Source organism: Pelophylax lessonae (genome assembly GCF_965119305.1).
Source record: "Pelophylax lessonae genome assembly, chromosome: 3".
Classification (NCBI taxonomy): Eukaryota; Metazoa; Chordata; class Amphibia; order Anura; family Ranidae; genus Pelophylax; species Pelophylax lessonae.
In genome coordinates, this window is record NC_138770.1 from 416,748,355 (window position 1) to 416,892,533 (window position 144,179).

Here is a 144,179-nt window from a genome sequence, read left to right on the forward strand (position 1 = left end):
TTCTTCCTCATGAATGTACACATAGCACCCCATACTGACAGAAAAACACAGAATTTTTGACATTGTTGCAGATTTATTCAAAAAGAAAAACTGAAATATCACATGGTCCTAAGTATTCAGACCCTTTGCTATGACACTCATGTATTTAACTCAGGTGCTTTCCATTTCTTCTGATCATCCTTGAGATGGTTCTACACCTTCATTTGAGTCAAGCTGTGTTTGATTATACTGATTGGACTTGATTAGGAAAGCCACACACCTGTCTATATAAGACCTTCCAGATCACAATGCATGTCAGAGCAAATGAGAATCGTAAGGTCAAAGGAACTGCCTGAAGAGCTCAGAGACAGAATTGTGGCAAGGCACAGATCTGGCCAAGGTTACAAAAAGATTTCTGCTGCACTTAAGGTTCCCAAGAGCACAGTGGCCTCCATAATCCTCAAATGGAAGACGTTTGGGACGACCAGAACCCTTCCTAGAGCTGGCCGTCCGGCCAAACTGAGCTATCGGGGGAGAAGAGCCTTGGTGAGAGAGGTAAAGAAGAACCCAAAGATCACTGTGGCTGAGCTCCATAGATGCAGTCAGGAGATGGGAGAAAGTTGTAGAAAGTCAACCATCACTGCAGCCCTCCACCAGTTGGGGCTTTATGGCAGAGTGGCCCGACGGAAGCCTCTCCTCAGTGTAAGACACATGAAAGCCCGCATGGAGTTTGCTAAAAAACACCTGAAGGACTCCAAGATGGTGAGAAATAAGATTCTCTGGTCTGATGAGACCAAAATAGAACTTTTTGGCCTCAATTCTAAGCGGTATGTGTGGAGAAAACCAGGCACTGCTCATCACCTGTCCAATACAGTCCCAACAGTGAAGCATGGTGGTGGCAGCATCATGCTGTGGGGGTGTTTTTCAGCTGCAGGGACAGGACGACTGGTTGCAATCGAGGGAAAGATGAATGCGGCCAAGTACAGGGATATCCTGGACAAAAACCTTCTCCAGAGTGCTCTGGACCTCAGACTGGGCCGAAGGTTTACCTTTCAACAAGACAATGACCCTAAGCACACAGCTAAAATAACGAAGGAGTGGCTTCACAACAACTCCGTGACTGTTCTTGAATGTCCCAGCCAGAGCCCTGACTTAAACCCAATTGAGCATCTCTGGAGAGACCTAAAAATGGCTGTCCACCAACGTTTACCATCCAACCTGACAGAACTGGAGAGGATCTGCAAGGAGGAATGGCAGAGGATCCCCAAATCCAGGTGTGAAAGACTTGTTGCATCTTTCCCAAAAAGACTCCTGGCTGTATTAGATCAAAAGGGGGCTTCTACTAAATACTGAGCAAAGGGTCTGAATACTTAGGACCATGTGATATTTCAGTTTTTCTTTTTTAATAAATCTGCAACAATGTCAACAATTCTGTGTTTTTCTGTCAGTATGGGGTGCTATGTGTACATTCATGAGGAAGAAGAATGAACTTAAATGATTTTAGCAAATGGCTGCAATATAACAAAGAGTGAAAAATTTAAGGGGGTCTGAATACTTTCCGTACCCACTGTATATATATAGATATATATACTGTATATATATATATATGTAGCAGGTTTCCATGGCATTGGGCCTGATGTGGGTCTGCCATTGTTACCGGTTACCTCTTCAGCCCATGTGAGCTGCGACCCTGGGTGTGAGAACTGACACATTGACAACTCCGGCATCTTTGTTGGGTTGTTTTATTGTAATTTTAGAAGATGGGAGAAGGGAATGCGTGGGATACTCCTTTGGCTTGACTATATACAATTCTGGGACTGCTGTAGAAAAATGCCCTTTAGTGCTGTCTTGAGGCCAGCCGACGCTAGCCAACGCTTACGAAACAACGAAACACGCCAACGAAACACACTGTATCTCTGAAAGCTGTGCTGGAACTCCGACTTAAGTCCAGAAGATCCAGGACTGTAGCATGTGAGACTTCTGACACTACTTGCACTCAAAAGTCACTGACTACCCCCTCCTGCCTTGCACTGGCTTAAGGTAGCTTGTTGTGAAATCCTGTATGGCTGCAACTCTCAACAGGTGCACTCACATTGTGCACTATCTCTTCAGGGCCCAAACTGCAGACGCCCCCTTTAACACTTCAGGGTCCTCAACCTAGGTACCCCCTCTATCACTTCAGGGTCCTCTGACCAGGTACCACCTTTACCGCTAGCTGACACTTGGATCCTAAAATCTTCTCCGGAGTGGTCCCCATTGACGCTAGGCAAACCCCCAGGGGCAATCCTCAGTACTCACGACCTGTGTAGGCTTTCCTGGGACTGAACCCCTCTCGCTCTCCGCTGGTTCTCAGCACACTGGATCCCCTTTAGCTCAACTCAGCACTCTCTGGATTCTCAGGCAGCACCCGGGACATCCGCTTCCTCTGACAGGAGGAAAGACAGCTGTTCTCTCCCTCCTGGGACTCTGCTTCCCACCAAATACAATGATGCATGCACTCCCCTCAGACTTATACCCACTCCCAGAATCCTTTGCAGCAGAATCTGCCTTCTGGGGTAGTTACAAGCCTGAATGTGTCCCTGATTGGGTTTCCTCCACTGCCCTATGATAAGCCTCCCACGGAGCCAGTGGGGAGACTCCCCTCTCAGCAAACACACCTGGAAACCATGACACCCTAACCAAACACAATCATGGCCCTGCTGTTAAGCAGACAGGGCCCACTATGCATTTACCTAGCACCTACCTGTAGGGTGCTATATATATATATATATATATATATTCTAATATTACCTTAATTGTAATCCATCCTGATGTGACTGTAGTCTAAAGTATTACTGCCTTGTAATGAACATGGTGTCATGGAGTGTGTTCCTAGCCTCACTCTGAATTTCTATGAATGCGTATCACGACTCTCTCTGACTGTGTACAATGTGCATGCATCGTCAAGATAGTCATGATGCACACACGCCGAAAATAATACAGCACGAACCTCTCCGTCCTAGAAATCATGACGACGGGTCTTAAAAGGAAAAAAATGAATGAGTTTAAACCAAGCCTCACTATGGGTAAGGGTATCTCAAACAGGCCATGATCCCACTATTGGATTAGCTCCACATTAACACCTACCTGTCAAGCATAAATGCCTCCAGATAGGGAAAATGATGGGCCATTTAACTTCCTTGGCGGTGATCCCGAGCGTGACTCGGGGTTAACTTTTACTGTCAGGAGCGTTAACCCCGAGTCACGCTCGGTGTAGCATTGCAGAGTGCCAGCGGAGCCCCCTTAGCTGCCAGTGAAGTCCACTTACCTTGTCCCGGCAATCCATCGATGTCCTTCCCTTTGATCGCCGAATGACTGGCGTCTGACTTCCTGGTTCCGTTCCCTGCGAGCAGAGGCGGCGCACGGGAGCGTAACTGGGCGGGAATTTCAAAAGTGTAAAAATAAATAAAAGAGGTGATACAATGTAATCTGAGAAGATTACACTGTAATACCTCAGATTACCTCAGATCTGACATTAGATACATGACAGCGCCCCTTGCCTGACATTATACTGTCATTTGTGCCCAAAAAAAATATATAACATGGCGTCAAAAAAGCGCCACTTTACTAAAGCGCTTTTGGACCAGTTGAATGACAGCGGCAGTGTCAGTGTCTGACACTGACACTGATCTGGCAAGTGACAACGGCAATGATCCTGAACCTGACCTCATCGATGTGCGCACTTGGTGCGCTATTGACTGCGATGCGGACCAGGTAGCGCCCCAAGATTCCCGTTCACTGGATCACCTGGGATGAAAGTAGATGTCGAGCGTGACAACCCTCTGGCATACCTGCAATTATTCCTCACTGAGGAGGTAATTGAAAAAATTGTCACGGAGACGAATCGCTACCAAGAGCAGCAATCCGCTACGCTGCATGCCAGGTTTTCCAGAAGCAGAAAGCGAGGAAAGAGGACATCTGGCAGTTTCTGGAACTCATCATTCTTCAGGGGTTGGTGGGGAAACCATTCCAGAAATGGTACTGGACCACCAACAAGTTACTGGCCACTCCGTTTTTTAGCACAGTGATGTCTGAATACCACTTTTCCCTGATTATGAAGTATTTCCACTTCACAAACAATGACGAGTTTGATGAGGCCACACATCCTGCACCCAAACTAAAAAAAATCTGGGAGGTATGGCAAATTATTGCGGCCAATTTCCAGCGGACCTACGCGCCAGAAAGGGACGTCAGCGTGGATGAAAGTTTGATGGCCTACAAGGGACGCCTAAGCTGGATACAGTACATTGCATCCAAAAGAGCGCGGTTTGGCATCAAATCCTATATGCTCTGCGAGTCATCCACTGGGTACATCTGGAATTCGGTAATTTACACCGGTAAAGGCACGAAGTTCAACCCCAGTGGCTATGGGATGGCCACATCATCTGTCCTTACACTTCTGGAGCCATTGCTGAACCAGGGATATTGTGTGACCACGGACAATTTCTACACGTCCCTGGAACTATATGAGGTTTTGCTACAAAACAAAACTGACGCATATGGTACCGTTAGGCCTAACCGTACGAGACATACCATCTATGTTTGCCAAAAAAAAACTAAAAAACGGAGAAATGGTTGCCTGGCAGAAGGGTAAGATGATGGCAATGCGATGGCGAGACAAGAAGGACGTGTGTCTCATGAGTACTGTGCACAATACCTCCACTGCCATGGTCCACACAAAAAGTGGGAAAGATGTGCTGAAGCCGCAAGTCGTGATAGACTATAACAAAACCATGGGAGGTGTCGACAGAGCCGATTAGGCAATGACATTTTATCCGGCTATGCGCAAACAGCAAAAAAAATATTATAAGAAAATATTCAGACATCTTCTGGAACAATGCCTTTGGAATGCATATATCCTGAACAGAGCAAAGAGTGACAAGCCTCTTGTTCATTCTGAGTTTGTCTGGAAGGTGGCTGAGCAGATTTTTGTCAAGCACCAGACGCCATCAGTAGTTGTAAATAGACCTGGACGTCGCGATGTTGACGTTGTCAACCCAGAACGCCTGACCAGTCGTCACTTTGCAGACTATATCCCGCCAACTGCAAAAAAGGCAGCACCTACCAGGATGTACATAGTTTGCTGCTCAAAGAGAGATGGCAATGGAAAGAAAGTCAGAAAAGAAACCGGGTTCCATTGTCCTGATTGTGACGTCGGACTTTGTGCAGTTCCATGTTTCAAAATGTATCACACTCAGGATGTTTATTGAATTTTCTTTGTTTGACAAATTTCATTATTTATTACATTATTGAATAAAATTATATTATTTATTAGATTATAATTCATGATTATGTGTTTCAAACTTTATCACCTCTGGGATGTCTACTAGAGTCTTGTTTGGTCAGGTTTAAGTCAGTAATTACTAAGAATTGTAGGCCTATAATACATAACACCAAATTTCCATGCAAAAAATTGTACCGCTTTTGGTACAAAATTCCAAACATAATCATACCGCCAGGGAGGTTAATAAATAGCAGCGCAGGTTCTCATTGGTGTCTAATGAGTTAGAAATCCACATACGGAGATAATCTAGTATTCAAAAAATAAAGAATGAAAAATTGGGAATTGAGAAAAAAATAAATAGAAATAAATATAAAAATAAAAGGTAAATAAAGAAAAATAAATTAAAAATAAAAATGAAAATAAATAAATAAAACTGAAGAAAAAAGATAAATGAAAATAGACAATGCCAACCATTAGATCATTTACAGTAAGGGTCAATGAACATATTAATAACATTAACCACTTGCCGTCTGCTCACGTTGAGCCTACTGCGGCAAAGTGGTTCGTTATCGTCTGGCGACGTAGACCTACATCGCCAGACACTCCCCTTTCTCGGCGGCGCACGCGCGCCGCCGGAGGCTCGCTCCCGCTGTATTCAGTCACAGAGGGAGTCGGGCCAGGGGAGGAGCAGCAGCGATGGGGCCGGATCTCCTAAGTGACAGGCAGGGTCAGATTGCAGGGTTCAGCATAGTTGAACCCTCGATCTGTCCTTGTGTCACACAGTCACCTCCCCCCACACACGTTAGTAAGCACCAGGCATACATTAACCCCTCCCTCTCCAATAAAATTAACCCCTTCCCTGCCAGTGTCATTTTTACAGTAACAGTGCATATATATAGCACTGATTACTGCAGTAATGTCACTGGTACCCCAAAAAGTGTCAAAAATGTCAGTCAAGGGTCCGATCTGTCCGCCGCAATGTCGCAGTCCTGCAAAAAAAATCGCAGATCGCCGCCATTACGTGTTAAAAAAAAAACACCAAAAATGACAGAAATCTTTCCCTTTGTTAGTAAACGCAATAACTTTTGCGCAAACCAATCAAAATACGCTTATTGTGATTTTTTTTTACCAAACATAGGTAGCATAAAACAAATTGGCCAAAAATTTTAAAAAAATTTGATTTTTACATTTTTTGGGGGGAATTTCATATAGAAAATTTTTAAAAATATTGTTATTTTTTCAAAATAAACGCTCTTTTTTTGTTTATAGCGCAAAAAGTAAAAATCGCACAGGTGATCAAATATCACCAAAAGAAAGCTCTGTTTGTGGGAAAAAAAGGACGTAAATTTCGTTTGGGTACGGCATCGCACGTCCGCACAATTGTCAGTTAAAGTCGCACAGTGCCGAATCGCAAAAAGTGGCCCAGACGTAAGACAGCAAAATCCTCTAGTGGTAAAGTGGTTAAGAAGGGCCTAACCAATCACAGTGTCCTTAAACATTATCTTTGATAACATAATAAAGATCCTAGAGGTACTCAGTTTTTAACTACTTGCCCGACGCCCACCGCAGATATACCAACAGGTAAAGCTGACTCATGGGATTGCTGCCGGGCACCCACGATCACTCCCCGTGGAGAGACAACAGCGATCTGTTGTTGTAAACACAGCAGACTTTCTCTCAGGAATCAGCACAGATCGCCTGTGATCCTATTTAGGATCACAGGTCTCTGTGTTGATTTCACAAGCCAATCCCCCTAACAGTTAGAAAACACCCTCTAGGCATACATTTAACCCTTTGATCGCTCATGAGGTAACCCCCTTCCCTGCTAGTGTCATTATTACAGAAGCAGTGCATATTTTTAGCACTGATTACTGTAGTAATGTCACTGGTCCCCCCAAAAATGTCAAAAATGGCAGTTAAGGGTCCGATCTGTTCGCCGCAATGTTGCAGTGCCGCTAAAAATCGCTAATCGCCGACCTTTTTAGTAAAAAATAAATAAATGAAAATTACATAGATCTTTCCCCTAGTTTGTAGACGAGATAACTTTTGTGCAAACCAATCAAAATCCGCTTATTGGGATATTTGTTTACCAAAAATACCATGAGTGGCGGTCCTATCATGGAATTACATTGGGAAACTTCCAAAGCTGCGTTCAAGCACCATCCTTGGGTATATCCCAATGCGGTTGACTCAGTGCTAATGGTATCTGAGTCCACACTCTCTGGTAAGCAGTCAATTTCTTATAGAGCGGTTGACGGTCACACAGTGGTGATTGAAACACGGATGGTGGCATGAACAATTTATAACACAATGTCTGCACCGGGATCTCTATTGCTTTTTTATTTTTTATTTCATGTTTTTGTGGACTTTATTATTATTATATGGACTTTACTGTCACTATTTTTCAATATTGGCACCTTTGCATTTTTTTTGTCTTATTAGATATTTACATTTTGAGATTTTCATGTTTATGTACTTGTTTTAGCACTGCACTTTTAAAATATATGTTTATTGCAATGTTTTGTCTATTGTGGTGCGAGCAGCTGTGGACACAATTTGAATCAGCGCAGTATTTTCACATATACACTTCACACAATCCAAAAATAAAGCTCCAACTTAACTGGCTTCCACCCAAATATGGTCTAAAAGTTTATATCTGTCACAGGACAAGATAAACAGTGATGCTGGAGCCCTCACCAGGATATATACCAGTCACATTGTACTAGTAAAATTATATTCCCCCACCCCAAATGGCCTGGAGGACTGGAATACCTTACTAATTAGGCTCCATGTACACGGGACGTTGGAAATGGCCGTTTAGGACCAGTTGGGCGTTTTTTTCAGAAGCCCCTGAACGCAGCTCCATGTTATCTTATCTGTCGAACGTGTGTTTCCCGGCGTTTCAAACGCAAAAACGCGGCCAAACGCGGCCGAACGCGATGACCGGCGTTTAGCGTTCGCGTTTTTCCATTTTAAAGGGGAATCTTTTTTTGACCTCTAGGAACGGTTCTAAACGCAAACGCCCGCTAAACGCGGGTACAAACGCGACCTAACGGACGTTTCAAACGTCCTAAAAATTCCAGCATTCAAAGGGACTTTTAACAACGTCCCGTGTACATGGAGCCTTAATCTTCTTCAGTAAAGATTCTTCAGTAAGTAATCTTCAGTAAGGATAAGATTCTTTATCAAAGTGTGGCAGAGGGCAGGCTCCGGCAGGTTTGTACAGATTTTAGGGCAAGATGGACTGTGCCACATGCAGGTTGTGCAGAATCAGTGGCCACTGGGTGGTCACCAGCATGCCAGCAACCAGTGCTGCATGGTCTGTCTGCCGTGCAGTATCAATGGTTACGAGGACAAACTGTAAAGAAGGATCTATTCTTCACGAAATAAAATTAATAAGTAAGGTATTCCAATCCTCCCAGGCCAGTTAGGGTGGGAAACATCATTTTTATAGCACAGCATAAATGCCATATATCCTGGGGAAAGGGGGGAGGGGGTTCAAGGTTCTCAGATTGTTCTCTCCACAGTCACAGATATAAACTTTTAGCACCTGTTTGAGTGTCAGTAAGGTACATTTAAGCTATATTTTTGGATTGGGAGAATTAATCAAACCCACATAAACACAAAAGTTAATACAAGTATTCCTTTTTGGAACTAAGCTCAGGACCTCAGAGCTGCAAGACAATATTGCTAAACACAAAGCCATTTATTTATTTCTTGAGAAGGGTGGATGGTAACTGCAAACTAGAGACTTTGCTATGCTGGAGATGGCAGGAGGGGAGATGCAGAGGTCACAATGTGATGAGGTCAGCGAGTGCACAATGGGGCCCAACCTGCACTGCAAACATTATTGATAAGTCCCTGGGATAGAGCCAGAGCTTTGCGGTCAAATAAACTCCAGGAAAAAATGTATTTAGGTGGTGTATTTAATGGGAAAGCAATATTTAACAGGTGTGTTGTTGTGTGGCCTCTTCTTCCATTTTAAGTGTAATATGCTCTTCGCCTCAATAAAGTGTTTCCTTTTGTGATTCTCAGTAAGTGCATCTCAGAATACTCAACGCATCGGTTGTATTGATTTTACTTATAAAACAACTGTTCAACTAACAAAGACTTCAGAGACGGGAGGGAAGGAGGGGGGACTATTTCTTGCTCTCTGTATGTGTAGCTAACCTTCTGGGGAGCTTGGACCATAGTGGGAGGGACTGTGCAGCAGGACCACAAAAGAAAGGACAGCAGGTGCAAAATAACAGAGATTGGCAACAAAGAATATTGAGTGGCATGTTGAGGGGGAGATAAGAACAGGGAGGATGCTGCATACTGCTGAGTTGTTGGAGGAAGCAGGCAGCTGGAGTCCCTGCTAAGGCAATGAGCATCATCAGCTCTAAGCAGAGATACTAGCTGCATAGTATTGGCTCAGCCAAGGCTGACGTCACCCACCCTCCAGCAGCAGCAGGACCAGAAGTGATTGAATGCACAAAACAGACGGGCAGCCTCTCATCTCATTGCCATCCAAGCCACAGCAACTGCACAGCAAGAACACAAGCTGCACAGACAGACTGTCCACTTTCTAGCTGCAATGTGATGAACAGGCGTCATAGGATCTGATGCTGCGTGTGTGGATAAAGGCAGTGGTCCGTTCCTTTTGCCTTATCTCCTGGGAAGGTGCTGCGCTGTCATCACCGCTACAAAATCAGCTGCAGTAGCCACATGTAGAGGGGACTCAGCCTCCTCCTTGATCTTTTTTTTTTTCCCTCTACAATGATGCTGTCTCTCTCTGCTGATGGATAAAGGTCATTTCATACTGGAACAGCTACTGCAGGTTGCCGCATTAATCAGGATTTTCCCCCTGAACTTGGGATGTATGCATGTGGATTTGTGACCACTAGGATTACAGCAGTAGGATGGGAATTGTCAGACCATTAAAACACCCCAGCTGTTAAACATTGTACTGTGGATGTTTGTTCAGATACAAAGGGATGCAATCCAGAAAATGATGTACTCCTGGCTTGGTATCAGTATTCTGGGATATAGGTGGTAAAATCATGGCCAAAATGCTCAATGTACTCTGTTCTGATTATTAGTGCTGCCTCCTGCTGTCTGGGGTTAGATCTTCATGTCTTGTAAGGCCAGAGGACACAGCAAAGGGGCTTGTGTTTTGTTAAGAATATATAGTTAGACAACTATTAAATTGTTGCTTTTATTCATACCGCATACAAGATTTTACTGCATTTTCACTGTTGGCATATTTATTGTTAGTTTGGTTTGGTATAGTTTGCCATTTGGTCCTCTCAGGTATACAAGTCAAATTGTTCTTGCCCCGGCAACATGACTCACTTGCAGGCTGGCCTGTCCCCTGAGACTCTAGAGAAAGCTCGGCTGGAGCTTAATGAGAACCCTGATACATTGCACCAGGATATCCAGGAGGTAAGGGACATGGTGATCACGCGGCCGGATATTGGTTTCCTCAGGACAGATGATGCCTTCATTTTGAGGTTCTTGAGGGCGAGGAAGTTTAACCACTTTGAAGCTTTCCGCTTGTTGGCACAATACTTTGAGTACCGCCAACAAAACCTGGATATGTTCAAAAACTTCAAGGCCACTGATCCGGGAATAAAGCAAGGGCTTAAGGATGGATTTCCAGGAGTACTCTCCAATCTTGACCACTTTGGCAGGAAGATCTTGGTATTATTTGCTGCCAACTGGGACCAGAGCAGGTAAAGTGGTGGGATTAACTAACAAATGTGTGAAAAGGGTACATGAGCTATAAGTTTCTATGGGTTACTGTGCATACATGGTACTTTGAGCCACCTTAGTAAATGATGGGTGGGTTACTACGGGTTACAGTAGAACTCTCCAATCTTGACCACTTTGGCAAGAAGTTCTTGGTAATATATGCTGTCAACTGGGACCAGAGTAAAGTGGTGGCCTCAAAAATCGAAAGAAAAATAATAATTACTATATATATATATATATATATATATATATATATATATATACTGTATATATATGTATGTATGTATGTATATATATATATATATATATATATATATATATATATATATATATATATATATATTATATATCAATAGCACCCTGAAACTGGATGGGTTACTATGAATTACCACACATCTATTGCACTTTGAGCTATCTTAATAAATTAGACAGGTAATCTTATTTTACAGAAATCTTTGGGTAATCTCATTTACCAAAGACCTGTTTCAATGGATTTACACCTCTGTCCTTGCATTGATATAGTCCTATTAAAGAGAAAGTACAGAGTGCTGATAGACAAGATCTTTTACTGATTTATCTTCTAGAGATACCTGGAAATTAATAGGTTGCTATGGGTTACTGCAAATGACCACAGCCATTGCTACCTTGGTAAATGAGATAGATAATCTAATTTCAGCGAAACCTGTGAGTAAACAATCAGCACCATAATCAATTTTGGGGAAACAGTTTATTTGATATGACATCTATTCTACTGAATGCAATTAAGAAATGCATCTTTTCAGGATCCCAGTACAATGGCAATTAGACAGTTGGGGTCCTAGGAAATGACACAATGGTATCCAAGGCCCTATTGTATAAAAAGCCAAGCATTAATGTCGTATTATTACCAGTGTAAAAAGTGGACAGTGAATACAATAGTTAATTTAACCAATTCAAATGAATCGGTCACATAAAACTGGTCGTTTGGCTAATGACTGATCCTTTCTCTTAATCTATGTTGTCATCTGTGATGAATTTCTAGAAAAGCTTTGTCTATAAAAATAATGTAAATCTTAAGTAAAAATAAAACACTCAGTATGCAGTATGCAGAGGGTACCGTTTACATGGATTTACATCTCTGTCCTTGCAATTGATTAGAGGAACTCATTAAAATGCAGATCTTTGTTCTCATTGTTACGTAACAATCACCAGATATTGATTTGTACAGTGATGTTTGGACCACTTTCTAGGCAAATCTGGTTATTTCTGCAACAGGATCCACGTTCTGTTTTTGGCTTATATATTTGAAGAAATAGTACCATTAATGATTGTATTGCCCTTATGTTAGATAAGCTTTTTTATGAACGTCTAGTACAAAACTCCATTTCAGTACATTTGTATATATTGATTGTAATAACAAGAGCTTTTATTCTTTCTGTAGAACTTTTTGGTTAGAGCAGGTTACTGGACAGTTTTAATATCAGGCTTTGATACAGCAGCCATTTTACATTGACTACATTAACCTGATTTTGTACATGCAAACTCCCGGTTCTACAGTCTATAACTTGAGTTTAAATTTCCCCTGCTGATGCCCTTGTGAGAGATGATCCTGCTTGGGGGTGAGGGGGGGGGGGGTTAGGCATTTCAGACATTGAGGGCTGTAGCATCAGCTGCAAAGGGACTCAGCAAGCTGCTTTAATTTTAGCAAAGCAAAGCTCACAGCAATAACAGTGCTTTACTGAGCGGTCCTGTTTAATGGCAATTGAATAACATGAAAGTGTTAAGGCCTGGGCATTATTTACCTAGGAATGAATGCCAAACATCCTTTTTTGATACCCATGTGTACAGTCAGTATTAACAGTTGCTGTATTCCATCAAACCATTATGTTCTATCTGAAAGAAAAGGATGGCAGCAGCACATCAAGCAATTTTCATTTGTAGTCCCTAATATTAAAGGAAACATATCACCCACGCTCCCAATGTGTTCAAGGCACCTTCTGTTCCCCTAAGTTACTAATTGCACCTTACTGCATATATCTTATAAAAAGTATAACTTAAAATTATTTTTTGAACGGTGCTAGACTAACTCAGACCCACCATGTGAGAGCATTTGGGCCTAGATATTATGTACTCAGGCAGGCAGAGCACTGCATTGTGGTAGTGCAGAAGGAGTGTCATGTGTTGCTTCATACCAGCAAGTACCAGCAAGTGCTTTTAAAGGGAAAGAAGTTGGAAGGTTTTGATGCTACCATTTAATTTAGCCACAAGAGGATACTTAATACACAGTAGAGGGCGGGGTTGTTGGTTTTTTTTAAGTTATACGTGGTATTTGCTATATTGTTGTGTGCATCTACTGCTTGTTACATTTTGTAAATAAAATATACAAGAAAATAACACACAAAAACAACATTTAAAAGATTATAACCAAAGGTAGAAAATTAGACAAAAGGAAAATACATAAAGTATATCTTAAGAATGAAGAACTTGCTCAGAGGGCCAGTCTTGGTTTCCTTGTTGATGGTTAATTGCTATAAAGGTTCTGCAACATAGCTATTGTGACAGCAGAGCACTCTGACAATCAATTTTGTTAAACTTTACCTAGCTATTCATACATCTTAGAGTGGCTTGTGAGAAAGCCAAGAGTTAGAGATGCATTTGGAGACTGTCACTTCTTCCATTCACCTGGCAGTCTTGTTGACTCACTGGTTTCAGTACTGTCTGAGTCACTGACCTAAAACCTGCATGCAGATCAGGAGTTATGACTTTGCTTTTTCTTTCCTGATCTGTAAACTTGTTCAGAGTCAGTGACACAGAAATTATTTAGGCCAGATGGTCAGTAAAACAACCAGCATTTTGAAACAAACATTTTCAGGAGCAGGTGAGCAATTGTGACCCTTGTATTTCTCTAAGGTTTACTTTATCTAGTTGCCGCCTGCCCACTGTCAAATGATGGCGGAGCGGTTCGGCTCTTGTTCTGGGAGGACATCATATGATGGCGCCCCAGAACGGCCACTCTCGCGTGCCTGCAGGGGCACGCAGCACGGCGATTGCGGCAGTGCCGTGTTCCTAGGACACGCCGTGACCCTGATCTTGGTAAAAAGCCAATGACGTGGCTCTTTATCCATATGATTGGCTGTGTCCAATCACAGCCGGTCACATGTAAATGCGGAAGTGCTTTCATAGTGCTGTCACACTGTCAGAGTGTGTGGTGAGGAGAGCTGATCAATGGCTCCTCCTCAAAGGGGAGTGCAGGACAAGTAATCAGGGCACAGATCATCAGTGCCCTGATTACAGTAAGGCAAAAACAGTGCTCATCAGTGATACCAATCAATGCCCATCAGTGACCCCAACCAGTGCCCACCAGTGACCTCAATCAGTGCCCATTAGTGATGCCAGTCAGTGCACATCAGTACCTGCTCCTCTGTGCTGCCCATCAGTGCCGCCTGTCAGTGCCCATCAGTGCGGCATGCCAATGCCCACCAGTGCCACCCATCAGTGCCGCCTATCAGTGCCCATCGGTGCCACTTATCAGTACCCATCAGTCACACTTATCAGTGCCCATCAGTGCCACTTATCAGTGCTCATCAGTGCTGCATATCAGTGCCACTTATCAGTGCCCTTCAGTGCGACATATTAGTGCCTCCTCATCAGTGCCACCTAATCAGTGCCCTTCAGTGCCGCCTCATCAGTGCCCATAAGGGCCGCCTCATCAGTGCCCATAAGGGCCTCCTCATCAGTGCAGCCTACCAGTGCTCATCAGTGCCGCCTCATCAGCGCACATCAGGGAAGGAGAAAAATTAGTTTTTTACAAAATGTACTGACAGAAACTAAGAAAACTTAATTTTTTAATTTTCTTTTTTCTTTTTTTTCTTTTTAGTAAAAAAACAAAAAAAAAACAGCGGTGTTTAAATGCCACCAAAATAAAGCTCTATTTGTGTGAAAAAAAAAATGAAAAAAAAAATCATTTTGGTAAAGCATTGCATTACCACACAATTTCCATTTAAAGTGTGACAGCGCTAAAAGCTAAAAATTGGCCTGGGCAGGAAGGGGGTGAAAGTGCACTGTATTGTACTGGTTAACCTCAAAAGTGGAGTTAGTACAATAGTAGGTTGGAACGTTAAAGCCTATGTGCAAATAGCCCTGCAAGGGGAATTTCACACTGGTGGCTATTGTTAGCACTGTAATTCAGTATAAGTCTTTATGAAGTTATTCAGTAGCTGGATCATCCAATTACCTTATTTTGGTCAAAGGCCATTGACCCCAACAACTGACTGACTGCTGTTTAGGGAAGCAATCATCCCAGCAAGTTAGAAAGCCAGCCAAGCAGAATGTTCTTGGTTATAATGGGCTGGGACCTTCATTGCGTTGGTGGGTGGTTGAGTTGTGCCTACACTACCTACCACCCTCCTACATCTATTGGCATTTGAAGTTGCCTTCTGCAGAATATTTTATTTTTAACTTATCAACAGTACATTGTATACATCTATAGGCAAAGTAGAAGACTCCCTTGCAGGACAAGCAAGTCAAGAGAAAGGAATGTGCTGTGTATTCCCCAGAGGCGTAACTAGAACCTTCACGGCCCGATGCAAGAAACCATGAAGGGCCCCCCGGACCCCTGGCCGGGGCCCTTCCCTTCAAGCCTGGGGCTCTTCCCACTGATCCTGGGGCTCTTTACTCTCATTGCGGGCCCTTTATTATGGTCCCGCAGCGGGACCCTTTCACAAGTTCTGCAGTGGGCCCCCTTCCTGCCATCTTGGGGCCTCCCCACAGTGGTGGAATGCCAGGGCCCTGTCGCAAGTGTGACCTTTGCGATCCTGGAAGTTTGCCCACTGGTGTCAGTAGTTTTTATTTTCTGGTATTTTAATTGTATTATTTTTTTAACATTTCATCTTATTTTTTTACAATGTCACTGACTATGATGTCCATTCAGAAAATAAGGAAGGAGATGGTAAATTATATATTTACCAACCCCTTCCTGGTTTTCTATTGTGACACATCCCCTGAAGCAGCCAGCAGGGGAGGGGAGGGAGCACAGTGGGGGGTCAGCACAGTGGGGGGGGGGGGACCGGGGGAGCACACAGGGGCCCAGAGACAGCAGAACACAAGTGAACTGGATAGGAGGAGTGGCGGGGGCAGCATACAGAAGAACCAATCTCCTCCATTTTCCTCCTGCAGCTACAGGAGGAAAAAGGAGGACAGTGATTTCTCTACATGCTGCCCCCGCCGCCCCTCCTATCCAGGTGTACAGGGGAGCCGCAAGGGCCCTCGGGAGCATGGGGCCCGGTTGCAATTGCAACCCTTGCAACCCCTGTAGTTACGCCCCTGGTATTCCCTTTTTTTAACGGAATGTGTTGTGTATTCTGTTTACGACTAGCATTTTGTTTTCTTTTTTTTTTTTCAGTAGAATTTATTGAAAGAATTCACAATACAAAGATCTCATATCTGCTGAATTTGAACATTTTGACCAAGAAGTGTTTACAGTAGAAATAACAATAACTTGACTTTTCTAATAGAGTGCATGAAGAGCTCTAAGGAATTACAGGGTAGAATATGGTGAAAGCACAGAAAAGAGAAGAAAGAAAGATGTGTTGTACCCTGAATTCCTGTTACGGGGGAGTACAAAAAAATATACAAAGAAACATAAAAGATAATATGCAGAATAAACCATGAGCTAGTTGAGAAAAACTGGATGGATTATTTTTGCAGAAAATATAGAACATTTGTGTGTGTGTGTGGGGGGGGCAGCATTTTTTTTTATATTTCTTTAGCCAGGTAAATGTAAAATATTGCATAATAATATTTCCTATATTTACTATTTACCATGTACAGCCAACAGATGATAGAATCACATGAGATCCGTAGCACTTCTGCTCAGTTATTTATCACTTAGGCAGGCCATACACAAAACAAATTTATTTCCTGCAACCTATGGTTGCAATGATATTTGCAGCATTCCTCCATAAACACAGACAGTGCTGACAGGGGAATCAGCAACTGTCTTTTCCAGGTGGAGGGTGGGTGGTACCCATCCCCACCGGGAGAATACAGTGCTTATTGCTAGCGGCTATAGCAGCCACTAGCGATAATCGCAAGAGAATCTGGCAGGCTGGTTGTACACAAGTTGATCAATAAACTTGGTACATTCAGCCTGCCCATCAATGGTTCAAATCTGGGCAGGTTCAGCAGGAACCGAACTGTGTATAGCTGGCCTTTTCTATATCTTTGTGTAAGGCTTCAAGATTTGAATCTATTGTATTCACAACAAAAATTCAGCCTAATGATTTAGAAGAGATACACACTCCTCTCTGCCTCTAGCTTATACATCACTGTATATAGTTTCAGTTCAAGAGAGGCCATCAGAAAGTGAGGTAAAAATAATTGGACGTCCTTTTTGGAAATCCCCAAATTTATTACAAAACCAGTGTCATGAAAACACAGTGTATTAAAGCCCCATTTCTAAAATTACATTTTTGCAATTAAAACGTGACAAAAAATATGTTGTAGCATAAAAAAAAAGAGACCAAACAAGTCTAGTTTCCCGTTAACTGCCACAATATTAAGTTTAACTTTCAGTTTGATGTTTCGGGACCTATCTTTTGTTTTTTTTGTTTTTTTTGGTCAATACATTTTTTATTGAAGTATATTAGTTACAATAGAGATGGAAAATCACAGAAACAAAAAAGCAGTGTGCATCCCAAAGGCATTTGAGACAAAATGCATGACACATGGACTAATCATGGGTTACATGCAACTATCTTTAGGCAACATCTGAATTCGACATACCCATATAATCCATAGACAAAAACCAGGATTTGACAATACTGCATAATATAAACCTCAAGAACAGGTTAAGCAAGGGGGAGTCCAAAGGACCAGTATGAACAATCTTGATGAAGGTATCATCTATAAACACTTCATTCAAGGACTCTCCTCTAAGATTTTAGCAGGGTAGCAATGCATAAACTAGGGAACTCCCATTTCCAATACATCTAGATATAAATGAAAAAGTATTATCAGGGGAAATAAAAAATAAAAAACGAAAGATTCAGGTAAGTCATTAAACCGGTAATTGTATCACGGAGGGTCTTCTCCATCAGAGAATCTCTCAGCCCGTGATATGCCCATCATAGTCACCTGAGTACTTGAATATGTACCAAGCTTTCCAGGTCTTATAGAACTTGTTGGTCGGATCCTTGGCAATGGCCAGGTTTTCTTCCAAGTCGGGACCTATATCTTTACCAGCCTCGGCTTTGTTCTTGACTAAATATGACTTTGGGCTTTCTTTGTGTCTACAACCTGTTTTTTGGCTTAGGAAAAGTTACCATAAAGCTTAAGGACAGAGGGAACTCGAGAGGTTATTCACTGCCAAAGCTGTGTAGGTACTTGCTTAATAATCGCACTGGATCTATAATTATGCCACACTAATAATTATGGTAATTTGCTACATAAGTATGTATGCTGCATTCAGTAAGGCAGAGACAAATCTCTAGCAGTACATCTTTATCTGCAAAGGACCCTCTAAAACAATATAAACAGAGAGCCTGGCCAGGATAACGTCTCATCCCTGGCAAGGCTTCCCACTGTACAATATCAGTCAGCTGTTCCTAGGCAACACTAATGGCACCAGAGCAGTCTGTGTGCAAATGGGATAGGTTTATCTTACCCAGGACTCCTTGGTGTCTCATCGGAGTACTGTCACCCTACACACAGAGGATGCTTTCTCTGAAATTCCAGCTATACTAAAACACTTACTGATTTAATCATGCATTAACATTTGCACACATTTTTAATATTAAGCAGCTTCAAGATCCTCATCAATAATTTGCAGTAGTTAAGGCACACTGAATAAGGATATACTCCATAAACATTTTGAATTTTTATAAACCAATTTGACAGGTGAGCTAAAATTTGCAACATTATTCTTACATAAATGTTTAGCCCTACATTAAAATTGCAACTTGCACAGATTAGGTTTTTCAGTCCTTAAGTCCATTTTTGAAGACCTTCTGTCTTGCACTGTACTGAAATTTCTTACATTGATTTCACTGCACACTGTAAGTTTCTCGTAGAGTGCATTAGAAGCTGCAGCAAATCAGTTAAACTCATTTCCTTGCTGCAGGACATTCAGCATCATCTAGCCCAGAGGTGTCAAACTCCATTTCATTGCGGGCCGCATTATGATTGCCCTCAACGGGCCAGTTATATCTGTAAGACTAGATGTCCAGAGCAGCCAACGCCCCCTTACATACTTACATGAGATGTCAAGAGCCCCCCACCATCATAAGTCAAGAGTCACCCACCCTTCTTTACTTCCCTTACCTTGTGCTACTGCCAGGAAGAAGATGCGGGTGGATCTGGGAAGAAGAAAGTGAAAGGTCTGGAGGAGGACCACAGGAGGGCTGGAGTCAGCTTACAGAGTCTGCTGAATGCTGAGACCAGGGGAGGCAGAGACAAGGTGGTGGTTGTGGCTGCACAGAGAGGTGCAGGATCTGTAGGAGGAGTTCTGCCCTCCTCTCTGCTGCAGACTGCTGAGAAAAGGGGGGGGGGGGCAAAGACAAGCCTTTCTGCAGCAGCACAGAAAGCACAGGATCTGGCAGAGGAGTTCTGTCTTCTCTGCTGCTGACTACTGAGACAAGGTGGAAGGAGAGGCAAGGGGGATGCCGCAGCTGCAGGAGAGGTGTGAGGGCCACATGAAATGGCCTGGGGGGCCGCATTCAGCCCGCGGGCCTTGTGTTTGACACCTGTGATCTAGCCCTTTCTTTTCCTGCCTGAGTGTTCTGGCCCACCCCTTTTATTCATTGCATTGTAGTGGTTGTGAACTAGGCAGAGGAACACCCTCTTCTCCAGACTGACATCCACCAATCAAGCCATTTTGATACTTTTATAACTCCTTAAAAAAGCAAGATGGCTTGCTTCAGGGGTGAAAGCTCTGTCTTGAGAAGACTTCTGAGGCAAAGTGCTGTAATGTTTTCAGGAAGAAATGTACAGAACCCTACCACTAGTCATGACCTGAGAAGCACAGGCAACAAGTGATGACATCAGTGAGTCTAAAATAAGGTATATAATGAAAATTGGAAAGATTAATTTGGAGATTTAATTAGCATGTTCATGAGGAAGGGGTGAGTAAACGCATAATAAAAGCAGATATACTTCAGTTTTAGGGTAGTGATGAAGAAGAATGCAACTCATGAGTTATGGTGGAAAGCTTCTCCATTGCAAAGATGAGGTGATTGTTCAAGGTGTTCAGTATTACCAGCTCCTAGATACTGTGGAACCTACAGTGGATTTCCTCTATAACCAGGACGTAGTACTACTATAAATAGTTGTTTCTAAATGATCTGTGTTCTTGAAAATTTTGGACGAACCAACTAAGTCAATCAATGCATAGCTGTTGCCCCCATGGCATTGGGGATTCAATCTCCTCCTGTTAAGCTATTTTTTCACTTGGGCTTGCACTTTCCTGGCTGTAATTGATAATTTTCTAGCAATGTCTGGTTTCTTGCTTAGTTCTTTTCTTCTGCTTACTAGCCTGACTAAGATATGAAATGCTGGAGGGGATTTAGCTAAAGAATAGGGTGACTGTAGTTCCAAGAAAGCCATCCCTAGCCCCACCAAATACATTTGTAATTTAACCGCTTCCGGACCACCCCACACACACATATACTGCGACAGGGTGCTCCTTCAGCGTGAAATCACATACCTGTACGTCTTTTTTTTTTTCGAGTCTGGGGCGTGCTTATGCGCCATCGCTCCTGCTGTGATTGGACACAGTGGGAGCCAATCAGCAGGTCTGGGGGACCCCATGTTCATTGGCATCTGCCAGAGGCAAAATGGCAGTCTGCCTATGTAAACGAGGCAGATCACCATCCTGTCAGAGGGGAAGATGGAGATCCTATGTTTCTGCTAAGCAAGAACACCGATCTCTGTCTTCCCCCAGTCAAAGCACTCCCCGCACAGTTAGCAAGCACTCCTAGGGAACACATTTAACCCTTTGAATGCCCCTGATGTTAACCCATTCACTACCAGTGTCATTAGTACAGGGACAGAGAGTTTTTTTTAGCACTGATCACTGTATTGTTGTCACTGGCCCCAACAAGTGTAACTTAGGTGGTTATTTACTAAAACTGAGAGTGCAATATCTGATGCAACTCTGTATAGAAACCAATCAGCTTCCAGATTGTTTTGCCAAAGTTTAATTGAACAAGCTGAAGTTAGAAGCTGATTGGCTACCATGTACAGCTGCTCCAGATTCTGAGTGCACCAGCTTTAGTAAATCTTCCCCCATGTGTCAGATTTGTCCACCGCAATGTTGTAGTCCCACTAAAAATCCCTGATTGCCGCCATTTCTATCCAAAAAAAAAAAATTCCATAAATATATCCAATAGTTTGTAGACGCTATACCTTTTGCGAAAAAACCAATCAATATACGCTTATTTTTTTTTTTTTTTTACCAAAAACATGTAGCAAAATACGTATTGGCCTAAATTGATGAGGAAATAATATTCTTTACTTTTTGCTATAAAACATACGCAATACAAAAATGTAAAAAATCTTGTTTGTTCAAAATTGTCGGCCTTTTTTTTATAGCGCAAAAAAAAAGAAAAACGCAGAGGTGATCAAATACCACCAAAAAAAGCTCTATTTTTAGTAAAAAAGGCATCAATTTTATTTGGGTACAGTGTCGCACAGCCACGCAATTGTCAGCTAAATTAACGCAGTGTCGTAACACAAAAATGGCCTGGTCATGAAGGGGGGTAAACCTTCCAGGAGCTGAAGTAGTTAAATCGTTTCTGTGACAGTGGCCTGCAACAAGTATGCAGACCAAAAAAAGTCAGAGTAAATTATTAAAATAATTTTCTGCATATATGTTCTACATACTTCTTCATACGGGATTAGTGACTCGGGGATCAATTCACTAAAGAATATCTCATGAGATATAGAATCAGGTGACACATTTTCTACAATTCTCATGAGATGCTGAAAATGTCATTTCATTGTTCCCTTTTGAGTTTATTACCTCACAAACCAAAAACATTAGATAAATAAATCATAAAACAGGATTAACCAGTTGCCGACCGCCCACCGCAAATATACTGTGGCAGGGCGGCTTGGCTGCGCAAAATCACGTATATCTACGTGATTTCATGCACAGGATCTCGGCGGCGTTTGGTGTTAAGACACAGAGGGAAGCGGACCCCGGTATTTGCTGCCGGCCTCCCGCGATCGTCAGAGAAACTGACAGAAGAACTGTCTGCTTATGTAAACAAAGCAGGCGTGTCTTCTGTCACACAAGCAGAGAGAGATCAGGAGTTTCATCTAAGCTGAAACCCCAATCTCTCTGTGTCTGTCACAGAGCCCTCCCCCCCCTCCCCCAGTGAGTAAGCACCAACAGGCATACATTAACCCCTTTGATCACCCCCAGTGTTAACCCCTTCCCTGCCAGTGTCATTTATGCAGTAACAGTGCATATTATTTAGCACTGATTACTGTATTAATGTCACTGGTCCCCAAAAAGTGTCAAAAATGTCAGTTAGGGGTCCAATCTGTCCGCTGCAATGTCTCAGTCCCGCTAAAAATCGCAGATCCCCGCCATTAGTAATGAAAGAAAAAGTAAATAAAAAGTCCAAAAATCTATCTCGTAGTTTGTAAACGCTATAACTTTTGCGCAAATAAAAAAAAATACTTTTTTGGGGATTTTTTTTTTTTTTTTACCAAAAATATGTAGCAGAATACGAATTAGCCTAAACTGATAAAAAATTTAGATTTTTTAAATTTTTTTAGTGGGAACTTTTTATAGGGAAATCTCACTAATGACAAAGCTGTCTTTTTTAATGGTTGAAGAAGGGTGTTTTTTATATGTGTGTGATTTTTTGATATTATTTTCATTCAATATTTGACATTTATAAAGATATTTTGCATTTACTTGATTAAACTTAGTTGTTTTTGATACGCCACGTGTCCTGTAAAAGCAGCTTCCCTTTGAGGTATTCCAGTCACCTTTTTTTTTTTTTGTATTAATACATCCGCTGCGCTGACTAAGTAAGCAGGCATATTTGTTTTCTAAACCATTTTACCTCTTTTTTTAGCAATAAAAACTGACAGGGGATTTAATCCTTCTCTACTGTATCCATGCCCACTGGATATTGCATGAGATAAAATACCGAATTGTTTTGATGAGTTACCTCATGCTTTATTGTAGCAGCATTTTTTTGTGAATTGCAAAAATATTTTTTGAAAAATCCATGAGTTATTTTATCTCAGATTTTAAGATAACTCTTTGTGAAATGAGCCCTCAGAGTATTAAAGAGAGCGTGTGAACATATCAGCCAGGCAACTAGCATTTCAAAGATGAGGAGTCAGAAATAGCAACCTCCAGCAATGGCAGCCACATATTTCTCTCAGGAAAGGTTTCTTTAAGCCAAAAGGTAGCATTTTATCCGACCAAAAACAACATTTACTCTAATTCCTTTGAAATGAGTTTGTAACTTTAATACTTTCCAAGACAAAATACATTTATCTTACTTACAAAGACACAGTCATGTAACTGCTCCAGCTTCATAAGATTATTCTGCTAGACGGGCTGGGGACAGGGAGTGCCAGCGAGCAAATGACATGTATATTAGCAACCTTTAAACCTCCTTGGTTGTTTCATTCACAAAGAAAAACAGATGTGAGGGTCATGGCATTAACTTATTCATGATAGTTGGTTTAGGGAAGAAGGGACTCAGTGGCGCAGGATTTCACATAGCCCCAAAGTCCAGGGATGTGCACTGAAATAAAGGAAACTACAACAGGGAGAAGATTACAGTGCATTGGAATACAGGAGCTGCCATTTTAACCACTTAACCCCCAGAAGATTTTACCCCCTTCCTGACCAGGGGGTTTTTTGCGATTTTTTACTGCGTGACTTTAACGGACGATTGCGCGGTCGTGCGACGCTGTACCTAAACGAATTTCACGTCCTTTTTTTCCCACAAACAGAGCTTTCTTTTGGTGGTATTTGATCACCTGTGCGATTTTTTGATCATGCGCTATAAACAAAAAAAGAGCTTAATTTTTGCAAAAATAACAATATTTTTCACTTTTTTTTTATATGAAATTCCCCCCCAAAAAAATGTAAAAATCAAAATTTTTTAACATTTTCGGCCAAATTGTTTTACGCTACATATGTTTGGTAAAAAAAAATCGCAAAAAGCGTATTTTGATTGGTTTGCGCAAAAGTTATCGCTTTTACTAACAAAGGGAAAGATTTTTGTCATTTTTGGTGTTTTTTTTTTTAACGAGTAATGGCGGCGATCTGCGATTTTTTTTGCGGTACTGCGACATTGCGGCGGACAGATCGGACCCTTGACTGACATTTTTGACACTTTTGGGGGTACCAGTGACATTACTGCAGTAATCAGTGCTATATATATGCACTGTTACTGCAAAAATGACACTGGCAGGGAAGGGGTTAACTGTATTGGAGAGGGAGGGGTTAAGTGTGTCCTAGGGGCATGATTCTAACTGTAGGGGGACAGGTCTCCTAGTGTAAAAACAAAGATCAACGGTTCTACATAGTAGAACCATCTGATCTTCATTTTTACACAGGGGAGAATGACAGGTGGCTTGTTTACATAAAGCTCTTTCTCCCGCTGTACCGGCGATCGTAGTGTGACCGGCGGACATCGGGTCCGCCGGTCACACGCCCGCACTCCTTTGTGAACGAGCCGAGGCGCTCGCCCCCTATTGGCTCTAAAAGGAGTGACAGGCGAGCGACGTAGACCTACGTCACTCTGCCTGGCCGGGGCTGACTGCCGCAGTAAATATACTGTGAGCAGTCGGCAACCGGTTAAAATAAGCAGCTCCTGTAGTTTATCCATATCTAAATGTATTAAGTGCCAATAAAAAAATAGTAAATACTTCCAATTTCCTCTGTCTGTCCCACCAAACTGCTGTAGTGAAGAGAAATTGTTGATTGAAGTACCTGCGGAAACTGACACAGACGGAGTATCAGATTCCTGATTCCCTACTGCATTCCCTACTTTCTCTCACTGACCCCCTAAGTCACTTCTGTAGCCAAATTCAGTTTAACAACTTGCCGCCGTAGTTATACGGTGGCAGGTCGGCTCTGTCCTGGGAAACGACGTACCTGTACCTGCTAGCAGGGGCGCATGCGCGCTGCCTCACGTGCTCATTCGCTACAGGGGGAGCCGATCAGTGGGGCCAGCGGCCGCAATGTCCACCAGGCACCCACGATCGCTCCCCAGAGAGACAAAATGGCGGTGTGCTGTTGTAAACAAGGCACACCGCTGTTCTGTCGGTGATGGACACAGGGATCCTTTGTTCCTCCTATTTAGGAACACAAGTCTCTGTGCTCATCCAGTAAATATACCCCCCACCCCACAGTTAGAAAGCATACCCTAGGCACATTTAACCCTTTGATCACCCCTGGTGTTAACCCCCTTCCCTGCCAGTGTCATTAGTACAGTAACAGTGCATCTTTTTAGCACTGATTACTGTAGTAATGTCACTGGTCCCCCCAAAAGTGTCAAAAATGTCAGGTAAGTGTTCAATCTGTCCACCGCAAAGTCGCGGTCCCGCTAAAAAGCGCTGATCGACGCCATTACTAGTAAAAAAAATAACAAAAATAAAAATGTCATAACATTTTCCCTTAGTTTGTAGACGTGATAGCTTTTGCGCAAATCAATCAGTATACACTTATTGGGATTTTTTTGTCCCAAACATATGTAGCAGAATACAAATTGGCCTAAAATGATGAAAAAAATAGATTACATTTTTTTTTTATTGGGAATGTTATATAGCAGAAAGTAAAAAAATATTGTTTTTTTATTCAGAATTTTCGCTCTTTTTTTTTTTTGTTTATAGCTTAAAAAATAAGAACAGCAGAGATGATCAAATACCACCAAAAGAAAGCTCTATTTGAGGGAAAAAAAGGACATCAATTTTGTTTGGGTACAACATCGCATGACTGCGCAATTGTCAGTTAAAGTAACGCAGTGCCAAATCACAAAAAATGGCCTGGTCATTAAGGGGGTAATACCTTCCAGTCCAGAAGTGGTTAATAAATACATTTTGCAAGTTGATGAAATCTTTACCCTAACATTGCAGCTTCCAATTGCAATGTATTCTCATATTTACTATTTTCTTTGAAGTCAACTTATTTACTGGCACTTTGATCTTAACAACAGTTGGTAAAATGTAGGCGCTGACAGATTATATGTCAGCTATCTGGTCCTGTTTTTAGTTTGGAATTCTTAGTTTCCCCTAAAAATATAATTTTGTTGAGAAAAAAAAAAACATTCCCCTCTGGGTGATCTATGTACATTACAAGGATTTTACCAAACTTTGTTGTAGATTCCTACCTTTTGTCATTCTTATATCCCTGTGTCTTTGTCTGTGTCCATTAGTGAATCTAATGGGAGTGGTATGAATCAGCTGCTTCATCTGCAGGGCTCTAATGAGGAAATATGCAGGTTTTAAATCTCTTTAGTTGTGATTTCCTATTGGGAGTATCTCACCAAAAATGACATTTTTGTTGCAGGGGATGCCTGATATCTGACTTGTATCTTAGGCAGACGGTAAAATTAGAAAAAAAATTAGGAAAAACTCTGGGAAAATTAGTGAGCCAATCACACAAACAAAAAATGATGTTTCTGGGGTGTGGTCAGTACACATTCTGTATACAGAACACCTCCAGGTAGCCATATTGCATTGCATTTTACAGAAAACTACAGAGTTGCAATTTTAAAAGGAAAGGTAATGTTTAATAACATTCAACTACAGTATTACTTGAGTCGCATTTGTATATGCTATATTATTATTATATGACTTGAGTCACATTTGTATATGTTATATTATTATTATATGACTTGAGTCACATTTTTATATGCTATATTATTATTATATGACTTGAGTCACATTTTTATATGCTATATTATTATTATATGACTTGAGTCGCATTTGTATATGCTATATTATTATTATTTTTTTTTTTTTTGATTCTCTGTTTTTTTTCCCAACAAAAGTAGAGTTACCTTTTAAAGTGGAACCAAACCTACTCAATCAACACTAACTATTTTTAATCCTTATGCTGCTAGCAAGTTCCTATTTCTTCATTTGCTGCGGGGTTTCTGGTCTAGGCCAGACTAATGTCATACAACCCAAGAGTCTTCATAGGCATATTTTTATTCTTTCAGGGAGAGGAGGATTTTTCTCAGCTAAGCTCACCGTTCTGCATGTATGCCTGGGCTAAGGGCAGATGAATTCCAGGAAGTAAATGCTACATGAATCATCTGCTTTTACTCAAGATGGCCACAACTAGAAATGTCAGGGGGTTGTTTTCCAATATGATTTCTAAAAAACAAAAAAACATGGAGACATGGATGGGTGAGCTTGCTTTGAATAATAAAATTGAATTAAATAGAGTTTTTAGTTTATGGTGCTCAGATACAGTTAAGTCCCACTTTAAGTACACTTAAAGTGATCACTAATATATTATAGAAGTATGTAAAAGCCTCTTTATCTTGATTCTCTGAAATTCTTATTATTTAATGAAAGTATCCATCATCTTAATGTTAAGCAATGCTGTCTGAATTTGAATGTACCAAAGGCTTCAGGCTTCATTCACACATGAGTTGTTTTCCTCAGTGTCTGGAAGAATTTTAAAGAAGTAGCAAAAAAAGATATTTTTTATCCTCGGTGCTTACTAGTTTTTGGTCTTCAGTTCATCCTTTCAGGTGCATTAACATCAATTATTTGCATTGGTTTACATGCAGGTAAAGAGTTTTATGTGCTCTTTCAACAAAGGGTCTATACCTGTAGTCTGTAAAAGAAGAGGCTTACTTACTTTCCTGGCAGCCGGTGTGTTAAGAAGTTTCCACTTCACTGTTTCCCAAGCAAAGCAGGTATTTGACTTGGGGGGGGGGCTCTATCCTGGTCTTCAACCCCCACTCAGTAGGTCAGCAGCAGGGATTTTTCACTTCTATTTACCAGAAAGCTTTAGAGCCGATTCACACTAATCCGACTCAAAGTTGCCCCGACTTTGGGCAACTTTGAAGTCGCCCGTGCAGCACGACTTCATCGCGGCTTGCAAACGACTTCTCATAATAGAAGTCAATGCAAGTCTCTCCGACTTCACCAAAAAATAGTGCCACTTGAGTCGCTCTGATTAGAACGGTTCCATTGCACAGCATTGGGAGCTACTTGTCAGGCGACCAAGTCGCCTGACAAGTCAGAGTAGTGTGAACCGGCTCTTAGGCATGTATGGCAGAAGCGGTGCAGCCTTTTTATGGAGCATCAGAGTGGCCCAGGGGGCCATTTCCCCCCTGCCCCTTGGCCCAGTCCTCCCCTGCCTTGGCTGCATGCTGTGGCTTCACCCAATGGCTTCTACAAGCTGGTGGGTGAAATCACAGTGTGTGATGGGGAAGCAAGTATTCTACACACCTGCAAGTATGGAATGCACGAAGCAGCTGGACTTTTCAACACATATGCAGCCAGAAGGTTAAAGAGGAAGTAAACTTCCATCTTCAAGTTTACCTATAGGTAAGCCTACATTAAGGCTTACCTATAGGTAGTGTAAATATCTCCTAAACATGCACCATTTAGGAGATATTTACTGTCCTAGCAGACAGTTAACTCACTGGTGAATGCACTCTGACGCAACGGCCACCCTTGTTGTTTCTTCAGAGCAGTAGCAGTAACTGGCCAGTTGACCTTGAGTGGCATGACATATAAATATTACCCAGAGTGGAACACGGTGCTTCTTTGTTATGACTATAGAGATCTTGTCACCAACTTAAACTGCAGGTAAAAGAGAATAAAAATCAATTATCAACCACAACCGTCTGGCCTATAGCAGAATAACAGCTGGGCGGGGATCAGTTATCCTGACTGGGCATCAAAAGACGTCCAGCAGGATAAGCTGCTCACTCACACCCCCAAAGGTGCGCAGCTCGGCGATTGGTAGTGCGGTGTGTCGCTCTGACACACCACATCTCTGATCTCATTAAAGGGTCTATGATGTAGGTTCTTTACCATGTGATCAGCTGTGTCCAATCACAGCTGATCACATCGTAACCAGGAAGTGCCGTTTTGCACTGACAAGGCGCGAGTAGAGGAGAGCAATCAGTGGCTCTCCTGACAGGGGGGCCAGTGCTGATAATCAGGGCATCGATTGTTAGTGCAGACCCATCAGTGATGCCCACAAGTGCCCACCTAAAATGCCAACCTGTGCCCACCAGGGATGCTAACCTGTGCCCACCAGTGATTTTAAACAGTGCCCATCAGGGATGCCAATCGGTGAACATTAGGGATGCCAATCAGTGCCTATCAGTAATGCCTGTCAGTGCCTCCTCATCAGTGCTGCCTTTCAGTGCAATCTATCAGTGCCCATCAATGCCACCCGTCAGTGCCCATCAATGCCACCCGTCAGTGCCCATTAGTTCCACCTATCAGTGCCCATCAATGCCACCTATCAGTGTCTATCAGTGCCATCTATCAGTACCTCCTATCAGTTCCCATCAGTGCTGCATATCAGTGCTGCCTCATCAGTGTCCATCAGTGCCCCCTCTGCAGTGCCCATCAGTGCAGCCTCATCAGTGCCTGTTGCTGAATGAGAAAACATACTTATTAACACATTTTATAACAGAAACAAAGAAAAACTTCCTTTTTTTTCAAAGTTTTCAGTCTTTTTTTATTTGTTTGGCAAAAAATAAAAACCCAGTGGTGATCAAATACCACCAAAAGAAAGTTCTATTTGTGGGAAAAAATGATAAAAGTTTCATACAGGCACAACACTGCACGACTGCGCAATTGTCATTCAAAATGCGACAGCGCTGGAAGATAAAAATTGGCCTGGGCAAGAAGGGGGTAATAGTGCCCTATGTTGAAGTGGGTAAAAATGCTTGCTTGCAATGTTTCTCTTTCCATAAGCAATTTTTAATCCTTGCAGTGTGCCTATGACCTGCAGCAGGAGACTGTGTGATGTGTGTTTAATTGCATCATCTGGCTTCTGTTTTTAAAAAAAATTACCTTTATATATAATGTACACTTCATTCAAATAACTATACAGAAGTGTGGTGCGGTGTGCTTCTGTGTAGTTACAAGCAGGAATGAGCAGAACGGTGAGAAATTATGCAAACATTGCATAATAGAATGCTGTGGGGTTGATTTACTAAAACTGCTTGGTGCAAAATCTGAGCGCAGCTCTGCGTCGAAACCAATCAGCTTCCAGTTTTTATTGTCAAGACTTAATTGAGCAAGCTGAAGTTTGAAGCTGACTGGTTACTCGGCACCAGATTCTGAGTGCTTTAGCTTCAGTAAATCTCTCCCAGTGTAACACTGGTTGGAGCTACATGCTGATGTCATTGCTCTACCGGAAGTTGATCTGGATGTGTGCTTTTGCTGGCTGGAATTGATGGGATGGTAGACAGGACTTAAATTCTATTACTTTAACTTATTCTAAAAGAAATGATGACACTACACACCAATTTGGATTTTAAAAGGCCGCGGCCGTTTAATGCTTGTTTAAATACTTTAAAACATCCATATACATAAATTAACCCGATCACTAAGATCCAGGTTAAACCAATATATAATAACATCCAAGAATTATCCACAACTTTAATGTCTTTGAAACATCCATATACATAAAATTAACCCGATCACTATGATCCAGGTTAAACCAAACATAATTTCTTGGAATAAACAGTTATATCACCAATATCGTCCCCCTTTGCACTACGCAAAGGTGACCCTACAAGCATAAACTGACCGTGACAAACAAAGGGGAGGGGGGGGAGGGGAACAGAACGCTGGTGTCTTGACACGAAGCTAGTCTTGAGGTGAGTGAAAACATCTCAACCTGAGCCCCCTTAAGTATCCCACAGGCAGGCTCTGGAGGCGGGAAAAAACAGGAAAAACTGGTTAACAGCCTAAACTCCCTAGCTACAGGGAATTCTCACCCTGATTGGGTCTTGTTCTAACCAAACGTAGCCCGGTTTATCTAACCTGCCCTAGCAACAGCTATGCCCACCTAAGCCCCTAAGATGGCTTCCTTAACGTTAAGCTAGCCTGTCACCATCCCATCTAGAAAAAGGGGTTATTCAAACCCCTTTTTCTTTACATGGGATGGTAGACAGGACTTAACCGCTTGCCGACAGCCGCAAGTAGATTTACTGCGGCGGTCAGCCCCTGCCAGGCAGAGTGACGTTAATTAACGTCACTAGCCTGGGAGGGTCTGGGGAGCGAGCGCGCGCCCGCGGAGGCACGCTCCCGCGCGGTCACGGACCCCCCCGCGCGTGTGACCAGCGGACCCGATGTCCGCCGGCCACTCGGCGATCGTCGGGGGAGAGGGAGAATGTCAGGCAGCTTGTGTAAACAAGCGACCTGTCATTCTCCTCGCTGTAAAGACACTGATCACACGGATCTAGTATGTAGATCCGTTGATCAGTGTCCTTACAGCTAGAGCCACAGCCAATCACAGTAAGAATCACGCCCCTAGGGACACACACAGCCCCTCCCTCCCAAATAAAGTTAACCCCTTCACTGCCAGTGTATTTTTACAGTAACAGTGCATATGTATAGCACTGATTACTGTAGAAATGTCACCGGTAACCCCAAAAGTGTCAAAAATGTCAGTCAAGGGTCCGATCTGTCCGCCGCAATGTCGCAGTACCGCAAAAAAAATCGCAGATCGCCGCCATTACGCGTTAAAAAAAAACAACAAAAATGACAAAAATCTTTCCCTTTGTTAGTAAACGCGATAACTTTTGCGCAAACCAATCAAAATACGCTTTTTGCGATTTTTTTTACCAAACATAGGTAGGATAAAACAAATTGGCCAAAAATGTTAAAAAATTTTGATTTTTACATTTTTTTTGGGGGAATTTCATATAAAAAAATGTGAAAAATATTGCTATTTTTGCAAAATTATCGCTCTTTTTTTGTTTATAGCGCGTGATCAAAAAATTGCACAGGTTATCAAATACCACCAAAAGAAAGCTCTGTTTGTGGGAAAAAAAGGACGTCAAATTCGTTTAGGTACAGCGTCGCACGACCGCGCAATTGTCCGTTAAAGTCACGCAGTGCCGAATCGCAAAATACCCCCTGGTCTTTTAGCAGGAAAATCCTCCGGGGATTAAGTGGTTAAATTCTATTACTTTAACTTATTCTAAAAGAAATGATGACACTACACACCAATTTGGATTTTAAAAGGCCGCGGCCGTTTAATGCTTGTTTAAATACTTTAAAACATCCATATACATAAATTAACCCGATCACTAAGATCCAGGTTAAACCAATATATAATAACATCCAAGAATTATCCAACAGACAGGAGGCTCAAGCCCTCCTGTCACCACCCCACAACGCGGCCTTTTCCACACAGGTGCCCAGGTTGGCATTGAAAATATTGAAAGATCAGACAGGTGAGTGTCATCGTGCCTATATAAACTGGCAATTCCACCCTCCAGTTCGCAAGGTCTGAATGATAGGATGCCAGCACTACCCAACATTCTAGCTATAGCCAATTAAATTCGCCTCCCAACTTTTTTAAGCGGCATCATATGCAGGTTCTTTAACTAGACTAATCGGTGGAAGATTTCCGAGAAAACAAACTTAATCCCCGGATAGGCGGACCTGAGATAACTAAAGTCAGCCGAAATTTTAAATACGAGAGAAAGGTTACTAAACTTACCAACGTCGTTCCCCCCTAGATTAACTAACATAACACCGGGGGGGGGGGGGGGGAAGAACCTGCGACAGTCTACAAATCCCGGGTAAGAATTCTGCCCAATACCTGCCTCGCTTGCCAAACCACTGTATTTAATACGAGATCAATGGTTCAGAACTCGCCAATGTCGTCTCCCCCAGATGAACTAACATAACATTGGGGGGGGGGGGTGGGGGTATTATATCATAAAAAATAAAACCATCCGACGACTGGACAACTCAAGAGATTGAAAACATCACCAATTCTGGAAATCAATTCTTAAAGATTTAACTTTAGCTTTTGACGGTAATACCCCCTCAGATGAACCATAATAACGTCCTGAGGGTAAATGACTTGGAATAACATACCAACTTGAGAATGAATTCAGACTAGTGCACGCCCGCTTACTGCAACCATTGAACCTTGAAATCTTGAGAATGTAGACCAACATTTTCAGCATAAATCTTCCTTTCAGCTCTCGACCGGGCCCAATGCACGAATGAATGGCCAACGAGCCAAACTGAAAACCTGTGTCCTAATATCAATAAAGAGAATTAGTGCGAAAGTAATAAAAGGTAAGCACTCGACTTTCATCTAACGATTTTATGAAAACTTATCATCAATGTACAACCTGGCAGCTACAGTAGCTGCGCTGATCCCAACTGAATGTACCGGGGAACCTAATCAACAGAATTTTTTTTTTATTTATTTACAGGGCATATTATAGAATCATTTAAACTAATGTGGATGTATCCACTTACCCATACCCAAGTGGTCGGTTTGAAAATCACTCAATAGTCAACTGATTGAGTCAAAGAAAGCAAAACATTCGATAGCAAAAAACCCAAATCCTTATACAGTACCTCCCATCAGGCACAAGCTCCAAAATCTCCCGGGGAGCAAAAAATGTTAGCGGAAAAAAGGTCACCGTAAACAGGGTCGACCTATAGAACGAATAACAGACAGCCACCAAAAAACCGCACACAGCATTTCTAAAAAATCCAGATGTAACGGGTTTTTTTTTTTTTTTTTAATCCTGATGCCAATAAATCCTACGGCAGCTCGTTAAAAACCTGCCGGTCGTTAATTGGCCAAAAAGAAACACTAGCTATTGTCTCATCGATGTGAGACCAAGAGTATTGTTTCAAAATCAAATTCAAAATGACAAGACCACAAGTGCAGAAAGCAAAACTTCCCTGCGGCTCGCAAATAAGACAGTCAAATTGACCATGCCAATCAATGTCCAGCCATATTAACCGGGGTTAAAAAATTTAAAAAACGGTGCTGTAAACGAGACTCGAACTAAGTTCCGCATATGGGTAGAGTACCGAAAACTCGCCCGATCAACATTGTGAAACAGCTGAAAGATATTGTCCATCCGTGGATTAGACAAGGGTTCGACGCGGCAAAAGTAGCCTTAAACCCCGCACACACGTGCAGATCATCGGCCGAAAAGATTCGGCCGACGACCGATCTGCCGATTGTAGGCTTGTTAGTATGATGCTTCCGACAGCCGACAGCGCACTTTCGGACGAAAAGAATCTGTCGTGCAAGCATTAAAATTTTTTTTTATGCCGACACCAGAGCGGCCGATTGTTCGCCAGTCAATACAGAATTCGGCCGACAGACAGCAGATTTGCAAGACTGGACATGCTCAGAAAAGAAAAAACACAGGGAAAGTTAACCATCACGTGACATCACTTCTGCAGTCGGCTGTAGTCGGCGGACAAAATTCTTGTGCAGTCTTTTGCACTTTTCAACAGACACGACAGCCCGGGGACAAAAGACGGCCGATCGTACGGCCGACGTTCCGCACGTGTGCACGAGGCACAACTCCAGATATCCAAAAAAACAGACATCTAGATACAAGACACTTGAAAATTCGATTACGTGGGCGATTTTGAGGGCAAACAATTAATGTGAAAATAAAATACCCTATCAACGTTCCAAACCATAACGCGTCTATTCGTAATGTAATTTCCCCAAAGACCTAGGGCAATCATTAAGGGAAAAATTTAGGAGGACACTGTTGCTAACGCAACCGAATTACACCCATCTGTTCCAAGATTCAGCGCACCAATAGGTGCGCCAGATATAAGCGAAACCACAAAGCAAAGTCTTGTACAAGGATAAATTCCTTCTGCCAAATAGACCTACCTTAAAATAAAGCAGAAACCGAAACCTTACCAACAGAGACAATCTGACATGATCTGTGGAAGATTTAAAACCAGAGACGGCAGAATGCGATTTACTAGAGAATAATATACTGAAGGGATGGTCTTGGATACAAAACTAACAAACCTAACGATTGTACTTCTTCAAACAATACTTAGCGCCTATGGATCATCATCAGCCTGAGGTGTTCAGAACTCAATCATCATAAAATCGGTGGTAATACTCAAAAACTGGATGCATGTAGAAAATACTGACTTCTCATGCGCCATAGGAATGAACCGTTAGCGCAGATCGAAAATGGGTATAATAGACGCAAACAGTCCGAATATCTCCCCTGACCTGAAACAAAACATCGAAAGAATGCGTAAAATCATTAAATCCGGACTTATAGCAAATAATCCACCTGAAAAGATGAAAACATTCAAAATAAACATGAAATAAGCATCCCATAGGGAGGCAGCTATCAACCAAAGCATAAAGAGGTGGATAGATGCGAAATCCTTGGTTATTACAACATTGAAATATCCCAAAAAAGGGGGGATAACAAATGGTGAAACAAGCCCATATGTATATGGTTCCCTTTCTGTTGGAGGAACAAAAGGACCAACAAAAATGTTCCCGACGGATTAGATTCATTATGATTTTTACAGATGTTATACTAAACTATTTACCACATTTACTGGGAACGAACCCGGGACTCCCAGTTAACTAAAGTTTTATAACCGTAACCTAAAATTTATTTTATTGGCAAAAGTAAACCTTTACCAAGCCACGGTTATTAAGGTGGCCTAATAAAATAATGACATACGACAGTGAGCACCCATGGTGTTATCATTGTCGCCTAAAAGTATGCCTTCCCGTCGGGGAAACGAACCCCGGTCTCCCGCAGGACAAGGGGGGATACTTACCATAATACTAACATACTCGTGACCTATCAAACTTTATCTATAAGCCTAGACCACTTACACAAAAATGCTGAATATTGAACACAAAACAGAGTACTCACGTGTTGTAGTAACATACATTTTTTTTTTTTTGCAATAAAGCATAGGCAATATAACTCGCTATGGGAAAACACCCCCTGCCATGTGTAATGAACAGAGAAGGTGCCCATAGACATGCATATTTTGTTGAAACATTTATTTATTTATATATTTATATTAACGTATTATCAGTTATCATGTCATTCATTCATTTTTATATATATATATATATATATTTTTTTTTTTAAGCTTAGTAATCTGACGGTGCAAATTCTATATGTGTGCTAAAATACCTCGCTCACAATGTGTTAAACATAAAATGTCCTTGTTCCTCTTTTTTTTTTTTTTCTTAAGCTCTATGAAATCTATGCCTATTGCCCAAGGGCCACTAGATGGCGCCCAGGCGTCAACAGAGGAAATGTAAAAAACTGCTGCACCGGCAGCATAAACAATCACAAGAGACTTAAATTAGGGACAGCATTGAAATTACCACAGGGGAGGACAAGCTGAAAACTCACCACTCCAGCCATTCCCAGCCGCCGCAAATCCACTGTGGGGAGACCCGCTGGCAGGAGCTAAAGGAAGGAAGCCCTGCAACGATAAGAAGGGGGTTAGCTACCTCACCTGTCCTGCGATGGGAGGGATGTTCCGGCATCTATAGGGCTCGAGTAGAGGCTGCCTTAGACTTGGGCCAGCCGTCCGGAACTGGAGGAGGTTGTCCTGCCGCTCTTTCTTCAGCTACCCGGTGATGAGAGCGGGGCCCGCCTGGATGCTGACCAGGCCCTTGCGGGGTGGGGGGAAAAAGCGGCAGGGTGCGCGTCTCTCCAACGCCGCACCGACAGAACGTAGAAGGCCCCGGGGCGCCACTCCCGCGCGCTTCCGCCGACGACCGCGAATCCTCGTCCGGCTCCGGTGTTGAATGACGCTCTTCCTCTTCCGACGGCCTCTTCAACCGGTCCGCGGCTCCGTCTGGCAGATGGCTCCAGCGCAGTTGACACATGAGACACGGCTCACGTCAGCTCCGCTTGACTCGCAGAAGACGGTAAGGCCAGACCATGTCACATCCATGCGTCTCTTCCTTCTCCCCCTGCACGCAGTGAGGCGCCGAAGAAAACTCATCTCAGAATGCTGGTGTCTTGACACGAAGTTAGAACGCTGGTAACTTGACACGAAGCTAGTCCTGAGGTGAGTGAACAGAACGCTGGTGTCTTGACACGAAGCTAGTCTTGAGGTGAGTGAAAACATCTCAACCTGAGCCCCCTTAAGTATCCCACAGGCAGGCTCTGGAGGTGGGAAAAAACAGGAAAAACTGGTTAACAGCCTAAACTCCCTAGCTACAGGGAATTCTCACCCTGATTGGGTCTTATTCTAACCAAACGTAGCCCTGTTTATCTAACCTGCCCTAGCAACAGCTATGCCCACCTAAGCCCCTAAGATGGCTTCCTTAACGTTAAGCTAGCCTGTCACCATCCCATCTAGAAAAAGGGGTTATTCAAACCCCTTTTTCTTTACAATTGCAAAATACTCTATTCTTTACTTGTAAGTGCATTTTAACATCATAATAAATTCAGCATCCTGGATTTTACACTTGTGGTCTTCTGTTTCTTTTTGAGCATGTATGAAGGTTGTGGAACTGGATCGAGGATATGCATGGGTACTAATGACTTTAGTCAACCACGATTCCATTGAAGGAAGTTTGGATGCCTTACCTGTCACTGACCATTATCATCATAGCATGTATTTGACTTCTCTATAATATAAAAGTCATATTTTTTGGTAAGCCTTCAGTTGTGGCTATGTGGTGGTGTAAGATCACAAATTGGACTTTCCTTTTACACATATATTTTGAACTGATCACAGAGGGAATCACCACATTAGTGGATAGGCATTTTTTTATATTTCTGTTTGATCACTTATAGGTTATTTTATATTTTAAATATTTTGATTAAACAGCACAACGCAGAGTGAATAAAATATATGGTCATGATGGCAAGCATTTCAAAGTGCCGTTGTAGCTTTTTTGATATGCTTTAGGCCCCTTTCACACAGGCGGACCGTTCAGATCCGCCTGTCCATTTTTTTGACGGATCTGAACAGTCCCCCCATGCATCTCTATGGGGAATCGGATGTCAGCGGAGACATGTCCGCTGACACCCGATCCGATCCGTCAAATCTGGACGGATGGAAACCCTATTTTCCATCCGTCCAGCGGATCGGATGGGATCGGATGAGAACGGACCAATGGTCCGTTCCCATCCGATTCTCCCATAGAGATCTATGGGGCTTTGACAGCTGTGTCTCCACACACAGTGCGGAGAACAGCTGTCATTCTCCTGCTCAGTGGGGGATCGGCGGATCGATCCCCCGCTGAGAAAAGCGGAGTCTGTTTGACGGACTTACTGTGTGAAAGGAGCCTTAGACACAAGGGCAGTTTTTGCTTCATTCACATTTACACCGTGTTCTGGTCTTAACATTACAATGCACTCTTCCCAATGCACACGTTCCTGTAAAAGTTGCTGTATGTCTAAGTGGATGCTGAAGTAATCAGAATGGGGAATGTCACCAACACACTATGGATCTCCAAAAAAATGGGTCCAAAATGTTATTCAGTGACCACATCGTTCCAGAAAATAACAAAGTTTCAGAGTCTCACAGGAGCTCTTCATCAGGCATGTGACATGACATGCCTAATGAAGGCATGTGACACATGCCTGATGAAGACAACACATGCCTGATGAAGGCATCTGACACATGCCTGATGAAGACAACACATGCCTGATGAGGGCATGTGATACATGCCTGATGAAGACATCACATGCCTGATGAAGACATCTGAAACATGCCTGATGAAGGTATGTGACACGGCCTGATGAAGACATGTGACACATGCCTGATGAAGACAACACATGCCTGATGAAGGCATCTGACACATGCCTGATGAAGACAACACATGCCTGATGAGGGCATGTGATACATGCCTAATGAAGACATCACATGCCTGATGAAGACATCTGAAACATGCCTGATGAAGGTATGTGACACGGCCTGATGAAGACATGTGACACATGCCTGATGAAGACATCACATGCATGATGAAGGGGTCCTGTGAGGCTCTGAAAATCTGTGATCGCTGAATAAAGCTTTGGACCCATTTTTTGGAGACCCATGGTGTGCTGGTGACATTCCTCGTTCCGGTCTTAACATGATACACAGAAAACTATTGTATTCTGCTTGTCATTGCAGATGCCTGCATTTTTCCATGCATTTATCTATGATGGCTCAACACATTTACTCCTCCTCTCACCTCCTTACATAATCTTTTATGTAGATGCCAGGGATGGAACTAAGGGTAATACTATAGATTGTGTTTTGAGTGACAGCTGTGAGTCTGCTATGGCTGCTGACATCATGCATGACATATTGTTAAAGTAATGCTAAAGATTTGTTTTTTTGCTTTTTTTTTTTGCAAAAATAACAAACATGTTATACTTAGCTGCTCTGTGCAGTGTTTTGCACACCGCAGCCCTGATCCTCTTCTTTTCGGGTCCCTCAATCCTGGCTCCTCCCCCTTGAGCAGTACCCCTAGAGAAATCTGCTTGCCTTGGGGGTACTGTTGCGTGCTCGCTCCCGAGCTGCTGCTCTATGTATTCATAAGACACATAGAACCACGGCTCAGCCCTGCCCCCCCCCCCTGCTGCTCTCCTCATTGGCTCACTGGCTGTAAATGACAGCAGTGGGGGCCAATGGGTTCAGCCAATGAGGAGGGAGAGTCTCCATCCAGCCAAGGCTATTGTGAACATTGCTGGATCAAAGGGGGCTCCGGTAAGGATTGGGGGGCTGGTGCACTGTACACAGAAGATTTTTTGCCTTCATGCATAGAAGGTAAAAAACCTTCAGCCTTTAGAACCACTTTAAGTCAGCCTGGTTTCTTCAGAGGACCATGTTACTGTAATTTAATCCCCTACAGGCCTGTCAACCATGAAGCTATTATTCGCATGTTTCGCTATTAAAGCCCTTTAATTTGCTGTTCCACATTTTACCATTTTCCTTTAAATTTTATGGCTGCCTTGAGGGCATCGCAGGGCTTGCAAAACAACTTGAAATTGTTTTACTTCAAGCAAATCTTAACTAAACAGAGCTGTATGGCAAAATTAGAGCGTAATGTTGATGAAATTTCATCAAAGATAAAATCTTGTTTGCAAAATCCTTCCGCTTATCCCTCTAAATCACGCACACAACTGTATGATGCTATTAGCCAGACAAAAGCTAGGCGTGCTTTTGTGTTTATCTATTTTTTATTGGAGCTTTGTCTACCAAAATAAATAACAACCATTTGCCGTAATGTTTTTTACTATATACATTTACCTAATAGCTATGGCTAAATAGGAAAAAGCCTATGGCATATGTCTGTTGTCTAGCACTTAATTTAGATGCATACTAGGTATATAAAAGGATATTCAAATATTACCAGCAGTGTACCTTTATTGTAATCTACTGCACAAGGTACAAAAATAGAAAAGCATTTTGCCCTGTGCCCGCCTGTCATAAATTATTTGAGCATGAACATAGCTTTTAGCATTTCTGAATTGAGAGCAAGTGTGTTGCATAAAGGATGCTCCAAGAAAACTGCTGAGGAATGATCTGAAATACACAAGCTAACACTAAATGAATCCTTGAGGGAAGGTTGGTACGGCTCTATGACTTGGTGCAGATGATTTTAAAATCTGCAATTCTTAAAGGTTGGTGGTCATATGCTGCATGGTATCCTAAGGGAGATTATTTGGTAAATAAAGTGGATCTGGCTTGTTAACTGTCAGTCATTCACTGAAAGCAGACTTCTTGGAGATATGAGTCAGATCCAATGAGATTACTGCAGGACAGAAAAGTCTTGAATCATTTTTTTCAATAACAATATGATTCCCATCAGATTTTATTGCACTCATTTTCTATGCCAATATTGCATGGAAAGAGACTTTTTCTTAAAGTGGTATTAAACTCAAAAGCAAGCATTTATTATATTGTAGCTTACTAATGCTCAAATTTTATGGTTTTATTTGTTTTCTTGTTTAGGCTTTCTTTCTTCTATTCTCATCTGATAATGCAGTCAGTAAATCTGTTTTTCAAAAGATAAAGCTCTCTTGCAGATGTATCAGTTACAGGGATGGGACAAACCATTCAGTGCTAGCAGAGGTCCTTCCCATGATCAGTTTTATTTATGTAAAACATTCTGAAGTTTAGCTTCAATTTGTTTAGGGTATTTAAATCTCCTAGTACAGTGTTTCTCAACTCTGGTCCTCAGGGCACACTAATGCCTCGTTTCCACTGAGCGGTACAGTTTGGTTCGGTACAGTTCAGTATGGTTCAGAGTGGTACACCTTGATCAGGCTTGCGTTTCCACTGCCAACAGTACTTCAGCTCAACAGTACCTCAACAGTATAGCTCCACCCTGTTGGTATGGTACTAATGTGCTTGGTACCCCAACAAAAGGATCCCAAAAAAGTGGTACGGTACGGTTCGGAATTAGCAAATGGCAAAAATTGCGTACCATACCGAACCGTACCGCTCAGTGGAAATGAGGCATAACAGGCCAAATTTTAAGTATTACCTTGGGGAAATGCAGACTAGAATACTGCAATCACTGGGCAGCAAATGATATTACCTGTGATGTATTTCAGTCTTCTTGCAAATCTGGCCTGTTAGGAGTGTATACACGATACGAAAATCAGAAGTAAAATTTCGTCCGACGAACGATATGCCGATTTTCGGATTGTTAGTATAGTGCTTTCGACAGCCGATTACAAATTTTCGAACGACAAAAACTGGATATGCAGGCTATAACATTTTTATCGTACAACAACACAATGTCCGATTTTCGATTAATTAGTACAGTATTCATCTGAAAAAAAAAACGTAAGAACAAGACTAGGCATGTTCAGAAATGAAAGAACACATACAAAACAATTCAACACATAACATCACTTCTGAAGTTGAATTCTGTCATATAAGAATTTTCATATGAACGTAACCTCTTCACTTTCCATATGAGGCTAGTATGCAACAAAAAATGGACGAAAGATCGTTCAATAATCTGATCGTGTGTACAAGGCTTTAGTGTGCCCTGAGGACCGGAGTTGAGAAACACTGTCCTAGTACATCTAACATTCCCCTCCTTCCAGACTGATAATGCTGATATGATCCCTGTGCTCCTTCATCCAGAGTGTAGGCACTCTAATACAGGAGGTGTGTTACTGGCCAGAGTACCAGGTGGAAACAGAGGAATAACAGCCTTAAAAAAAAGAAAACAAATGCAGCCACCATGTATAAGGATTGGTAGGCTGAAATATATTGCATTTTTGGTTTTGGGGTTAATACCGCTTTTAGAGAACAGATTTTAAAAAACGCATAACATGAAGTAATTTATATGGAAATGCACAGCGCACACAATGATGTCTGGGTGCAGTGAAATAATCAGTTTGATCCACTACATGGAAATCATTCCAAATGAACATGTACTGTAACTCATAACTGACAATTTAGGTTATGTTTTAATTTTATAACTGTTCCTGACATGAATATGATTTGTAATACATGTTGACGGATAATCTGAAGAAATATTACAATTCTCGTTGGCATTAATTGGGAAAGAATGCAATTTGAATGGTTCCAATCATTTCTCTGATCGTTTCCCATTTTGTTTGCATGGCTTAAGTATGGAGACATTTTAAAATTAAATTGTATTTTAAAAAGAAGGTACTGTATGCACAACATTTTAATTGCCTCTAAAGAACCTGAATGTTTAGGTTTTCATCCACCATGTACATATTAAAAACACATGCAATGTCTTTCATTGTAATTGTTATATGACTAATGGAATACATTAATACATATTTGCCATTTTGAATTTTATTATCAACTTTGAAAAAAATTTAAATCTTTACACATAGTAATTCTTTTGCATTCAATATATTTTTTTTTGTTAATGCAGATCTATAGATAATAGTTAAGCCAGCCATACATGGATCTGAATTTGGTCAGTTGTGTACAAGCAGCCTATCAATAGTAGCTGACAACATTAATCATTGCATTCTGTTGGCAGGGAATGCTCCCCTCCAGCATTAGACAATAGTGATGCGGTAGGAAATCAGGAAGGGAAGAAGGAAAGAAAATTGCATCATCCCTGGCCTGCCTTAAAGGGATTGTAAAGGCAGAAGGTTTTTTTTTTTTTAATCTTAATGCATTCTAGTATTAAGATAAAAAAAACCTTCTGTGTGCAGCAGCCCCCCCCCCCCTCCCCCCAGCACCCCCTAATACTTACCTGAGTCCGTCTTTATCCAGCAATGTTGCAGGAGTTTCTCAGCTGCCTGGGACTCCCCTCCTCATTAGCTGAAACATCCACGTTGCGCGATTGGCTCCCGCTGCTGCCAATCACAGTCAGTCAGTTTATCAGAAGAGAGAGGGGGCAGGGCCGGGTTGCGGCTCCGTGTCTGAATAGACATAGAGAACTGTGACTCGGCTCGGGTGCCCCCATAGCAAGCTGCTTGCTGTGGGGGCACTCAACAGGAGGGAGGGGCCAGGAGAAAACAAGAGGGTTCTGAGAAGAGGAGGATCCAAGCTGCTCTGGGCAAAACCAACTGCACAGAGGAGCTAAGTATATGTTTGTTATGAAAAAAACAAAAAAAAAAAACAAGACTTTACAATTACATTAATAACCATTGTAATTCTGTTGAACAACTCTTGGTAAATATTCATTCATGTCAGACAGCAAGCTAGATCCCCAACCTCTCTTTTCTTCTTGCAGGAAAAAGAAACAGATAGGTCAATGAACATTCCCTGTGACTGGATAAAAAGTAGTGATCGACCGATATCGTTTTTTCATTGCCGATACCGATATTTTGGCGATTGCATATCAGTATCAGCCGATATTGGCCGATATTTTTGTACATTTCAAATTTTGCAAAATAATCACAAATTTTGCCAAAAATCTATTACTGAACATGTAAAACTTTATTTATTAACATTTTTAACATTAACCTCCATGGCGGTATGATTGTTTCCGATATTAGGTGCTGAATAGAGTTGAGCGGACACCTAGATGTTCTGGTTCGAGTAGTTCGGGCGAATTTCATGAAAATGTTCGGGTTCGGGATCCAAACTCAACCCAAACTTGACCCCGAACCGAACCCCATTGAAGTCAATGGGGACCAAAACTTTTGGGCACTAAAAAGGCTGTATAGCCCTGGAAAGGGCTAGAGGGCTGCAAAATGCATCACAATGTAGGTAAATCCCCTGCAAACAGACGTGGATAGGGAAATGACTTAAAATAAAATAAATACAAATTAACCAATATCAAATGGCAACTTGGAGGAGGAGGTGGAATAGGAGGTTGGGGTGGCGTCAGGTGGGAATGCTATGGGAGTTAAAGTTCTCATCACAGCCAAAAAGAATTCATGTCTGCCTGCAGTCCCATAGGCCTCATTCACTGACTCAGGGCCATGGCAACCATACATGTGAGTTGAAGAGGAAAAAGAGCAAAAAAAGGTTAATGTCACGCACCAAAGCAGCAGGCGATTAACTGAATTTTAGGCCCCTGACACCCAGACAGAGGAGAGGTCATTTGACAGCAAAAAGAGGTTAATGTCACGAGGATTCAAAAGACTTGCAAGCACAACATTTTTAATATGTTCATGCTTCTCAAAACATATATCAATCAAATCTCTTTGGCTTGACAGACCATCATTTGAAAGTTGGAGGGTGCTGTGTGCCATGACACTGAGGTATGACATATCATCAAGCCTCTTTCCTTTCCGCAGGTTTGCTCCACTGTCTTGAAGAAGCACAAGCATCCCTCGGTCTTTGTTGATTCCCCAGTCTTCAAGCATGCCTAGAAATATTTCTCTACTATACTCAGTGTGGGATCCTTGCATCACTTTTGTATTCAACACCAATTGCCTTTTTGTCCATCCGCTGTCAATGAAGTGGCATGTAAGAATCATTAGTGACTCTGACTCTGTTTATCCTGACCAGCAGTCAGTTGTGAATGAGTTGCCAGGATTCTCTGGTTGCAGCATAGCCTTTACTTTGTCAACAACCTTTTGGTGAATCTATCCCAGCATTTCTGTTTGATAATACTCCTCACTCTTTAGTGTGTAGCTTGGCTCAAGTATGGACATCAACCGCTTAAATCCTGAGTCAGAAACCATTGTAAATAGCTGGTTATCATCTCTGCGATTTCTCTGTCCAGCAGTTGGGATTTTCCATCTGAATCTAGACAGTGACACCTGTTTTTTTCAGAAAAATATCTGTTATTGTTGCCTGGGATAGTGGAGGAGGTATTTCAAAATCACATTGATATTCATTTTGTTTTTTCTGTGCTGCATGATATAATTCAATATGATAAACTCTTAGATGGTCCCAAAGATTTGACATATTTTTGTTTTTTGCAGTTACTGATCCCATGCTTATATTGTTTGTGCATGTGTTGCACACTGCTACTTTTCCTGGAGAAGGTTGAGATGAGAAATAGTCCCAGACCACACTTTTTCTTTTTCTCTCCTCATCCATCTCCATTGTAATTTGAAAGACACAAAAAAGTTAAAAAAAATGGCTTGCTGGCACCCTGTTGTGGGTCGGTCGTTGGCTGACGCATGGCAGTTTGGGTGGCTTGCTGACAACCTTGTGGGTTGGTGGCTGATGGCTGGCACCCAGTTGTGGGGTGGCTGGCTGCTGTCATCCTGTTGTGGGTTGGTGGCTGACACCTGGCAGTGTGGGTGGCTTGCTTGCTGGCACCCTGTTGTGGGGTGGCTGGCTGCGGTCACCCTGTTGTGGGTCAGTGGCTGATGCCTGGCAGTGTGGGTGGCTTGCTGATTTGCTGGCACCTTTGTGGGTCGGTGGCTGACGCCTGGCAGTTTGGGTGGCTGGCTGGTACCCTGTTGTGGGTTGGTGGCTGATGCCTGGCAGTGTTGGTGGCTTGCTTGCTGGCACCTGTTGTGGGGTGGCTGGCTGCTGTCACACTGTTGTGGGTCGCTGGCTGACGCCTGGCAGTGTGGGTGGCTTGCTGAGTTAATGGCACCCTTGTGGGTCGGTGGCTGATGCCTGGCAGTTTGGGTGGCTTGGTGTCACCCTGTTGTGGGTGCCTGGCTTGCTGGAACACTGTGGTGGGTGGGTGGCTGGCTTGGTGTCACCCTGTTGTGGGTGGCTGGCTTTGTGTCACCCTGTTGTTGGTGGCTGACTTGCTAGAACACTGTGCTGGGTCGCTGGCTTGGGGGTCACCCTGTTGTGGGTGGCTGGCTTGCTGGAACACTGTGGTGGGTGGCTGGTTTGCTGGAACACTGTGGTGGGTGGCTGGCTTGGGGTCACCCTGGTGTGTGGGTGGTCTGGCTTGGGGTCACCCTGTTGTGGGTGGCTGGCTTGGTGTCACTCACCCTGGCCTTTTGTGGATGGCTGGCTTGCTGAAACATTGTGTGGTGGCGGATGGCTGGCTTGGTGTCATCTGGGTGGCTGGTTTGCTCGCTGGAACCCTGTTGTGGGGTGGCTGGCTGCTGGCACTCTGTTGTGGGGTGGGTGGCTGGATGCTGGTCTGTCACCCTGTTCTGTTGTGGGTCAGACACCTGGCACCCTGTGATGGGTGGCTGAGGCCAGGGCCTGTGGGTGGATGGATGGCACTTTGACCGGATTGCAGCTGGCTGCACAGTGCGCATGAGGCTGTCCGAGGCATGGGAGGCGGTCTTAGAAGGCAGGAAGTGTGCAGCGCAACATATGCAATGACGTAATGAAAATATCGGCAATATCGGTAACTTCAGAGGCCGATTCCAATATATCGGGGAAAGTGCATATCGACCCCCGGTATATCGGTGTTGCCGATAATCAGTCGATCTCTAATAGAAATCCACACTAATGAAATCATCTTTCTGTTCTCTCCTCTTATCACAAGCCTTTGGTACGAGATGAAAAGTACATTATAATGCAATATAGGGGTTGATTTACTAAAATTGGAGAGTACAACATCTAGTGCAGATCTGCAGAGAACCCAATCAGCTTCCGTTTTTTTTTTTTTAAATCAAAGCTTTATTGAACAAGCTGAAGTTAGAAGCTCATTGGCTACCATATGCAGCTGCACCCTATTTTGCACTCCCCATTTTTAGTAAATCAACCCCATAGAGTCTAATTGGCTTAGAATTCTGTCCCATTCTTTCCTATGCCTACTGTGAAGGAGCTAGTAGGAGGCTAAAAAGAACATGGTTGAACTACTATTTGAAATACATTTAGTAATGTTTTTTTATTATTGCATAACTGGATTAAATATGAGATCATTTTTTTTTTTTCTTATCTACCTATAGTCCTGTATTAAAGTGCAAATATATGGAAAGGACTTAACTGGAAGCAGCATATTTGTCTTTGCTCAGATACAATATTACATTTCAACTTGACCGTGATGATAGCTGCTCATAACACTGCTGGGTGCTTTCTCAGATCAGAAATTTTCCACAATGGTTTCTGTACAAGAAACATCTTCTGATGATACCCTCTCATAAAAGCCTAAGGGCTTACAAACTCTAGATTTCTGGTGCCCAACAAGCAGCCAGCAAGACCCATGCAGCCTCTCAGAGTTCCAAGTTTGGTCTGCTGTGCTCCAGACCTCTGTTCAAGTCTAGAGCACAGTGGTCTGCCTGCTGAGTAACAGTGGCTCTGGCAGGCTTTGGTGATGAAACCTTCAGCTGTTAGGGCGTAGGTACTCAACCTGTGGCCCTCCAGCTGTTGTAGAAGTAATGGTTGTAATCAGGCCTTTTTTTTTCAGAGAATAGGTGCAGGAACTCCCCTCTCCCATGTAACCCCTTGTCTCCACCGCCTACCCACCTCCAAGCACTGCCCCTTGTTTCCACCCCCTACCCACCTCTCAGTACCACCTATTTTAGAGAAAACTGGACCAAGTATCATTTTGTGGTGCTAAGTAATCTGTATGAAATTTGGTAATTATAATAAGAAAATAAGTAAAATTAATCCCATGCAGACAGCAAGAATAAACCTCCCCCACAGGAAAAATAGACCCCCCCACTGACGCAATAGGACACTACCAACAATAACAGCTCCCCAATGCATGGCAATATAAAGTACTTATAATAGCAAATTTATGAAAACTAAGCTATTTGGGTCATGTCATGGGCTGTACCTAAAGTATATTTTGCACTGGTTTAGATATTCTTTTTCAGCACCCTCAGAAAGCTTTGGATTGAGGACAGGAAAAGTAATGTTGTTTCTGTAATTATTTTACCCACCTTTATGTTAATGTTTTTACCTTAATGCCACCCACATTATCTGGATGTTTCTCTTGGGCACTATGTAAATATAAAAAATCCTAAATATCACATTGGCAGATGCTAGAGAAACTTCAGATAACCAAAGTCTGCTTGAGCCAAGAAGTCTGTATATAATTTGAAGCCAAAAAATTCTGCAATTTCTCTAAATATAGCATTTTTATTCTTTCTAGATTATCTATGTACATCCTTTATACACTTGGTAGTCATGCCTTTGGATTTAGCATTATATTGGTATTTATCTGCTCTTGTATAATGTTTGGTTTAGTTAATTAAATCTGCTATTTTATTGACTATAAGTGTGGGATATGAAAAAAATTGAGCATAACCTATTTGGCTGCAGCATCGGTCTGATGCTGCAGCTAGGTCACAGGAGTGCAGAAATGAGAGCTCCTAAAAGCGTGACATTCATTTTTGTCCTGTAATAGAGTCCCTATTTTCTCACCATGGTCAGATGCAGGCACATGCCCCTTTAGCTTTTTTTCTCACAACCTCCTGGTTTGCCACACACACCCAAGAAAGAAGTGTTTTGCTTCCCGCACTCAGCAGTTGAGAGAGGCCACACCTGATGAGGCAGAAGTAGCTGGGAAAGTGATGCGCAACCAGGTGAGAGGCACTTCACTTTCAGAACTGGTATGCGAGCAGCTGGGGAGAAGCCTAATAATATGCAGCTAAAGACTCAGCTATTGTAGAGAGCAACTCCCCAGTACTACCATAGCTCTCTAGTTTCAATGGGGTGACACTTTATCCTTAGATCATTCCAGTTGTTCATTTGTGTTACCAGAACTACCTTTTACTTAGCTTTGAGGGACACTGTCTATGAGGATAATCACAATGAGCTGGGTTATTTACTTATTTTTACTGAAGTAGTGATTCTCAGCTAGACTTTCTGTTGCTATAAAGTCTTCTAGAGCAATGGTTCACAATCTTAGTAAGACCAGGGCCTAGAAAATCCTAAATTCTCCAAAACCTTCCATGCCCCAATTGTAAAAAAAAAATATATATATATATATATATATATATATATATATATATTTAATCAAGAGGGGGGTTATATAATCAAGAGGGGGAGAGGGATTCTAGGAAGAAGTCATGTGTGGTGTGACCGGAGGAGCCGGGTGATGTTGATGCCGCAAAAGTGATGGATCGCGGCTGCACAGTGAGATTTAAATGCGTTTTTACTTTTTTTTTCTGTAAGTGCAATACTTTAATACAATTCTTGGTACTTGTTTTACTACACCATGAAAGACCATTTTATGTTTGCTTAAGTATATTGGCAGTAGAGGAGGTAGAGATCAGCAGTCTAAAGGGGAAATACACCAGGTGTTCTATCAAAGGGGAGAAGATCCATCTTAAAGAATCCTAGGAAGACAGTGGATCTCATATCCATACCCCCTGTGGGGGAAAATGCCTAATTACCAAAGTTTTAGGTCCTATATTTGAGGTGAGCACATTGGAGGAAAGTTGGTGGGACCCACTCGCATGTTGGTGATAATTTTTCATACTACAGGGCACAGAGTTCAGGAAGAAACTGTTTGGACATATAAAATATATCTTTGGGACTGTATGTATTATTACTGGACTTTGAATGTTTTTTTTCTCACAGATTTAAGTATGGTATTAAATATTTTATATGTATATACAGTATTTATATATTTTTTTTTTGCACATTTATCATATACCTAATGTTACTTAGGGCAGCACCACTTGACACATTTTTTACTGTTTACTTGCATATACGGAACACATTTAGTAGTGAGCAGCACTTTCATTTATCTAATTAGAGCCTTTTAGGAGATCACATCATTATTTATCATTAAGTTGTATTCACTTAGTGTAAATTATTCAGATAGCACAGAAGTCTCACTAATTTTCATAATACAGTGTCCTTCTTTGTGTCAAAGATCTGAAGACAAGATCAGCGGTAATGTCCAACTAGCCTGAAATCCAGATTCTCACATGCAGAAACTGTGGTATGACACTAGTACTCAGAATCAGCCTATCTATTCTGAGTTTTAGTTCCTCTCTAGTAGTTTCTTAACTGACATGCAACCAGACTACTGGAAGTGGCCGATAGGTGGCTAACCTGTCTCTAGCCTATGCTGGTTATCGAGCTCTAATCCCAGACAAGAAGTGACAGTTAACTAAAATAACAAGTACTGTATTTAAACTATATTTCAATAAACAGGTTCAACTACTAATATACTGGAAGGTGACCTCTACACGCATATGGTAGCACAGACCTAGCTATCTGGCACTGTGCATGTGCAAAATAATATCAATTGGATTGAATTGTCTGTCATATTTATTCAGATACACACTCAAGAAGCTATGGACAGATGCAGTTAGACTATACAGTAAAATTGCCAATGTTAAAATCCTGGTGTTAAGGTGTTTAGAGTAAAGTGTTAATATTATGGTGTTGAATTACAGGGAATTAACACTATTAGTGTAAACAATCCTCTCTATCTGGTGAAAATACAGAGTTGAACAACTTTTATGAGTGTTAATTTAGTTCAACTCTGAACAGTGTGGGTTATATAAACACCAGCAAAGTGTTAAAAATAACTCCCACAAAGTTAAATAAACACTGGCGCTTTTACTGTGTATTAGAACATAGGGATACTTGCAAATTAGTCCCTTTTGAGATGGAGTTGGCAGCAGGGACAGGACATGTGGATGAGACTTTCAGTCTCTCTTTCCACTTCCTTTTTCTGGAGTTTTAAAGTCTGTCTCCCAGAGACAGGAAGTTCTTATACAGAATTATACATGAAAACGTCATCTGTGACGAAACGTCGTCAGGGCACGGCGTACTGACGTCATCCGATCGCGACCAGAGAGTGCGGGCGAGCGAAGCCGTTCGGCCGACGGCTGCATACAATTGCTCATTCCATCCTGGTTTCTGTGAGTGTTCTTGCTTTTATTTTTGGAATAAATTTTACTGTTTTACGCTATGGGAGCCTCTCTCTCTCTTTTTGAATGGTGAACATTGGGAACATCTGAGGATCAGTTGCTCGAGTCTATTGTCGGACCCCCAACCATTTATTATCATACAAGCGTGGTTGATCTAAAGATCTGGTAAGAGGCGACCCCTACTGGTTCCTTTTCGGTACTGAATCTTGGTGTTTCATTGGAATCTGATTTTTACACACTTTGATTTCGTTCACATGGTAAGAGGCTCATCTAGCTGGTGATGGTTCTACACCTACCTTTCATCATTGTTTTTCACTTTGGCACATATATTATTGTCGTCTGGTAAGAGGCAACTTCAGCTGGAATTTATTAATTGGTTTATATACACCTACCCTTATTTATATTTGGTAAGGGGTATTTAACACAAATAATTTCTTTAATTTACACTTGTCCACTGTTAATAGAGGTCTTTGGTGGTGGTCTAATTTATACACACGATATCCTCAAGTCACATTGGTGATATTTATCTAGTTGTTGGGTTTTACGCTATTGCGTTATTTTACATTTCTTTCATGATCCAATGACCATTGAGTCTACCGCTCACGTGGGCCTGGATCTTCTATCAAGGTGACAAGATTCATAGAGCATCTGCTTTTCTCTTACCTGAATCTGGTAAGCCTATACCCTTAAGGGAGTCTGGTCCAGGATTACATCTAGGATTTTGTCATCATCATTTATTATTGGGACTTTATGGACTTTACATCTCCATTTATCATACTTAGCGCAACTTAATTTACAAATATTCTACAGGGTGTGGTCACACTTGAAGTTGCTGCTGTTCAAAATTATTTTCTTTAAGCGCGGTTAATCCCCCTCTATATAGAATTATACATGACACTGTGATATTAGCAGCTAACACTAGGGGGAAGCAGATCCATACACACGTTTGGTGAAACTGTATATCTTGGCAGCTGAATTGTGAAAGTCTTTGTATGGTATTGTTAGTTTCTGTTACAAATGTTATTAGTTGAGTGAATGGAATCCAATTAAGGAATTGGCAGAGATTGGTGGTGGACACTGCATGGTTGGTGAGATGAATGATTCTGGCAGCAGTATTCATGATAGACTGAAGGGGGGATAGCTTGTGTAGTTGTAGGCCAATGAGGAGTGAGTTGTAGTAGTTGAGGCAAGAGGTAACCAGGAAGTAAAATAGTAGATTTGTGGTGTCATTGGTTAACAAGAGGCATATTTTGGAAATATTATGGAGATGAAGACAGTACGATTTGGATTGGGATTGGATGTGAGGATGCAAGAGGGTCCAGGATTACATCAAGCTCCCATTTCTGGGATGCCCACCCTTTCACCAGCCTCATCAGCCTTAGGCTGATAAAAGGGAGGACATGCCAGAAAGGCTTCCCTTCCAGGACCAGTGTGACATCAATCTATTACAGAGGCGGGACTCGATCTGACAGTGGCCGGCTTTGCTACTCCCCGAGTTGTAGGCGTCATCTGACATAGGGGACAATCCTCACTCTGCATGCTCTGGCTTGGTGCTGAGAGGCTTGCCCAGGGCAGTGGAATGACATCCCCCAGCCACACCACTACATGTTCAGTAACTTTGCCTGCTTGTGCAATGATTTTAGCTTTTACAATAAATTCCCTTGTTTTCTTATGTTGCATCTCTTTTGTGTGCCAGATTTTGGCCGTCTTTGTTGGCCAGCGTGGAGTGACATCACTCCAGCGCATGCACAGGAGCTAGTCAATCCAGCACAGAGGTATTGCAGCTCAGTTTACATTCTGCTGTGAGCACAACTGCTGTGAGCAGGCAGACACGTGTATTATATTGCAGACAATACATTGAATGCATCAAAAAGCCTGCCTCCTCAAAGTATGAAATAGTGGATCTTTTTTCTGCTTTAAAAAATGGTTAAAACAATCCATTTAACACTGACAGGGGTACTTTTAAAGGTTAACTTTGATTAATTTAGTTAAAACCTTTATCTAAAAACAGTTTAAAATGGTTAGTTGGAGTTAGGCTCAACAAATGGCCTAAACCGGTGGCAACAAAAGTGAGTACACCCCTAAGTGACAATGTTCAAATTGTGCCCAATTAGCCATTTTCCCTCCCCAGTGCCATGTGTCTCATTAGTGTTATAAGGTCTCAGGTGTGAATGGGGAGCCGGTGTGGTAAATTTGGTGTTATCGCTCTCACTCTCTCATACCGGTCACTGGAAGTTCAACATGGCACCTCATGGCAAATAACTCTGAGGATCTGAAAAAAAGAATTGTTGCTCTACATAAAGATGGCCTAGGCTATAAGAAGATTGCCAAGACCCTGAAACTGAGCTGCAGAATGGTGGCCAAGACCATACAGTGGTTTAACAGGACAGGTTCCACACAGAACAGGCCTCGCCATCGTCGACCAAAGGAGTTGAGTGCACATGCTCAGTGTCATATCCAGAGGTTGTCTTTAGGAAATAAATGTATGAATGCTGCCAGCATTGCTGCAGAGGTTTAAGTGGGGGGCCAGACTGTCAGTGCTCAGAACATACGCCGCACACTGCATCAAAATGGTCTGCATGGCTGTCGTCCCAGAAGGAAGCCTCTTCTAAAGATGATGCACAAGAAAGACTGCAAACAGTTTGCTGAAGACAAGCAGATTAAGAACATGGATTACTGGAACCATGTCCTGTGGTCTGATGAGGCCAAGATAAACTTGTTTGGTTCAGATGGTGTCAAGCGTGTGTGGCAGCAACCAGATGAGGAGTACAAAGACAAGTGTGTCTTGCCTACAGTCAAGCATGATGGTGGGAGTGTCATGGTCTGGGGCTGCATGAGTGCTACAGGCACTGGGGAGCTACAGTTCATTGAGGGAACCATAAATGCCAACATGTACTATGACATACTGAAGCAGAGCATTATCCCCTCCCTTCAGAGACTGAGCTGCAGGGCAGCATTCCAAAATTATAACGACCCCAAACACACCTCCAAGACGACCACTGCCTTGCTACAGAAGCTGAGAGTAAAGGTGATGGAATGGCCAAGCATGTCTCCAGACCTAAACCCTTATGAGCATCTGTGGGGCATCCTCAAATGGAAGGGGGAGGAGCGCAAGGTCTCTAACATCCACCAGCTCCATGATGTCATCATGGAGGAGTGGAAGAGGACTCCAGTGGCAAACTGTGAAGCTCTGGTGAAATCCATGCCCAAGAGGGTTAAGGCAGTGCTGGAAAATAATGGTGGCCACACAAAATATTGACACAATGGGCCCAATTTGGACATTTTCAGGTCAGTACTCACTTTTGTTTCCAGTGGTTTAGACAATAATAACTGTGTCGAGTTATTTTGAGGGGACAGCAAATTTACACTGTTATTCAAGCTGCACACGTAGTACTTTACATTGTAGCAAAGTGTCATTTCTGCAGTGTTGTCACATGAAAAGATATAAGAAAACATTTACAAAAATGTGAGGAGTGTACTCACTTTTGTGATACTGTATATCTGAGTGCAAATACAATTTAAGCTACGCTTTACCAAAATTAAACGGCCTGTAATCCCCCTCCCCTTTTTTTCACTGAATTGTTTCTTGCTTAAAAATGTGGTAAATATAAAATATATGAAAGTAAGCAAATGAATGTATTACACTGAAATGAATTTGTAATATTTGGATTTGACAGATTTGTTTTTCCACTTGGAGCTGGGTGACTCATGCATCTGTCAAGAACAAAATGTAAAAGCTGATTTAGACAAGCACTTAAACGAATGCCCTAGCAGTGCTATTTATTGTAAAAAAAACATGGCTCATCTTTGGCCTTACACTGTATGCAACTTTGATTTTATACGCAACATTATTATGGGCCCTACATTCCTTTATTCAACAAAAACAAATGAAGCCCTAGAAGATAGCCAATACTTCCTATTTGCGCGAGCAATTATTATCTAGGCTTATTATGTTTGCAATAATTAAACTGGCTGGATAGTGCTGACATAACCTACAGTACTTTACAGAGGTAGACACACATTATGGTTTTGAACTGAGAGAGGACATCAACACATTTTAAGTTAGCCCTGCAAAAATCTCAAACAGAATTTGAAGTCAGAACTAAAAACCTAGCAGCCAGTACTATGCAAACTGCATGTGACTGTATAGGTAGGTAAAAGATATATAGATAGGAAACAGTTACATTGGTATTCGATCCGAAAGCAAACATTTATGATATTGCAGCTTGCCAATTCTTAGATGTGATGGCTGCATTTGTTTTATTTTTTAGGCTTTCTTTATTTTTTTTTCACCTGGTGATCCAACCACTAAGTCTGTTGTTTTTTTTCCAAAAAATAACCTGTCCTGCAGATGTAGCAGGTAAGGGGTTGAGCTAAATCATTTAAAACAGACTGGGGTGCTTTACATAAATGAATAAAAGATCATTATTGTAAACATTTACCCCTAAAGGAAAAAAAAAAACTTTTGCTGTAACTGCTTAAAAAGTGTTAGCTGGAGCTTGTTTTCAGTTTGTTAGTGTATTTAAATCTGCGAGTACATCTAACATCCCCGGACTGACAATGCTGCTGTTCAACATTGTCTCTGTTGCTTCTTCATACAGAGTGTAGGCACTCTAATACAGGTGGTGGGTTACTAGTCAGATCACCGGGTAAGAACAGAGGGAAAAAATCCTGAAAAAGCAGCCACCACATCTAATGCTGCAATATATTACATTTTTGATTTGGGGTTTATTACCACTTAAAATCTCTGGGACAAACATGACCATGTTCATTGCAGGTCTATGGGCCCTTTATTGTAATTAATTATGTCTGAAGATTTGCAACTGCTGAAGAGTAGGGGAGAACAGGTTGTGAATGATGGCTTACAGGCTGGAGGGAGTCTGTGAGCGGAAATAGGTAAGTAAATTTTTTTTTCCTATACTCTAGACATTAATGAGCATTTAAACATTGTGGTGTGGGAGCAACCACTCTGCAAGTGAGGATTTTGATTTTCCCCAGAGTTCAGCTTTAAAGGAAACATTGGTTCTGTTAATTTTGAATAGACTTTGTCTTACAATTACTTTAAAAACAAAAATCCAGAACAGGCTATTATTTTGCCAGTAGAACATTGTTCCCTTCACTTCCTGTCCTGTAGACTGAACAGGAATATTTTCCATAGCATACTGCTACCCCTGTAGGGGCCACTTTTGCGAGCTGGTAAAAGGGCAGAGGCTGCCTGTTCACCCAAGAAGCAGTCCACTTATTCTGGCTACAATAAACAGTCTCGGGTTTTTCTTTTTAGTATTTTAATGCTTAAAGTAACTTTAACAGGAGAGGGGCTAGGGCATAGGATAATCCAAAACTATTCGTTTTCAGCAATGAGAGGACAGTCTTCTTCTTCAGCAGTAGATATGAATGTTGGATATTCTGCGGAACCTGATTATCTTCCACTTCTGCAAAACTGCTGGTACCCAGTTCTCTGGAACACTACAAAGTCACAGGGATTAGTTTAGGGCAGTGATGGCAAACCTTGGCACTCCAGATGTTTTGGAACTACATTTCCCATGATGATCATACACTATGCAGTGTAGTTAAGCTTCATGGGAAATGTAGTTCTAAAACATCAGGGGTGCCAAGGTTCACCATCACTGGTTTAGGGTCTTCACACAGAGTGTGTCAACAGCTGGATTCACTTTTGAATCTGAATTTTTTTGTTGCATGGACACTGTTGAGTAATTATTTATTAGCTTAGTGTCTTTACTCATAAGTCCCCAGGACAGCTGCCACCTTCCAGCTTCCTCCAGACACAGTTCACTCATTGAGATGGCACCTCTCCATACCAGATCCCCTCTGGTAAGGTTCTGCAATCAGCTTCTAAGCAGATCCATCCAGGCCCTCAGCCATGACACCACTGAGGCCTCTAGAGCAACTGTACATTCCATGGGCTGCCTGAGGGCAGCAACCCCTCTGGCTCTGGAACCCTCCTGAAGAAAAGGAACCCAGGTCTCCAGTGCTTCAGACTATGTATCACCACTCCAGCCAACCTTCTGGACGCTTCTCTCCAGGGATTGGCTGGAACCTGATAAATATTCAGGCTGGTTTTGAATCTTCCACCCTAAGAAGCTTCCAGAGACATGAGGAAGCAAGCAAACCCCAAGTGTATGAAATCCCAAACAGGCTAGGTCAAATGATCACTGCTCCCTTGATTACAGAAGGAGCTAAAAAATTAATTTTCCTAGCATCTTAAGCTAGGAGGGTGCTACATCAGTGGAAGGGAAATCTTGTCTTATTTCACTAGTCCTGATGGCAATCCGAATTTTAGATTTACTCATATTCTTATTCCTGGTAACATTGGTAAATAGATAAATATCCCTTATAGGGTAATGATGGCACAGACTGCATAAAAACCTGACAGTTCTATTTTCTCACCACTCTATCCATATTAAAAAAGTTTTCCAATCCTTCCAAATTTGGCAGATGTCAAAACTGCTGAGTAATTCCTCGATACAGGTAAAATAACTTAACTGCTTTAGAGTGTATATGTAGAGTAAAGTGATTTATTACAAGTGCTGTTCATAGCAATTGATTATAAAAAGAATCTGAAATGCCCTTTGTGCTTCACTCAGGAAGAATTTAAGTCCTAACAGTTTCAAGGTTCACTGACAGCAAAACAAGCAGACTGTAGTAATGCTGCCTTTAGGCTTCATCGGAACATTCACTAGCTGTGCTACAATGCAATAAGATTCAAGTTGATAGGACATATTCAATCAACTCACATTTCATCAATGCAACAAAACAGTTCAATGCACGTTTTCACAGCCAATACACTCCAAAAAAGGGCTGTGAACCCTATAATAATTTCTGCAGCCCACTGGAAAGGTATGTAATACACCTTGCAAATGATGGGGTCGATTGCGTGTGCAAGAGAAATGCAAGTACTAAAGGTAGGTAACAGCAGCCACCTCATCTATTTGTTTTCTGAGCATGGTTTGTCTCAGAATCCTTCAGCTCTTACAATTCCAAAATTGACTGAGCCCAAGTCTAAGCCTCACTCCACAACCCACAATGCAAAGCATGTGCCTTTGCTAAAAGGGACATTATTTGCATTGTAGAAACTGGGTCATGCCAAAGCTCAATCCTGCGTACAACTGCCTTCTAATATTGGGACTTTGAGGTGGCACAAAAATAAATAAATAAAAAAAACATAAAATCAATTTTATTTAGCATAAAATGTTGAAAAAATTAAAAAATCCACACACAGTGTATGTACAATGGGTAATTTTGGGATACCCGAATAAATACACATAAACCTCTAATCAATACCTCTAATGCTCTATAATAAAATGTACAAATGTACTCAAATAGAGCGTGCCAGCTTTGTACTGGCACTGCTACTGCACTGCAAGGGCTAAATGCTCATTAATGTCTTGGGTACTGGTTAAAAAAAATGGCTGTGCCTGTAGCCTTTTCTCTCTTACACTTCAGCAGTCACCGGTCCTCTGACATCATCTCATAAAATTCAGGGCTCTTAGATGTACACTGGATGTGAGGAAGCCATGGGACAATCCGTAAGCCAGAATGTAGGGGAGCACTTTTTTTTTTTGGTACCCTAGACTTAAATGAACATTTACCCTATGCAGTGTGGGGGCAGCCCTACTGCAAGGGAGGATTTTTCTTTTCCATGGAGAAGGATATTTCTTCTACATAGCATGGTGACAGGCCACATAGTTCAGACAGATAGCTGCATGCACTTCCTCCAGGTCTTGAGATATTAGGACCTTCTGCATCTTTCCAGGAAAGTTCTCCTTCTCTTCTTTTACCTGGGTTACATCTTCCATATACTTACTCGTACCTCGGTCAAAAGGATATAAGGACTCTTTCTTCTGTTCTTTGCTGCTGTGTCCCAGGAACTTCCAACTTATACCCATGCACAGTTGATCTGGCTCCCTCAGTGCTTGCATTAGGAATCCCCTTTCATTGTGCAGCTTCTTTCCCTATATTCCTCTTATTATTTCATTTTTAACATTGCTCTAACTTGTCCAGTACAGGCGGTCCCCGAGTTACAAACAAGATAGGGACTGTAGGTTTGTTCTTAAGTCAAATTTGTTTGTAAGTGGGGACAGGTACATTTTTTACGTTTAGCTCCAGCCAAATGAATCTTTTTTACGTTTTTTGGATGGAATTGGGAAGGGTTTACACCCCTGTATGATTTGTTTTGCTGTCTTTACCCCTGTTCAGAATATTTCACCTCACTTTCTGTCCCTATGACAACTGTATTTTGAAAATTTTGGGTTGTTGTGGAAACTTAGATTAGTGATAAAGCTTCAGTGGAGACAGCTTTTTCCCATGAGAACTCTTACAGGAGTGAATTTCTCTTCCTAGGGGTAGATTTCTCCTCACTTCCTGTTGTCTCTTTCCGTTTGCAAGTACTAGTCGTTTGTAAGTCAGACGTTTGTAACCTGGGGACCGCCTGTAACTGACATGACATCACACATCTACATGAAATACTAATTTCTCATTGCTCATCTACACTAAGCAATAGTTCTAAATGACCCAGTCACCAGAGATTATTTTCAGCTACCACCCTGTTGTAAGGACACTCCTTCTATCATGGTAACCAAATGCAAACAAAAGGGTTAATTAATAAGCCACTTATTGGCAATTTAGTAACTCTTAACCTGGATTTTATTGGTCATGATAAGTTCACCTTTAGGAGCAAGTTACATATTACACTAATATTTGGTTGTAACAAGTACACTCACCTCACACCACCAGCACTCTCTGATCTGTGACAATGGGTGGGGGATCTTCTCCCCGAACCTACTGTTACTTTTTGAAAGCAGCATGGCAGTGTGGGGTCCTGCCCACACAGCCACATCATTCATTTACAGTTTCCTCAATTAATTGCAAGGGCATTGGTGTAAGCTCTCGTACCTTGATTCTTGCAAAGCAGAAGTTCACCATTAGTGTAAGTGAATTTAATATTTTTGTGTTTTCTTCCACTTCAACATGCACTTCTTACAACCTTTGCTTACAAAAATTTATACTGATGTTATTCCTCCTTTCTAAAACATTTTCTAATTCTGCCCTCCTCAGTACCTTTCTTAAATCATAAGCTGACCTTATATTTTGCATGGATTTTTATATTGAAGATTGTTATATGAATAAGCTGACTGGACAACATATTTTTGTCTTTCTTAGATACACACTTGTGGATATTCTGCGTGCGATACTGCTATCTCTAGAAGCTATGATAGAAGACCCAGAACTTCAAGTGAATGGATTTGTTTTAATAATAGACTGGAGCAACTTTACCTTCAAACAAGCATCCAAGTTGACTCCAAGCATGCTGAGACTAGCAATAGAAGGTCTTCAGGTGAGAGAGCCTTTTTTGTGACACAGTTGCTCACTGTCTATGGTAAATTATATAAGATAGCACTCCAGACAAAACCTGCTTTTGAAAAAATGGGGGTTCAGTCCTCCTGAGATTTTTATTGCTGTGTGTAGCCCATTGGGATACATTTCCGATTGTTTCCTGTTCTGAACCCTTTAGAGCTAAAGAGGGACACAAAGGTTAATAAAATTAACAGCAATTCTAATCTCCCCCATGCTCTTAGAGATATATTTTCCCAATTGGTGACCACACAGGAAGTATAGAGAAGTTCTATACTTATACCACTCTATCCAAAACTTCAAAATATTTACTGGAATTAATTTTAAAACTAGTTATAGCCTACATGTTGTGACAAACAATATTGCACTTGGTACACTTAGAGTCGATCCACACTATCGCGACTTGTCAGGCGACTTGTCAGCCTGACAAGTCGCGCTCCCTCGCAGTCCATTGACCGCTACAGGACCCGTTCTAATAGGAGGGACACAAGTCGCTCCGACTTAGAAAAAGGGTCCTGTACTACTTTGGGGCGACCACGGAGCGACTTGCATAGACTTCCATTATGTGAAGTCCATGCAAGTCGCTCCGAAGTCGTGGTGCACAGGAATGCACAAGTCGCCCCCGAAGTAGTACAGAGTCGTGCCGCCCCAGTGTGAACCGACTCTTAATGCCAAAAGATATGCTTAGGAATATTTATTTATTCCTATCCAAACCAATGGGGTTTGGATGGACATACAAGTTTGGGATTAAAGTGTATGCATAGCCAAAATCTTTTAATTTTAAAGAGATTTCCTCCCACTACTCTTGCATTTGCAGGACAGGAAGTATAGGGGGATCTCTGCAAAGAGACACAGAAACATTTAACTGGCAGCATTTTAACCCCTCCTTACTCTGTACACAACAAAAAAAAGTTTAGGCTATACATATATATGCATACCATTTCAATGCTTGGAGATATATTGTAATACAGTTCTTGCAAGATGTCTCTAACTTAGAAGGTGATCTGAATTGGGTAATTACATAGTAAATGAGGTTTATTTTTTGTAAATATAAATATTCTGTGTACTCTTGGGGGCTAAAACATGCTTGATTTATACATCTAGTGAAAACTGGATGAATCAGTGACGAAGAAGGTGTTCTTGGTAGATCAAATGCTTAATAGTCTTTGATCTAGAAGTTGCTGATCTGCAGCTTCTAGAGTGGACAAGAAGCAATCTTGTATTCAAAGAGTCATGCGGTTGATTTACTACAGGAAAAAAGGCTGCTCTTTTTGCAAGGGAATTTTCACTTTGTAAGGGAAATATGACTTATCTTAGTGAATGTGGGGAAAATCCACTTGGCTATAAATACTCAAGCATGGATTAAAACAAAACAAACAAAAAAAATGCCTTTTTGCTTGTGCATGATTAAATGATGGAAGCTATCAGAGCTTCACTTCATTCACTAAGCCAAATAAAATTCCCTTGCAACGTGACTAGCCTAAAACCTTTAGCAAATCAACCTCCTGGACTCAGCAGAGAGAGAACTGTGTACCTGCAGAATCGTTAGTAAGACCCGAAGATGCACTGTGCACATAGCACAGATTTCCTAACATATTTATTGATGACGATGGAAAATTATTTCCAGATGATTTCCATGAAAAAGTTCACAATTAGATGTGTTTCATTATGATAAAAAATACATCAAACTCTAGTAATAATATTCACAGACTGTAGGTTTAACACTGACCTGGCTGCAACAGCTGATTGTTTCTGTACATACTACTTTCTTAAAATGTATGTACCAATTTTTGTTTGCATAAAGTAGGAAAGGGATAAACCCCTTTCTAGTTGTTCTTTGCTGTTTGTATGCTGCTGTGGATATTTTTTTTACTTCACTTCCTGTCTTGGGGATGCAACAGGAAGTGAAAAGAAATCTCCCTAGAGTAAGCAGAAATCTTGTCTAAGACAGTTGTTGTTAATATGATTGCCCCATTGAAAAATTTCTCCTTACCTCTTGCTCTTCTAACAACTAAAAAATGGTGATTTCCATTTACTTTCTGTCTTGGTTACAGTGGTCCCCAGAACAAGAAGAGGGGTGAAAATCCCCAACAGAGACACAAACCACAATAAAAAAGTGGCAGAGGGTCCTTCCCCACTCTAAAACTAAACTTTAGATACTGTACACTTTAACTGCTTCCCATCTGGCCAATGTGTATAAATGGCTATATGGGAGTTTCATCAATGCGAGAGAGTGTGTATATATACAGCCTTCCACATCCACCACTCATAAATAGCTTCTAGCCTCACACACAGTGGATCACAGATTGGGGTACAGGGCCAATGAAAATAGCTCTGTACCATATGATCACTTTGACCAATCAGAGCAATCACACTTGTAAAAAAAGGCTGCAGGACTGTGGTAAGCACTCAGAGTGTTAAGAAAATATGATCACAACCCACTGCTCTGATATCATTGTATGTCATTGCAGCCAGCCATTGTCTAGGATCACTGCCACTTTACTACAATGTCACCATAGTGACACTGCAATTGCTCTGGTGACAGTATGTAAAAAACGATAAACGTAGACTTTTTTTTTTACATACTGTCACCTGAGAAAGTGCAGTTTACAGTGACATTGTACTGCTATATCAGTAATTATGTACAATGGCTGGCTGCTCTGATATTACTATATGTCAGTGCAGCCAGCCTTTGTCTCTGATTAGCACCACAGCGGTACAATGTCACCAGACCAGTGCAGGCAGTCACATTGTCCCCAATCACCCCCACACCAGTACCAGTGTCACCATAAGGCCTTGCTCACATGTGCAGTGCTCTTGCTTGTTCAGATGCTTTAACACCTTGAACCTGCACAAGCACCCCTTTTCACTTGAATAGGTCACGAACAGCAGGAGATACACCCACTGAAAGTAATAGGACAGGGGGTGTAAATCCTGATGTGAAGCCAAGCTTTGCAGCTGTGGCATTTGTACACCACCCAGCCACTGCCTCTGCAGCTAAAGAGGGTAGTGGTTGGGTGTGGGGCAGTAAAACAGTGGCTCAACCACAAGGTTTTGCCACCACTAGCTCTACATGTGAACCAGCCCTAATAGTGCAATCAGACACAGTGTCTTCATGGTATCATCACTACACCAGTCACAACACTCAAAAATGTGGTATGTATTCCAGAAATTAGATGAGTAATATATAACTCTAAAAAGTCTTAAGGTGCTCCTTGGATTTTGGATTTTTCTTTATGGCTAGGCTGCAAAAAAAGTATGCCTATGCAGTGTGATAGAAATATCTTATTAATTGACAACTTTGTGTAAAAAAATACATTTGTATTTTCTTTCTTGCTTTTTCCAAAACCTTTTGGCAAAAAACATTTTCAGAAGACTCTCTAATTCTTTTAGAAAATACCTTGATGTGTTTTTTTCCAAAATTTGGTCATTTTGTGGGTGTTTCCTGTCTTGGCACTTCAGGAAATCGAGAAATATGATAAATAGTCAGGAAATTAGATGCATATGCACTTATGTATTTATGCAACTTGAAAGCTCAAAGGTGATCCTTGGATTTTGGGTCCCTCTTTGGATCTAGGCTGTGAAAAGTCTACCACACATGGTAGCCTCATACTGGGGAGGTGTAGCATAATGTGTTTTTGGGGTGCAATTAAAAAAAAATGCATACTTCCAAACAATTTGTGAGTTTTCTATAGTTGTAATTTTATAATTTCTTGTTATAATTTTTTGGAAAATGAAGAATGTCCCTTACTTACTACCTTGGACTGTCAACTTTCCAAAAAAAAAAAAGTGTAATTTTGGGGGTATTGGCACAGTGCTGGCAATTCAATGCCTCAGAAATAGAGATAGTCAGTCAGTACATTAGGCTTGATTCACACAGACTAAAATACACTAATTTGCTTTTTTTTTTCCCTGCAAAGAAATGTAGCAGAATACATTTTTGGCATTTTTCTTTTTTTAAGGTCTTTTTTCCTTTATATAGTTAAATGTAAAAAAAAAAAAAAAAAATGGTGATTAAATATCACCAATAAAAAGCTCTATCTATCTAAAAGAAAGTGTTACAGTGTTGCATGACTGAGTAATTGTTATTCAAAGTATGACAGCAGTAAAAACAGAAAAATGGCCTAGATTGGAAGTAGATGTAACAGCCATTAAGTGGTTAATTAATACATTGTTTTTAATAGTAAACTCTCAAAATGGTGCATTATGTCTCTGCTTTAATTAGCAAAGTCCAATGCTGTGTCTTATCTGAAAAAAATTAGTACTTTACAGTGATTGATGATAACTGCTATAGAGACTTAGAATCTTGCTTGAATAAAAAATGCATATATTAGAGCATTGAGTGACTTGTTAAATCATTTGTTTTATGCTGTGTGCTGATGAGGGCCAAAAGACTGAAGAGTTAATTAAATGTATTGCCCCCATTTTTAGAAGTCCTACTGTACTTGTGGTTCTTCAGAAAGAGGGCTTTTTAGTTCCTATCGGCTTGACTCATGTTATGCCAACTATCTTAAGCTGGCCACACATAATTACATAGTTACATAGTAGTTGAGGTTGAAAAAAGACAATAGTCTATCCAGTTCAACCTGTGTAGGTGTGTGTGGACGTATTCATTTCCCATACCCCTGAATGTTTTGATCTTGGAGATGTATGTCCAAGAGTCTTTAAAAAGTAGCCATACTCCCCGCAGTTACTACCATTTGTGGAAGCGAGTTCCACAATCTTATTGCCCTTACTGTAAAAAAACCCTGTGCGTATCCTGCGGTTAAATCGCTTCTCCTCTAATCGCATTGTATGGCCTTGTGTCCTCCTGCACTCCTTGCGACTGAATAGTTTTTTTTATTTGCTAATATCACCATTGAGGTATTTGTAAATCGCTATCATGTCCCCTCTCAGGCGTCTCTTCTCTAGGGAGAATAAATCTCCCTAACTAGCTTAGTTGCCCTTCTTTGGACTCTTTCCAGTTCCAGCACATCCTTTCTGAGGATTGGCAACCAGAACTGAACTGGACAGAAAACTCCAGGTGTGGCCGGACCGGAGTTTTATAAAGTGGCAGGATTGTAGCGGGCTGAACAAAAAACCTGAACCAATTGCCATATCCACACTTTTGAGGCAGATAGGGGAATCCTCCCTGCTGTTCTATTGTATTCTGACTGTGGGGAAACTCTACCACTGTCAGAATACACAAATCAGCCCTGCTGCCATTGGCTGCAGCCACTGATTGAATGACCTTTATGAGCGGTTAATCAGAAGTTCTACTTCAGTGGCCGGGCCCACATGGATCGAAATTCGCCTGATTCCTGCTAAACTGTCCTAATTTCAATCCATCTATGGTCACCTTAATTTAGGTTTCCCTCTAAATCCTACTTCATAGATTTGTGTATTCCATACTTTGCATGGATGAGGGCCTGAGGTCCCCTTACACCTGGGTGACCTGATGCATTACATTAATGTTGGTAATGCACCACAATGGACTGGAACTCAAACCTAAACTATTTTTTGCTGATGCAGTGCACAAGGTAGTGTGTTACTGTGCAATGTGCTACCTTGCAACGCAGATGTACTGGGTATGCGATGGTTAATGCATTGAGGTACCATTCAAAATGAATGTAACCACACTGCACAGCGTTGCGGTATATATTGTACATTGTTATGCAATTTGGTAACTGCAACACATAGATGTAATGCCAGACCAAAACAGCTAAACGTAATTGGAAACGAATGACTTCAGATTAGGCTGTATTTGTGCTATACACCATTAGTTAATTAATTAATTTACAGTTAGACACAGTGGCATAATGAAATCATTTTTATACCTCAAACCACTATTCTAAATGGAATCAGCTAAAATCAGCACCTCCACTTAGCAAGCATCTGGTAAGAAACAAGTGACAAAGGCTTCATAATGTAAAACCGCTGTGCTGTTTATTCATATGAGAGAAATGTACTCACAGTAAACAAAATGTACAAGAGACAGCAAACAAGCCGCTTCAGTCCACCGGCATGAAATTGTCAGCACAAGCTATGCCCTGACGCTTTTCATCGTAGTAGATGATCTCAAGGGGCCAGCTCCTACGATGAAATTTGAACTTATGGCCACCATAAAAATGGCAAGTGGGACACCTTCTGAAACAGAAAAATGACTAGATGATACATCACAGCTGCATAGCTTTGCATCTACCGAACATAATAGCTCTCTTTTATAGGGTTTTATTTTTTTTCTAAATGCTAAGGCACCCCTCTATCTTATATTCTACAATTTCCATTTCATATGAGAAGAAATGAGTACACCCCTAAGTGAAAATGTTGAAATTGGGCCCAACGTGTCAATATTTTGTGTGACCACCATTATTTTCCAGCACTGCCTTAACCCTCTTGAGCATGGAGTTCATTTTCCCCACCCCTGTAAGTTGTTAGGAAGAATCTCCTTTAATTAAAAGAAAATTATCTTTAGTAGCTTTTAACCTATTGAAAAGGCCATCAAGCCTGCAGCTAGAAAGTTTAGCATTTTATTCTGTATGTCAGACAAAAGCCCTCTGTATAGACAGCGACAAGCTAGATAAGAAATATATCATCCATGTAAGAACGACAAAATCTGATTTTACTCATACATCATAGTCATTTTTACATGGCTGAAGGCTTTAAATTCTATGTTTATACCACTATCCTTCAACTTCCCTTAAATTTACTGTCAGGAAGTAAGACATTCGCTTATTGCCCAACATATCAATATCCGTGCCACAGAATGTCATTGCCTCAGTTTTTTACTAAATTATTTGTTTCTTCACACCAGCAACTTGTATGCATTCATTTGATACATCCAAGTACAATTGATTGCTCTATTTAGTCATTAATTTGTTTTTGTAGCAATATCATAATAGCATACAAAATAATTTCCCCACAGAACTCTGTAGCCACCCAGTAATACTTTAATAAGCCTCCGTTCACATTAGGTCACTCCGACTTAGGGGGCGACCTGTGAAGTCGCGTGCAGCGTGACTTCGGCGCGACTTGCACGGACTTCACATAATGGAAGTCAATGCAAGTCGCCTCCAGGTCGCCCCGAAGTAGTACAGGACCCTTTTTCTAAGTCGGAGTGACTTGTGTCGCTCCTATAAGAACTGCTCCTGTACTACACAATGGGAGCGTCACCCTGACAAGTCGCGGTCCAAGTTGTACCAGTGTGAATGCGGTCTAATACCATTTCAGACGCAAAATTATGTTACACAAGCAGTGCCTAATATGTACATTTCAGCATACAGATACTGTATGTTTTGTAAGCTGCAATGAATCGAAAACTCCTTGTGGCCCTAACCAGTAGCTAAAGTTTCACTAATATTACACATCATCTCACCCTTGTTTTTCTTTAGTGTTCCGGTACCCCTTATAAATAGGGAGTTATACTATACAAACATTATCAAACATTATCAAAGCTGTTATATTTTTGATTTCAGGCTTGTCCCCCCCACCCACTGTATTTCACTATTGAATCATCTAGCCAATAGGGCAGCACAGGATATTCAGGGTTTAAGGATCCTGAGACATTCTAGAAGCATACCGAGGTGATATGAAGGGTATTATTACAAATTTATTTATTTACTATTAAAGTAGAACAAAAGACACATTTTTTTCATGTTTAATTTTTTTTTTCGTTTGCCATCTGCCCCATTGGGTAGATCTCCCTTCACTTTCTGTCCAAAGGCCAAAGCAGGAAGAGAGATGAAATCTCTCCAAAGTGAGTGAATCCCTGGTGTCACCAGGGTCACCAGAGCTAGTGTCTCCATTGAACAAAAAAACAAAAAGGGGGGGGGGAAAGGTGCTAATAAACAAAAATGATGATATAAGGAAAACACCCACTCGCTCAATAATAAACAAGAAGAGCGGGACTCAAATGGCAAACAAATCAGCATATACAAAAAACATAAGGCAACAGAAAAAGAAAATTGCCCAGGGAAAGCGCCATACAGTAGAGCCACAGGGGTATATATATATATGTGGGTCAGCAAAAAGAAGAATTCCACACAAATCTCTTAAATAATAAATAAAGTAAATACATTTTATTACATCAAAAAAATAATAACAGATTAATTAACAATGGAATAAGATAAATCTTCCACCTCACCAAAAAGTTAAAATAAACCACGTGGTAATTAAAAACAAACACATACGCACAGGAAGGCTGCAGCTGTCATATGAGCAATCACAAATAGCAAATATCAATGTAAGAAAGTAACAATCGGTCAACCAAATCACAGGAATGGACCAATGGGAGCAACCCAGGACTCAGTTGGATGTGATCACTACCTGTGCGTATGTGTTTGTTTTTAATTACCACATGGTTTATTTTAACTTTTTGGTGAGGTGGAAGATTTATCTTATTCCATTGTTAATTAATCTTTTAATATTTTATTGATGTAATAAAATGTATTTACTTTATTTATTATTTAAGAGATTTGTGTGGAATTCTTCTTTTTGCTGACCCACATATATATATATATATATATATATATATATATATATATATATATATATATATATATACCCCTGTGGCTCTACTGTATGGTGCTTTCCCTGGGCAATTTTCTTTTTCTGTTGCCTTATGTTTTTTGTACTAGTGTCTCCATTGGAAGGTTTTCCCCCATTCCTGCTCTGGTGACAACCCAAAGTGTGGGATTTTCTTTCACTTTTACTCCCAGTGATAACAGTAAATAGGACAAAACGGAGAGTAAATCTCTATATTGGGGACATATATAGCAGTAAAAACCAGATCCAATTCCTCTCCACTCAACTAAACTAAAAATAATGTTTTGCCTTTAGTTATACTTTAAAGCAGAGTTCCACCTAAAAATGGAACTTCTGCTTTAAGGCCTCCTGACCCCCTGACATGCCACATTTGGCATTTCATTTTTTTGGGGGGGAGCGGGTACCTAGATTTGACAGAAACCCGCTCCCACTTCTGCTTTGGCCGCCTAGGTGGCTCAAGCAGAAGTTCTTCTCTCCCCCTCCCTCCCTGCAATCTTCTCGGACACTTCACAGAAGATTGCCATTCCACTCAGGACGGGCAGTGCGACTCGCGCATGCCCAGTGCGCTCCCGGCTGTGAAGCCACAAGCTGTCATAGCCAGGTGCTCACACTGGTACCGTGCCGCAGGGAGATGAGGAAAAGAACCGAGGCTCCTGCCGGCCGCATCGCTAGAACGTAGGACAGGTGAGTGTGTGTTTATTAAAAGTCAGCAGCTACACTTTTTGTAGCTGTTGACTTTTAATAAACACAAAAATAGGTGGAACTCCATTTTAAGTGCCCATAGGTTTAGAGCAATTAACAGTCACAACGATTATATTCATTGCAGACTTTAACCACTTTACCACCGGAGGATTTTGCTGTCTTACGTCCAGGCCACTTTTTGCGATTCGGCACTGTGCAACTTTAACTGAAAATTGCGCGGTCATGCGATGCCGTACCCAAATGAAATTTATGTCCTTTTTTTCCCACAAACAGAGCTTTCTTTTGGTGGTATTTGATCACCTGTGCGATTTTTACTTTTTGCGCTATAAACAAAAAAAGAGCGTTTATTTTGAAAAAACAACAATATTTTTAACATTTTTTATATGAAATCCCCCCCCCCCAAAAAAAAAAATGTAAAAATCTATTTTTTTTTTTAATTTTTTGCCAATTTGTTTTCTGCTACATATGTTTGGTAAAAAAAAATCACAATAAGTGTATTTTGATTGGTTTGCGCAAAAGTTATTGTGTTTACTAACTAAGGGAAAGTTTTCTGTCATTTTTGGTGTTTTTTTTTTTTTTTGAGTAATGGCGGCGATCTGCAAATTTTTGCGGGACTGCGACATTGCAGCGGACAGATCGGACCCTTGACTGACATTTTTGACACTTTTGGGGTTACCAGTGACATTACTGCAGTAATCAGTGCTATATATATGCACTGTTACTGTAAAAATGACACTTGCAGGGAAGGGGTTAATTTTATTGGAGAGGGAGGGGTTTATGTATGCCTAGTGCTTACTGACGTGTGTGGGGGGAGGTGACTGAGTGAGTCAGGGACAGATAGCATGTTCAGCTATGCTGAATCCTGCAATCTGTCACTCTCTGTCACTTAGGAGATCCACCCACTCTGTTTACACAGACGGGCGGATCTCCAAACTAGATTCCCCGACGATCGGGGAAGAGCAGCGGCGATCGCCGCCGCTCCTCCCCTGGCCCGACTCCCGCTGTGACTGAAAACAGCGGGAGCGTGCTTCCGGCCGCGCGCGAGCGCCGCCTACAGGGGGAGGAGTCCAGCGACGTAGGTCTACGTCGCTGGACGGGATCGTGCCACATTGCCGCAGTAGCAGCAATGTGAGCGGTCCTAAAGTGGTTAAACCTATATTTGGCTTTAAGAAGAAATAGCAGGGGAGATTTCCTGAAACTAGAGCACCCTGAATTTGGTGCAGCTGCAAATGGTAGCCAATGAGCTTCTAACTTCAGCTTGTTCAATCAAGCTTTGATAATAAAACCTGGAAGCTGATAGATTCCTGTGCACAGCTGCACCAGATTTTGCACTCTCCAGTTTTAGTAAATTAACCACAGTATAACTTCTACTGCTACTGTTGCAGATGTGTTAGCAAACAGGGCAAATGCAATGTCTTTTGTTTCTGCAAACATAGATTTATACATGAGTCACATACTTGCCAGTTGTTCTGGACTTGCTAGACTGTCCCACTTTTGAGTTAATTGTCCTGCTTAAGCTGTGTCCCAGGATCACAGTGTTAGGATTGCTAAGTGTTATTGTGCTTAAAGTGGAACTTTAGTCAGAAAATTAAGTCCTGATAGATCTCTTCAGGCTGGCCCCTTGTGCAGATATAGCTATGTCAAACATTAAAAATAAGTACCTATACTCTATAAAATCTAGTAATATCCTGTCTCACCCTGCTCTTCACATGCTCAGTTGCTTTCTATTTTTTGCACTTTGACAAAAACCAGAGCCACTAGAGGCCAATCTGCAGACAGGATAAAGATTTACTGCTGCTCAGGGGCTCTGGGCTTTGGAAAAATGGCAAGACACAATGGAAGACACAGGAGTAATTGTGGAGGAAATTTACAGCACACACTAATTTTGTTAGAATAATTATTAATGTGGAATGTATGTTCCTTGCTAAAGAAAATTATTTTTTTATCAAGTTGTTATGTATAATGCTCCACTTTAATGATATTGTGCAGTGCCATCTGCACATGCTATACAGCTGGGATACATCTTTCCAGGGCAGGCACCAAGTTCAGAACACACGCCACCACCTCCTCCCCCACCACCACCAGCAGCTGCTTGTGGTATCCATTCCTGACAAGTCACATCCTCAGCATAACAGACACTTTTGTGACAGAAGCTAGTAAGTTCTCCTGGGTGGAGCCATAGGGAATGGAACCATGTTTTCAGAGGCCTGAGACAAGTAAGCAAATCCTTGTCACTGAGATCAGCAAAGTATACTACTGGCAAGTATAGCTAATTGCTTGGAAAGTGGTGCCTTCACAGGCACACCAAACTTTCAAGTGTACCAGCTGGCCCAAAGTATATACCTTTTTTGGTTTTGGATATTTAGGTAAGTTTCATTTTTTTTTGTATGGCTTCCTAATTAAATATTTTGATAAGGGTTTTAATTGTCATTTTTTCAAAAGGGATTTATAGGATCCTAGTAAAAAAGAATCATGTTTGATCACTATTGTAGTAAATTGCATGGTTGGTTCTTCTCATCTTATGAATTAGGTAATATGTGTTTATTTTTTCATGGTTCTATGGGACTTACACAATTATGATCATATATGAATAGATTCACTAGTATATGGTGTTTATGTTTAAGGTGAGGTCTTTAAAGTTATGATTTGGGAATTCCCAGTTGGTAAACATGGATGTCCTGTAAGTAGGTATGCTGTGGATACAGTCAATCAATATGGAATGTAATCTTGCCTGGGGGCTCTGTTGCCTACCCCCCTCCCCGCCCTTTGCAGGCCAAGTAATGTCCTGTTTCCCAATGAAGATTTTTGGAGGGAAGGGGAAGGAAGGGTTATCAGACAGTGTTGGTATTTTTTTTCCTGTTTTGATATTGGGGACATTGTTTCCTTTGTTAATGTATTTTTGTATTGATGTTTATTGAGTATTTAAAAGTTACAATTTATTCTTCAGAGTGGACCATCCTTTATATATGCCTTGGTACGGATCTTGAAGAAGTGCCATACACTGGCATCCAATGAGCAATGACATATTCTATGATGGGTTTCAGAGAATATTGATTGATGGTCACACTTCATAAATGTGGATTGTATTTTTTAACTTTTGTAATAAATTATGATTGAATTTTGATGTTTTTTTATATCTCTATGAGGTACAATCAAAGTCCCATTTTTTGTAGACTTCATGATTGGTGGACTGAGGGGAACGTGGTTTTGTTCGTAATAGGGATTATACCCATAGAGGATATTTTACATATAACATGAAGCCACCTTTTGGTTTTTCTTGACATATATTAGAATTCTAGACAGAAGGAGCTGCACAATCCAGGAAACCTTGGGTTTTAATTGACAAATCAGTTAATATTGTAACTCTAAAGATGTTATTTTTGAGTGCAGGGACTTAGCCGCATGCTTTGGGGGCTCTTGTCTATGCAATGACTAGAAACTTCTATAGAATAGGGCTTGGGGAATGACTCTGACCACTGTCATAAAAAAAAGAATAAACCTTCAAGTTTGGGATTTGTGGTGGAAGTGAGGCATGCAGACACCTTCTGCTTAACCACTTGCCGCCTGTCCGCCGTCAATTGACGGCGGGACGGTGCGGCCATTGTTCTGGGAAGACGTCATATGACGTGATCCCATTCAGCAGGGCAGGCGCCTCCCTTCACTGCCGGTGTCGCCGTGTCCCCGGGACACCCCCGTCACCGGCAGGGGGGAAACAGCCAATGGGCATGGCTGTTTCCCACGTGATCGGCTGTGTTCCAATGACACAGCCAATCACAATAGCAAAGCCCAGAAGATGACCACGCATGCACGTCATGTCGGTGGCTCTGTGTTCCCTAGGAACACAGCTAGTCACCGGCAGTAGTAAACAGTCACTGACAGTGACTGTTTACTATGTGATCGGCTGTGAATCCATTCACAGCTGATCAGAAAATGTAAACACAGAGCAGTAACTCACTGTTACTAGCTCTTCTCCCCTCACACAGTTTCCAGTGTGAGGAGAGCAGAGCTAGAAATAGTGAGTTACTGCTCTGTACACCTGTCAAAGTAAAATCACAAAAATAAATGTCCCCACACAGTCCTCAGCCCCCCCAAAATTGCACCTGTCATCCAACAGTCACCTCATCAGTGCCCAGAAATTGACACCCATAAGGCTACGTTCACATGTGAGCGTAGCGATCGCGGGCAGAATCACCGCGATCTGGAAATCATTGCAAATTGCGGGACGCCTGTGCGTTGCCCGTGATTTGCAATAGCACCCCAAACGCTGTGCGATGTTGCCGCGATTTCCATCTGCCGAATCGCGGTAACATCGCGCAAACAACGCAAGATGCCCAAAAAAGGTACAAGAGCTTCTTTGGGGCGTCATGCGTTGTTTGCGCGATGTTACCGCGATTCGGCAGACGGAAATCGCAGCAACATCGCACAGCGTTTGGAGTGCTATTGCAAATCATGGGCAACGCACAGGCATCCCGCGATTTGCAATGATTTCGGGATCGTGGGCAGAATCGCCGTGATTCTGCCCACGATCGCTACGCTCACATGTGAACATAGCCTAAAGTTCACAGGTCACCAGAGACTGCCATCAGTACCGCCGTGCACCATCGCCGTCACCTGGCTGTCACCCATCAGTGACCATCGCCCGTCACCTGTCTCCCCATCAATCACCATCACCTGTCACCCCATCAGTCATCGTCATCTGTCACCCTATCAATCATCGTCACTTGTCACACCATCAGTGATCGTCACTTGTCACCCCATCAATCATCGTCACTTGTCACCCTGTCAGTGATTGTCATCTGTCACCCTATCAATCATCGTCCCTTGTCACCACATCAATCATCGTCATCTGTCACCTCATCAATCGTCACCTGTCTCCCCATCAGTCATCGTCACCTGTCACCCCATCAGTCATTGTCACCTGTCACCCCATCAGTCATCGTCACCTGTCACCCCATCAGTCATCGTCACCTGTCACCCCATCAGTCATCGTCACCTGTTTGCCATATACATGCAACCACTTACCGACTGCCTAACGACTATATGCGTCGGCCATTAAAAGCTAAATACTGGGGTTATGGCAGCAGATAGCTGCCATAACCCCGGTATTTTTTTAAATGGCGGGCAGTCGGCTTTCAGAAAAGGGTGGTCCGAGTGGCAGATTCACCGCGGAATTACCCTTACGGTGCAGGGGAAGAGGTGCCCCCCCTCCCGCCGCGTCACAGACGTTTTCCCAGCTTACCGGACCCGCCGGCAGCGGGGAAAACTATCTGGTCCCGGATCCTCAGAGACAGGAAGTTGAGTGAGGGCAAGATGGCCCTCACTCGACTCTATGGTCTTGGAGGACCGGAGCTACGTCAAAAGTCGTTGCCTAGCAACCGGTTTAAAGGGCCGCTTTTTTTTTTTTTTCCTTTTTCAACAATTTTTTTTTCTTTTTTAGTGTAGTTGTGAGGTGTGAGGTCTTTTTGACCCCAGATCTCACAATAAAGAGGACCTGTCATGCCTATTTCTATTACAAGGGATGTTTACATTCCTTGTAATAGGAATAAAAATGATCAAAACATTTTTTTTTTAAACTGTGTAAAAATAAAAAAATAAATAAATAAAATAAATAGGAAAAAAAAAAATTAAAGCGCCCTGTCCCCGTTAGCTCGCGCGCAGAAGCAAACTCATAAGCAAGTCCCGCCCACATATGTAAACGGTGTTCAAACCATACATGTGAGGTATCTCCGCTATCGTTAGAGTGAGATCAATAATTTGAGCCCTAGACCTCCTCTGTAACTCTAAGCTGGTAACCTGCAGAAATTTTTAAAATGTTGCCTATGGGGATTTTTAAGTACAAATGTTTGGCGCCATTCTGTGAGCATGCACAATTTTGAAGCATGACATGTTGGGTATCTAATTACTCGGCGTAACATTATCTTTCACATTATGGAAAAAAATTGGGCTAAATTTACTGTTTTCTTATTTTTTAGTTAAAAAAAGTGAATTTTTGTCAAAAAAATTGCATTTGGAAGACTGCTGCGCAAATATGGTGTGATATAAAAAATATTGCAACGATCTCCATTTTATTCTCTAGGGTTCTGCTAAAAAAAAATATATAATGTTTGGGGGTTCTAAGTAGTTTTCTAGCAAAAAAATTATTTTAGCTTGTAAACACCAAGTGTCAAAAATAGGCCCAGTCTAAGGCCCCTTTCACACAGGCGGACCGTTCAGATCTTGGCGGATCTGAACGGTCCCCCCATGCATTCCTATGGGGCATCGGATGTCAGCGGAGATATGTCCGCTGACATCCGACCCTATCCGATCCGTCAAATCTGGACGGATGGAAACCCTATTTTCCATCCGTCTAGCGTAACGGATCAGATCGACGGTCCGTTCCCATCCGATTTCCCCCATAGAGATGCATGGGGAACTGACAGCTGTGTCTCCGCACACAGCACGGAGACACAGCTGTCCTCCTGCTGCTCAGCGGGGGACAGCTGTGTAAAAAAAATGCGTTTTCATTTTCTTTCCACATTTTCCAAAAACTTGTGGAAAAAAACTACATATTCAAAAGACTCATTATGCCTCTAAAATTATACGTTGGGCTGTTTGCTTTCCAAAATGGGGTCATTTTATGGGGGTTTCCATTGTCCTGGTGCTCCAGGGCCTTCAAAAGTGCGATAGGTTGTCAGGAAATTATATGTGTAATTTGTGCTCCTAGAATGCCGGACGGTGCTACTTGGATGTTAGGCCTCTGTATGTGGCCAAGCTGTGAAAAAGTCTCACACATGTGGTATCGCCATACTCAGGAGGAGTAGTAGAATGTGTTTTGGGGTGTAGTTGCAAGTATACATATGCTGTGTGAGAGAAATAACCTGTTAATACGTCAATTTGTAAAAAAAAAAAAAAAAAAATCTTCATTTTGCAAAGAGTTGTGGGAAAAAATTACAACTTCAAAAAACTCACCATGCCCCTTATTAAATACCTTGGAATGTCTACTTTCCAAAAAGGGGTCATTTGGGGGGTATTTGTACTTTCCTGACTTTTTAGCGTCTCAAGAAATTAGATAGGCCTTCAGTACATCAGGTGTGGTCAAGTGTGATCAATTTTCAATGATTAGCACCATAACTTGTGGACTCTATAACTTTCACAAAGACCAAATATTATTCACTTATTTGGGTTATTTTTACCAAAGATAAGTAGCAGTATAAATTTTCGCCAAAATTTGTGAAGAAAAATTACTCATTTGCTAAATTTTATGACAGAAACAAAGAAAAATGCGTTTTTTCACAATATTTTCAGTCTTTTTTTATTTATAGCACAAAAAATAAAAAACCTAGTAGTGATTAAATACCATCAAAAGAAAGCTCTATTTGTGTGAAAAAAAGGACACAAATTTTTAATGGGTACAGTGTTGCATGACTGAGTAATTGTCATTCAAAGTGTGAGAGCGCTGAAAGCTGAAAATCAGTCTGGGCAGGAAGGGGGTGAAAGTGCACTGTAGGCAAGTGGTTAAACTAAATGTCTTCTACACTTTAAACAAGTAAAAAAACATGATGCATTAAATAATTCAAACTGGGATATTCTGTTTTAAGATGTTATTGTGCTTCCATTTTCTTCAGCCCACTTCACTGTAACATTTGAGTGAAAATGCAGATATTTACTTGTATTTTGGTTCCATTTTCTGGGATATAATATATTTTAAAACATTTTAATGAAACACCTAAAAAGGGGGTTTTATTGTATGCAATATAAAAATGCTATAGGTTAAATTCCATATTGCTAAAACTGGTCTACACTGAAGAAATGCTAAACTGTGTAAATACAAATGTTAGTAAGCCTTCTTATGCAGCAGCAATGCATGATTTTAATCACTATGTCATTAATTTTTGTGTTGTTTGCTTGCCAGCTTTATTCTCTGTATTCATAATCAATAAAATCATAGATTGTTTTTGTTCTAATGTTTGAAACCTAGATTAGAAAACCATGCGCTCATTTGTTGATAGTCCTTCATGTAGTGCAAGATAAAATGTAGTTTGTCATCTTACAGACAGATCGATTTCTAAAGAGGCGCCAAAATGACTTAGTGACCTTTTTTCTTGTCGGTTTCTAATAGCTTCATGTGCCATCAATTAAGGCTAGTGACAGTCTCTTGAAAAGATGTCCTCCTGAATAAAGCCTCTATGTCTTTGATACGCTTCAACATTTCCTCTGGCTTCTTCCATATCACTTGCAGTGTACACAGATTTCCATATGCATTAATCACGATGAGGCGCATATTATCTAGTCAGTAGAACCTGAGAAGTACTTATAGTACAGGAGAAACAACATTACAAAGAAAACCAATGGTGATAACCAGCAGAAATTTATAGGAACTTACTGTATAAATAAGAAAATATAGTGATTAGAATATCTGACCTTTCTTCTGAAACTGTTAATTGCCTATCTTATACTGAATTAATAGTTTTAGTGACTTTGGAGTAACTGACCCAAAACAGATATGCAGACCAGGAGTGACTAGATCTCATACTAAGTATGTATTCATTAAAAAGAAGTACTGGCTATAAAAATGTACCAACAGCTTGCAAAACTAGAGTGCTATGAATAGAAGGTAGCTTTAATTCCATATTTATATTTTTTATTCAAAAAGTGGGGACAAGGATTTGCCACAAGAATATAATTTTTTCTACAATTAGCCTTTAGCTGATTCAAGACCCTCCCAAAATACAAGGCTTCCTGACATAAAACGTTTAATCACTGTAGCGCCCCCACCCCCAACCTCCAGAGGCCTGGTGGTGACCCCCAGAGACAGGGAGGGCCGACATTCCTTCTCAGGGTGCAGGTTACTAGGCATGGTGGGTGGTATACACGGTAGAAAGATGGGCGCCGGTCACTTTTATGCTTGCAAAGAGAAGTTTCTTTCTCACAACAGGAAAATGTGGGAGAGAGGGGTAGGGCACAGGGCACTCTTAGTCAAATACAGCAGCAGACTTGCAGATCAGCAGACTCTGTAGACATAAATGTAGAAAAGGTAGACAGCAGTTCAGAAAAAGTGCCTTTGAGCTGGAAATTTAGCAATCTGTACTTTGTAGCATAAGCTGTCTCCTATAGCAACAATATTCAACTCACAGAAGGTACAGGAACCTTCTGGATGATTCCATCTTGATGTTTTCCCAGGTTCATGGCAGAGTAACCTCTGGTACTTCATCTTAGGTCCCCATCCTTTCCTTCATGCTGTCATGTAGTGAGCAGGCTCTCCCTTGCAGAGCCCTGAGCACATGGCTAGGCCTTAGGCTTCAGAAGTCAAAGCAATATTTACAAACCAGGCACTCCTGGGATGCTTGTAGGGTGTAGGGATAGAAGTAAGCCTATGAGGCTCCCCAGCGGTTGTTCTGCTGTTAGCCAACGAATGGCTCAGTAAAGAGATTCGCACCCATGGCAGCCATAGGAAAAATTCCAGTCCAGAAGTCAAAGCAATAATCACAAATCTGGCGCTCCTGGGGTGCCTTTAGGGTGGAGGGATAGAAATAAGCCTGTGAGGCTCCCCAGTGGTTTTTCTGCTGCTAGCCAACGAGCATAGGAAGGGTGCTGATATGGATAAAAGTACATGAGGAAGGCAGCGCATGAATCACACCGGGATGCAATGGATAAGGAAGTCAGGTGAACATCCAGTATAGAAAGGGTTAACAGTTTATTGGTATTGATAACCGAAAAACAAAGTACATAAAATGCTTACATCCCCCTGGGCTGGAGTGGACAAGGGCACCTGGCAGCAAGCAACACGAGTGCGAAGAGGTCAGTCTCCCAGGACTGCTGAGCAGTGTGTGGACAGAGCCGGAAACCAGCCGGCGTAAGGATGAAAGGACTCTGCTGTAGTTCCGTAGCGGTGGCATCAGCCGGACAGGCGCCACTTGCGGGGAAATACCAGGAACCAGGGTGGACCACAAGCTATAGGGTTGCCATGACTACATGTTTCGCGCTATGCGCTTTATCAAGATGTATATATATATATATATTTATATATATATATATATTTATATATATATATATATATGTATATATATATATATATATACACATATATATATATATATATATATATATATATATATATGTATACATAAAAAGTACAGTAAAACTAAAGGAAAGGGCACTGGGGGGCAAACTAATGTGAATTTATTTTATTTTGTAATGTATCAGTGTGTTTGGTGTGTTTTACATTTGAATTTGCCACCGGTTCCACCCCCTGTGAACGTCACATTGCAGGAGACGGAAGCCGGGGCACAGAGAGCATCGGGAGGAAGATCCGCCGCCACACACCGCACGCATACATTGCTGGATCCCGGTGACAAGGTAAGTAACCCCTCTACCAGGATCCAGTGATCTTCCTAGCGGTACCCCGAGTGTGGCTTGGGGTTACCGCTTTTGGCACTGAAATTTAACCCCGAGCCACACTCGGGAATACCGCTAGGAAGGTTAAGCTTTTATTTCTTTTTGGTTTCTGGTCCAGATCAGAATGTCATACATCCCAAAAGTCTTCATGTCAATTTTTTTCTTTCATCTGAAGAAATTATGAAGTGCATTCCTTAGCTAAGCACGCCCTCCTGCCTGCATGCCTTAACTAAGAGCAGATGGATTCCAGGAATAAAAAAAAACACTATATGAATCATCTGCCCTTACTCAAGGTGGCTTTGGATAGAAATGCTAAAAGGTTTTTTCAAAGTAATTTATGGAAAAATAAAGCATGGTAACATGGATAGATGGATGAGTTCGCTTTGAATATTAAAACAGAATTAAATAGCGGTATTAGTTTGTGGTGCTCAGATACAGTCAAGTTCAGCTTTTACTCTCAGTTTTTGGAATCGGTCACAGCAACAGTGTCATTTATCACCTATATCACTTATCACCAAAAAATTGATAAAGAAACACTTGAAAATCATGTTTGCTCTGCATACTACTGCAGTATTATAGCTCAGTTTTCAACTGTCAAATTTCCTACTCAGGATCTTGGAGCTGATGCATTTCTTGAGGCTAATGTAGAGATCAGTTATCAGTTTTAAATATAAGTTCTAAAACTGGAGCTGAGCTTAAGCTGAATTGTTGGGGCAGGACTGTAATCTGTTTCTTTTGGTGCTACTTTATTCTTTTCTAATTTTTTATTATACTACATATAACATTTTTTTTAGTTAAATAATAAACATGTTATACTTAGATGCTCTGTGCAATGGTTTTGCACAGATTGTCCCCCCAACCTCCACTTCTGGGATCCCCCGCATGCGCTCTCAACTCCTGGGGGGGCTGGGGGGAGCTCAACATGAAACGTTTTTACCTTATTGCAGAGAATGCATTAAGGTAAAAAAAACCTTTAGCCTTTATAAGCACTTTAACCACTTGCCGACCAGCCGCCGAATAACTATATATACGGCGTCAGGTCGTCAGGTCCCTGTGAATCGCCGTACCTGTACAGCGGTCCGCAGGAGCGATCCTGGGGGCGTGAGTGTGTGCCCAGTCCCCATGGGGAAGCTGATCCATGGGGTTAGTGCCCGTGATTGCCGCCAGGCACTGCGATCGCTCCCTGTGAGGAGAGAATGGCGGACTGCTGTTGTTCTCTCAGGAATCAATACAGAGCTCCTATGTTCCTCCTATATAAGGTAGGATCACAGGTCTCTGTATTGATTTCACAAGCCCATCCCCCCACATTTAGAAAACACCCCCTATTCTCACACTTAACCCTTTTTTAGCACCCCTGGATTAATCCCTTTCCTGCCAGTGTTATTATTACAGTAACAGTGCATATTTTAGCACTGATTACTGTAGTAATGTCACTGGTCCCCCCAAAAGTGTAAAAAATGTCAGTTAGGGGTCCGATATGTCCGCCGCAATGTCGCAGTCCCGCTAAAAATTGCTGATTGCCGCCATAGTAAAAAAAAAAAAAATAATAATAAAAATGACATACATCTTTCCTCTAGATTGTGGACGTGATAACTTTTGCGCAGACCAATCAAAATATGCTTATTGGGATTTTTTTACCAAAAATATGTAGCAGATTACAAATGATGAAAACATTTGATTTAAAACATTTTTTGGGAATGTTATATAGCAGAAAGTGAAAAATATGTTTGTTTTTTTTTAGAATTGTCACTCTTTTTGTGATTATAGCACACAAAATAAAAATCCCACAGGTGATCAAATACCACCAAAAGAAAGCTCTATGTGTGGGAAAAAAAGGACATCAATTTTATTTGGGTACAGCATCGCACAACTGCACAACTGTCCGTTAAAGTAACACAGTGCTGAATCGCAAAAAATGGCCTGGTCATTAACCGCTTGCCGACTGCCGCAAGTACATATACTGCGGCGGTCAGCCCCGGCCAGGCAAAGTGACGCATATATACGTCACTAGCCTGTCACCGGCTTGTGAGCCAATAGCGGGCGAGCGCGCGAGCGCTGAGGCGTGCGCCCGCCCTGGCTCATTCCCTGAGGAGTCCGTGCGTGTGACCGGCGAACCCGATGTCCGCCGGTCACACTGCGATCGTCGGTAGAGAGGGAGAAAGGCAGGCGGCTAATGTAAACAAGCCGCCTGTCATTCTCCCCTGTGTAAAAATGGAGATCAGACGGTTCTACTATGTAGGACCGTTGATCTCTGTTTTTACAGTAGTAGCCATGTCCCATCACAGTTAGAAGCACGCCCCTAGGACACACTTAACCCCTCCCTCTCCAATACAGTTAACCCCTTCCCTGCCAGTGTCATTTTTACAGTAACAGTGCAAGTTTATTGCACTGATTACTGCAGTAATGTCACTGGTAACCCAAAAAGTGTAAAAAATGTCAGTCAAGGGTCCGATCTGTCCGCCGCAATGTCGCAGTCCTGCAAAAAAAATTGCAGATCGCCGCCATTACTCGTTAAAAAAAACCCACCAAAAATGACAAAAATCTTTCCCTTTGTTAGTAAACGCAATAACTTTTGCGCAAACCAATCAAAATACGCTTTTTGCGATTGTTTTTACCAAACATATGTAGCATAAAACAAATTAGCCGAAAATGTTAAAAAATTTAGCTTTTTACTTTTTTTGGGGGGGGGGAATTTCATATAAAAAAATGTGAAAAATATTGCTATTTTTGCAAAATTTACACTCTTTTTTTGTTTATAGCACATGATCAAAAAATCGCACAGGTGATTAAATACCACCAAAAGAAAGCTCTGTTTGTGGGAAAAAAAGGACGTCAAATTCGTTTAGGTACAGCGTCGCACGACCGCGCAATTGTCCGTTAAAGTAGCGCAGTAAAAAATCGCAAAAAAAGGTCAGGAAGGGGGTAAAATCTTCCGGGGCTTAAGTGGTTAAGGGGGAAAATCTTCCGGTCCAGAAGTGGTTAACATATATAGAGATATACCATGTTTTAAAAGGTGAACTTTAAAGGTTATACTTTAACAGGTAAATGTTACACCCATATTCAGGGGTATAACATGCTACTGCTGCAGCTGACTCTACACCCCCCAGAATTTCTGGTGTGACAGCAGGCCGGGGATATTCTCCCTGCGCATGCTGTCAAAATTAAAAATGCCCACCAGGCTGTGTCATTCATTCGCAGGGCTCTATGAATGGGAGAACTACAAGTACCGACATCCTTTGTGACAGTCAGGTTGTATTTCTCAATGAACTACAGTACCAGGGCACTTTTGAGCACTCTAGTAGTTGATTGATGCTTCCTGTCAGTGTGTAACTTGCTGCTCGTATGTGGTACTAGCAGAGAGCTACACTGATAGTCTGGAAGAGCTCTGCATAGCACCCACTGTCTGATGATCACGGATGCAATGTTTTAGCGGCTCCCAATAAAAAAAAAATAAAAAAAATCAGAAATGCATATTTTTTTTTAACCTGCAAAAAGATGTGCATTTATTATTATTATTATTATTATTATTTTTTTAAATGTATCCTTTAAAACAATATGCATTTTAATATCTTGTGTATGTCCAATTATAGTACCAAGCCATTCATTTTTGAGGCTTATGGTCCTCAACTCTGTGGCCATAATGCAGTATTTTGCTACTGCCTATAAAAAAATGAACATTCATTCAGAGAAGCAAATAGCCTAGGCTTCTTTCACACTGTCCGCCTCCGTAGGAGGATCCGTACTGCCCAGCGGGGGATCGATATACAGATCCCCACTGAGCAGGCAGGTGAAAGCTCCCTCTCCGCTCTGTGTGCGGAGAGGGAGTTGTCAGAGCCCCATGCATCTCTATGGGGGAATCGGATGAGAGCGGACCGCCTGTCCGCTCTCATCCGATCCCATCCAATCCGATCCGCTGGACGGATGGAAAATAGGGTTTCCATCCGTCCGGATTTCACGGACAGGATCGGATGCGGATGGCAGCGGGTGTCAGCGGACATGTCTCCGCTGACATCCGCTGCCCCATAGGGATGCATGGAAGATCCGATCAGATCCGCCTAAAAAACTGACAGGTGGATCTGATCGGATCGCTCGTGTGAAAGGACCCTAAAGAACTTTTTTTTTTTTTTGCAATGAACAAATGTACATGAAAATTCACTAAACAAATGGGTATGCCATTTTTTTTATAAATAAACCACATTTTATTCTTGTAGACATTTCTTCTTTCATAATACTTACCTTACAAATTTCACATTTATATGAAGTATTTGAAATTTTCTTAAAATACATATAAACTAAGGTTTGACAGTGCCAGTGTGAAAGACACCCAGGCTTTGATAAGGCTTTAGAGCAGGTCTTGGGTTGAAGTTAAACTGCTAGAGCCATTCTGGTGCTGAAGCTGGCAAACATATGGCGCTTTCCACTGCATGGAACCGAATGGTTTGGCTCGCTTTTGTGCTTTTCCACTGCTGGTACCGCATGGTACGGTGTAGGAACGGTTCGGTACGGTACGGTACGGCGGCACTTTTCCACTACATGGAACCGAACGGTACGGCTCGCTTAAACAGTACCACCTTAGTTTTGGTTCCAACAGGGCCGTACCAGTACCATATCCCACAATCCTTTGCATGCAGCCTTGACTGTTTGTCACTACTAGCCACTGATTAGTCTGAGAATCGTTGTTATCCCACCCACTTTACTTTAGTGGAAAAGCAAACCGTACCGAACCGTTCCAACACCATACCATGCGGTACCATGCAGTGGAAAACCAACAGAGCCAAGCAGGGCCAAGCAGGGCCGAGTGGAGCCGAGCAGTGGAAAAGTGTCAATAGAGAACTTTCAAACCAAGTACACATTCTATGATCACTTTTATACTGCCTTATTGCAGACATAACCTGGGCCATGCTGCTTTTTGAAATGCAGCATACTTGCTATTGGCCTGTTTTTTTTTAGCTATGTTTCCTGTTCCTTTAGAGGATTTATGAGTCATAGGACTTTACAATATAAAATCGATAAAGTTGTTCTACAAGGTTTTAATTTATGAATATTTTACATACAGCTTTCAGACAAGTTAGAAGTGCTTCTAAATGTTCAGCCTTTTGTGTTCTATCATTAACCACTTTACTTGTCTTTGTAGAACTTTCACTTTGACCTAAATCACCTGTATATTTGATTTTTAATGATGTCCGCACCACAGTCAATACTGACTCTCAGATCCAAATACCTGTGCGCCAAGTTTCATTAACATACACTATATTACCAAAAGTATTGGGACGCCTGCCTTTACATGCACATGAACTTTAATGGCATCCCAGTCTTAGTCCGTAGGGTTAAATATTGAGTTGGCCCACCCTTTGCAGCTATAAGAGCTTTAACTCTTCTGAGAAGGCTGTCCACAAGGTTTTGGAGTGTGTCTATGGGAATGTTTGACCATTCTTCCAGAAGTGCGTTTGTGAGGTCAGACACTAATGTTGGACGAGAAAGCCTGGTTTGCTGTCTCTGCTCGAACCCCAAACTCGCTCATCCATGTCTTACTGGACCTGGCTTTGTTCACTAGTGTGCAGTCATGTTGGAACATAAAAGGGCCATCCCCAAATGGTTCCCATAAAGTTTGGAGCATGGAATTGTCCAAAATGTCTTGGTATGCTGTTGCCTTCAGAGTTCCCTTCACTGGAACTCTGGGGCGAAGCCCAACCCCTGAAAAACAACTCCACACTATAATCCCCCCTTTACCAAATGATTTGGACCAGTGCACAAAGCAAGGTCTATAAAGACATGAATGAGCGAGTTGGGGTGGAGGCACTTGACTGGCCTGCACAGAATCCTGACCTCAACCCGATAGAACACCTTTGGGATGACTGCAAGTCAGGCCTTCTTGTCCACATCACTGACTGACCTCACAAATGTGTCTCTGGAAGAATGGTCAAACATTCTCATAGACATACTCTTAATCCTTGTGGACAGCCTTCCCAGAAGAGTTAAAGCTGTTATAGCTTCAAAGAGTGGGCCAACTCAATATTGGACCCTACAGACTAAGACTAGGATGCCATTAAAGTTAATGTGCGTGTAGAGCCAGGCATCCCAATACTTTTGGGAAAATAGTGTATATTTGTATGAAAAGTCATAGTCAGGGGAATGCATTAGGGAGATTCAGTTGTGAATATATTTTAGGATCTGACACAACAACAATATATGCACACCTTATTACTTTTACCTTATTGCTTTTACAAACGATAGCCTAATTTTTATGTTCTGAAAGAAGCAAATCTCCAAATGATTCCCATATGGGTGTGACAGCCATAAATTCCATTATAATTTAAAGAGAATATCTCTTGAACAAAACCAAAATCTGCTTCAGATATCAAGTACAGACACCTAGAAGAGCCAAAGCATGCCTGCAACATTTTCAGAAAACCTGTAGATATGGCTATTTTGATAGGCAAAGATGTGACTCTTCGGAAATTGCTGCTAGGTCTCATCCCAATACACCTCTATTGGACTCTTACTATGATGAACTGCCTCGTTCAAATAGGAATGTGCAGGAGGAAGAAAGAGGTGAGCAAGCTTCAGCGCTATGAGGAGGTAATCTAATCACAAATGTGGCACAACAGAAAAACTGTCAGACCAAACCCAGAGCACATCAAACTCAACCAAAACAAATCACATAAAATAAAAATCAACATAAAAATAAACATACAGCAGCTACTATAAACCAAATCAGAAAATCAATGGAAATGCTGAACGAGCCATGCATGAGCTATCCAGCAATAGTAGCGCTTATTCATAATAAAACTAAAAACAGTCCAATGTACAATCCTCCCTATGAAGAGGTACTAGGGCTTTGCTTGTCAGAATAGCCTGACCTTTGGCTGTATCTGTAAACTTATTGAGACTGTTGCAGGTACAGTATGTCCATCCAGGTGCTCGCACTTTATCCCTGCAGAAGTTTTTATTTTTCTTACAAAATCAGAGTTTTTGAATTAGTTATCCAGCCATTTTTTTCATGTTGGTGGTTTGAAATGTAGGCAGGGTATGACACTTTGTTATTTTTTTTTTATTTTTTTTTTTTTATGGTAATGATACTTTAAACTGTGCCATCTACCTGTGTGTGCTGGTTTACGGGGCTGTGTAAATATCAGAACTGGTTCAATAGAAAAACAAATTCTGTGGCCTGTAAAATAGCTCCTTTATATATATTTCATATTTGTTCAATCTTTAGCAGTTTGCCTGGAGTTCAGCTTAAAGGGTAAGTTCACCTTTCTGAACATGTTACACCCATATTTAGGGTATAAAATGTAACATATATATATATATATATATATATATATATATATATATATATATATATATATAGCATTCACCCCCGATCCCTTCATCCTGTGACAGTAGGTGCGGGATCTTCTCCCCACAAAAGCTGTCACAAGTTGAAAACAGCACAGCCATGTGGGGCTCCATCCATACAACCACATCATTCATTCACAGTTTCCTGTGAATAAATAGACTACAAGTACCATCACCCACTGCAACTGAGGTTTGCAGTTCTTAATGAACTAGTGAGAGCTCTCGTAGTTCATTGATATTCCTGCTTTCGATTAACTGCCTGCCCATGTCGGAGGTTTGGGCAGACAGCTATCCTGAGAGTCTGCAGGAGCTTGGCATTACACCTGTGAACTGCTGATCATGGGTGCGATGTTCTGCAGGCTCCTTATAAAAAATAATAAATACACATTTTTTTACCTGCAAAAAGGTGAACTTACCCTTTAAGTCGAAATGCGCTTTTTTGTGTGTTGCCCTTTAGCTAACCAATAGTTCAGATAACCCTACCTTGTTATAGGCAAATAATGTGGGAAAACATGCATATTCACATTTAGTGGTTGAAAACAATAGTGGCAGGCTAGGCAAAATCTAGCCTGCTTAGTCATCACTCCTCCAAGAAAGATCAGGCAGGGGAAATGCCTGGCATGATCAAATAGCAGCTTACGATTTACAAACATCCCTCATCAAACCTTAGTGAGCAAGATCAGGCAAACATTCTCTGAAGTCAGTAGACACTTTAAAGCCCAATTACACTTTTCATTTTTAATTTTAGTGGCAAAGACATTAAAAAAAAATGCTCTGTAAAAAATACTCACCTCCTCTTCTGTGATGTCCCTTGCAGTAATTTATTTTTGCCATAATATGTTGTCAGTCTTTTAGGTTGAATGATAATTGCCTGGGAAGGGAGAAGGCATCAAAATGCACTCACAATACAATGATGCAGAGTGTAGTGTTGCAACACTGAGAATCGTTCAACACTGGGAGGAATAGGATCCTGCAAATTACTTGACCTGCCTAAAAACAATATAAAACAATTATGAATAACACAAAAGCAAAACATGCATACAGGGGTGGGGGGCATACAAAGGTTTAGGAGGAGGATCGGAGATAGGAGGCTGCCATTGCTGACCTATCATTCTAAAAATGATAGGTTCCTTACCTTAATGTAAGGTAAGTAACTCATCTGGAACAATCATGCAAATCAAGATTTTTGACTTTTATGCTGTCTTCACTTAGCTTAGTTTACCATATCAGTCTCTCAAAAAGTATAGTCAAAGTCAGAGGATCTGCATATCTGCCAAACAACCAGCATTTTATCATTGGAGACTCCCCGATATGTCCAAAATGCGAAAGAGACACCACTGATTTATTCCATATGTTTTGGAGATGCCTGAAACAGTTTTACTTTTGGACAGTTGTTCTCGATACCATAACTCTTGTGTATTTGTCTGCACTCCCGCAAAATCCTATTATTTGCTTACTGGGGCTCTAGATGAGAAAACCCTTACTCCTCAGACAGCTGTTGTTGTTCTTAGGCTACTTTATATTGCATATAAACAAATTGTTTGCTTCTGAATATCCTCCTGTGTCCCCACCACAAAACATTGGGTTGATTAAGTGAATTGTGAATTTATACGAGAGAAATTCACTTATCAGCATAGGAATGCCATGCAAAAATGCTATTCTATGTGGCAAAACTGGCTGGATACAGCAGGTCTGGTCCCACCCTGATTTTTACTTAATAGGCTCCTGCAGGTGTGAAATTTCAAAGATACAGTGAATATGGAAGTTGGTGATAGAACAGATGCTTCATTAGAGGATTTTCTATGCTTGCTTGGAGGAACATATAGGCTCCTATACATGTTCGCACTTTAGAGTGTTTCTTGATATAGCCCAAACTACGGTTAGAGCAACTTTTTTGTGCTTTCTTTTCTACCTGTTGTTTCTTTTCACCCACATTGTTACAGTGCTCTTGGACACACACACATATATATATATATATATATATATATATATATATATATATATATATATATATATATATATATATATACACATATGCATGATATCTCTTATTTTGAAGAATTTTGTAACTGGAACTGTAAACTGATTATACTGCTGATTGATTCTGTTTGCACCACTTGTATATTTTCAATAAAACCTTTTCTTGATATAAAAAAAAAAAAAAAAACCAAAGAGCATTTTCAGGAGGTTTACAATGCTTTCCTTCGGTGCATGTTTTTCTCTTAACTAATGAATACCCAGGCTGGCTTCTTCCGAAAAATACTTATCTGCTGCTATTTTTAACTGTTTTTTTTTTTAAATTGATACTTCCAATTTCCTTTAGTCAGAAATACTCATTAGTAAGTGTTTTTTTATGCATTATGGGGACTGTATCTTTTCTAAAATATTTGAGACTGAGTGCCAGAATGTCTTTTTATCCAAAAGTATAATGTCTGGTTTAAAATTTGGATAAAATAAAATATCTTAATTTTTTTTCCCACAGGGCAAATTTTAATGCTTAAGCCAATGTTTGCCTCTTAATTGCTGTTTAAATATATATTTATGGAAAGATGTCTTTAATTACACGTTTCAGTTTGTTCACACTCTTTGCTAGTTATTTAGCAACAAAGGGCAGATGAAGTGAGCTAGATAAGACAAAAATAGCTTTTTTTTTACAGGCTGCACACAGCACGCTCAAAGGGAACCCAAAGGCAAGAGTAAATTATACATAAAACCACATTTTAATTTACTGGGTGGTAGGTTTGTGGATACTTTTCTAGGTTGTTCAAAGGCAAAGACTTCTTACAGATACAGTAAATATGTACAAGGAATGTAGTTTCTGGTTTTATCCTTGATATATAAAGAGCAACTCCATTGACACTGGACATGTAATCTTTCTTCACTGTTGTTCAGGTCTCTCATTAGAAGATCCTCATCCATATTTGGTTGTGCAGTCTACTCATTTGTCATCAGCCAGTGTGTTCTACACATGTTCCTGTGGGATCTTGATACAGCATGTGCCTTCTTTCATGTACAATCTATCACCGAGGTGCATAAGCTGTAGGTTGAGAAATAGGGTACTATAAAAGGTTTTGAGCACCCATATTACTCACTATAGCCAGGTAGGTCAGTGATCTCACTTTTTTTAGTTGAATAAGCAATACAATATGGTCACCGACATTTCCACAGCCTGGCCAGTGACCAGTGTAGAAATATCACTACAATGATAAGGTAATCATGCTGCTCACTCTGCTTTTTAGTGCTTTCAGCAAGTTAGATTGACAACATTATGTTCTAGAACCTGTCTGGATCACCCTGCTGTCCCTTTCTTTTAAGGAGTTGAATAGCTGGATTTCTTGATAACATGTTGCCCACCTCAAATAAAAATATAATAAAATATCATGCCTTTGTCTTGTTTATTCACATACAGTAATTACATTTTATTTATTTGTATTTTTCAGGATAGTTTTCCAGCTCGGTTTGGAGGGATCCATTTTGTCAATCAGCCATGGTATATTCATGCTTTATACACAGTTATTCGGCCCTTCCTAAAGGAAAAGACAAGAAAGAGGGTAACTTTATTATATCACATGATAATGTGTGCATGCTACATTAAAAATGTCATTGTTTTACCATTACCTTACAATAATATAGTATGCAAGCATGACTGATATTGTGGATTTTCATGTTTGGAGATGCTTTAGACTAGAGCAGCAGAAACGTAACTTTGATCTGCCATATCATAAAAGAAGACATCGTAGCTTGCATAGCTAATATTATGACTGTGTACACATAACACCATTGCTGGGGAATGCTTGCTACCTCCAAACAATGAATATGCTACAATAAAGTCTCAATCACACATGCACTGAAAGTTCATTGTACTTATGTGGTAAGAGTTGTGAGTATATTATTTGTCACTAGGACTTATGCTGGCCATACACGCACAGAATTTCGGCCGAAAATTGTAGTTTTAGGAAAGATCGTTTGAAAATCGGGGCGTTAGTGAACACAAGTTTACCGACGATTTTGATCGTGTGCCCGGCTAATGTCGATGGATCCATAGTGAAAACTTTTATCGTTTCTACAAAAGTTGTTACGTGTATGGTAAAATTTAAATGAAAATAATATTCTGACTCGTATTGTGCATGTTATCGAACGATCATTATGATCATGAAAACGATTACGTAAAAGAGTTTATTCTGTAAGTTAGTGGCCAATTCGCTTTCGACTGACGAATAATCGTTCAGTCTGCAAACGGCCAAAATTCTTTGCGTGTATGGCCAGCATAAGCCTTATAAAAAGTAGTCTGAAGTATCACATAGACCTGAAATCTTTGGTTACATTTTCTAGGGAGCCAGAAATTTTCTCTGGTGCATAAACAATGCCAAGCCTTTCTGTTTTGATCATGTGAAGGTTATAACTCCACCCATTTTTTCCTTTCCAGGAGCTGATATACTCCCTGCTCCTTACATTGGTTTTATCTGTTTTCAGTGCCCAATATAATAAACAACCACAAAGTATCACTATCGGGAAAGGCATATTGTGTTCCTCTAACTGTATCTGGTTATTACATGCAATAATTATATTATTTATGTTAATTTTTTTTTTTTTTTAAAGCAGAATAATCATTATTATACTTCCCCTTTTCTGTCCCACTTGAGGTCAAAGCACGTGTAGTACTTTATTTCATATTGCTAGCTGCTTCCTAAGCCTAGCTATGAGGTCGAACAGGTGATCCATCGGGACCATCTCCGACCTAGGGGGATGCTGCTGACGCTGGGGCACAAATACATTCTTCCACTGCACAAAGTCTGGATTATCCAACTCCTCCAGCTGCAACCCCTCCTTCCTCATGGAGCCCTCTCCACTTCTATCAGCTTGCTCTCCTTCTCGGGTCAAGACTCCTTCCACTTTCCATTTTCTCCTGCCACACCAGGCCAGCTCACCTACTGCTTCATTCCTACACTTCCAGTATGCAGTAAGTCAGACACTTTCACACTGATCTGATCCTCCTCCCCCTCTCCCCTGTTTACTTTATTGTATGTCCTCTCCTGTTTCTTCTTCTGCTATCTGCTCTCCCCTCCATAAATCTGCATAACAAACATGGCTGCAACCTTCGGTCTCAGCGCTGGGCATTCCACACTAGTCCACACATCCACCTGTTAAGCACCCTTTATATCCCTATCCCAGCTCTCTTTATCTCTTTTAACTGTCCTGCACCCTAGCATGTTCACTGCAGCTCTTTAAGGGCTCTTTCACACGGCCCGCCTCCGTGCTCCTCAGCGGGGGATCGATCCGCCGATCCCCGCTGAGAAGGCAGGTGACAGCTCCCTCTCCGCTCTGTGTGCGGAGAGGGAGGTGTCAGAGCCCTGCTGCTCTCTATGGCGGAATCAGATGAGAGCGGACCGCCTGTCCGTTCTCATCCGATCCCATCCGATCTGATACCCTGGACAGATGCAAAATAGGGTTTTCATCTGTCCAGATTTCGCAGACAGGATCGGATGTCAGCGGACATGTCACCGCTGACATCCGCTTCCCCATAGGGATGCATGGAGGATCCGATCAGGTCCACCTAAAAAACTGACAGGCGGATCTGATCGGATCGTTCGTGTGAAAGGGGCCTAAAGTAGTATTAAAGCTTTGTTTTTTTGTTTTTTTTTTTTAACCACTACTGGACCGGGCCTTTTTCTGACACCTGTTGTTTACAAGTTAAAATCCGTTTTTTTTTTTTTGCTATAAAATAACTTAGAACCCCCCAAACATTATATATATATTTTTTAGCAGAGACCCTAGAGAATAAAATGAAGATTGTTGCAATATTTTTTATCACACCGTATTTGCGCAGCGATCTTACAAACGCAATTTTTGGGAAAAAAAATCACTTTTTTTAATAAAAAAATAGGAAAACAGTAAAGATAGACAAAATTTTTTCTATAATGTGAAAGATAATGTTACGCCGAGTAAATAGATACCCAACATGTCATGCTTCAAAATTGCGCACGCTCGCGGAATGGCGACAAACATTGGTCCTTAAAAATCCCTTAAAAACTTCCCTCCAGCTGAGGGACGGTACGGACGCCCTAGGACACGCTTCTTTGGACTTTCATTTTGCCAACCCGGCCCTACTAACCGGAATTACCAGGATCCATGACCAGGGCTCCCCCTGCTGTTTTGAATCCGGAACTCCCTTCAATGCTAAAGTAAAGTAAAGCAAGAACATACTCTCCACCGGCCTCCAAATTAATAATTGGATCATTATAACTAAGACTTCAATCACCAACTGCCAATGAGAAGGATCTCCTCCCTCCTCACACATATCAAGCAATCTTTACGCCATACAGCTATTCCTCCACAAATCCTGTGTGAATAGTTTTGGGAAAGCAATGGGAATACCAAAGCCTGGGACCTGACCGCTTAATCACATATATGGTACTCTCCCAGCTTCCTTGATAAAGGCAATATACTAATGCCGAAACGCGTCGGAAGTTTGACAAGACACTCTTTCTCAACAAGCTCACATACATGAGCCTAAATAGACAGAGTTCTTAAAGTCACCATTTCACATTGTCACCTTTTGTTCTATTTCACTTCCTCACATGGGTCTATAACCCATTGGCACTTATTGTGTTACATTGTTTGTATTATTATTTTGCTATCAGTACATAATAATATATCTTTAATAAAATACACTATTTTACTGAGCCCTTAAAGTCCCATCTCCTTTTGACCTTAGGCACCAAAATTTGCTCCTAAATAGATACCCAACATGTCATGCTTCAAAATTGCGCACGCTCGCAGAATGGCGACAAACATTGGTCCTTAAAAATCCCCATAGGCGACACTTTAAAACATTTCAAAAGGTTACCAGTTTAGAGTTACAGAGGAAGTCTAAGTCTCAAATTATTTCTCTCGCTCCAACAATCGTGGCGATACCTCACATGTGTGGTTTGAACACTGTTTACATATGTGGGCTAACGGGGGCTAACGGGGACGGGGCACTTTATTTTGTTTTTCCTATTTATTTTATCTTTTATTTTTTATTTTAAAACTGTTTTTTTATCTATTTTATTCCTATTACAAGGAATGTAAACATCCCTTATAGAAATAAGCATGACAGGACATCTTTAATGTGAGATCTGGGGTCAAAAAGACCTCAGATCTCACATCTACACTAAAAAAGATGAAAAAAAAAAGTAATTTTTTTCATCTTGAAAAAAATGGGCTCTTTAAATCGGTTGCTAGGAAGCGACATATGACATCACTCCGGTCCTCCAAGGCCATATAGTCAAGTGAGCGCCAATTTGCCAGCCTGAGGGGACAGCAGACCGGATAGTTTTCCCTGCCACCGGCGGGTCCGGTAAGCGGGGAAAATTATTGGGAAGCGGCGCGGGGGGGTCACCTCTCCCGCCACCCATAAGGTTGATCCTGCGGCAAATCTGCTGCTGGGACTACCCTTATGTTAAAGCAGACCGCCCGTATTTAAAAAAAATACCAGGGTTATGGCAGCTATCTGCTGCCATAACCCCGGTATTTAACGTCAAAGTATCGACGAATAACTGCGGCGGGAGGTCCAGATGTGGTTAAACAACAAACATGTTATACTTACCTGCTCTGTACAGTGGTTTTGCACAGAGCAGCTCTTATCCTCTTCTTTCCAGGTCCCCTGCTAGTGCTCTTGGCTCTTCCCCCGCTAGCAGTGCTCCCAGAGAAAGCCACTTGACCTGGGGGCAATGCTGCGTGCTTGCTCCCAAACCGCTGCTCTATGCATCCATAAGACACATAGAGCCGCTCGGCCCCGATCCCCCATTCTCTCCTTCTTGGCTCACTTTCTGTGATTGACAGCAGTGTAAGCCAAATGGGCTCCCGCTGCTGTGTCAGCCAATGATGAGGAAGAGTCCCAGGACAGCTGAGGCTATCGTGAAGAACTCTGGATTGGAGGGAGCTCAGGTAAGGATTGGGAGGGGCTGCACACAGAAGGTTTTTTATCTTCATGCATTGAAAGCATGAAGTTAAAAAATCTTCAGCCTTGAGAACCATTTTAAGCTTCCCATAGATGAGTATTTTTTACCCCTTCTGTCAGCAGTCTGAGTGCAGAATGAACAGATTCCCTCATCCACACAATGTCCCCCACCAAGACATTGTGTTCTGGCGCTATAAGAATATACTGACCATCAGCTCCACCTAAATGGGTCACAGACAGTACTGCCCAATGAATGCGACGGGGGTTGTTGGTAAAATCATGACACCACCCTTCTGTTTTTACTGCCCCCACAACCACAAGTCTAAATGAGGGCAGTAGAAGCAGGCAATTGAGCAATGGCTTCACCACCCTGACCACCCATCTCAGAGCTGTACGCGTGGCAAAAATTAAATAACATGTTACCATGAATGGGGCTCATGCACATGGTTGCAGCGCAGTGGGCCAGCATTTTCAGGGTGAAAACATCCAGTGGGGAGTTGATATACCTCTTCCTCCCTCATAGCCCCTGGTGTACTGTATTGTATGTACACACATGCAAATATGTTTGAGCTTTAGGGTGCACACCCTAATGCAATAGGCTGTGCACACCTATGCTCATAGCTATACTTACGAAGCACATTACACAGTTGGACAGATTAGTACATGTACTTTGTCTCATGTCAAACAGAATAGTGAAATAATTCTAATAATAGTTCTTCTTTAATTTCACAACCCTTTATATCTATACAAAGGTCCCCAGCAAAGTGCCGCCACATGAACCCGTGGAAGTGCTATAGTTGATTCAAACTCCTACCACTATGATTTCCACTGGTCTTCATATAAATGTGGATAAGATATACTAACAAAGGCATGCAATTTAACACAGGGTTTTAGGCAACAGTATTTTCAGTGATAGTGAGCCTTTAGTGCATCTTTAGATTTATACCCTAGATGTGAAACAAAGCATTGCAATCATAATTCTCTTTTACCAATGTGCATTGTGCTGGTAAGTGCATAAGGGATAAAAGTGCATTATTTGATAATCAACGGCCAACCCAGGGCTTGGAGAAGGTGAAGCATTTTGTAACTCAGGAGGACAGGCTTTTTTTACACTATACATTTGTCTGTGGTTGAGCTCTGTCCATGTGCACTTACTACCGTGTAAACAGCAGAAAAAAATCTGATGCCTATGTTTGAGCCATTAGAATGAATTAGGTAAAGTGGACAACTATCTCTATTTACCTCACCTAATTCCTTGCTACTGGAAATGCAGCATCTTATTCCAAAGTTAACTTTTTAAACAAATGGAGATCCCTGTGTCCACTTAAAAACAGCACATGTACCTCTTACTTATTCACGGATTGGAGGTGAATATCTGGAGATCCCCTATTTTAAAATAGGCTTTCAGTTTTTGATAAGCTCCCTGCTTGCAACCACTAGGCCAGGTTGGCAATCACCATAAGGAAAAATGCTTTGAAAGGGGGGGAACCCTCCCCATGTTGAGAGCATGTGGCCTAGTATGGTGCAGGAGGAGGTAACCACACACACACATCCCTCCATTTTCTGGCCTTCAAGGCTGTTTGTTTGGATAAGGGTCTGGTATAGAATTTGTTTGGATAAGGGTCTGGTATAGAATTTGTGAGGGATGCTACACTGTTGTTGTTTTTTTTTGAGAACCTCATTACCATATATACCAGACAGTCATGTAGGATAAGGGTCTGGTATATAATAAGGTAATCTCTCTTGCTTACAAGTAAAGCAGGGCAATGGGGACAGGTATTTACCAACAATTTAAACACCATCTGTTTTCTTTGTAAATGTCAGTTTTGCTATAGTGGGTTGTATTCAATGTACAGATGTCAGGTGTCACTTCACATGCAGGCTCAGGGCATCTTTTAACCATGTCATCATTTAAATAATTTTGCATTTTTAATGTTCATTTCAACCCTTAATAAAATTTCTAAGTTATCATTTTACTCAGAATACTTTGTTGATTATTTTTTGGGGTTAATACTTTGGGCTATGGAAAGGGTGCATTTAAAGTAAAATGACAGGAACATTTTTTTTCTTTCCCTTCCTAATTAAATCATAGGATATGAAAATGTTTGTACCATCTAAATTTAAAGCCAACTGTCCTGGGATTTGGGGTGTGCTCTGACATCAGGGTAATGCTCTGAAATTGAGGTGGTTAAATTAATCCTTTTACTTCTGGTACATTCTTAGCATGATGAAGTTAAAACAGGAAAATTATTTACTGAAACATCCTCCTAAACACTAATTACAAACTGCTAAATAATTACCTTTTTTTTTTTTTTTTACAGATATTTTTACATGGTAATAATCTTAACAGTTTACATCAGCTGATCCACCCAGAGATCCTACCTTCTGAGTTTGGAGGAATGTTGCCCCCATATGACATGGGAACATGGGCAAGAACACTTTTGGATCATGAGTATGATGATGAAACTGAATATAATGTAGACTCATATACTATGCCAACAAAAGTCGAAGTGGAAAAAGATTTATCTCCTAAAAACATGAAGAGGTATGTTAATTTCTTTTAAAAGTGGACCTTTGGATACATGAATATATCTGCATTGATAAATTCTTAATATTACAATATACAGTTACAATTTTTTTTTAACAATTTCATACTTCATTTTCTAAAGCTGCAGCTTTTACCTATAAAATGTAGTCCCCAGCTAGTGACTTTACTTAGGCTCAAATTATGTTATCAGTCTGCTGCAGGCAGGAAGATCATTTTCTCATTCTTCTGTGCTCCGATGATCAGGCTACAACACTTTTTTTTTTTTAATATTATATATTTGGTTTCAATGATAATGCAAAAGAAAAATGGCATAGTCAATAGAATGGAAGCAATTAGGCTATATATACATGTCTCAAAGTAATTAATATATCACAGTGACCAGTGATTTAATTTGAAAAACTCAACAAAGAAAAGAAGGAAAAAGCCCTCCCACACAAAAGTAAGCAATACATCCATAAAGGGTTGATGCCCTAAAAGGAAGCATTGATGGGGGACTTCTTACACACTGCTCTAACCTCCATCCAGGGGAGATGAGCAGAATCTCAAAGCATCCCTAGGTTTTAAATAAGTGCCAGAGTGACAAGGCACCACCAGTAATATGCACCAAACATTCCAGGAGGTAAAAAAAACATAATAACCAGGTTAATTACTGGCCTCGTGTAATCAATTACTGTCATTTTTAGAAAATCACAAGGTGAGAAGCTTTAGCAAGGGGGTGATCTGTATCTGGCATTTGTGAACATAGTAAATAACTTCATAAGGTGTACATGATTGTATTATATTTGACCCAGTGTGCCAGTCCATAAAATAGATATCCAAACAAAGGAACAAATGGAGCACTGGATTTCGATTTTCCAAGAGTTACTGAAATTGTCACTGGGCACATTGGTTCTGGTTCGGCAGCAGTCCACCAAACATGAACACTCCTTAAAATTATTTATATTGTGTGTCCATGTTTGACAGTTATAACACAACATGAAATAAAAATGCAACTTAAATGGAACAAGGGATCTGCCATTGCCAATTGACTTTTGAAAGTACAGGAGCCAGGATTGATGTTATCTATATCTTGACTTCAAGACCTACTTACTGTCCTCAATAGCGGTGATCTTTCAACTTTAAATACAAGACAGTAATGGCAGCTTACATATGTCTATCCTATGAGATTCATTCAAAGCTGCCCATTTAAAGTGGAACCATAAACTGTGAAGGGTTAGGTTAATAAAAATTAGAATTTCATGATATCTAACATCTATACAAAAATGGATAGAAGTGGGGTAAGAAGTTACATTTCTGCTATCTGCAGATGATGATGTAGTTTTGGCCTCATCCATCCATGAATTAGAGCTCACTTTTGTTTCATTCACTGCTAAATGACAAGTAATATAAATCAATATCAGCCACTCTATGTCACTCTGTTAGAAAGAAAGAAATAGTTGCATTGTGAAATACTTCTTTCATTACCTCATAATAATCTGCACATGTGATGAAAAGTGTGATTGAAAAGTGCATTCGATGATGGGCTACAGTGTTTCCTATACTTTACAGGTCCATGACCAGAAAGCATGAGATAACATTTTGGACAGGTTGCACATTTTAGGCCTCGTGCATACTGGACATTATAAAAACACCAGTTGCATTAGCTGTAGAAAACTTTTATATAAATAGAGCTTACAAAACCACGATACCAAAAGTAAGCACCCAAGCGCTCAATGAGGACACGTATCTACTAGTTGTATAACATACAATGCTGCTACTTAAAGCGGTTGTATCCCGCTTTTTGACACTTTTACCTACAGGTAAGCCTATAATAAGGCTTACCTGTAGGTACAAATAATATCTCCTAAACCGGCACGGTTTAGGAGATATTTACAGTGCATGCAGCCGCTCGCGCGAGCGGCGCATGCGCTCTGAAGGTCCGGGGGGACCTTCAATTAACTTGCCGGGAGCTTGCCGGAAAAATCACTCCCGCGCGCATGCGCGGAAGTGACGTCATCGCGGCTCCGGCCAATCAGCGCGCTGGAGCCGTCTCTTCCGGCCAATCAGCGCGCCGGAGCCGCCGAACCCGGAAGAGACGACGAGGGATCATGGCAGCGCCCGCATCGATGTCCGGGGTCCGTGTCGGGGCTTCGTTTTAAGGTAAGTTAAACATAATGGGCTAGTATGCGATGCATACTAGCTCATTATGCCTTTGTCTTGCAGGTTTTTTTTTTTTTTTTTTTTATATAGGGTTTACAACCGCTTTAAAAAGAATAATATGAACAGCGGAATACATATAAATTAAAACAAATAATAAAATATTATATTCCAGTAGCGCAAAAAAGCTGTAGAAAACTGTAGCTTTAGAAAGAGTTTTGCAGCATTTTTACAGTAGCATTTTTAGCCTTTTTAGCTTTTTTAGCAAAACTATACTCCCACAAAAATTTATGGCTAAAAAACGCTCATAAATGCCAAATAGCTGCATTTTCAACATTCTTTTAAGCTGTTTTGAGAGTTAGAGTGTTTTTACAGGTGAAACAACTCCTCTTCAAACACACTAGTTCTTTTTTTTTTTTTTTTCCCAGGCAGAAAACGCCCCTGCCAAAAACTGCTGATTAAAGCCTATGTGTGCATGGAGACATAGGATAATATGCTGGGGAGTTTACTGGCTGTAAAAATGTCCAGTGTGCATGAGATCTTAATGTTAGTATTTGTCCCTATCTTGTCCCTATCTTAACCTGTGTCTATCTGTAATAACTGAATGTATGAGGAAGGTCCAGTATGAGCTGGACCACCTAGTAAGATGCATGTAGTTTTGAGGGTTCAGAGTAACACAGAGGTGTTTCTTTATTGTCTTTTAGGGTATATGGGAATTTAGATAAAGTTGAGTTATACTGTGTCTTTTGTCATTGCCCCCTATCCAATTGGCACTTCTAGAACCACATGCACACACTTAAGGCCCGTACACACGTAGCGATTGTCGGCCGTAAATATTCGGCCACCGACCGATCGGCCGATTGTCGGCTTGTTAGTATGATACTTCTGACAACCGACTGAGACTTTTCGGCCGAACAGAATCTGGCGTGCAGACTTTAAAATTTTTGTTGGCCAACACCAGAACGGCCGATTGTTCCTCAGTCAGTACAGAATTCGGCCGACAAACAGCAGATGAGCATGCTCAAAGAAGAAAAAACACACAGAAAGTTAACCATCACATTACATCACTTCTGCAGTCGGCTGTTGTTGGCCGACAAAATTCGTGTGCAGTCTTTATCACTTTTCAACCGACAGGGCAGCACCGGACAAAAGATGGCCGATCGTTCGGCCAACAATCGGTACGTCTGTACGGGGCTTTACAGCCTACGCCTTCTGATGACAGCATCACTTGTCATCACTGAGACAAATCTGTGGCCATGATCCTGCATTTGCATGAAGCTTTAGGTACCTTATCTGCAGCCTGGTGCTGGTATGTCAGTGGAGTCTGGGCTGTGCTGGCAGAGAAATGTGCTGAATGGTGTTGTTTTTCTCCTCCTTCCTGGACCCTCCCACTCTTCCTCCTCTCCTTCACTGGTTGCTTTACAATGGGCTGCTCCCACCCTCACACTTTCCTCACTTCTATTTGGAAGATCTCCACACCTTAGTGCAGGGAGAAAATTAGGGAGCTAAATAGGCCTGCCAGGTGGGCATTTGGGCACACCCTAATGAGCTCCAAATAACACAATGGGAGACTGGCAGGCAGTCAGTAAGTGTGGAGAAGCTTACTGGCTGCCTGCCAGTACAGTTGTAAATTATTTTTCAGACAAACCGTCTGTTACTAGGCAGGTTAGAAAAAAAAAAACATAGACTTTTTTTTTCTAATCTACCTAGCAACAGCAGCAGAGAGAGATATATAACAATCAGGGAAGGTAACTCAACAGACAAAATATTTATATTGTTTATTTTTATTTATTTATTTTTTCCCTGCAATAAAAACTGGTGGGGTGCTGCTCCTGGGGCCCCTATGGACGAGCCTCCACTGTCCTATTCACAAATATAAATCCAAATCATAATCTCTATTTATCCCATGAGGATGCAAAGATCAAAGTCTATCGAAGTCTATTGATCCACCATACCTCTCTTTATTTCAAAATTCTGTAAAATTCTGTATAATAATAAGAGCCGGTTCACATAGGCGTGACCCGACTTGCCGGGGCGACCTGTGAAGTCGCGGTGAGCAGCTCGCACTGCGACCTCGGAGCAGCATGCGCGGACTTCATATCATTGAAGTCAATCCAGGTCGCCCCAAAGTAGTACAGGACCCCTTTTCTAAGTCGGAGCGACTTGTGTCGCTCCTATTAGAACGGGTCCTGTGCTAATCTATGGCAGGCGACCCACGTCGACTTGTCAGGTGACCAGGACGCCTGTCAAGTCGCCCCAGTGTGAACCAGCTCTAATACAAATATAACTACAACAGTTTGCACAATTTGTTAATGAAATTTAAGATACTACACTGTAAAACCAGATCTGAATCCTTATGTCTCTTTTCAGAGAAATGTTTCGGTACCTAATGGAGCTGCGATGCTGAGCAATTCTGTCTTTAATTTTCTGTATGGTTCCTCCCACATAGATTAACGTGGGCACAGTAAAATATAAATTACATATGCACACATGTCAATCTGCGTATGTAATTTATATTTTAGTGTGCCCATGCAAGTTAATCTATGTGGGGGAAACCACACAGAAAATCAAAGACAGAAATGCCCAGGATCACAGCTCTATTAGGAACAAACAACCAGCGTTCCCGGTACCGAAGCATTTCTTTGAACAGGGACATAAGGATTCAGATCTGGTTTTACAGTGTAGTATCTTAAATTTCATTAACAAATTGTGCAAACTGTTGTAGTTATATTTGTATTATTATTGTATTAATAATAAAATCAAAACTATTGGGGTTGGAAAAGAGAGGGGCTGGGTCAATTTTTGTACTGAAACTCTGGGGGAGAAAAGCAGTGTCAGATAGATGAGAGACTGGTAGGAATGTGCATATAAACAGTAGTGGGATTAAAATAGACTAAGAACCAGCCTCAGGTGTTATTCTGTCTCTAAAGATTTACTTTATGAGTAAGGCTGGTCGAGCTGAAGCACTGGTATCTAGCCAGTTTGATTTGGGTGGGGTAATGCGCGCACTCTCTGCTCTTTTTCCCAGCATTCATTCTGGAAAAAGCATCATCCCACTGCTGCTCCTGAAGCACCACATAGATTTCTGATTTCTGGTTTCCAGTCTGTTCCACTGCTCATCTACAGTGACCTGGTCCATCGGGTGAGGCCTCCTCAATTTCCACAGAGATCTGCATGCCCACTCCAAACACAGATGGATGTACTGATCTGGAAGATTTAGCCTGCAGAGGATCCAGATTTGCTCCTGAGCCATCTCATACAGAGTCCTTCTGACCCTTCCAATCCCTGGATCCTGCCTAAATAGTGGCCTCTTTTACCATCTCTGATTCAGAATCCCAACAGTCTTTCTCTAAGCAGACTGTTTTTATTTCAATAGTTTTTACTAAGTTTTCATGTAAAAGAGTACAAAATTTTAAGATAATAAGAACACATTATTATCTTCTGTAATGCATCGGAACATACAACATACAACGGGGAATTACCCGAAAGAACACAATAACAGAACATGAAGCTGTTTTTGAGGCACCAGAGTTTGCTGTCACCACTTCAGATTTGTGGGGGATTGTGTCAAATCTTTTCAATGACGTGCTTTCTACCCTGCATCTGCAGGATCAGCCTGCTGATCAGGCCTGCAAAGAGCAAAGTGTGCTCCTGCCTCAACACAATAGGTCTGCAAAGGGGTTGGAGGAGTTCAAACGCTCTCCTTCATTCACTTCAGCTGCAGGTACTTACAGGTTTTCAGAGCCTGACTCCCACTTGGCCCATAGGGCTCACAGCAAAAGATCAAGTAACACTTCAGAATTTCCTTCTGCATGAATGTGTGTGTTTTCTGGATGGGTTCGTAAGCATGTCACCTCTCTGGCTCTTGCATGCAGAGGACATCTGCCTTAGCCCACAGGCTAACTCCTTTTCCTTGGCACCTCTTTCAGTGTTTTATTGAAATCTAACTTGTGCTCCTGCACAACATGTTACAGCTTCTATTGAGTTGAGTTTCCCCACATCAGGGACCCCGGTCCAATTGAGGAGGAGTTTTTAGAGTTTTAGAGCTGTACCATTCCCAAGCTCTCCTTCCATTCCTCAAAAGGATCCTCTGCTCTTGAGCTCTGGTAAACCCCTAGTTGTACAGGCTAACTCCCAACATCCCCCTTCCAGAGGGATTTCATGTTCTGCAAGGGTAAAGATAACCAGTCTTGGTGATCCCTTTGCTAATGGTCTGGCTCCTCAACTTCCTTCAGAGGCGCCTGATACCTCTCACAGTATTCGGTCTTGTAATTTCCCTAGTGCCCATTCCTGGTTGTGATAATAAGGTGAACTGGGCACCCCAAAAACGATGTGACAAGACACAGGGGAGCCATGTTGTTTGAAATTCATAATTCAGCCATGATACTTTTAGCAGCAGTAACACCTTTCCAGACACAGCTGTAATACATCATGCATCGCCTATAATAACAACCTTTTAGGTGCATCCCAAAATATCCCTTATCGGTACATTGATTAACCAAATTGACTAACATCAAAACAAAGGATAGGAAACAGATACAATTTAACCCATCATAAACCCCATTAACAGAACCTAAAACACTCTACATCTGGCTTTAATATACATCATAAAGCCTTCACGTTTCCTGGCCACTCTTTATGTTGGGTCAGATCATTGCTGTCAACACCCTCTTCATGGACTAGTAAAGAGAGATGGCATCAACAATCGGGAGCTCTCCATTTCAATCAAAGACCATCAGCCAAGATTTATGAGAGCAAACTGACCCATCTTGCTTTGCTGAACTTACAGAACCCAGGATTTTGTTAGGGTATTTTCCCTCTTAAACTCTTTTTGTTTTTCTGTTGCAATTATTGTCTCTGTTTTTTAATACCATTTTTTTTGTAAATATTTTGTTCAAACTATTTTACTTGTTTTGGTTAAACAATATTTTTAAAATCATAAAATTATCTTTGATGCACTAACGCAGAGCTTAATGAAATCTGTCTCTTTAATGGGCACTACTATATCTCTGGGTAGTCTTGTCTGCTGTGACAATGTGTATTACAGACATTTATTTAAAGTCATAATTATTATCATTGGTATTGCGAACGTTGATATTTCCAAAAAAAAAAATGTATGGCGTCAGTGCAACAAATGAATTGCATAATTAGCTAAACTTAGTGATGATTGCTCTTAGTCTGCTTGCACTTAGATTGTGGTCCTGCGAACTGGAACATCTCTGAAAATCTCTGTTGTGGAATGCTCAGAACATCTTGTCTGAAGGGAATAAAAATAATTTTGGATCTTTTCACTTATCACCCTTCTAAAGGGTTTTATAGATGTCTGTACAGTGAGGAGCTATTGGTCCCAGCTGGGCGAAACTTTGCGTCTAAAACCCTCGCTAAAAAGGTCAACTCCCTGTGTTCCTTGCTTTTTCCCTGTTAGAGTTGTGGTAGGGAGTTGGGGAAACTCCCATTCAGAAGAGTCTCTCTGCCTTGGAGTGGTGAGATCGTCACATCTGGGTGCTCTTGTTCCTCTGCAGGGCAGGCAGTATCCTTCACTGGAGGGCTTTGTACTCCTTTAGTCTGCCAACAGGTGAAACACTCTCAAGCCCCACTGCAGTTTCACCCTGTTGAGGATAATATGCATCTGAAGGATTTTGTGGGATCTGGTTGGTTGGACCTCGTAAGGAAGGCTCCTCATATACCACCCCCTGATCTACCCTCAGTCAGGTGAATATGTTTAGCAGTGAAGCTAAGTTTCCTGCTTCTTGGATTATGGATGATTCATTGGACCAGGGAAAGTTAGATGATTGCTAAACCCATGTCTGGTGTTCAAGGTTAGGCAGGTCCTGCTGAGTTCTCCATGTGTTAAGTAGATTTTTTTCCCCTTTTTTCATCTTTATTTCTTTTGATTGCAGTCTCGTGTTGTGGTATACATTATCCCTAACTGCCCTGTTGGGACGCCTATTTGACACCTCTCCTGTTCAGTCTGGATTACTTTGTGGAACTGTACCCTGGATTTTACTGCTGGTTTAAGGGACAGCTTCAAAACCCTTAGGAGTTGATCTGCTGTGTCAATTCTCACATTCTTGCATATCACTTTAGCAAGATGGGTTGTCTGGCTAGACAACCTTTTCCCCTGTTTGAAATTTTTCTTCCCTGTATCCAGTATATTTGGTGCATAAGGCTTGATCCATTTTGTGTGGACAGCTTGGTCTTTTTTTCACTGGACCTTAGTTTTCCAAGGGTCTAGTTAAATAACTGTTCTTCCAGGACTGTCTCAGTGTTTCTTACTCTGGGTTTGTTCTTCCTTAACCATGATTTAAGTTCATAGCATCCTGCTGGTTTAGGCTCCGGGTTCCTTTTGGTAAAAGCATTACCTCCTATCGGTTCTCTCCTCTATCCTTGTCTGCTCATTCGCAACTTCCATTGTCTTGCAGAGGGTTTCATTTTATTTGGCAGATTGTTGCTTCCTCAGGTAATCCTGAGTTGCAGAAAGTTTCTAGTTCCCTTGAGGATTCATCAGTATCTGTTGCCTATCCCTCAACTGGACTGTATTAGGACATCCTGGCTGTATCTGAATCCCTGGACCCTCAATGGATGATAAAGATAATAAGGAAAAAATTGGATTTTGTTGTACTTACCGTAAACTCTTTTTCTTTGCAATTGTTTTTTGCATTGGTACTGTTTTTTCACAAAAAATATTGGTCAGAGGAGGGGTTATACAAGGGCTGGATGATGATGTTTTCATTTTTTTTCTGTTTGCTTATGTCCAAGGGGGCAGTGTAACATTTCTGTATCTCTCAATGAACTACAAGTAAAATATTTTACAGTAAGTATAATAAAATCCTATTTTCTTGTTTGCTTTTAGCAATCAATAGAAAATCATAGAGCGTAAAAAATAAAGAGAGAAAAAATGAATTTAACGCATGGTTCACTGTAAGAGATTCAATGTGATGAAATGAATTGACTTCCCACTGGCAATGTTGATGTTATGTTAAAGTAGAACTAAGCACAATTAGTAACATCTAATATAAGCTGTAACAGGTTAGTGTAGTATAAAGGTTGTTTTCAGTCTTTTTAAATACACAGCTTTCATAAAATAGTATTTCATTATCCTGCAATTGAGTCAGGTACTTCCTTTTATGAGTTGACAACTTTCCCCCATTTGTGCTAGCATGTTGGTGTCTTAGCCCCCGTTCACACCGGTGCGACTTCAGATGCGATATGCGATTTTCAAATCGTACCAACGTCGCACCTAATGTATTTCTTTGGCTCTTAATAGTTGTGACTTGAAGCGGTGCGTTTCTAAACGTAGTTCATGTATTTCTTTTTTACAAATTCAGTGCAATTTATCTCCCATAAACTGTAATGTAAATCACACTGAAGTCACGCCTGTGTCCAAATCTGCGTGACTTTGAGGCAGTTTTCACTTTATTTTTAAAGTGTATGTAAACCCACTTTGTTGACATTTACCTATAGGTAAGCCTATATTAAGGCTTACATATAGGTGCTATAAATATCTCCTAAACATGCACCCTTTTGGGGATATATATACAGTGCACGCAGCCGATGACGTCATCGGCACATGCGCTCTGAAGGAACGGCCACCCGTGCCGTTCCTTCAGAGCCAAGTGCCGTGAACGGCGGCTCCCGCGCGCATGCGTGGGAGTGATGTAATCGCGCCTCCGGCCAATCAGATGGCGGTAGGACGCGATCCAGGAAGCAGGACATGTCGGCCGTCCTGTCGGCACTGCGGGGGCTTCGTTTTTAGGTAAGTACTTCATAATGAGCTAGTATGCGATGCATACTAGCTCATTATGCCTTTGTCTTTACAAGGTTTTTTTTCACATTTTTTTTTCAGCGGGTTTACTTCCTCTTTAATACTTTCCTAAAGAATTGCTGGTAATTACTTGAGAAAAAAACAGCATGCCCCCTCCCCGTTTCCACACCAGGCCCTTTGGGTCTTGTATCAATTTTAAGCGTAACTCCATGCCAAAATTAAAAAAAAATTATGTAAGGCCCCCCCTAAAATCCATACCAGATCTGAAAGGCCTTTGACTTTGAGCCATTTTTCACTTTATTTTTAAGCCTTTCCTACAGAATTTCCGCAAATTACTTGAGAAAAAAACAGCGTGGGGGTCCCCCTCATCCATACCAGATACCTTTGGATCTGGTATGGATTTTAAGGGGAACCCCATGCCAAAAAAACAAATGGGATGGTTCCCTCCCAAAATCCATACCAGATCCAAAAGACCTGGTATGGATTGGGGAGGGGGAGAGGGCCCACACATTTTTTTCTTATTTTTGGAATTATGTCAAACACTGATTGGACATAGCCAAGTCGCAGTACATTGCAATCGCCAGAAATTGCATTGAAATCACATTGAAGTCGCACTGAAGTCTCGTTTAAATCAGACCAAATCCTACCACTTTAAAGTCACAATCAGTGCGAACCAGGGCCTAATCAGGAAGTTGGTCCAGAAAAATACTGTGAAAACAGTATTTTAGGTCAAATAGCATGGTAGTTCTTTATGATACCATAAACTTGACTTAATAAAAACTGGAGAGTGCTAAATCTGGTGGAGCTCTGCATAGAAGCCAATCAGCTTCTATTGTTTTTTTTTTTTTTTGTCAAAGCTTAATTGAACAAGCGGAAGTTAGAAGCTGATTGGCTACAATGAACAGCTGTTTTGTAGTTTTAGTAAATCACCCCATTGTGATTTAGAGAATTAAAGCGGTTGTAAACCCTAAAAAATTAAAAAAAAAAAAAACCTGCAAGACAAAGGCACAATGAGCTAGTATGCATCGCATACTAGCCCATTATGTGTAACTTACCTTAGAACGAAGCCCCGACACGGACCACCGGACATCGCTGCGGGCGCTGCCATGATCCCTCGCCGTCTCTTCCGGGTTCGGCGGCTCCGGCGCGGTGATTGGCCGGAAGAGACGGCTCCGGCGCGATGATTGGCCGGAACGGCGATGACGTCACTCTCGCGCATGCGCGCGGGAGTGATTTTCCGGCAAGCTCCCGGCAAACTAATCGAAGGTCCCCCGGACCTTCAGAGCGCATGCGCCGCTCGCGCGAGCGGCTGCATGCACTGTAAATATCTCCTAAGATATTATTTGTACCTACAGGTAAGCCTTATTATAGGCTTACCTGTAGGTAAAAGTGTCAAAAAGCGGGATACTACCGCTTTAAATGTAATATAGTTAGGGTTTACATCAGCTTTAAATGCATATGATGTGCAATATGTGAAGGTTTGCATAACACACATTATTATTATTATTATTTGGGATTTATATAGTGCCAACAGTTTGTGCAGTGCTTTACAAATGTAGAGGGGCACAGTGAAATTACAATACAGTTCAAAGGAGGGCCCTGCTCATTGAACTTACAATCTAAAGGGAGGGGGAGGTTGTACAAAAGGAAAAAACTGCAAGGGGTGATCTGATGGAGGTGGCTCGGGTACAGTTCATAGGTGGAGGTGGAGTAGTAGGCTTCCCTGAATAAGTGAGTTTTAAGGCATCGCCTTAAGGCATACAGGGTAGGGGCTGACCAGACATACTGGGGCAGGGAGTTCCAGTGGATGGGAGAGGCTCTAGAGACATCCTGGAGGCGAGCATGGGAGGAGGTAACAAGGAAGCTAGAGAGCAGGTGGTCTTGGAAGGAGGTGAGAGGACGATTTGGGTGATATCTGCAGATGTGATTGGTGATGTAGCTTGGGGCGAGGTTGTGGATGGCCTTGTATGTTGTGGTTAGTATTTAGAATTTTATGTGGTGGGGTAGTGGAAGCCAGTAATCACAGATCGGTTAGTGAGGTGTATTAGTGTATCAGCAGCATACATAATAGACTGTGTAGAGATGTTTATATATATTGTGTTTCTTAATATGCCTAAATGCTGTCTTCTGCTCTGAAGCAAGTGCCAGGTTTGCTTTCCAGTTGACAGTAGCTCTTTTTGCCTAGCAACATGCATATGAATAGGAAAGAACTAGCAAGCACTGTGTAGAAACAGCATTTCACTGCTTTTTCCAAGATATGAATATGTATTACTGCTGAAATGTTTTCCATTGCAGATTATAGACACATTACCGAAAGTCAAGACATTATCCCTAGGGCCTTTGAGAACATTGTGCTGATAGACTGAATAACATTCATTTTTTTTTGTCTATTTGCAGATCTCAGTCAGTAGTGGATCCAGGGGTGTTAAAACACAATGACAAAAATGAAGATGACACCACACAGCAGCCTCTCCTGTCACTTGATTAGCAGACTGCGCTGTTGCAAGACTCGCAAAGGAGGAGAAGATTTACTCTTAATAACTAAACCCTCTACTGGAATGTACCAACTGGAATTGTATCACATATGTTAATGTTGTAAAATGTATTCTTACAAAAGGGTTTCTCTTCTTGGCAAGGAATAAGGGGGCCACCAGTTAATGCGTTTACTCTGTAAGTGCCAACTCGTTGTTTGTAAATAGAATCCAAATTAATCTCTTTCTTTAGAGTTATTGTTCTAAGTGCTCCGTTGAACAACACTTCTGTGAAAAAAAAAAAAAAAAATGGATGAACACCACTGCGTAGTTAAAATTGTGTAATGTACAAAAAACAAGAATTACAAAACAAAAAATATATTATTATAGTAGGATTCATTCTTTTATATAAAGCCATATAGCAGATACAACACTGCTTTTTATTCTGAATATTGAAAAAAGACATTTCAGTACGTAATTGCTTTACTCTAAACAGGAAAACAGAAGGGGCTTTTGTGTCTCCAGTATTGAAGTATCAGGTTAGACTACAAGGCAATGCATGTTGGTTTTATTAAGGACAACAGAACAAAATATATCTGTACTGTGCCAAATTAATTTGTAATGGAGATTTGTGACGCTAGTTTCTTTTTTAAACAGTATTATTATTACAGCAAGCCAGAAAAAAATAGAGTGCGTTAAACCAGTGCCATCAAGTAGAAAATGTTTAGACATGCTCTAAACTATTTTTGAGATCTCTTGTTTGTCTATCTGCACAGATGATTTTGTCAGGTTAGTACTTCTAAGTAACAGAATTATTGTATGTTCATGATAGTCATATTTTCTTCAGTATTGTACATTGATTACTACGGGTTATTGTATGATCACGGAGAGCAAGCAAAAGTCACAATTTAAATTTAGCACATCCGTTCAACTATTACTGTGGCTCAAGCTACGTCTTTGTGTTTCCATTAGTGTTTCCATCCACTTTTCTACTCTGTTATTCACAAATTTGTAATTAAATATTACAACACAGAGTGTCGCTGCAGTTCTGCTATGTAGTGTTGTGTGCAAGGTCCTTTTTTTTGTATCTATTGTATTTTCTGAAGGACAACTACAGAAATAACTTCTCCTAATATAAAGGATTGAAAATACATTTACTTTAACAAAGCTATGTTATTTCACAGTATTACAAAATTATTTACATGATATTTTTCACTATACTGCTTGTTCAAAATTCATTGCACCCAGTCTATAGTGGTTTTTGGACATGCTGTTGGGTTGTATAGTGGTTTTTGGACTTGCTGTTGGGTTGTATTGGCAAAACAGATTTTCTTTAGGGTGCTTATCAACTGATGAGTATCTTAATACATTTCTAGAAACTGAAGGAATGTCCACTGTGGTAGATCAGGTCATCTATTGTTTTTCAACATCACAGAAATTTAGTTTGACAAGTATATTCAAACAGATTGTGTAATAGGTAGTGCATGGTAAGAACATAGTACCTTATATGTATTTGTTATTTACAGTTTACACAAATAATTAATGCTTATCCTGCAAGATAATGTGGCCACAAATCCTCTGTATTTCTGTTTTTATATTTACAAAAAAAAAAAAAAAAAACAACAACAAGCATTCGCCAATATTCCTGTGAGTGTCTCTAAAATTAAAAATTAGTTACATAACTACTGTCAAGTTGGTTCTTGTTGGTATTAAAAGGCGTAGAAGACACCAACATAATTTTTTTTATTACACGCTTTATTTGTGGTCCCATGAGTGCTGCCTGCCATATATATATGCATATATAATGTACTCTAATATGTACTTCAAGCAATTTGCATTATGTACTTTCAAATTATCACTGGCTGCAAGCAAAGGAATGAGTGGAACACAATGTGGCCAAATACAATAGACTGCATATATTGGCAAACAAGTTTATAAAAGTAATATTATGCCATTCATTCTGGATTTTTAAAGGCTAAGGTCTTATTAATATTAGTTATAATACCTTACATTTTTGTTTAGGTGGACCTAAAGAGAAAGAAAAAACCCAAAGACAAAACAAATTTAAGTCCACTGGTCCCCCTTAAAGCTGCGACTACCATTGTGATCCATAATTAAGCCAAAATACCTACCCATGAGTCTTAGGGGCAGTTGCCTCACAATCCCTTCCATCTGTTAGGAAGGACTTAAACCATTTGTGGCAGAGGAACTGACTAGCTTCTGTCTGCGTAAAAAAAATATATATCTGTTCATAAAAGCGAAACAGGAAGGGAAATAGTAGTCTCTGAGACTCAGGAGGATGCTACTCCAGGACATTATGGTAATGGCAGCCTAAAGCCCAGCAGGCCAAAAGTCTGTTTTTATATTCAGGTGCATTTTAGGAAATTATGATCTTGTAAACCTTCATCTCTAGATTGTCATTAATATTTGTTCTTTATTGATTTTTTAGTATATACCCTACCATCTCCTTATTTTGCCACCACATTTACACAGTTATGCAATTATTGAGCACTTTAGACATACTATATATAGGCAGACTGAGAGCCACACCAAGGTCTTTAATTCCTGAATACATGAAGCAAGTCCCAATAGCCAGATCATCAGATAGGTACTTTCAGCTGTTTAGTGTAGTTAGTTACTGTATGTTATGAGTTGCCATACATTACTGAGCAACTCAATGTGTTTTGAAAGTTTAAATGTAAAAAATAAAATTAGAATATGAGGTTACTGAGTGTTTAATACACGGAGATGCAGCAAGGACATGCTGTTTTTATATAGCTGAAAGTATATACTTGGCATCACGATGGCTTAGTTTTGCTCTGCAGTACTGGGGTCCATAGATCAAATCACAATCAGGATATTATCAGGGAGTTTGTATGTTCTTCCATGTCCTTCCTTCCCCCACATTCCAAAAAGGTTGATTGGCACCTGTCCAAATTGTCCCTAGGGTGTGTGTTCATGTATGCATGTGAAATATTAACTTTAGATTGTAAGCTCCTTGGGGGCAGGGACTGATGTGAATGTACACAATGTTAAGAGTTGTATGTATTGTTGGCAATTTATAAATAATTAAAATCAATATTTTTTTCTGAATTATACTCTTGAATTTTAGTGGAAACACCATTGCAAAGTTAAAGGTGATTGCCAAGTGAAGCTATTTCATATTTTAATTGTCATTCTTTGAGGGTTTTAAAAAGGTTTTTAATGTACCGTGTATCTATAAAATGTTGGCATAGCTTTTATATGTGCCATGAGTTTGGCATTGAAGGCAGTGTTATGTTAACTGAAATACTAAAGGCTTTGTGGAATAGCATAACATAATCCTTAAGATAGTGATGTTGTCTAGGAAATGTATATAATTGAAGCACATAGGCATGAACCTATATTAAACATGCTTGGACATTTAGATAACATAAAGCTATTTTACAGGGAACCTATGTTTGTGACAAATACAAGGCCCTAACTATGCCACCTACAACAACTATTGTCAACACTGCTAGAAAATGTAATTCTCCTTTTTCATAGACACACTATTGTTGCTTAATATGGTGCCCATTTTTGAATAACTTCATGTAAAGTAGGCTAGGTAGTCTTTTTTTTTTTTTACCTTATAGGTTCTTACTAACTGTTTTCCAAAATGTGTTATATTTTTTTTAATCATCTTTATAAAGACTTAAAGCTGAACTCTAGAAAAAATAGTTATATACAGATCAAATATATATGGGAGACATTTCACCTGCCAAAACGATCTATATTTCTATTAATCCAGACCTAAGTTTTACACAGCATTACCCAACAGCACAGTTAGCATGGTGACCGAACTTTTCTCTCAAAAGCGTAACCTTGATCACCTTCCCCACCCCTAGCATGTGAATAGACAGTGAAGAAGCAGCAAACTGATTAAGCCATCACTCAGTTCTCTAATCCTCTCAACATGTTCAATATCTGCACTGGAGCACATTGGATTGGTCGCTAATGCTGACACTCACTCAATTCTACAGTGCAGGGAATAACACAAAACAGATGCCAAGATGCCAAGTCCAGGTATATGAAGAAAAGAAGAAAGATCCGCGCTTAGGATTAACTTATCTATAAAATAGTGCGTAAAATTTCTATAAATAAAACACTAATGGCTGCTGCCCACTCCAAAAGATGCTCCCCCAATGGGGGAGCGTCAGGTGTAAATGTCAAAAAGGGAAGTGATTGGCGCTGCCTGGCATCCTGGCAGCGCCAATCACTTCCCTTTTTGACATTTAAGTCCAGGTATATGCCCTAGCTGGATTTAAAAAAAAAATTAATGAACATATTTGCAATGATTGTTGCTTTTTATATCTGCCTAGTGTTCAGCTTTAAATCACTGTTTGACTTACTTATTCATTTATATCTATGTCTGATAGGCTGATTATATATCCCTGTTAAGGATCAATTAGGCCTTGGTTTGTGGTCCACAAATACCTCAACCTTGAGGAAGAGCACAGGCTACCACTTATCTAATAATCTTTATTGTTTATTGAAGCCTGAAGAACGTATTTATAAGAATTTAAAATGTAATTGCTAGAGAGTTGCATAAGCATACTCACTTCCCTTCTTGTTAGTTGGTCACTAAAACCATAGTTTTTCAGTCCTGTAATGCTAGAAGTGAGCGTCCAACAGTTTTTTTGTCCTAGCAAGAAGTCACGATTGCTAACAGGGAGTTTTTAAACTGAAGGGGCTGACTGCATAGGCTATTTTTTTTTTTTTGGGAAAATGTGAACTTAGCCTTTCACTTAAAAGAGAAATATGGAGTTGTTTTTTTTCCAGAATCATACTTACCTAGCTGGATGCAGCATCTGTCCTTCGACATCTCTAAGACTGAGAACCGAGCAAACTAACACCGCAGATTGCTTAGTTCTCACAGCTCCCCAAACAGAGCTCAGAGCTCTCTGCTCTGCCCCCCCTCCCTGGCTCTCACCATGGCACAGGGCTGTGGAGGGGTGGGAGTGGCTGGCTCAGGCTCTCAGCAGCTCACTGAGAGGCCATGCCTGGTGCTGGTCCAAGCATGTGGGCGGATCCCGACTCCATTGTCACGATCTTACCTGAGCCTGCACCAACTCCTGTGACCCATTTTCAGCAGACAGCAGGCTGAAGTCTGCAGTCTACTGATGTCACAGAGTGCAGAACGAACTACACTTCTGTGATCCACATAAGAAGTACAGCCAAATGAGCTTTTGCTGTACTTCTCCTTTAACAGAGGTCAATAGTTGTTAGAAATATTTAAAATAATAAATTGTAGTCATAAATCAGAATAGTTAAATAAATAAACCCAAGAAAAGCATTATGTTTCATTTGGGTGTGTATGAATGTTTTCAAATATTGTTGTATTGTGAATTGCTACATATTTTGTATATAGTGCATTGTTATTTTTAGATATGTTGTATGAATGGAATCCTTCTTCATATGGATAAAGGGGCTAAGTTATAAAACCTGTAATCGAGGAAAGGTGGACAATTGAATGAACCTGGCATTTGTCTGTTGAATGGTAGGTAACTAGCCTGTAGTTAAAGGAAAAATAAATTAATATACTTTAATTATTATTAGTTTACCTGCCACTTCAACTTAAAAATATTAAAAAAAGTTCTGAAAGTGGGTCATCATTTTATAGCCTGGGATAGATTTATGGATGCTTTGGCGATCCAAAGGTTTGAAACTGAGCAAAGGGTGGACTAAGAGGTATTAGGACATCTGCCTTTACATGCACATGAACTTTAAGGGCATTCCAGTGTTAGTCAGTAGGGTTCAATATTGAGTTGGCCAACCTTTGAGCTATAACAGCTTTAACTCTTCTGGGAAGGCTGTCCACAAGGTTTAGGAGTGTGGCTATTGGAATGTTTGACCATTCTTCCAGAAGTGCATTTGTGAGGTCAGGCACTGTTGGACGAGAAGGCCTGGGTCGCAGTCTCTGCTCTAATTCATCCTATCAGGTTGAGGTCAGGACTCTGTACAGACCAGTCAAGTTCCTCCACCCCAAACTCGCTCATCAATGTCTTTATGGACCTTGCTTTGTGCACCGGTGCACAGTCATGTTGAAACAGGAAGGGGCCATCCCCAAAGTGTTCCCACAAAGTTGGGAGCATGATATTGCCCAAAATGTCTTGGTATGGTGACAACTTAAGAGTTCCCTTCAGTGGAACTAAAAGGTCAAGCCAAACCCCTGAAAAGCAACCTCACACCACAATCCCCCCTCCACCAAATGATTTGGACCAGTGCACAAAGCAAGGTGCATAAAGACATGGATGAGGGAGTTTGGGGTGGAGGAATTTGACTGGCCTGTACAGAGTCCTGTCCTCAACCCGATAGAACACCTTTTGAATGAATTCAAGCGGAGACTGTGAGCCAGGCCTTCTTGTCCAACATTCGTGCCTGACCTCACAAACGCGCTTCTGGAACACACTCCTAAAGAGTTGAAGCTGTTAAAGCTGCAAAGGACGGACCAACTCAATATTGAACCCTAAGGACTAAACCTTGTGGACAGTCTTCCCAGAAGAGTTGAAGCTGTTATAGCTGCAAAGAGAGGGCCAACTCAATATTGAACCCTATGGACTAAGACTGGGGTGCCATTAAAGTTCATGTGTGTGTAGAGGCCGGTGTCCCAATTCTTATGACAATATAGTGTAAGTGCTGAAAGAAAACAACCATGTTTGTGAGAAGAAACACATTTTCTTTCCTCCATCTTTCATGCAGCAGTCTCAGAACAATTAAAGATGCTATTTTCAAACAACTCAGGCTCTATAACACTTTCAGCTGTGAATTGACTGAAGCACATGAATATTAGTCACCTTAATCTGTTTTAACAATAAATATAACAAATCATTAGGTGTACTTTACAGTTATAACCATTTGGGCACTTGTTTGTGTCTTAGTGTTTCACGTTTTTATGTCTTTTATTTATTAAGATATTATTTTGGCTTCTATTTAATGGATACATTTATTTGACTAATTGCTTTGTTTCATTGTGAGTCACCTAAGGGCACAGTAGCCAGCATGCATAGAAAATGATCAATATATTAAGAGCTACTGTCTACTGTGTGACAATAAAACACGCTCCAGAGAGACTGTAGGCCTCAGAGTGTAGCTATGGTAACAGAGTGATTCCTGCTGACGCTCTACTTCTGCAGAGCATTATAAATATTTCATGTAAGAAAATGTCTCTTTGCTTCCATCCTTAAGATAAAAAAAAACACTGTCCTTTCTTTTGCTTGACTAACTATAATTCATCCTCTTGAAAATCAATGTAAATCTTTGTTCATATTGTCCTTGTAAAGCAAGACAATCCCAAGTGAAATATTAGCACCTTTGCCAAAGTACCATATGGCAAACCATTGTAAGATATCATTTGTGTATAAAACATATTATAATATCATATCTCAGAGCAGAAATCTACTCTGTTTGTCTGTATGTCTTTTGCTAACTGGCATTTTAAATCTCTGCCATATAGTTTATGAAAGTGGCATTTTACTTTATTAGCACCATGAAAAATGATGATTATCTTTGAGTGCCAAAACTATGACAAAGATTTTTTTTATTATCTCTCTATGAAAAACAGTTCACTGGAAAAGTGTAATTGTATTCCAGACAGTGCATAAAGGCTTGTTAGGGAAACCAAAACTACAAAACCCTTATGTCGAAGTAGAGAGGAGAAAATAGTCCCATAGTCTTGTCCTGGAGTAAATTAGCTGCCAATTTTCACAGAAGCAAAAATTAATTTACTTCATTGAGCTGCTTAGGAGAAATTTGCATAGGAAAAAAAAAAAAAAAATCTAGCCTTCTTTTTCTTTGCCTAAAGCATATGGTTCTTCTTGATGATGTGTAAAAGTGATTGTAAAGTGATACTTACCTCCTCTGTGCAGTTGGTTTTGCACAGGACAGCCCAGATCCTCTTCTCGGGTCCCTCTTCTGCTCTCCTGACCCCTCCCTCCTGTCGAGTGCTCCCACAGCAAGCAGCATGCTATGGGGGCACCCGAGCCGAGTCACAGCTCCATGTGTCCATTCAGACATGGAGCTTCCGTTCAGCCCCGCCCCTCTCTCTTCTGATTGGCTAACTGGCTTTGATTGACAGCAATGGGAGCCATTGGCACCGCTGCTGCCTCTTAGCCAATCAGGTGTGAGAGTCCTGGACGTCTGAGGGAATCGTGGACATCACTGGATAGAGATGAGTCTCAGGTAAGTATTAGGGGGTGCTGGTGCAGCTGCTACACACAGAAGGCTTTTTATCCTAATGCAAAGAATGCATTTAGATAAAAAAACTTCTGCCTTTACAACTCCTTTAGGGTAGCCTATTTATTTAATTTAGTGTTGTTTATATATTTTTTTCTTTTTTGTCTGTATTCGAACATTATTTGTGTATTGTTACTTTAATTTTTTCCCCTTTCTCTTTCCCTTTTTTTTCTTTTTGTAAAAACATGTAAAATACTATGGCTAACGAGAGGCTGTTTTTGACTCCAAATAGTTGAAAGAAGCTTCCATAAGCCTTGGAGATCAGTGTTGCCAACCTACCAGATTGAAATTTACTGTCAGCAACACCCAAAACTTACTGGCACAGCCAAGTTTTTACCTGCATTTCCAAAAGTTACACTTTTAAGTGCAAATTTCAGTATTTAGGCTACAAACAAGTACAATATGTAATTAGCAATGTGGCAAAAAAACATATTTCCTATTTTATTTTCGATATAGTAAGTAAGTAGCTCAGGGACAGGACTCTGGAGGGCAAGAAATTAGAATGGGCAGGTACACACACATGAAACTGACTCTCACAGTGACACTAACAGCAGTATGCAGCAGCACAGAGGATTATGACACCTCACCGAGGCAACACGTCCCCTCCTGAGTCACAGTGACAGTCTCTCTTCACAATAGGTGGTCCTTTCAGTCCACTCAAGAGGAAAAAGCACTGACAGCCCCATTCCCGGCTTGCCTTGCTCCGTGCAGTTCCAAGCCCAGCGTCACAGCCATATTTTTTACTGGCAACCTTTTCCTGTCACTAGCATTTCTTGGCAGGAGAAAAGTACCTGCTTTTTACTGGCTGCTAGTAAAAATACTGAAAGTTGGCAACACTGCTTTGGATCTATGGGATGCCCTTTGAACCCTTAAAACCATCAAAAACACCTTAATTTTGCCCTCCCTATTGACTACAATGCATTGCATTATAATGACATATTTTGCCAAAATCTCCTGGAATCTAGGTACATGAAAACACTCAATTTCTCTCAGCCATACACAGGACAGGGAATGAAATGGTCTTTAGTACGTTCATGTAAGTGTATATATTGCCAGGCCTAATACAGCTCATAGTGTCCGTGATGGTAGAGTTATTTTGGTATGAATCCATACTACACTGGTAAGCATTATGGGTATTGCAGCATTTTAAGAGCAGACCTTTAGGAAGAAAGGAAGATCAGGTGTGGAAAGAAGAAGACGCAAAGCCAACTGGAACAAATCTAACCTGGCCTTCAGTTGCAGCTTCTAATTACTTTACATAGGCACAATATGAATATGTTTATAATGATTAAATGCATTCAACATTAATCAATGCTTCTCTAGAGTGTATTTTCATCAATTGTGAAAAAATGGGAAAGTAATTATTTCTATTAAATGTATTTAGTTATTACCAGTAACAAAGTGTTTTACAAATTTGTCAGGATTTTTTTGCTGCTTTTTTAAATTGTATCAGTCTAAGGACCATATGGGCTAAAGGCATTGAGCCTGGTGGAGGCAAAGCATTAAGTAAGGGCAGATGGAGACTATTGTAGGCGTGCCATAATTTCCATTTTAGGAGTAATGTTGTCCAATCATTTGTGTAAACAAATTGGTGTTAAAAAATATTTTGTGTCTTAAGTTGATATACTGTATACCAAAAATTATTTTTTGGTATATATTTTGAAGAGAGTTCTTAACACTAGGAGCACATTTAGGAATCTGTGAAACAGACATTTGAGAAACATTTTCTACAGGTGCCTCTTCCAAGTGCATGTATGTTTTTTTTTTTCGTTTTTTTTTTTTTACAACATTACATTTTTTTATTCAGAAAGCAAAAGAAACATAACAAAAAGAGAAAATGTGGGACATGGCTACAACATAGAAGGTTGCAGTTCAGCCTTGAAAGCTTACATCATGGTGACATACAGGTAGGACAGAGTTTAAGGCAGATTGGTAATGCAATCGTGGCCAAGTGCATGTATTTTAATTGACAGTGATTGATTCACCACCAGCAGGAAATGTTTCATGAAGTCACATTCACTGCTTTATAAATATGCCTTTCTGTGTATTTGCAGTTTTCCCCTGTAGCAGACAACTTTTTCTTATTCCTTTTAGTAAAAATAACCTTCATAAAGAACTCTTTGGTCTATTTCTTTATCTTATAAAATTAGTATGAATTATTTATTGTAGCAACAATGATGTGGTCTTGATGATATTTAGGACATGTGGGAGCACTACAAAAGAAATGTATCCTAAACATCTTTTACATTGGCGAATGCCCATCACTGCCTCGGCGGTTTGTTTTCAGTCTGTAAAACGGTTTGCTGCAACGCTCTGTAGCAACATGACAAATTGGTTTCTGCTTTATTTTTTTCTTGACAATTGCTGTAACTCTTCATGTAAGAGCTGACACTTATGTGATGCTTGTGAATTATTCCAACTAAAAAAAAAAAATATTTTTACAAACTTCCAATGACCTGTTTAAATATAACTGAAAAAAGTGTTAGGATATAAATATATATTTTATTTTATTTGTATTTATTTAACTTATTTTACCAAGAATAAACTTATGCGCATTCTGCCAGTATATGTGTCATGAAATGTGTTTGCTGATCATCAATTTGTAAATCCCAGGACAAAATGAAGGTAGAAAATATACAATATAATGTATTTCTTCAGGTAAAGAGGGATATTCTATTATCTGTACACATTTGTAGCAACCAACCAGAAATTTACTTTTTGGACTGCTCCTAAAGAAAGGTGATGCTATACATGTTAGAGTGAAAGAGTGATATTTTGCATGTGTGAGAGAGTGTGTATAGTTTGGTTGGGTTTGGTGAGTGAAATGCCTGGCATGCTAGAAACATTGGGCTCTCAGGGACATTCACTATGTTTTGAAGAGTTTCTATAGGACTAAATCTGTAAATTGTTGGAAGCCTATTCAATGTTTAAGTTTTCAGTTTTTTTTCAGTAAACCAAAGCAGATCATGCACTATTGTAATTGGGCTATTGCTGTCAAAATAAAATACCTGGGACTCTGTGAATGTATGACTCCACTGCTCCAATCAGACTTGTAGTTCTCAATAGAAGTGTGGTTATCAGCACATTTATAGTCCATTGATACTTCCTCCAGCTCTCCAACTGAAAGCATGTACAGATTAGGGATGATCGAACGGTTCGGGTTGACCATCGGTTCGACCCGAAAATTGACTGTTCGAAATTCGGCCGAATTTCGAACTTTTTGCTGAAAAAGTTCGGAATTCGGCAACCAGAACCGACCAAAATGCAATGGGACAGGAACTGGGCTTTAAAAGCCCGTGATTGGACCAGAACCATCAGTAAAAGCCAATTCAGGGGGCAGGAGGATGCTAGGAATGTGATTGGAGTGACTAGGGGGTCCAGAGGCCAATCAGTAGTGAATACGCCCCCCAGTATATAACATAGCCCCGCCAAATCTCTAGAATTGTAATACAGGGCTGTGGAAGAGAGAGGAAGCAGTTCTGTTACTCCTGCTTCAAAGTGTCATTTAGCAATTATTAGTGTGAGGAAAGGGATATCTAGTGTAGTTAGGGTACTATTTTCCACTATAGTTAGATTCAAAAATCTAGTTTCTGTAGGGAAAGTGTTAAGTGTCAGGGTGACCGTAGTGTAGTGTGGGGTGAACTGACTCTGACTGCTATGGCAGGGTGACTAAACCCTTCCATGTCAGGGTGACCGCCATAGAAAAAAGATTGTTTCTATTAGAATTGCAATAGAGCAGGATAGTGGCTTCGCTACTTTCACACCTGGCCGTTTTTGTAGCAGGCGTTTATTGGGCTTTTTTGTGGACGTCTTTGGAGGCAGGCATGACATCTGAACTTCTGTGTAGGGGTATATATACACACACACACATGTATGTATATATACACATACACATATATAGGTGTAAAAGTAGCAGAACCCTATGCCAGCGCTAATGAAATAATTAGCAGGCATAGGACTTCGCTCCTATTACACCTATCTGTGTGTATGTGTATAAATACATATAAGTGTGTGTATATATATACCCCAATACAGAAATTCTGATGTTATGCCTGCCTCCAAAGACGCCCAAAAAATGCCCAAAAAAACGCCTGCAACAACACACCTGGGCGTTTTTGTAGCAGGCGTTTTTTGTGCATTTTTTGGGCGTCTTTGGAGGCAGGCATAACATCAGAATTTCCGTGTAGGGGTATATATACACACACACACATGTATGTATATATACACATACACATATATAGGTGTGAAAGTAGCAGAACCCTATGCCAGCGCTAATGAAATAATTAGCAGGCATAGGACTTCGCTCCTATCACACCTATATGTGTGTATGTGTATAAATACATATAAGTGTGTGTGTATATATACCCCTATACCGAAGTTCTGATGTTATGCCTGCCTCCAAAGACACCCAAAAAATGCCCAAAAAAACACCTGTAACAACACACCTGGGCGTTTTTGTAGCAGGCATTTTTTTGGGCATTTTTTGGGCGTCTTTGGAGGCAGGCATAACATCAGAACTTCTGTATAGGGGTATATATACACACACACTTATATATATTTATACACATACACACATATAGGTGTGATAGGAGCGTAGCCCTATGCCTGCTAATTATTTCATTAGCGCAGGCATAGGGTTCTGCTACTTTCACACCTATATATGTGTATGTGTATAAATACATATATGTGTGTGTGTATATATACCCCTACACAGAAGTTCTGATGTTATGCCTGCCTACAAAGACGCCCAAAAAATGCCCAAAAAAACGCCTGCTACAAAAACGCCCAGGTGTGTTGTTGCAGGCGTTTTTTTGGGCATTTTTTGGGTGTCTTTGGAGGCAGGCATAACATCAGAACTTCTGTATAGGGGTATATATACACACACACTTATATGTATTTATACACATACACACATATAGGTGTCATAGGAGCGAAGTCCTATGCTTGCTAATTATTTCATTAACGCTGGCATAGGGTTCTGCTACTTTCACACCTATATATGTGTATGTGTATATATACATACATGTGTATATATACCCCTACACAGAAGTTCAGATGTCATGCCTGCCTCCAAACACGTCCACAAAAAAGCCCTATAAATGCCTGCAACAAAAAGCCAGGTGTGAAAATAGTGGAGCCATATGCCTGCTCCACTGCAATTCTAATACAAACAAACTTTTTTTTTTCTTCTGGTTCTGGACATGCTACAGAGCTGAAACTTCACAGGTACACTTTTTAAAACCCCCAGACACTAAATCCAAAGAAATCTCATTTTTTTCTAATAATTTTTTTAAATAATTGGCTCTCTATCAAAAATGACAATTTTTAAGAACTTTTTTTTGTGTGATTAATAGTCCCTGGGGCATGACCCAGAACCCTAGGCACTTTTTAGGGGCATTTATTGGGTTTTAGGGTTTAAAAATTGTGTTTTTTGATTACCGAAGTTTGGGTCCCATTGATTTCAAAGGGGTTCTGAAATCCGGGCCGAACTTTCAGGAAGTTCGGGTGTTCTGGTCGAACCAAACTTTTCAAAAGTTCGATCATCCCTAGTACAGATGCATGGGCAGGAAGTTGGAGAAAAAATCTAGAGGAGGCTGGCATTGCACCCACAATCTACTAATTGTAGACCCCTTTAAAAAACAAATAATAAATGCACATTTTTTTTCTGCCAAAATATGCATTTTTTTTTTTTTAAGGAAAAATGTAATATAGCTGCTATCTAGGGAAGGTTTTTTAAAAAGGATTTCCACTTTTTTTTTAGATTAAATTGAAATTAAGTAGGTTCAGTCCATCATTAGCTGTTTATTGCCCTCTTTGATGCCAGCGAATACACTTTCCCCTGGAAATATCCATTAGATTGATTGGAAATGGAAATACTAATGCATGCCAGCCACAGCTTTGCATCCGTCTAGGGCATAGCTCCCAACTGTCCCTGATTTTGAGGGATTGTCCCTGATTCTGAACAAAGTCCCTCTGTTCCTCTTCCCTCCTCATTTGTCCCTCAATTTGGTCTGATCTGTATAGTTGTAAATCAAATTTGTAACTATATTTGTAAATAAATAAAGGATAGTAGGGGTAAAAAAACAAAAAAACACTTGTGGGTTTAACTAATCTATATTTTTTGTCTAATTCTCCTTTAAGGGGCGTGGCAGGGGGGGTGTGGCCTTTTCCCATATACTTTTGCTAATAGGTGTCCCTCGCTCTCATCTCAAAAAGTTGGATGGTATGGTCTAGGGAACTGAAGAGGCTAGTAAACTTCAAGCTAGACATTGATGGGAGATGTCTCCAATGAGGCGACAAAGAGATTTGAAGAACTAAAGGTGCATTAAGGGAAACAAGTATAGAGAAACATAGGGCTGGCTGTCTCCAGCCTTTAATGTTTTCTGAGTCAGAAAAGCGGAGCAAGCATGCAGCCAGTAAAGCAGTAATCCTGATCTAGTATAGAAAATATGTATTAAAACCCGTGCTTAATAAATTAATTTAGTTAGTGTCACCTGCAGCTGCTGCTCACAAGGTAAAAACAAAGAACATTGTAAATATGTACAAAACAGCGTTTACAGGCTTACAAAGTGATAAATATAAATATGGTACAAAGTGCTGAATAAGGTGCTTCAAGTGCTCCACAATCTCCTAAATCTGGTGAGTGGATCCCCAAAGGGGGCATTTTGGAAACACTTTGGCACCTGTGTGGAGCACTTGAAGCACCTTATTCAGCACCTTAATTTCAGTGGACTTTATATAATATTTTTTGGACTGCACAAGACTCAGCACTTTGCACTTATGCACTATATATAAATCTAATTTATGCACAATATTCAAATTTAATGCACTTTTATATATTTATTGATGTATTATTATTGTGACTGAATTAATTTTTTAGATGTTGTCACTAGTGCACTTTACTATTTATATTTTATAATTATTCATCACTTTGTAAGCACTGTTTTATACATATTTACAGTAATCCTGATCTGCTGAAGGGTTTCAAGCAAATACAGTACATTTAAAGCGTATCTAAATCTAAGCAAAAATATTGATGCTATTGCAATGTACCTGCCCCTACATAAGGGGGCTGCATTTTTTTTTTACTGTTCTGGGGTGACAACCATACTGAGAATGGTTGTCACCCTGAGACCGGGAGTGTGCTAGGACTACATAACCACTACATAACTGATCTCTCTCTTCTTTATAAAATGTGAAGTTGCAAGGTAGAGGTAAAGATATTGATCATGTGGCAGACAGCTCTAAGCTCTGTGGCACACCCCACATTTACCTTAGGACGACAGGAGTACACTTGGGTTTCTAATATCATTAAATTTGCGAGTACAAATTTTCTTTTCATCTTGAGATATTTGTGTTGAAGTGAAAAATGCAGATTTTGCACCAAGGAGATTTGCTGAACTATAGGAACCAATGCTTTCTGGCCATATTTGGTGGTGTTCTTGTCCTATCCTGTGAATTTTCTTATGTAGTATTGGGAAATGTTTTTAAAAATACACCTGTCATGAGAGAAATATGGGGGCTGCCATTACGGGGCTTGGTTTGATAATGTTAGTTGTTTGTCCGTTAACAGGTAGTGCAAATAAAACCAAAGTCAAAATATTTTATCAATATACTTGTCAAGGGTCAGAAAATGATTGAAGCCAACATTTCAGCATGAGAGCCAAGCAACTAAAATTTTTGTAAAGAGAGTGAAGCAAGCAACTAAAATTTTTGGAAAAAGAGCAATGGCAACCTACATTGTGCTATCATGACAGGTTTCCTAAAAAAAAACCATGACCAAAAGTGTTGTTTCTTTTTGCTGTTTAAATATACATTTTTCGTTAACTCTCTGCGTGATATCTTCATTTTATAGCTATTGGAACATACAGAACTTCACCTTGGCAACTATAAATAAAGGACACAAGGCTAAAAACAATTGCATTGTGATCTGCGTGTAAGGGCTAAAAAAAGAATCTCTTGAGACTAGGGAATGTGCATAGAAACATGCTTTAAGAATACTAATGTATTAATTTACTATATGAAAAATAATCAAATTAAAGGCAATCAGTGCACCCAGAATAAATTAAGTAAGGTTACTTTATTGTTGTTAGCAGACTAAAATCACAATGAACAGCACACCATAGATTTGATCCATCTGGTTCTTGGTCACACCAAGACCTGGACGAATCGAAACATGTCAGTTTGTGCTCATTTTATTCTGCCATTGATATTAATGTAATAATACATATTATTACATTTACATATAATAATGTATCGGTACGCTGATTACTTCTACCATGAACTTTACATCAGACGGTTCAGTGCTGCAGGTATCTAAGAAAACATGGATGAATTGTCTTTGCTTTGCTATTTAAAAAAAGAAAAGCATAATTGAAACTGAGCTATATATATGGATCACTGACACGTCATTCTGTGAGCAAACTTCTATACAGCAGTAAGGACCGCCTACCGTTGCTGCTGGAAGGAAAAATAAAGACTGATCACATCACTAGGCAAAGAATTAGTCACCAGTATTACCTTTTGACTTCCTGTAGCTTATCTGTTTCCTGTTATGTATCTACCATGCCCTGTTCTTTGTTTGGAGGTGACATCTTGGTGCAGGCAAGGCTTCCCTTTTTCATGTCAGAGGCACCTCATGATTATTGGTGATCTGATGACTGGTGGAGGAATAATCAAGAAGTAGAAAAAAAGGTGGTGAAAGCACAGATGGACAGAATGAAAGAAGCAAAAAACAAGGGAAATCTTGAACTTGAATTTTGACTTCAGAACCTCTACTGGAAGAAGACCATTGAGCAGCAATGAAAGTAGATGTTCCCTATTGCAAAGCAAATCTTCGCTTTTTGAGTTCAAGTCCATTTACAACATACAGTAATATTAAGTTAAAATGTAACTAAAAGCAAAACTTTTTTTTTTTTTTGTTTTGGATAGAGAGGAAAGGGATTACAACATTTGTCAGGTTTTTATAGCTGTATGTTCCCCATTAGGAAAATTCACCCTCTCTATTTATTATTTTTACTAATATCATTGAAAATTGAAATTGAAAGAAAAATACACATTTTGGGTTGACACCAGAACAGTAATAAAGGGGAAATCTTCCAAAAGAGACTGTAGTTCTAGTGACCCTGGTGGCACCCTGGGATTTCTTCACTTTGTAGGGATTTCCTCTTACTTCCTGTTTTGGTTATGGGACAAGAAGTAAAGGGACATCTCCCCTATGAGACACAGATGGCAAAAAAAAGAAAAACTTAACAGATGTTTTGCCCTTACTTACACTTTAACTCAAACATGGAGGTCTTGAGTAGTGATGTCGCGAACATAAAATTTAATGTTTGCGAACGGCGAACGCGAACTTCCGCAAATGTTCGCGAACTGGCGAACATTGCGAACCGCCATAGACTTCAATAGGCAGGCGAATTTTAAAACCCACAGGGACTCTTTCTGGCCACAATATTGATGGAAAAGTTGTTTCAAGGGGACTAACGCCTGGACTGTGGCATGCTGGAGGGGGATCCATGGCAAAACTCCCATGGAAAATGACGTTGTCGACGCAGAGTCGGGTTTTAATCCATAAAGGGCATAAATCACCTAACATTCCTAAATTGTTTGGAATAACGTGCTTTAAAACATCCAGTGTGTGTATACAATCAGGTATGATGTTGTATCGATCAGGTAGTGTAAGGGTTGCGCCCGCTTCACAGTGACAGACCAAACTCTGACAGACCAAACTCCCCGTTTAACGCACCGCAAACATCCGCATACAGACCAGAACCGACCAAAATGGGACAGGAACTGGGCTTTAAGGGTTAGGGTTAGGTTTAGTGTTAGGGGATAGGGTTAGGGTTATGGTGAGATACTTAGGGTTAGAGTTAGTAACCCTACCCCTACGCCTCTAACCCTAACCCTCTAACCCTAAGCACTAAAAATAACCCTAACCCTAGCCCTAACCCTAATTCTAATTTTTTTATTCTGGTTCTGGACATGCTACAGAGCTGAAACTTCACAGGTACGATTTTTAGACCCCCCAGACACCAAATCACACAGAAAAAGTTCTTAAAAATTGTCATTTTTGATAGAGAACCAATTATTGGAAAAATTAAAAAAAAAATAAAAATAAATAAAAAAAAAAAACTTTCTTTGGGTTTAGTGTCTGGGGGTCTAAAAAGTGTACCTGTGAAGTTTCAGCTCTGTAGCATGTCCGGAACCAGAAAAAAATGACGAATTAGGGTTAGGGCTAGGGTTAGAGCTAGGGTTAGGGCTAGGGTTAGGGCTTGGGTTAGGGTTAGGGCTTGGGTTAGGGGGTTAAGTTTAAGGTTAGAGGGTTAGGGTTAGGATTAGGGTTAGAGTTAGGTTTAGGGTTAGGGTTATTTTTATGGCTAGGCTTAGAGGGTTAGGGTTAAGGTTAGAGGGTTAGGGTTATGGTTATAGGGTTAGGTTTAGTGTTAGGGGATAGGGTTAGGGTTACGGTAAGATACTTAGGGTTAGAGTTAGTAACCCTACCCCTACCCCTCTAACCCTCTAACCCTAAGCACTAAAAATAACCCTAACCTTAGCCCTGACCCTAACCCTAGCCCTAACCCTAATTCTATTTTTTTTCTGGTTCTGGACATGCTACAGAGCTGAAACTTCACAGGTACACTTTTTAGACCCCCAGACACCAAATCACATAAAAAAAAGTTCCTAAAAATTGTCATTTTTGATAGAGAGACAATTATTGGAAAAATTAAAAAATAAATAAATAAAAAATAAAAAATTAGTGTCTGGGGGGTCTAAAAAGTGTACCTGTGAAGTTTCAGCTCTGTAGCATGTCTGCAACCAGAAAAAAAATATGAATTAGGGTTAGGGCTAGGGCTAGGGGGTTAAGTTTAAGGTTAGAGGGTTAGGGTTAGGGTTAGGGCTAGGGTTAGGGCTAGGGTTAGGGTTATTTTTATGGCTAGGCTTAGAGGGTTAGGGTTAAGGTTAGAGGGTTAGGGTTATGGTTAGAGGGTTAGGGTTAGGTTTAGTGTTAAGGGATAGGGTTAGGGTTACGGTGATATACTTAGGGTTAGAGTTAGTAAGCCTACCCCTACCCCTCTAACCCTAACCCTCTAACCCTAAGCACTAAAAATAACCCTAACCCTAACCCTAACCCTAACCCTAGCCCTAACCCTAATTCTAATTTTTTTTCTGGTTCTGGACATGCTACAGAGCTGAAACTTCACAGGTACACTTTTTAGACCCCCCAGACAATAAATCCAAAGAATTTTTTTTTTCCAATAATTGGCTCTCTATCAAAAATGACAATTTTTAAAAACTTTTTTTTTGTGTGTGATTTAGTGTCTGGGGGGTCTAAAAAGTGTACCTGTGAAGTTTCAGCTCTGTAGCATGTCCAGAACCAGAAAAAAAGGTCATTTTTCAGTAGAGCAGGGATGGTGGGAACCTTCCTTTTACACCTATATGATCTTCTTTTTCTGGTTCTGGGCATGCTACAGAGCTGAAACTTCACAGGTACACTTTTTAGACCCCCCCCCCCCAGACACTAATCCCAAAAAAGTCATGCCTGCCTCCAAAAATGCCTGATAAATATATAGAAAAAAATAAATAAAAGCAGACTGAAATACCAGCCCTAAAAAGGGCTTTTTGGGGTGCTGTCAGGATGCTGTCCTTACAGCAGGAGTGGACACAGAACACTGGCCTAGCTAATGATTTCCCTATCAATTCAGCAGCAACAGCAGCCCTCTTCCTGCTCTAACTAACTCTGCAGCTTCAGAATGAATCTAAGATGGATGCTGCCCTTGCTTTTTTATAGGAGGTGGGAGGGTCTGGGAGGGAGGGTATGCTGATTGGCTGGAATGTGTCTGCTGACTGTGAGGTACAGGGTCAAAGTTTGCTCAATGATGATGTATAGGAGGCGGACCGAACATCGCATATGTTCGCCCGCCGAGGCGAACGCGAACATGCGAAGTTCGCCGGGAACTGGTCGCCGGCGAACAGTTCGGGACATCTCTAGTCTTGAGTAAAATCAATAGCTCCACAATGTTTTCACTTCAGAAATGCCAACTTTTTTAGAAATATGTTTGAGTTACACATAAATTTAATCAACCTATGTTCTTTATAAATACAAAATAAGGACACTTACCTATCTAGGTATCCAGCGATGCCAGCACCCCTAGCCGATTCATCAATCGGCTTTGGGTGCAGGTGCTGGCATCTTCACTAAGGGAAACTGGAAGTGAAGCCTTGCTTCACAGCCTGTTTTCTACTGCGCATTCAAGAGTCATGCTGTGCTTTCTGAATGGTCCCGCTGTCTTCTGGGACCTGTGTATCTCCCACAAGGCAACAGGGAGGCAAGGAGGAGGGGCCGGAAAATTTGTAGATCGCTGTGCGGCGATCTTACCCGGAAGTGAGAGCAGGTACCTGGTTTTGACGAGGTACACACAAGAGGAGCTTCCCCTTTTGGGAGGCGCTCCGCTTTAACAGTTTTAAAAAAACAGTTACATGCAACTGTCACATTGGCTGTGCTCCCAACCAAACTGTCAAACCATCCAATGTCTGGTGTCATAACTGATCACATGTGCAGCATCGTGGCAGTTGAAGATAAAACAGAGGCCAAGATGGCAGCTTCCTTGGCTGAAAGCCATAGGAGGGTTTGCTTCTACTTTAGGGGTAGTGGCAGGGGGGTGTGCTCTATGCCTAAATACTTTTGCTAATAAGTGAACCTCATTCCCATTTAAGAAAGTTGGGAGGTATGGAATTGATACATAGAAAAGAAAAGAAGAGGAGGCGCAAACACCTAGTGCATTAACCGTGGTCACTGTTGCAAATAGTTTAATTAAAAAATGCCAAATGCATACTCACAGACGCAGAGATAAAAACATGTTACAAGAATCCACCATGTGTGAACTGGAACTGATGCAGGTATCAGAAAGCAGTCTGCTTGGGTTCTGATATATGCATCCATCCCCAATAGATGTACACTCAGGAACACCTAAGCCCCTGTACGTATGTGTAAAGACCGCTCTCTGCACATTACTGTGGACCAGTACACTTGTGTGGATGAGGCCCAGTATCTGCCTGGAGTTCAGCTTTAAATAGGTTGAATTTTTGCTATGAAGTAGTATAAAGTGATACTGTTTATCAGATGGATGGGGTAAAACTAACACTAATAATCTGTGTTTTTTAACTGGCAGTATCCACAATTTATAAATATACAGTACATTTTGTAGATGATAAATCCCCTTCCCTTCACTGAGCATATTAAAATGAAGAAAACATGATATTAAGAGGAATATATTGTAAAGGTCACTGCTTAGCTGAGTAACTGAACTGTAAACAATAAAACACTAAAGGGTAAAAGGAGTACATTTTTAGTATAGATACATTTTATCTATCTGTAAATGTGACTACCAAACTATTTATATTTAACTAAAAACCAAAAATATATATTTATCTAGGTCTCTTTATTAACACGTCTTTTAACAAAATATACACGGAAAAAAAATCTGGATTTTCTTAGGTATGTTAATATGTCTACCAAAGATAAGCTTTCCCAGATCTTTAAATGCTAATATTCTTTTTTTTTTCTTTTTTTTTTTTGCAGTTTGAATAGCAAAAGATAATATTGTCTGTCATCTAAAATGATGTGCAGAAAATGATATGTGAAGTTAGGTCAGGGAACAGAATTGTAAGGATTGTGCATCTTCTAAAGAAGATGAAAGCACCACAAGATAACATGTTCTATGCTTCTTGTTTCACATTTTAGACATAAAGATATCATCCTCAGATACTTGTCTTTATTGTATATATTGTTATGTAGGAATGCGATAACAGAGTTGGAAAAGGTGAGTCTGAGACGTTTAAAGTAATCAAAAGATGATCTATTTGAAAATTCTAGCTACATACAGTATATTTCTGATAATTAAATTTTTATTGTAGTACCGTTAGTTAAAAAAAAAAAGTGTATTGTCACAGTGACAAGCTGCTCAGTAACATTAGATAACAATCAAACATTAGGAAATGATCAGACCAATACAAGATTTTAACTTCTAATATACTACTAATTTATACTAAGTACCCTCAAACTTTTTAAACAAATGACTAGTCCACTGTTGGAGAGTTTGAGGACTGGACTGTGGCCAGTAGGGGTTACACAACTGCCCTAGCATCAGTGGAGCATGTAAAAAATTACACTGCATCACTGCAAGCCAAAAATACAACCGTTCAGTGGTCTGTGGTAATAAAAAATGCCTTTGACGCAGTGGTGGGCTTGAGCACGATATGGCCATATGGTGGAACTAAATCCCCATTTTTATTTATGGATTGTCTCCATATTTGATAGTCATTTCTTTTGCATGGTTGCGCTATTCTTTTTTAATATACATGTTGCTTGGTCCATAGCTGCACCGGCTTTAGATATACATGTTCAGGGTTTGCTCCCCCAATTTTTTGCTTGTTTATTAGGGGTTACACAACTGCCCTAGCATCAGTGGAGCATGTAAAAAATTCCACTGCATCACTGCAAGCCAAAAATACAACCGTTCAGTGGTCTGTGGTAATAAAAAAATGCCACTGCACCAAAAGTCAATGGGATTAAAAAAGACCCCAGCATCAGTGGGAGTAGCAATACCCCTGTGTCAGTGGAATAAATGCACTGGCATCAGTTGGAGTCATAAATTCCCTGGCATCAGTGGGATTAAAAAATGCCCCAGTATCAGTGAGAGTAATAAATTCCTGATATCATTAGGAGTAAATATATTACCCCAGTATCAGTGGGAGTAATAAATGTCCAGTGTTAGTGGGAGTAATAAATGTCCATTGTTAGTGGGAGTAATAAATGCCCCAGTGTCAGTGACAATAATAAATGCTCTGGACAATGGGATCATGGCCAGAACTACAGTATACAGGTACCATCAGGCAAAAGACCACATCACCTGATGGTACCTGGCACTCACTGGCACTGCTACTCTGAAACCAGTGGACTCTCTAGCCCTGTATGAGCCTTCTCATTACAGGGGATGGTCCATTCTAGCGGGCCAAAGTTTGGGAACTGCTGTTCTATACACTGCTTCCAATTAGAGATAAGCTGATGGTTCAAGCTTAATTTTGGCTGTTCAGGTGTTCAGACAATTATCTGAACTTTTATCTGTTTGGCTGAAACAGACTAGATAGAACATTAAAATATAAGATAAAAAATATAAAATATAAAACCATCATTTTACATTTTATATCTTACATTTTTTATTTCATTCCAGGACTTTCTCATTGTCTTTTCTCACAATGACAGCCCCTCCACCCTTCCCTACCGTGTATCCCTTTTTCATTTCCTTTTTTATATTTATAGACAGAATGATTAAAAGTTACATTTTATACCTTCTCAACATTATCCTCCAAATGTCTCCTTTAACGTATTGACCACAACTTCTCAATGGAATTAAGGTCAGGGGAGTTTCCTGGCCATGGACCCAAAATTTAGTTTTGTTCCCCAAGCCACTTAGTTATCACCTTTATCCCCTTATGGCAAGGTACTCCATCATGCTGATATCAGGCCATCTTCCAAAAGTCTTTGTCTCACTATGGGTGCAGATACACTCACTATTTTACGCCCTAGGCAAGACCAGCTACTTGCGTCCCCCCGCCCCCAAAAAAATAAAAAGGGAAGGGGTTAAAAACTCCTCTATGTTATGCTGTCATACCCAGTGACCCCCATATTCCTCCATGTCACACCTGGGGACCCTAATGTCCCTCTATGCCACACCAAGGGACCCCGATGATCCTCCATGTCACACCAGGGGCACCTGATGTTCCTCCATGTCATACCCAGAGACCTTGATGTTTTTCCATGTCACACCTGGGGACCCTGATGTTTCTCCATGTCACACCTGGGGACCTCAGTCTCCCATGGCACACCCAGGGACCCCAATTCCTCATTGCACACCTGGTGACCCCGAAACCCTGTTACACCCGGTGACCCCTATCCCCCATGGCACACGTGGTGACCCTGATTCCCTTTCACACCAGGGAACCTCCATGTCACACCCAGGGACTCTGATCCCCTGTTCTTGGGACACTTACTGGGTGGTATGAAGAGAGTGGCCCGCACTCTGCCCTCCTTCACTGTGATCCTGCTGATTCCTTCTTCTAGGATGCTCCTCTTCTGGACCACAGTGCTCACCACAGCTCCAACCGGCTCCTGGTGAAGGGAGAAGCAGCAGTCCGAGAACTCCGCACGTCCCTGATCCCAAACCTCCTCAGACCATTCCGGTGCCTCGTCGTTTCTGCTCCAGTAAAGGTGCCACCCTCCAGTGCCAAGCTTGGGGTCAGGTTCAGCTCTCCTCCGCTCCCTGCTTAATACCGACCCAGGGAAATGAACGGCTGCCCACCAGCTCAGTGCAGAGTGTCACTTCCTGCCCAGGGTTTACACCATTCAGCTCCAGCCAAAGAGGATCATCATGCAGGCAGCACTTCTGTGGGCTCCCTTCCTGCCTCTTGGCCCCCCACCCCCAACAGTGGTGGAAAGCCAGGGCCTGGTAGTTCAGCCACTGCCCCAGACACCTGGCATCTTCCTCTGTCCATTCTTCCTCCCCCACTGCCGCCCCCTCCCCTCAGCTCACAAGGATCATTCATGATGGACAGAGAGTGCCAACTCATGGCTGCGCCCCTAGGTTGCAATGCGCCCTAGGCGGCTGCCTAGTTTGCCTAGTGGAAGCACCGGCCCTGCCTGTCTGCTGCCATTCCTGAGCAAGCTCTGCACTGGTGATGCCCCGATCCTGCAGCTGAATCCCGCAGCTGAATCAACTGTAGGAGACGGTCCTGGTGTTGCTTGACTTTCTTGGGTGCCCTGATTCCTGAAGCCTTCTTCACAAATGCAGTAGAATTTTTTTTATAGGATTAAGTTAATTTTCATGGCAAAGAGGGACACTGCAAATAATTGCAATTCCTCTGATCACTCTTCATAACATTCTGGAGTATATGCAAATTTCTATAATAAAAAACTGAGGCAGCAGACTTTGTGAAAATGAATTGTCATTAATTTGTGTCATTTGCAAAACTTTTGGCTACGGCTGTATTTTCCTCACACAATCTCACAAATATAAAAGCCCCATAGAATGAATATACTAATAATAATGATGTTCATAGTAACACAATGAGGGAGAAAAAATAAAGTCCACTGGAATCAACACTAGATCACCAGATTCTGGCCATGAAGATATTGATCGAATATAAATTGCTAACACTGCTATGCATATTACCGTGCTAATTTTTTAAATTATATTTGTTATGAAAGCTATTTTGGGTGTACAGTGTTAGAAGAGTGGGATGCACTTTCTCAGCTGCAGCTACCACAAGGAGTGTGATTCTTACACAACCAGTTGCTGTACACCTTTTCTGACCTGACATCCCTCCCCCACTATGATTGTACAGAGGTGGCAGTAGTTAGCTAAAGCCATCCTGTCTCCTTGCTCTTAATTGGCTGTGACACTTTATCTGAACTCTGGCTTGTAATAGCATTTGCTGCCTAGCTTACATGTGTCCATGCCTTGCCTTGTCTTTACTGTACAGAACCTTGTTTTGAATAATGAACTACAAACTGAAAGCTGCCTTCCTTGACCCTTGTTTTGGATAACAAATAACTTTCCCTTAATGCTGCCAGCCTTGAAACTTGCATTTTTCAGGACACTGCCTGCCTTGATCATTGCTTCAGGTCATAGATTACCTACCTTCTTGGTCATCTGTCATTGGACTTGAACTCTCCCTTTGGGGAGCCCTGCAGGTGTCCCAGTTGTGCAAATATAGGGCTGGGCTTGATAGCGTTAAAGAAACGCAGCTGAAAAAGGTGAAGTTATAATGTTATCACACTATTTTTGCAGAACATAATGCAAGCTGGTTCCCTTACATACAGCTCCTACAACAGATTTTACAACTTTTGCTTTGTAAGGGGTTTCGAAAGTAGAATATATAAAAAAGGGTGACACACTAATGTAAAATATTTTTGAAAATAAAAAAAAATAAAAAGTCCACTGAAGCCCAACATGAATCTAGTAATACTCAGGAGGGCAATTTCTATATTCTGTACAGATTTATAAATTGTGTCAAAAAAAATGTGTGTTATTGTTGAAAGACAAAATGGTACACTAGATGCCAAAAAGGTTTTAGCTGTTGATGCAGCTACTAAAGATTTGAGCTGTGTGCATTCTCTTCACGATGCACAACTGTCACTGCAGATGTGTCTTTACAACAAGACTTTCACCGTGGCTTACCCTTTGGCTACAAAACAGTACATCCTTGGTTATACTTAAGGTAGCTAGGCAAGCAGAAATATGCAAAGACAACAATGTTGTACTACATCAAACAAAAATACAGTACTATGTTATGTTTGTGCTTGGCATTAATATTTACTAGAATATCAAGCAAAGTGTGAAACTGGAAATACAGTATCTTATGTTATTGAGATATATATGGTAGGGAGCTGTGAGAATGCCATGATCCCAATAGACATAGAGCAAAGGAAACCCTCCAATAACTATTATAGGCAATACGGACAAGTGACCACAGAGGCATAAATATAAAAATCATCTAAGAAAGGAAAAAAGAGGCGTATGGCTTAAGTATGTATATATACAAACAGTTAATGGATAAGAAGAAGACCTCTATATAACAATTGAAGAGTGAGACATCTGACGCATTTCGAGACTTCAAATTTACGCTCTTCTGCAGGGATGCTCATGTGATATGTATATGGATGTTCTATAATATAAAAAGGGTAATGAGTCCACAATGTACAAATATATAGATATAACAAATGAGTAGACATAGCATGCACATCAGAATGAACACTGACCAGGCCAATAAGAGCTGCTTCACATATAAAAGCCCATATATATATATATATATATATATATATATATATATATATATATATATAAAACCCTTTGGCTTATTTTTATATAAAATTTTTTATTTTAGGCGTGCGAAACATGTAGTCATATTGACAGGACCTTATTTCCAGCTTGCGGTCCATGGCCCCACCATCCCAAGAGCCCTCCATTCCGGTGCGGCTCCGTGACGTCATCGCCGGCAGCCTTCCTTATACATAGTGTCTCCACGGAGTGAATACTGCAGGTTCCTCCATTTTCACCCCACCATTGGAGTGGCGGCTGCGACAGCAGTCCTGCAATTACCCACGCCTCCGGTGTGTGTCCGGGCAACTACAATTCTTGTGATCCCGCCACAGCTGAGGACCCATCCCTAACATCTATACATATGGGCAATTAGGCTGTTTAGGCCCTGATTGTTTTACATCTGAACATTGGTAGTTCTGGTGCGAGCTATTTTTACAGCAATTACTATATTTACCATTGTATTTCTATGGATTTTATATAATATTATCAGCAAAATAAACTGTTCCTGTTTAGTGGCTCTGGTGTCTTTTGCCCTCCCAAGACTGTTGTTAAATCAGAGGTGCCTGCACACCCATGATACATACAGCCTAGTTCCCAAGAGCTATAGAGACATTTGGTTGTTGTTTTGCGTTTATCCCCCCTCCCAGGGGTTGTCTCCAGCTGCTAGGAACAGCAGTGCTGTCATCAATTCCCCCCATAGAAATTTTTTCCAATTGGCGCCTGATCTTTCTGTGGTATTTCAGTAAGAAAATACCTGTTCATTCTGTCTGAAATCAAGTGCTGCCCTATGTGTTGTGCACAGTGCATCTCAGTCCTGCTTGGTTCACTTCTTTAGACAACATAACACCTGCCCCCACTTCATCCTCCAGTATAATAATACAGTTCTTCCATAGATACAGTACAGAGATTGAGCGTGGCCACCCTCGGATGTGTGTTACTGACAGTATTGTCACAAAAAGGTAAAGGGACTGTTATGCACTGTTTTCACTTTTAATACATTTTCTATAAAAAAAATTAAGGGGAAAAAAGTGGACAAAAAAAGTGACAAAAGTGGGAAAAACTGGGACCTATGCTGTCTATGAAGGCGAATCTTGACATTCCAGATGTTTTGGAACTACATTTCCCATGATGCTCAACTACACTGGAGAGTGTATGAGTATCATGGGAAATGTAGTTCCAAAACATCTGGGGTGCCAAGGTTTGCCAATGCCATATACAGTAGCAATGAATAAGTTGAGAGTGGACATGCCTTGGAAGTGACCCCTTCCCCCCTATTGAATCACACCAGAAGTTCAGATTGCGTAAGGTAGCTAAAACAACCCCGATGTCTGCATCAAATGCAACAAACCAAAAAAATATGATTTATGCCAGGGTATTATTTCTGCATAGAGACTAGCTACTTTCTATGCAGCAGCATTCCTACAGCTGCATTTACAACCTGCTTTTAACAAATGTTTAGCAAAATATCTGATGAACAAAAGGCCGCTTTAAAAATAAACACATGCGCTTAGCCTTACACTCTATTTGCTTTGAAGCATAAGCTCAATCATCCTTTTCTTTTTTTTTTATTTTAATAAAGCCATGTCATTAGGAATCTCAACTTGAATGTCAAGTAGGTTTAAAAAGAGCTCTCCAGTACACTAGAACAAATGCCATTTGTCTAAATTCCAGAACCTAATTCACATATGCATTAAAAACAGAAAAATGAGATTATCTTTTTTCCTCTTCTGAGCTGAAACAATTTGTAGTCAATTAAAATAACAGGGGCTTAAGTCCCGTAAAAGCGAATCTGTCAATGATTAAAGCTATTACCTTCTATTGTGGGCTTTTATTGTGCATCGTTGTTGAAGACATATAATCAGAACTGCGTGGCTGGGGGCAGAGAGGTGCAGCTGTACCATCTTAATCTGTGGGCTCTGCTAAAACTAGTCTTCTGTAAATAGTATCCAATGACTGGATAATTTGCCACCCTTCACAGTTGAACCCATAAGACATTGAAAAACAATGCACAAAGTAATTAATAAAATAAATAAATAGATTATGGTAATGCAGTATTAAATACCTGTCACTAGTTTTAACAACTGATATACTGTATATGATACATAGATATTCTAGGTTTACACCAGAACAACAAACTAGTTTACTTGAATCACCCAAACAAATCATGTGGTTTATTTGCATGGAATTAATAATGGATGAATCTTCCCAGGTTTGATTCACCAAGAATTTGGGGAATCTTGCAGTGAACCCAATCTTAGAGGTAAATTCCATTTCAGTCTATGAGAGGCAATTCTTGTTTCTAATTTCTGACAATTTTTAAGGCTTTTCGGCAAACCATTTTCAAAAATGGCATGGGAAGCTTGGCACTACCAATGCAAAAAGATTTAGAAAAAATACCATACAGAAGATGCAGTTAGGCAGCAAAGCCCATGTTTATTGTGCACTGTCTGTTCTGTAGGGCTACATACAGAATTTCTAACAAGGACAAACAGTCGGGAGCTTTGTTGAAATCAGTACCCCATATAGGCTTTTGTCACCAGTGGCAGGAATTAGGATGAGTGGAGGATACAGATCACCCTGTCTACATCTAAGTCTTCAGTGAAATTGGACTGTAATATATTACAAGGATAAGGAAAGTGTATTTTTTTTTTGTGTGGTATTATTTGCTGAGCCCACAGTCAATCATGTCAGTAAATCATTTAAATCATGACCCAAAGGGCCTCGTATGGATTGGGGGGGGACCCCCCACGCTGCTTTTTTTTTTTTTTTTCCTATTGCCGGCAATGTTTTTTTTTTTAAAGATTGTTTTTAAAGGAGTAGTGATTTTAGTGATGCCTAAAATGAAACAATAAATGTTTTTAAAGGAGTAGTGATTTTAGTGATGCTTAAAATGAAACAATAAAAATAAAAATTTATTTTAATATAGTGCCTGGGGGTCCCCTTAGCTTGCATCTGTACTGTGGGGCATGTGTACTGTGTATAGAACCTGCTTCAGCAAAACAGACATATGTAAAGGAAAAGAAAATAACATTTAAATTGGTTTTCCCAGCTGCAAGTCACTGCCGGCAATACAAAAAAAATAAAAAAAAATAAAAAGAATGGCCCTATGGTTCTGGTATGGATTTTAAAGAGAACTATGCCAAAATTTAAAAAAAGAAAAACGGAGTAGGATTCCCTCCAAAATCCATACCAGACCCTTATCTGAGCATGCAGCCTGGCAGGCCAGGAAGCAGAGGAGGAGGGATGAGCTGGTGCCCCCCTTCCTAAACCATTCCAGGCCACATGCCCTCAACATAGGTGGATACTCTGCCCTCCCCCCCCCCACCCACCTGGAAAGCACCTTGTCCACATGTTGATGTTAAAAAGCACATAAAATCGGGATAAAGCAGAATTACTACTAAAAATACATATGTACATTACAAAGAAAAGTAAACAGATAATAACAATATGTCAATTGAAGAGAAATATAAATATATATATGTGTCATGTATATTTCATATATTGTGAGATATATATAGTATCTCACAACAGTGAGTACACCCCTCACATTTTTGTAAATATTTTATTATAGCTTTTCATGTGACAACACTGGAAAAATGAAACTTTGCTACATTGTAAATGTGCTGTCCCACCAAAATAACTCAACACACAGCCATTAATATCTAAACCACTGGCAACAAAAGTGAGTACACCCCTAAGTGAACATGTCCAAGTTGGGCCCCAATTAGCCATTTCCCGTTGTCATGTGACTCGTTAGTGTTACAAGGTCTTAGGTGTGGATGGGGAGCATGTGCGTTAAATTTGGTGTTATTGCTCTCACTCTCTTATGCTGGTCACTAGAAGTTCAACATGGCATCTCAAGGCAAAGAACTCTCTGAGGATCTGGAAAAAATTATTTTTGCTCTACAAATAGATGGCCTAGGCTATAAGAAGATTGCCAATACCCGGAAATTGAGCTTTACCACAGTGGCCAAGACCATACAGTGGTTTAACAGGACAGGTTCCACTCAGAACAGGCCTCGCCATGGTCGACCATAGAAGTTGAGTGCACGTGCTCAGCATCATATCCAGAGGTTGTCTTTAGAAAATAGACATATGAGCGCTTTGTGCATTGCTGCCAGGTCAGCCTGTCAGTGCTCAGACCATACGCTGCACACTGCATCAAATTGGTCTACATGGCTGTTGTCCCAGAAAGAAGCCTCTTCTAAAGATGATGCACAAGAAAGCCCACAAAAAGTTTGCTGAAGACAAGCAGACTAAGGACATGGATTACTGGAACCATGTCCTGTGGTCTGATGACACTAAAATAAACTTATTTGGTTCAGATGGTGTCAAGCATGTGTGGCGGCATCCAGGTTAGAAGTACAAAGACAAGTGTGTCTTGCCCATAGTCAAGCATGGTGGTGGGAGTGTCATGGTCTGGAGATGCATGAGTGCTGCCGACACTGGGGAGCTACAGTTGATTAAAGGGAACCATGAATGCCACATGTACTGTGACATACTGAAGCAGAGCATGATCCCCTCCCTTTGGAGACTGGCCGCAGGGCAGTATTCCAATATGATAACGACCCCAAACACACCTCCAAGAAGACCACTGCCTAGCTAAAGAAGCTGAGCTGAGGGTAAAGCTGATGGACTGGCTAAGCATATATCCAGACTTCTCATGTTCACAGCTGCAGTCTGGTCACGGTGCTCACAGTGCCAGCCAGCCATCCACAGGCCCTGGCCTCAGCCACCAACCATCCGACCCACAACAGAAAAGGGTGCCAGGCCAGCCACCCATCCCACAACAGGGTGCCAGTAGCCAGCCAGCCACCCCACAACAGGGTTCTAGGCCTTCGAGCAAACCAGCCTCTCAGATGACACCAAGCCCACCACCACAGACAACACAGTGTTTCAGCAAGCCAGCCACTCACAGCAGGCCAGAGTAAGTGACACCAAGCCAGCCACCCACAACAGGGTGACCCTAAGCTAGCCACCCACCCACCACAGTGTTCCAGCAAGCCAGCCACCCACAACAGGGTGATCCCAAGCCAGCCACCCACACAACAGGGTGACCCCAAGCCAGCCACCGACCACAGTGTTCCAGCAAGCCAGCCACCCACAACAGGGTGACCCCAAGCCAGCCAAACTGCCAGGCGTCAGCCACCAACCCACAACAGGGTGACAAAGCAGCCAGCCACCCCACAACAGGGTGCAAGCAAGCAAGCTGACCACACTGCCAGGCATCACCCACCGACCCACAAGAGGGTGACACAGCAGCCAGCCACCCCACAACAGGGTGCCAGCAAGCAAGTCACCCACACTGCCAGTTGTCAGCCACCGACCCACAACAGGGTGACAGCAGCCAGCCACCCCACAACAGGGTGCCAGCAAGCAAGTCACTCACACTGCCAGGCATCAGCCACCAACCCACAACATGGTGCCAGCAAGCCACCTACACTGCCAGGCTTCAGCCACCAACCCACAAGGGTGCCAGCAAGCCACCCACACTGCCAGGTGTCAGCCACTGACCCACAACAGGATGATAGCAGCCAGCCACCCCACAACAGGGTGCCAGCAAGCAAGCCACCCACACTGCTAGGTGTCAGCCACCAACCCACAACAGGGTGCCAGCAAGACACCCACACTGCCAGGCGCCAGCCACCGACCGACCCACAGCAGGGTGCCAGCCAGCAAGCCATTTTTTTACTTTTTTGTGTCTTTCAGATTGTAATGGAGATGGATGAGGAGAGAAAAAGTAAAAGTGTGGTCTGGGACTATTTCTCGTCTCAACCTTCTCCAGGAAAAGCAGCAGTGTGCAACAAACAATATTAGCATGGGATCAGTAACTGCAAAAAACAAAAATAAGTCAAATCTTTGGGCCCATCTAAAAGTTCATCATATTGAATCATATCATGCAGCACAGAAAACGAAAATGAATATCAATGTGATTTTGAAATACCTCCTCCAATATCCCAGGCAACAATAACAGATATGTTTCAGAAAAATAACAGGTGTCACTGTCTAGATTCAGATGGAAGATCCCAACTGCTGGACAGAGTAATTACAGAGATGATTGTAACTGATAACAAGCCATTTACAATAGTGTCTGACTCAGGATTTAAGCGGTTGATGTCCATACTTGAGCCAAGCTACACACTGAAGAGTGAGAAGTATTATCGAACAGAAATCAAAAGGTCGTTGACATAAAGGCTATGCTGCAACCAGAGAATGCTGGCAACTTACTCTCATTCATAAATGACTGCTCGTCAGGACAAACAGAGTCAGACGAGTCACTAATAATTCTTACATGCCACTTCATTGACAGCAGATGGACAAAAAAGCAATCAGTGTTGAATACAAAAGTGATGCAAGGATCCCAAAACTTAGTACAGTAGAGAAATGTTTCTAGGCTTGCTTGAAGACTGGGGAATCAACAAAGACCGAGTGATGCTTTTGCTACTTCGAGACAGTCAAGAAAACCTGCGGAAAGGAATGAGGCTTGCTGATATGTCATACCTCAGTGTCATGGCACACAACACCCTCCAACTTTCAAATGATGGTCTGTCAAGCCAAAGAGCATTGATTGATATATGTTTTGAGAAGCATGAACAGATTAAAAATGTTGTGCTTGCAAGTCTCTTGAATCCTCGATACAAGATCCATGCTTTCTCTTCTGATGATGTTTTGGCTAAGGCAAAACAATGGCTGACAGAAGATATTCAACAGGAGGTTCCTGCAGAAAAGACCAGTCCAGATCACTATTTCTATAATATGAAAGAGCAGCATGCTACAAAAACAGAAAAATGTCCAAAAAAACATCAACGAACAGGGGAGAATCTTCTTC

At 41.0% G+C, this 144,179-nt stretch overlaps 1 protein-coding gene across 1 annotated transcript; it reads left to right on the forward strand.

Annotated features, from left to right (window-relative positions):
• The first annotated feature begins 9,652 nt into the window (after window positions 1-9,652).
• On the forward strand, window positions 9,653-111,251 carry CLVS2 (clavesin 2). Its single transcript, XM_082251909.1, has 5 exons — window positions 9,653-10,956; window positions 60,229-60,403; window positions 90,798-90,908; window positions 97,621-97,844; window positions 110,146-111,251. Exons 1-5 carry the CDS (start codon window positions 10,568-10,570, stop codon window positions 110,234-110,236), a joined length of 990 nt encoding a protein of 329 aa, XP_082108035.1. The 5' UTR covers window positions 9,653-10,567; the 3' UTR covers window positions 110,237-111,251.
• Window positions 111,252-144,179: the final 32,928 nt, after the last annotated feature.

What these genes read in the sequence shown, in the direction of transcription:
- CLVS2 (XM_082251909.1), top strand. Translation starts at nt 10,568, where the DNA reads ATGACTCACTTGCAGGCTGGCCTGTCCCCTGAGACTCTAGAGAAAGCT. An exon ending in TAGCAATAGAAGGTCTTCAG is followed by an intron (nt 60,404 to 90,797) that starts GTGAGAGAGCCT and finishes TGTATTTTTCAG; the next exon opens with GATAGTTTTCCAGCTCGGTT. An exon ending in TCTCCTAAAAACATGAAGAG is followed by an intron (nt 97,845 to 110,145) that starts GTATGTTAATTT and finishes GTCTATTTGCAG; the next exon opens with ATCTCAGTCAGTAGTGGATC.